This window comes from Triticum urartu, chromosome 6A (genome assembly GCF_056163025.1).
Source record: "Triticum urartu cultivar PI428250 chromosome 6A, HENAU_Tu73, whole genome shotgun sequence".
NCBI lineage: Eukaryota > Viridiplantae > Streptophyta > Magnoliopsida > Poales > Poaceae > Triticum > Triticum urartu.
Window position 1 is genome coordinate 405,903,443 of NC_141878.1, and position 144,179 is coordinate 406,047,621.

The 144,179-nt window shown below is 45.0% G+C and overlaps 3 protein-coding genes, 1 long non-coding RNA gene and 3 pseudogenes across 7 annotated transcripts; 2 read left to right on the forward strand and 5 right to left on the reverse strand.

The window, feature by feature from the left end:
* Window positions 1-57,753: 57,753 nt before the first annotated feature.
* Window positions 57,754-58,605, reverse strand: LOC147965421 (uncharacterized; annotated as a pseudogene).
* An 11,301-nt stretch (window positions 58,606-69,906) lies between these two features.
* LOC147965422 (uncharacterized) lies at window positions 69,907-72,333 on the reverse strand. The gene is made up of 4 exons (XR_015607452.1): window positions 71,958-72,333; window positions 71,322-71,405; window positions 70,907-70,971; window positions 69,907-70,796 (listed from the first exon to the last, which is right to left on the reverse strand). It is a non-coding gene; the product is annotated as an uncharacterized LOC147965422 (long non-coding RNA).
* A 5,440-nt stretch (window positions 72,334-77,773) lies between these two features.
* LOC125513609 (uncharacterized) lies at window positions 77,774-84,086 on the forward strand. 3 transcript variants are annotated; one of them, XM_087528136.1, is made up of 5 exons: window positions 77,774-77,874; window positions 77,970-78,193; window positions 78,299-78,421; window positions 78,507-78,591; window positions 83,433-84,086. In XM_087528136.1, the coding sequence occupies exons 1-5, from the start codon at window positions 77,781-77,783 to the stop codon at window positions 83,600-83,602; spliced, it is 696 nt and encodes a 231-aa protein (XP_087384262.1). In that variant the 5' UTR covers window positions 77,774-77,780; the 3' UTR covers window positions 83,603-84,086. The 3 variants fall into 3 exon arrangements, with proteins under 3 accessions (XP_087384262.1, XP_048534725.1, XP_048534724.1); XM_048678768.2 differs by having other exon boundaries at window positions 77,788-77,969; window positions 78,052-78,193; XM_048678767.2 differs by having other exon boundaries at window positions 77,790-77,969; window positions 78,049-78,193.
* Window positions 80,147-80,921, reverse strand: LOC147965423 (uncharacterized; annotated as a pseudogene).
* An 8,862-nt stretch (window positions 84,087-92,948) lies between the features above and the next one.
* Window positions 92,949-98,997, forward strand: LOC125513608 (UDP-N-acetylglucosamine transporter UGNT1). Of its 2 annotated transcripts, none has more exons than XM_048678765.2 (10): window positions 92,949-93,435; window positions 95,790-95,866; window positions 96,336-96,494; window positions 96,607-96,740; window positions 97,136-97,266; window positions 97,350-97,394; window positions 97,480-97,577; window positions 98,372-98,479; window positions 98,560-98,616; window positions 98,701-98,997. In XM_048678765.2, the coding sequence occupies exons 1-10, from the start codon at window positions 93,297-93,299 to the stop codon at window positions 98,773-98,775; spliced, it is 1,023 nt and encodes a 340-aa protein (XP_048534722.2). In that variant the 5' UTR covers window positions 92,949-93,296; the 3' UTR covers window positions 98,776-98,997. The 2 variants fall into 2 exon arrangements, with proteins under 2 accessions (XP_048534722.2, XP_087384263.1); XM_087528137.1 differs by lacking the exon at window positions 92,949-93,435 and adding an exon at window positions 93,885-93,933.
* Window positions 98,998-102,258: 3,261 nt separating this feature from the next.
* LOC147965424 (uncharacterized) lies at window positions 102,259-103,899 on the reverse strand (annotated as a pseudogene).
* A 1,176-nt stretch (window positions 103,900-105,075) lies between these two features.
* On the reverse strand, window positions 105,076-107,230 carry LOC125513607 (uncharacterized). The gene is made up of 2 exons (XM_048678764.2): window positions 106,879-107,230; window positions 105,076-105,539 (listed from the first exon to the last, which is right to left on the reverse strand). Exons 1-2 carry the CDS (start codon window positions 107,086-107,088, stop codon window positions 105,324-105,326), a joined length of 426 nt encoding a protein of 141 aa, XP_048534721.1. The 5' UTR covers window positions 107,089-107,230; the 3' UTR covers window positions 105,076-105,323.
* Between the last annotated feature and the right edge of the window lie 36,949 nt (window positions 107,231-144,179).

Genomic DNA, 144,179 nt, shown 5'->3' on the forward strand with positions numbered 1-144,179 from the left:
GTGCCAGCGTTAAGCATGAACATTATATCTGGATCTTGTTTGATGCGAGACGGTTATTCATTTAAATCAGAGAATAATGGTTGTTCTATTTATATGAGTAATATCTTTTATGGTCATGCACCCTTGAAGAGTGGTCTATTCTTATTAGATCTCGATAGTAGTGACACACATATTCATAATGTTGAAGCCAAAAGATGCAGAGTTGATAATGATAGTGCAACTTATTTGTGGCACTGCCGTTTAGGTCATATCGGTGTAAAGCGCATGAAGAAACTCCATACTGATGGACTTTTGGAACCACTTGATTATGAATCACTTGGTACTTGCGAACCGTGCCTCATGGGCAAGATGACTAAAACGCCGTTCTCCGGTACTATGGAGAGAGCAACAGATTTGTTGGAAATCATACATACAGATGTATGTGGTCCGATGAATATTGAGGCTCGTGGCGGATATCGTTATTTTCTCACATTCACAGATGACTTAAGCAGATATGGGTATATCTACTTAATGAAACATAAGTTTGAAACATTTGAAAAGTTCAAAGAATTTCAGAGTGAAGTTGAAAATCATCGTAACAAGAAAATAAAATTCCTACGATCTGATCGTGGAGGAGAATATTTGAGTTACGAGTTTGGTGTACATTTGAAACAATGCGGAATAGTTTCGCAACTCACGCCACCCGGAACACCACAGCGTAATGGTGCGTCCAAACGTCGTAATCGTACTTTACTAGATATGGTGCGATCTATGATGTCTCTTATTGATTTACCGCTATCATTTTGGGGTTATGCTTTAGAGACGGCCGCATTCATGTTAAATAGGGCACCATCAAAATCCGTTGAGACGACTCCTTATGAGCTGTGGTTTGGCAAGAAACCAAAGTTGTCATTTCTGAAAGTTTGGGGATGCGATGCTTATGTGAAAAAGCTTCAACCTGATAAGCTCGAACCCAAATCAGAGAAATGTGTCTTCATAGGATATCCAAAGGAAACTATTGGATACACCTTCTATCACAGATCCGAAGGCAAGACTTTTTTTTGCTAAATTCGGAAACTTTCTAGAGAAGGAGTTTCTCTCGAAAGAAGTGAGTGGGAGGAAAGTAGAGCTTGATGAGGTAATTGTACCTGCTCCCTTATTGGAAAGTAGTACATCACAGAAACCAGTTTCTATGACACCTACACCAATTAGTGAGGAAGCTAATGATGATGATCATGAAACTTCAGAACAAGTTACTACTGAACCTCGTAGATCAACCAGAGTAAGATCCGCAACAGAGTGGTACGGTAATCCTGTTCTGGAAGTCATGCTACTAGATCATGATGAACCTACGAACTATGGAGAAGCGATGGTGAGCCCAGATTCCGCAAAACGGCTTGAAGCCATGAAATCTGAGATGGGATCCATGTATGAGAACAAAGTATGGACTTTGGTTGACTTGCCCAAAGATTGGCAAGCAATTGAGAATAAATGGATCTTCAAGAAGAAGACTGACGCTGACGGTAATGTTACTGTCTACAAAGCTCGACTTGTCGCAAAAGGTTTTTGACAAGTTCAAGGGATTGACTACGATGAGACCTTCTCACCCGTAGCGATGCTTAAGTCTGTCTGAATCATGTTAGCAATTGCCGCATTTTATAATTATGAAATTTGGCAGATGGATGTCAAAACTGCATTCCTGAATGGATTTATGGAAGAAGAGTTGTATATGATGCAGCCGGAAGGTTTTGTCGATCCTAAGGGAGCTAACAAAGTGTGCAACCTCCAGCGATCCATTTATGGACTGGTGCAAGCCTCTCGAAGTTGGAATAAACGCTTTGATAGTGTGATAAAAGCATTTGGTTTTGTACAGACTTTTGGAGAAGCCTGTATTTACAAAAAGGTGAGTGGGAGCTCTATAGCATTTCTGATATTATATGTAGATGACATATTACTAATCAGAAATAATATAGAATTTCTGGATAGCATAAAGGGATACTTGAATAAGAGTTTTTCAATGAAAGACCTCGGTGAAGTTGCTTACATATTGGGCATTAAGATCTATAGAGATAGATCAAGACGCTTAATTGGACTTTCACAAAGCACATACCTTGACAAAATTTTGAAGAAGTTCAAAATGGATCAAGCAAAGAAAGGATTCTTGCCTGTGTTACAAGGTGTGAAATTGAGTAAGACTCAAATGCCCGACCACTGCAGAAGATAGAGAGAAAATGAAAGATGTTCCCTATGCTTCAGCCATAGGCTCTATCATGTATGCAATGCTGTGTACCAGACCTGATGTATGTCTTGCTATAAGTCTAGCAGGGAGGTACCAAAGTAATCCAGGAGTGGATCACTGAACAGTGGTCAAGAACATCCTGAAATACCTGAAAAGGACTAAGGATATGTTTCTCGTATATGGAGGTGACAAAGAGCTCATCGTAAATGGTTACGTTGATGCAAGCTTTGACACTGATCCGGACGATTCTAAATCGCAAACCGGATACGTGTTTACATTAAACGGTGGAGCTGTCAGTTGGTGCAGTTCTAAACAAATCGTTGTGGCGGGATCTACATGTGAAGCGGAGTACATAGCTTCTTCGGAAGCAGCAAACGAAGGAGTCTGGATGAAGGAGTTCATATCCGATCTAGGTGTCATACCTAGTGCATCGGGTCCAATGAAAATCTTTTGTGACAATACTGCTGCAATTGCCTTGGCAAAGGAATCTAGATTTCACAAGAGAACCAAGCACATCAAGAGACGCTTCAATTCCATCCGGGATCTAGTCCAGGTGGGAGACATAGAGATTTGCAAGATACATACGGATCTGAATATAGCAGACCCGTTGACTAAGCCTCTTCCACGAGCAAAACATGATCAGCACCAAAGCTCCATGGGTGTTAGAATCATTACTATGTAATCTAGATTATTGACTCCAGTGCAAGTGGGAGACTGGAGGAAATATGCCCTAGAGGCAATAATAAAGTTATTATTTATTTCCTTATATCATGATAAATGTTTATTATTCATGCTAGAATTGTATTATCCGGAAACATAATACTTGTGTGAATACATAGACAAACTAAACGTCACTAGTATGCCTCTACTTGACTAGTTGGTTAATCAAACATGGTTATGTTTCCTAACCATAGACATGTGTTGTCATTTGATTAACGGGATCACATCATTGGGAGAATGATGTGATTGACATGACCCATTCCATTAGCTTAGCACCTGATCGTTTAGTATGTTGCTATTGCTTTCTTCATGACTTATACATGTTCCTATGACTATGAGATTATGCAACTCCCGTTTGCCGGAGGAACACTTTGTGTGCTACCAAACGTCACAACGTAACTGGGTGATTATAAAGGAGATCTACAGGTGTCTCCAAAGGTACATGTTGGGTTGGCATATTTCGAGATTAGGATTTGTCACTCTGATTGTCGGAGAGGTATCTCTGGGCCCTCTCGGTAATGCATATCACATAAGCCTTTCAAGCATTACAACTAATGAGTTAGTTGTGAGATGATGTATTACGGAACGAGTAAAGAGACTTGCCGGTAACGAGATTGAACTAGGTATTAAGATACCGACGATCGAATCTCGGGCAAGTAACATACCGATGACAAAGGGAACAACGTATGTTGTTATGCGGTCTGACCGATAAAGATCTTCGTAGAATATGTAGGAGCCAATATGAGCATCCAGGTTCCGCTATTGGTTATTGACCGGAGACGTGTCTCGGTCATGTCTACATTGTTCTCGAACCCGTAGGGTCCGCACGCTTAACGTTATGATGACAGTTTCAATATGAGTTTATATATTTTGATGTACCGAAGTTTGTTCGGAGTCCCGGATGTGATCACGGAGATGACGAGGAGTCTCGAAATGGTCGAGACATAAAGATTGATATATTGGAAGCCTATGTTTGGACATCGGAAGTGTTCCGGGTGAAATCGGCATTTTACCGGAGTACCGGGAGGTTACCGGAACCCCCCGGTAACCTAATGGGCCTTAATGGGCCTAGTGGAGGAAGAGGAGAGGAGGCCTAGGGGCTGCCGCGCGCCCCTCCCCCCCCAAGTCCGAATTGGACAAGGAGGGGGGCGGCCCCCCCTTTCCTTTCTTCCCTCTCCTCCTTCCCCCCAAGTCCTAATCCAACTAAGGAAAGGGGGGAGTCCTACTCCCGGTAGGAGTAGGACTCCTCCTGCGCGCCTCCTCCTAGGGCCGGCCGCACCCCCCCCCCTTGCTCCTTTATATACGGGGGCAAGGTGGCACCTCTAGACACACAAGTTGATCCTCGTGATCATTTTATTAGCCGTGTGTGGTGCCCCCTTCCACCATACTCCTCGATAATATTGTAGCAGTGCTTAGGCGAAGCCCTGCGACGGTAGAACATCAAGATCGTCACCACACCGTCGTGCTGACAGAACTCTTCCCCGACACTTTGCTGGATCGGAGTCCGGGGATCGTCATCGAGCTGAACGTGTGCTAAAACTCGGAGGTGCCGTAGTTTCGGTGCTTGATCGGTCGGGCCGTGAAGACGTACGACTACATCAACCGCGTTGTCATAACGCTTCCGCTATCGGTCTACGAGGGTACATAGACAACACTCTCCCCTCTCGTTGCTATGCATCACCATGATCTTGCATGTGCGTAGGAAATTTTTTGAAATTACTACGTTCCCCAACAGTCAGTTGGATCGGAACCTTGATATTGTGATGTAAGTGGTTATGCCACCATTTTTGCAGGATGTCGCAAATCTTTTTGAGCATTTACAGCCGTTATGCTGTCCGAGTCATCCCAGATTTCTAACTAGTCTGATGCATTTGCAAATTCCTTCCTTCCGTTTTCGATGTTCCTTTGGGCCAGATTAACCACACTGATCGTCAAGTTGAGGTACTCCGTTGCCTCGGCGTATATGTTGGAGCTATTATTATGACCCTAGGTGTTTTAGGGAGTCACCTAGTAATCTAGCCATGTTTTGTGTTCCCGGTATGATGATTCTAGCCACCATTCTCGAAAGCATCTCGTGATGCCATTTAGTAGTAGGTATTCTACTCCTGGGTTCTTTACCCAAGATCCACTCTACTTATCTCGTGTTGACAGTGTTGCTCGTACCTTTATGATATTAGTAATCTTTGTGATAGTATTCGAGGTCTGCGGTATATCATTCTTCCAAATACCATGAACCATTAAGGCAGAAGTTCTTTGAACCAAAAGATCACCATTAGGGTACTCCTAAGGAGTTCTCCATTCATAATTGTGATTCTGCCAATTCTACCTTTCTGCATGGGTTATCCGGAAGAAATATGTTGAACTCGTTCGACATACTAATCTATGCATCCACAAGTCAGAAAGTTATGTGTTCCTTTGAGTTGCCCCCCTTCAGTTATATTCCGACCTTCATCTATCAATTGGTAGTCAAGAGTATGTGAGCATTCGTTCATCGATGCCTATCGTTCTTGTGGTCCATCAAGCCATTCTAGTTCAGAATGACTAGGAGAAACAAACTCCAGTACCTCATCCATTTCTAGGATTGGGTCAAAGCAGTTGTACTCCGCAGATCAAAATGCCAATCTAGTTTTTGTTTTGTTCTACCTTGGGGTATTACCATCTTTATATCAAGAATGTCATGGGAATTGCACCGCCTCTTATGAATTCTTGACGCAGTGATACTTCTCGCCATCATTATTCATTCCTCGGTCCCGTGTTGTTGTAACCGAAATGCCGACAAGTGAATTGTGATGTGTGAAATCAATACTCCGAGCAACTCGTTGCTTTGTAGTAAATGGACAATATTCTCATTCTTAGAGTGTTGATTATTAAATCATCATCCTAAGATTGATCGTGCTACCTAGTCCTTATTTCTGGTGCACTCTTCGATCCATGAGTTGGGATTGTGTCAATCCCTCACTCTTTCGATCATATCGTCTTGCCCTGAAAAGCAAGATGGTTCTCAAGCTTAGAGCCATATCGGTGGTTCGTGATTTTCGGATATCTTCACGGAAGTATCACTAGGTCATCCCCTGACCGATATGGTGAGTTCGTGATCAAGTTGGTTTACCAATAAACCACTCTTTTTCCAAGAATTTGTGTTGGATACCCCTGAGCTAGTTGGTTAAGCTAAACAACAACTTGGAGAGTTGGAAGATAAAAGCTTTCCTGAATTTAGTTCATTCTGAAGGGATATCTTTGCGTTTGTGTGTGTGGAAGAAAGGTGATATCTTCATCCATTGGTCCTCTGATCAGTTGTTGGATCTATTGTCTTGCCAAAACTTTGATTTGAGCGTGGGCTATCCTCAAATCAAATCAGAATCAACGATGTTCGTAATGTTGTCTTACTCGTGGTTTTTCCTCGGGCATACACCATTACATCCTTTGGTCTGACCAATGCTATCACCTTGTTCACATAGTCGTGGAATTCCATCTTCATGGGAACCTGGATGAATTGTTGTTGAGCCCATCGACAACATCCTTATCTTGTCCATAATTCATGTCAAACATCTAAGTAGTGTTGGAAACTTTATAAGCATTGCCCTCATGTCCCGCTCATGAAGCATATGTTTGGATGAAAGAAGTGACTTCCCCAAATACATGTGCATTTGATGCAAGTTGCCGCCGTGAATTCGAGAAAGTCAATTTTGCTTCCTCTAGAACCATCCCAAGTCAGTCATACACATGCGAGGTATGCTATGGTTCGACAGGCTCGCTACCTCCATTCCATGTGCATCTCCTAGTACACCAAGCCACTGACTGGTTTGTTCAAGGAGAAAGAGTTCCTTCATAAGAGCTAATCCGGACTTATGAAAGGACTTCGGTATCCTCATTGATGGTTCCCACCTGAACTCGGTAGTGTTTCATTGTAAGACTACTATGTGGTCATGCTTGTCTGGGACATCGTGTTCACATGTATGTAGCATAACCAGCTCGTGTTTTGGAGCTTGCTATCATAGTTCATCTCCTGAGAATCTTGCAGCATCATCTCGTCGATTTGTGTTGCTACCTTTCCTTTTCCATACACGCTGTCTGAAATATTCCGTTACCAACCAGATCTGAATCTCAGGCAGATATGATGGTTGCATCATTCCTACCATTTGCATTTTTTCCCAACTTGCATCGCCGTTGTACCAATTTCCCATGGGCTGCCCTCTCGGTAATTGTTGTTCCGAATCATCTTCAAAAGTAGTCCTACCATGGATCCCATCCATTTCCGATGATAAGCAAAATCATCCGTTGCGCTGTCTTCAACAAGGTAGTCCACATCATCCGTTCTAGTCTAAGTATGCCATCCTTTCCGACTTCTTCAAACGATCGGTTGTGAATTGCCCTAGGCTAGTACAGAGAGTTTCATTGGTCGTTGTATCAAAAGTAATTCTTTTTGCCACTTAGGGAATATTTCTGCAAGTCACCTTCCCTAAGGTGCCATTATCGAATCATGGCAGATAACTCCTCGTTATCTTGAAACCATGCACCACCTTATTCAGCGTGGAATTGTGCTTATCAACTTGAATCTCCGTTCTCTATTTCACTCCATCCCTTTGGATGTATGTTTCGTGTCTTAGCTCGAGAGATGTTGTACATCTCATTCCGTGAGTTGATCCTCAGTTGATCGATCTTCATGAAGATTGATTCTTCTAGAGTTTTCCATTTCTTCTCGTGGTCATGCTGGATGGAGTTCTCAGAACAAGATGTCAAGACAAGGATGATGATTGAATCAACGTTCTTATGAAGTGCAACCTGGATCGTGAAGTTTGTGTTAGCGTTGTGCCTCCCTGTCTTCTTACCTCACGTCTTGAATCTCGGGGCGAGATTCTTGTTTAGTGGGGGTGAGTTGTCACATCCCTAGTTCTGGTAATGCCTAGTGCTAGCATCTGGTGTTGCATCATGTTTAAATTTTATCTAAATTTGAAATAGGGGTGATCAATCCCTAGCACCAAAAGAACTCAACTAGGTTCAACTTAAAAACATTTTCAATAAACCCAAAGTGCCTAAAGAAAAGTTCATGATTTTGGTTAAGGTAGAAACCTCTACCAAAAATGATGAATATATTCTAGGACATTTTTGGATTTTTGAATTAACTCATATTAATTTGACTTGGGGTTATAAATTCCTATAAATACTTTTATAACTCCAATCATTCTGAAAAATATTGTGGGGCTTTGGGCTAGTTCATATTGCATCCACAAATAATTTCAGAAGCAACAAAAATGGTTTAGTATTATTACTAAATCAAAACAGAGCAAAATAAATAGAAAACAGGAAGAAAAATAGGAAAAGAGAGGAACCTACCTGGCCTGGCAGCCCAGCTGGCGGCCCAGCTCCTCCAGCCGGCCCAGCCCACTGGCAACTGCCAGTCGTCTCCCACCTCTGCTAGAAGGCAGAGGCGTGTCGCTCGCGCGCGCACCGGACGCCACCTCCTGCTTCGACCTCCTGCTTCCTCCCCCCCCCCATCCTCGACCGAGCGCCTGGAGACGCCCCAAGCCCCTGGTCCTTCTCCCTCACTCTCTGCTCTCCCCCTCACCCTCTAGCCCCCTTCCCCGACCTCACCAGAGAGCGCTCTGCAGTCGTCGTGTTTCAGCTGCGTGGCCACCGTCCTCCTTTCGCCGCGCCGCTGTGTCCGGCATCTCCGCTGTCGAGCACCACGTCTCCACGCCGAAGGAAACAAGCCGGAGGGCTCCACTTCATCGCCATTGTCGTCGCCTTCGCCATCGGCCGCCGGAGATCCGCCTCGCCGCCCGCTCGCTCCGACGCTCCCCCGACCCCGCCATCTGCACCGGCCAACTCGCCGTGAGCCACTAACCCTCTTCCCTTCGCCTTTTCCCTCGCGCGCGTCCCGTACCCACCGTCCCGCAAGCTCTCGAGCTCACCGTCCGCGTACTTGCCGCCGTCGTGGCTTGAGCTCGAGACAGCCGCGCCCTTGCACTGCATTGAGGTCCTGATGACCCCAGGAGGCCGCCTAGCCCCTTTGCTCGCTCGCCCGCTTGCTCTAGCGCCGCGCCCGTGCAGGCAGTAGCTCCGGCCGCCGCCCCGCTCACCTGCGTCAGCGACTCCGACCACCCTGCGTCCTCCTGCTGGTCTCCCCGGATGCGCACGGGCACGGGCTTCCTTCTGGTGCCCCTGACGCGTCGACCCGTGGCCTCTGGCAAGTTCCGAGCAGGCTCCGCCGTGGTTCGAGGTCGCCGCTGGCTGAACTCCGGCGAGCCGACGTGGCCGCGTGATTAGCGCTTATCACGGCCAGCTAACCCTCCCCAGAGCCATTGACTACTGGGCCCCACGGCCTAATTAACCTTGCTTAGCTCCTGTTTAGACTAAACTAACCCCATGGGCCCCACGGGTCAGTGTGACCTGGCCACGTCACCGTTGACCGGACCCACCTGTCTGTGACAGTAAGTGTCTCAAGGTCACTGACCAGTGGGTCCCACTGGTCAGGTTTGACCTGGACCGTGCCCTGTTGACCTGATGGCGTCATGATGATGTCAGGCTGACGCAGTAATCCTTTTCTGGAATTTAAATAAATCTTAAATGATTTGTTTAATTCAGAAAATATCCAAAACTTTGAAAAATCATAGAAATTAATCTATAGCTCCAAATGAAATAATTTATATATGAAAAATTATCAGAAAAATTCAAGGAATCCATCTGTACTATTTTCATGCATGTTTGAACAATTTTTGTCCTCTGTTTTGGAAAAAACGAATAAAGGGGCATTTAATTAATCATATATGGAGTTGGAATTTGAATCATGTATTCAAATCAACTTCATTTAAATCATAGCTAGATGCATTAGCTCAAATCATAATATTATTGCCATGTCACATTCGTGCATCATACTGTTGCATTGCATTGATTGTATTTCTTCTCTATTGCCGGTATTTGTCCCCTCTCGGTAGACGACGTTCCGACGATGGGTTCGATGACACTGATGAAGAACTATTATATCTTCAGAAGTGCCAGGCAAGCAAAACCCCCTTGTTCATTCTGATACAATCGCACTCTCTCGCTCCTTCTCTCTTTTACTGCATTAGGACAACAACGATTCAACTGTTACATGTTGCAGTAGTCGAACCCCTTTCCTTGCATGACCTGTCATTGCCACAGTAAATAGATGAAACCCAGTAGCATGAGTAGGAGTTGTTTGAGCCCTGATGTGCCTACTCATTCGTGCTTGTTTGTCATGCCTGCTACTACTTAGAGTTGAGTCAGGTCTGATTCATCGGGGATGAATTGGAATGTGGTGAACATGTCCTACCGTTGAGAGCTAAGTGTGTGAACATGATTTGGTAAAGGTAGCGGTGAGAGGCCATGTAGGAGTACATGGTGGGTTGTCTCATTGCAGCCGTTCTTAGGAACTGAGTTCTATGTTTGTGATCCATGAACAGTTACTACCACACATTGGGTTCCGGTAACTCGACCCCTCTCGACTTATTAATCCACTCGATCTCTGTCCAGGAGTTACAACTAGTTTCTGGTGTTTGTAGGTAGTGTTAGTAGTCCACCAAGTGGCGCCCGATACAGGTGGGCTTGGGACAGACTAGGCACAATGGCCCGGTGTACCAAGTGGCACCCGAATGGTGGGCTTGGGAACCCTGTACACATCGTTTGGGGCCGTGAGCGACACCCCGGCCGGATCTCCTTGCAGATGGAACCCGAATAGGCGATAAACCTAGATGAGAGACTTGTGCGGTTAGTCATGTCGTGGACGACACCCTCGCCAGGCTTCCGCTTGAAGGTTGCCGAGATACATGACGTGTACATGGTGATAAGTGGTGAGAGCATGTGTGAAGAAGTACACCCCTGCAGGGTTATCATTATCTATTCGAATAGTCGGATTCCTCGGATATGGAAACTTGGACCCCTTGCATAGTTCATAGACAAGTGGAAGTGGATACTCTAAAATGCGCAAGATGAGCGTGAGTGCTATGGATGGCGTTCTCGTAGGGAGACGGGAGCAGATCCATAGTGGAGTATTGATATGGTGAATATGTGGACTCGTGTGCGCCACCTCAAAGAGTTACTTGCAGTCATAGTTCAGGTTAGCCACTGAGTCAAAGCTGGCTTGCTACAGTCAAACTCCACCACCCCTTTATTGATACTGATGCATATGTAGTTAGTTCTGATGTAAGTCTTGCTGGGTACATTTGTACTCACGTTTGCTTAATTTATGTTTTGTAGAGAGACGTCAGTCTCGCTATTAGTTCCATGTGGACTTCGACGTTTAGCTTGATACCTCAGCTACGATCTTGTGCCCTCGGCAGGATCTGGTAGATAGTCAGGCTTCTTAGCCTTTTTCATTTGTAGAAGTCTGTACTCAAACATGTTAAGCTTCCGCATGTGCTTTGACTTGTATGCTCTGAATGTTGGGTCATGAGACTCATGTTTGTTTTATCTGGCTCTTCGGAGCCTAATGAATAAATACTCTGAGTCGTAGAGTCTTGTTGTGATGCCATGTTGTATTGCACATGTTGAGCATATTGTGTGTATGATTGAAATGCTTGGTATGTGTGGGATCCGACAACCTAGTTGTTTATCCTTGGTAGCCTCTCTTATGGGGAAATGTAGTCTTGTGCTTCCATGAGCTATAGTAGTCCGCTACAGCCCGGTTCATCGGAGTCCTGCTAGCCCAGCACTACTGCTCCGGAACACTTGACTGGCCGGCATGTGATTCACTTCGTTCATGTGTCTGTCCCTTCGGGGAAATGTCATGCGGTGACATCCCGAGTCCTGCCTAGCCTGCTACAGCCTGGTTAACCGGAGTCCTGTTAGCCCAGTGCTACAGCCCGGATTCGCACGCTGCTGACCGACATGCTTGATGTTGATTCATGTATGCCTGTCTCCGTAAGTTAGTGCCACTTTGGGTTCACGACTAGTCTTGTCGGCCCAGGTTCTTTTTCATATGAATGCTAGTGACACTATCATATACGTGAGCCAAAAGGCGCAAACGGTCCCGGGCCATGGTAAGGTGACACCCGTGGGAATACCGTGCGTGAGGCCGCAAAGTGATATGAGGTGTTGTAGGCTAGATTGGTGTGACCTAGAATCAGGGTCCTGACAGCTTTCAAACACAGCTTCCGAGACGAATGGCTCGCCAGACACCTCGTCCAAGAAAAACCGAGAACAATGGCAGCCCTGACAAGCCTCATGACCCGCTTTTGCATGGGCGAAGATAGCTGGTTAGCCCGCAGTAGCACCAGCGACCCAAGCACATCCGAAGTCAGGGATGGCAATGGAAAACCACGACGTAGTAAAAGCAAGCGTCGAAATAAAGAAGACAACCCAGATAATATGGCGGTAAACGCCGGATTCAGGGGCTCTCGAGCAGGTCAGTGGAAAAAGCCTTTGAAAGGCAGCAGAGATGGACCGTCTAGCCTAAACAAGATTCTAGACAAACTATGTCAGATTCATGCACCCCCGACAAACCTGCAAATCACACCCACAGAGAATGCTGGGTCTTCAAGCAGGCCGGTAAGCTAAACGCCGAACATAAGGGGAGGGAGCACCAGGCGAAGACGAGGACAAACCTCGCCAGCAAAACACTGGAGAACAAAAAAAATTCCCACCAGAGGTTAAAACAGTAAACATGATCCACATGATGAAGAGGAGAAGCAAACACGCACTCCGAGACATACGCGCCGTAGAGCCCGTCACCCCTAAGTTCAACCCCTGGTTGGCTTGCCTGATCACTTTTGATCGCAGGGATCACCCGACAAGCATCCGACATGAAGGATTAGCTGCCTTGGTGTTAGACCCAATAATAAATGTATACCATCTCACACGAGTCCTTATGGACGGCGGCAGTGGTCTAAATCTGATATATCCGGACACAGTCCGCAAAATGGGGATAGACCCGACAAAAATCAGCCACAGTAATACTACCTTCAAGGGAGTAATACCAGGCCCAGAGGCCCGCTCCACGGGCTCTCTAATACTAGAGGTTGTATTCGGTTCACCCGACAACTACCGAAGTGAGAAGTTAGACTTTGACATTGCTCCATTCCGAAGCGGCTATCAAGCACTACTCAGAAGAACAGCTTTCGCTCGTTTTAATGCGGCACCACATTACGCTTCTCTTAAGCTTAAGATGCCTGGTCCACATGGCACCATCACAGTTGGTGGAAATATTGAGCGTTCTCTACGCACGGAAGAACGTGCGGCGGCTTTAACAGCCGAGCACTAGACGGCCTCACCATCCAGAATAAATGACAGGTCGTCAAGACCGCGGACACGGTTAGACGAGTCCGGCGCATCACTAGATATACCTGAGATTGGTTTGATTGTTAAACCCTCGTAGACGGTACCAGGGGCTTCCTGCGTGTAATCAAGGCTAGTTCGGCTCAACTTGACTTATCTTGAATTTTAATGGTTTATCGAGAATAACCAATTTTTTGGCACGACAACTTTCACCTAAGTTCTTCTCTTTTACAGATGGCAATCGTGCTACACCCATCCAGGACACGGCACAACGGAGACACAGGCACAGACGTGCAGCAGGGACCCGCTCAAAGGTTTCTTTTCAGATTAAGACCCTGCATAAACCTTTTTTATTGTCTCTTGTTGTTCACATCCTCTGGATACTCAATACAACCGAGAAGGATGCTGATGTTATTGGCATTTCACCACGTCAGAATATTGCACGTACCTGGACACTCGGGGTTTATTATTAAGGGCATTGTTCAGCCCGACATATGTTATAAAGACCGAATACCTTAGGGAGTGTTCAGCGTCGCGAGTTTGGCCTTATATGCACCAGCTCTGAATCATGTCTTTGGTCAAATGTTGGGTTTGCCCGGCTCCCGTGTTTTGCTACCTTACGTTTTGCTCTATCGACTAAGGCGGCACCGGGAGAACTACTGCGATTGTGCCCTAGTTCATCCAGATGAGCACCTCAGTAGAGAAAGTCAAAAACTGACTGTCATGATAAAGCGTGAGACTGGTCAACCACTCGATGACTTAGCAGAATCTTCGAGATTCCTCCGCATTAACGAAGGGCCGTTTCCCAATCATGTACGTACGCGCACCGTATTCGGACAAGCGCGAAAGTACCAGGGGCTATATAGTAGTCCCACCGTCAAACTCCTATGGCTAAGTGAAAGTGTTAAAGCAATATAGTCTGATTGCCTTGTTCGCTGCGCTACCACCTCCTTAATGGACCAAGACATTGGATCAAGTGTGAATACATGTTTTTGCGAACACCCCCACATTATATGCGTGGGGGCTGAAGCCAACGACTGCAAACTTTCAGGTTATATACATATATACATAAACGGCCGCACAGAAGGCATCATAATACTTTCAGGAAAAAGTATAAACACATCCTTTACAATTCAATAAAACATTGTTTTTTACAATGGGAATACATGTCACTAGAACATAATATTCTTCGAGCACTGAGCCTCTATTGAATGAGCGCCTTCAAGGACTTCTTCAAAGTAGTGCTCGGCAGATACTCGACCCACGGCTAAACTCTGGGTTGCAATAGTGGTGGCCTCCATCTCTGCCCAGTATGTCTTGACATGGGCAAGTGCCATCCGTGCACCCTCTAGGCACACCGACCTCTTCATAGCGTCGATGTGCGGCACAGCACCAAGGAATTGTTGCACTAAACTAAAATAACTATTCGGCATTGGCCCTTCCGGCCAAAGATGATCCACAACAGACCTCATGGCAAGTCCGGACAACCTATGGAGCTCGGCCCACTCGGCCATTCGCTCATTCAACAGCAGCGGATGCACTAGAACATTGAACTGTGACCAGAACAGCTTGTCCACTTCATGATCTTTTTGATCCTTGAAGTACTCGGCCGCATCAGCAGCACTTGCTGCCAAATCCACATATCAGTCTGCAGAACTCCATAGTTGATCAAGAGGGGCATACTTCGGATCTCTGAACTTCGTCCGCAACAAAAAGGGCTTCCCAACCGCGATATCTCCAGCTTGACGCAGCTCCTCCTTCGCCGCTCTGATTTTGGAGCGGGCTTCCTTGGTTGCTACCATGGCCTTCTCTAGGTCCATCGCCTTCGCTCGGCTTTCTTTTCCAAGAAGCTAGTAATGGTCGGCGGCATCTTTCAACTCAACGGCCATTTTGGCCATTTTTTCCTTGCTTTGGCAATGTGCAACCTGTTCGGCCCTCAGCTCTTCGACCGCCTTTAGAGCGGCCGCATCACTATTCCTAGCTTGTTCCTTGGCTCGGGCAAGTTCCGCCCGAAGGGTCTCCACGGCGGCAGCTCCATCTGCAGTCACAACATATTAAAGATACTGACATCATGCTCCTCTTACTATGTGTTGATCACCAGAGAAATCACATATCCTATGCCTCATCGAGCCACTTGTTGACAAGCACGATGTCGGCATCTGCCGCATCAAATTGCCGCTTCAGCTTGGCAAACTCATCAGTGCGGCTAGCCGCCGGACCTTCAGCCACCTGCACATGATGGCGGCCTGATTATTACCTGGGACTATGATCCTCTGTTTGCCACCGTTCTCGATGGCAACCAGAGTCTCAGGGGCTACTATTTGCATAGGGCACACCTAACGTGTGCGGTGCTGTCAAAAACATACACTATTTCACGTACCTCAAAGCCTTTCAGCAGACTCATAAAAGCTTCGTGCAACCCGCTTTCGGCGGATGAAATCCTCTCAATCACCGTACCCATTAGCGTACGATGCGCTTCTGAGATGGCCGCTTGCTCTAGAAGATCCTTCAGTGCGTCCGATCGCACCCTGGACGGTTCCGGACTCTTTCTGTTGCTCTCTTTAGGAGCCGAATACTGAGGACTTCGGGTGGCTAAAGGATTACCCTCTGGCCTTGGCGGATCAGGAGAAACCCTCCGCGACGACATTTCTGGGTCGCCCGCCTCATGAGGCGGGGTGGCATGGGGAGGTGTTTCGCTCTCCATCATCTCCGGAAGAAGATCCCCCGAAGACGAACTCTGTCGAGAAGGGCTATGATCTGAACTACAAAGATATATGCTTCGGTTATTGTCTTCACAAGTAATGTAGGATATTTTTACTATTAAGTACCTTTTGGATACTTACAGCTCGGTAGAGGGCTGATCCCCTTGCGGGCACTGTGCGGCAAAAGTACCCACCGTGGCAGGACTCTCTGGCGAAGATTTCTTCCCCCATTTGGTAACCTTTGTTTCCGGGTCTTTAGAGGTGGTCCTCTTCCTTCCTTGGAGAGAGGGAATTTCAGATTCTTCTCCCTGGTTATCCTCCTTCATGGAGGCGCTAATTCCCCCGGTTTGGATGAATAATGAGTGAGGACTGCTTTCAGCCTCTTTATTCCCCCTTTATCTTCCCCTGGGGGCGCCTGATAAGGCGCCGGCTCGAGCATTCTGGCTAGTAATGGATTTGCTGAGCCTTTGGGAAGGGGGGGCGAACACCTGATCATCTTCGCCTTTGTCACCCAGTCCTGGTCAAGGAGCGACTTTTCAGAATGATGTTATGATAAATAAAAAGACAGCGTGTTCGGCCACGGGATTACTTACTTGGGTATCTGGGTGATTACAGCTCAGACCCGCATTCTCGGTGGTGTTTGGACACTTTATTTGTGGTCCGAAGAACAATTTGTACATCTCTTCGAGTGTCATGCCGAGGAAGTGCTGAATAGTTTGCGGTTCTTCCAGGTTGAATTCCCACATACAGAGGGGTCGACGTTTGCAAGGCGGGACTCGACGAACTAGCATGACATATCTCTCAAGGAGATCACGGATGCGACTCTGCAATATCAGCACATCATTTACTGGCCCCCAGTTCAGCCCCTTGTGGATCCATGATGTCAGTTGTGGTGGGGGGGGGCGAGCGAAAGGCAGGGGCGGCTACCCACTTGGTACTTCTGGGAGTTGTGACATAAAATCACTCCCGTTGCCATAAACCGGACACCTCTGGGAAGGAACCCTCTGGCCACGGAACATCAGCACTTTTGCTTATTACGGCACCTCCACACTCTGCATGTCGCCCCTCGATCATCTTTGGCTTCACATTGAAAGTCTTGAGCCACAGGCCGAAGTGTGGGGTAATGCGTAGGAAGGCCTCACACACAACGATGAACGACGAGATGTGAAGGAGGGAATTCAGGGCCAGGTCATGGAAATCCAGCCCATAATAGAACATGAGCCCCCTAACAAAGGGATCCAGAGCGAGGCCTAGCCCTCGGAGGAAGTGAGAGATGAATACAACACTCTCGCCGGGTTCGGGAGTGGGAATGACCTGCCCTCGAGCAGGCAGCCTGTGCGAGATTTCGAGGGTCAAATACCTGGCCTCTCTTAGCTTCTTCATGTCTTCCTCTGTGACAGAGGAAGGCATCCACCGACCTTGAAGGTTGGATCCGGACATGGTTGAAGGTCCAAAGCACCTGACCTGAGCCTTGGGTGTTGGAACTCGAGGCGGGGGAAGGATTCGATTGAGTACGAGAGGGAAAAAAGGACAGGCCTTGGCCTCTTTATAAAGAGGGTGAATATCAAGCGTCCTCCTCGTGGCCATTTGGGACTTGCCTAAAATCGAGGAGTCATACCAACGGGCATGATTGGGTTACCCACGTCCGTATTGATGAGAATCCCGTAATAAGGGGGACACGATGTCTGCTTTGACAAGACGTGTCAAGAAAACCGCCTCGCGATATGTGCAGTGCTGGTTGAGAAAAACGGTTCAAATAAAGATCGGGCCATGGCATGATGTCATGTTGCTAAACGTGCCAGCAGATTAGATTTGTGGAAATATTATTCTCTCTACGGTGGTATGTGGAACTTATTTTGCAGAGCCGGACACTATTCTTGTGTTCAAAATCTTCTATGGAGTATTCGAAAGAAGAACCCGCCTTGCAATGCCGAAGACAAATCTGCGCGTCGGACTCATCGTCATTGAAGCCTGGTTCAGGGGCTACTGAGGGAGTCCTGGATTAGGGGGTCTCCGGACAGCCGGACTATATCCTTTGGCCAGACTGTTGGACTATGAAGATACAAGATTGAAGACTTTGTCCCGTGTCCGGATGGGACTTTCCTTGGCGTGGAAGGCGAGCTGGGCAATACAGATATGTGGATCTCCTCCCTTGTAACCGACTCTGTGTAACCCTAGCCCCCTCCAGTGTCTATATAAACCGGAGGGTTTAGTCCGTAGGACAACAGACAATCATACCATAGGCTAGCTTCTAGGGTTTAGCCTCTACGATCTTGTGGTAGATCAACTCTTGTAATACTCATATCATCAAGATCAATCAAGCAGGACATAGGGTATTACCTCCATCAAGAGGGCCCGAACCTGGGTAAACATCGTGTCCCCTGCCTCCTGATACCATCCGCCTTAGACGCACAGTTCGGGACCCCCTACCCGAGATCCGCCGGTTTTGACACCGACAACGGGAGAGCCGAAGGAAGCAGTGTCGCCGGCAACCATCATCAAGTCGGACTCTTCTCCGGACGCTGGCTCCGAACTCTCGGAGTCAGCATCGTATGAGCTCGGCCGAGGAATTCCCTTCCCGCCATACTCCACAGATTCTTTTCTCCCCCAACAAACCTCGCCTTTAAGTGAGGCTCTAGACTTGATGTGATCCCTCGTGATTACGGAGGAGCAACGTCCAAACTACGCCCAGCCCGGACTAGGGGCTGAGAGCGTGGAATTTTACGTCCCACCCACCACCCACTTCATCGCCACAGTAGAGGACTTAACTGACATGCTCGATTACGGCTCCGAAGACATCGACGGTATGGACGACGATGCCAGAGAGGAGCAAGCCGAAAACCCGCCGTTTACCGGACACTGGACGGCCACCTCTTCGTATGACGTGTACATAGTGGAAACACCAAGGAGGGTGACAGCGATAATGAGAAAAATCCAGTAGGGGATAAACCTCTCGAGATACAACAAAAACGCCGACGGTGCCGCTCTAAATCATGCCGCAACAAAGACAGCAATACCAGCACGAGAGATAACAACACTCTGGATGATGCCGAAGACCAAGAAAACCCCGTCGAGCAAAACTCCGAACAAGACGATCGGGAGGATGGGCAAGTTAGCCCTGACGAACAGGCTCCAAACGAAGACTCGGGGACAGTAATTATGTTCCACCCTCCAAGGATGAGGTGAGCCTCGGTGACAAAGACTTTATCATGCTTGAGGAACCTCTCGAGTAGGAGCGCTTTAAGCAATGGCTAATAGCCACTGCAAGGAGCCTGAAAATGAAGCAGCAACAGCTTCAAGCTGATCAATATCTGCTCAATGATAGATGGACTAATGTCCTGGCAGCAGAGGAATACGGCCTCGAGCGCCCAACAAAAAGTTACCCAAAGCGTAAACTGCTACCTCAATTCGATGACGAGGCACTTGAGCCCGTACCATCAGCGTGTAATGCGGCTGATCGACCACCACGTGGCCGGGACAAAATGGCAACTCAGACCGAACACCAGCCCGCCCTACCTCGTCGTAAAGGCAGAGATAAAACAACTCGGGGATACACATATGACCTACGGCAGGACCTGAAGAATAAAGCAGGTCCTGCCAAATCAATCTACGGGTCGCGGGGGGCATGCCCCAATGCGCGATGACAGCTATCAAGCCGAACATGGCAAGCACAATCACGTCCGGGACGAAAACCGTAGACGGACTCCATCCGAACTACGACACGATCTGGCCCGATATAGAGGCGCCGCACACCCCCTCTGCTTCACTGATGAAGTAATGGAACATGAATTCCCAGAAGGGTTCAAACCCGTGAATATCGAGTCATATGACGGAACCACAGATCCCGCGGTATGGATTGAAGACTTTATTCTCCATATTCATATGGCCCGCGGCGATGATCTTCATGCCATCAAATACCTTCCCCTAAAACTCAAGGGATCAGCCCGGCACTGGCTGAACAGCCTGCCTGAAAACTCCATTGGCAGCTGGGAAGACCTAGAAGATGCCTTCCGCGACAACTTCCAAGGCACATACGTCAGACCTCCGGATGCCGATGAATTAAGTCACATAGTCCAACAGCCCGGAGAGTCAGCGAGGAAATCCTGGACTAGGTTCTTAACTAAAAAGAACCAAATCATCGATTGTCCGGATGCCGAAGCCCTAGCGGCCTTCAAACACAGCATCCGCGATGAATGGCTCGCTCGACACCTCGGCCAAGAAAAGCCAAAGTCCATGGCGGCCCTCACGGCACTCATGACCCGCTTTTGTGCGAGCGAAGATAGCTGGCTAGCCTGCAGCAATAAAAATGCAAGTGAACATGGCACCTCGGAAGCCAGAAATAGCAACGGCAAGCCCCGACACAACGGGCACAAGCGTCGAAACAATGGTGACAATACCGATGACACGGCGGTCAACGCTAGATTCAGTGGCTCTAAGTCCGGTCAGCGAAAGAAGCCATATAAAAGAAATAATCAGGGCCCTTCCAACCTGGACCGCATACTCGATCGTCCATGTTAGATCTATGGCACCCCTGATAAACCAGCCAATCATACCCACCAGAGTTGTTGGGTCTTCAAACAAGCCGGCAAGTTAAATGCCGAAGACAAGGGGAAGGGGTCGCAAAGCGAGAATGACGACGAGGAGCCGCGTCCATCGAACACAGGGGGACAGAAGAAGTTTCCCCCTCAGGTCAAAACGGTGAACATGATATATGCTACCCATATCCCCAAGAGGGAGTGCAAGTGCGCGCTCAGGGACATCTATGCGATAGAGCCAGTCGCCCCAAAATTCAACCCATGGTCATCCTGCCTGATCACCTTTGATCGCAGGGACCATCCGACCAGTATCCGTCATGGTGGTTCAGCCGCAATGGTTCTCGACCCAATAATTGATGGATTCCACCTCACACAAGTCCTCATGGACGGTGGCAGCAGCCTCAACCTGCTCTATCAGGATACAGTGTGCAAAATGGGCATTGATCCATCAAGGATCAAGCCCACCAAAACTACCTCTAAAGGAGTTATACCAGGTGTAGAGGCCCGTTGCTCGGGCTCAATCACATTGGAGGTCGTCTTCGGATCTCCGTACAATTTCCGAAGCGAAGAGTCAATCTTTGATATCATCCCCTTCCGCAGCGGCTATCACACACTGCTTGGACGAACCGCGTTTGCTCGATTCAATGCGGTGCCGCACTATGCTTATCTCAAGCTCAAGATGTCCGGACCACGTGGTGTCATAACAGTCAATTGAAACACGGAGCGCTCTCTCCGTACCGAGGAACACACCGCGGCCCTAGCAGCAGAAGTATAGAGCGGCCTTTTAAGGCAGAACTTTAATTCAGCAGCCAAGCTCCCGGACACTGTCAAACGAGTCCAGAATACTCCATCCGGCTCGTTAGGAGTTAGACTAGCAATTCGACCTCCGTCTCAGCCCCGACCATGTGGCGGCATACGTACCACGCGTACATAACTACGCACTAAAAATTCCATGAGCAGAGACGAAGGCATAACCAGACTATGGTCCACAATACGGCTCGACCTTCCCGGGACACACATACTCTTACTTTTTATCCTTTTCAGGTTTCCTTTTCCACAGGCCCCTCTCGACGGCCTGATAATCGGTCCTTTTGAAGGACGGATATACCAAGGTGGAAAATAGCACAAACATATGGGGGAATCTCTAGATGTTCTTCTTAACGATCATTCTACCTGTTTTCAGGACCCGTACGTAGCTCCCCCTTGGTCTTGGCATGTTAAATAGCCACTGTTGCTTATCGCACTATTTGTACAAATACGCTTTGATGTATTAATCAAAATTATAATGGAAACAGTTTGCGGCCCAGCTTATGTGGCACTTTGGTACACCGTAATTCGCCAGAAGCTTTATTGCGCCCCATACTATGGCAACAAGTCCGAACACTTTTACAGTATAGTTCGGCCCCTGAATTTAGAATTATATGCATCGGCTCTGAATCATGTCTTTGGTCAATAGTTGGGTTTCCCGGCTCCTGTGCTTACTACCTTACGTTCCGCTCTATCGACTAGGGTAGTAAAGGGAGAACTACTGTGATTGTGTCCTGGTTTATCTGGATGAGCACCTCAGTAGAGAAAGCCGAAAACTGACTGTCATGATGCGGCGTGAGCCGGTCAGCTCTTCGGAGGTTAAAATCTCTGGCGATTTTTTCTGCATTATGCGACGGATCGGACTTCACCCGATCAGGTGTCTACAGCACCCTAGTCCGGACTAACGAATACTAGGGGCTACTGAGGGAGTCCTGGACTAAGGGGTCCTCGGGCGTCCGGCCTATTATTCGTGGGCCAGACTGATGGGCTGTGAAGACATGAAGACCAAAGATTGCACCGTGTCCGGATTGGACTCTACTTGGCGTGGAAGGCAAGCTTGGCGACCGAAGATTCCTTTTTATGTAATCGACTCCATGTAAACCCTAGATCCCCTTGGTGTCTATATAAACCGAAGGGGATAGTCCGGAAAGGACACCACATACACTCATTACCATATTCATAGGTTAGACTTCTAGGGTTTAGCCATTACGATCTCCTGGTAGATCAACTCTTCTAATACTCATACTCATCAAGATCAATCAAGCAGGAAGTAGGGTATTACCTCCATAGAGAGGGCCCGAACCTGGGTAAACATTGTGTCCCCTGTCTCCTGTTACCATCGGTCCTAGACGCATAGTTCGGGACCCCCTACCCGAGATCCGCCGGTTTTGACACCGACATTGGTGCTTTCATTGAGAGTTCCACTGTGTCGTCGACAGAAAGCTCAATGGCCCCTTCGATCGTCAGTAATGATGATGTCCAGGGAGAAACCTTTCTCCCCGAACAGATCTTCGTATTCGGCGGCTTCGTACTGCGGGCCAACTTGTTTGGCCATCTGGAGCAGATCGACAGCTACGCCCCTGGCCATCAGGTCAGATTTGGAAGCCTGAATTACGTCGCGGACGTCCGCGGAGATTTGATCTTTGATGGATTCGAGATCACGGAAACCGCTCCCCATCGCCTCGATGAACATGGCTTAAACCTGTCATCGGGCCGCATCTAGGAGATAGTTCATGTAATAGCTCTGGCCCTAAATCCGGAGCAGATCAAGTCGCCCGAAGACGGGAATCTCGTCCCCATCATGGGGGCTAACGATTCCGCGGCGCTGGAGCCGCACGCAGATTCCACTTCATACGGTATCCGCATCAACGGAACCTCGGACTCGCCTCCGATGTCGAACTTCGAACCCTGCGAACCCGCGTATGCCAAACTTGATCGGTTATCAATCCTCAAGTTCAGCGCCGCAGATGTCTTCCAACACTCGCCCATGGGTGACATACTAAACTCGCTAAAAAACCTATCACTGGCAAGCGACCCCTCGCCGAATTATGTTCGGTTTGAACTCGCTGCGGACGATGGAGAATTTTGTTTCCCACCCGCCGCCCACTTCGTAGCCACTGTTGAAGACCTAACCAACACGCCTGACCCCCGCTCCGAAGACATCAACGGTGCGGACGACGATGAGGGGCAAGACCAGAGCTTACTACCCGTTCGGCATGGGGTGACCACTTCCTGGTATGATGTGTGTATGATAGACACACCTTACGGCGTTCTTGAGGATGATAAGGAAGATCCGGTCGAGAATAAACCGCTTGCCAACACCAAAGAAGACGACACTCTGGAAAACAAAGACCCTATTGAGGTAGAATCCGAGCAGGATGAACAGGAAGGCGGGTAGGGCAGCTCTGATGAACAGACCACATATGGGGACTTGGAGGACAGCAATTATCTCCCACCCTCTGAGGAAGAGGAGATCCTCGGCAACAAAGACTTTATCATGCCTAAAGAACATCTCGCATAGGAGCGCTTCAAACGTCGGCTTATAGCCACTGCAAGGAGCCTAAGAAGGAAGTAGCTGCAGCTTCAAGCAAGCCAAGATTTGCTCAATGATAGATGGACCGAGGTCTTGGCCGCCGAAGAATACGGCCTTAGCAGCCTAGTCAAAAGCCACCCCAAGAACAGGTGGCTCCCTCAATACGATGGCAGAGCGATGGAGCCCATACCACCATTGAATAATGCGGCGGGCCGACCACAGTTCAGTCCAGTCAAAGCAGCAGCCCAAGCAGAGCACCATACCAACCCATCTGCCTATCAAAACAAAACGGCTCGGAGGAATACCCGTGATATCAACCAATACACTGAGGGTAGAGCAGGGCATACACGATCGATGTACAGATCACGAAGATACACCCCGACCGACGATGATGGTCGCCTATTCAGACGCTATAAAGCCGACCATGCCCGGGCCGAACACCGTAAACGGAACCCGCCGGAGGTGCTTCATAGTGTGGCCCAACATAGAGGAGCCATACACCCTCTCTGCTTCACTAAAGCAGTAATGAAGCACGAATTTCCAGACGGGTTTAAACCCATCAACATCAAATCATACGATGGAACAACAGATCCCGCGGTATGGATCGAGGATTACCCCCTTCATATTCACATGGCCCGTGGAGACGACCTCTGTCGGTGTCAAAACCGGCGGATCTCGGGTAGGGGGTCCCGAACTGTGCGTCTAAGGCGGATGGTAACAGGAGGTAGGGGACACGATGTTTTACCCAGGTTCGGGCCCTCTTGATGGAGGTAAAACCCTACGTCCTGCTTGATTTATTCTTGATGATATGAGTATTACAAGAGTTGATCTACCACGAGATCGGAGAGGCTAAACCCTAGAAGCTAGCCTATGGTATGATTGTATGTTTTCCTACAGACTAAAACCCTCCGGTTTATATAGACACCGGAGGGGGCTAGGGTTAAACAAGGTCGGTTACAAAGGAGGAGATATCCATATCCGTACTGCCTAGCTTGCCTTCCACGCCAAGTAGAGTCCCATCCTGACCCAAGACGAAGTCTTCAATATTGTATCTTCATAGTCCAACAGTCTGGCCAAAGGATATAATCCGGCTGTCCGGATACCCCCTAATCCAGGACTCCCTCAGTAGCCCCCAAACCAGGCTTCAATGACGGTGAGTCCAGTGCGCAGTGTTGTCTTCGGCATTGCAAGGCGGGTTCTTCTCCATATTTCGAACATTTGTAAAGCAGTGTCCGGTCCCATAAATGTTTGGACCCCTTGGCTTCTGCGCCCAATAAAGGGCTATCTCCCACGCGTTGAATTAATACGAGGCACCAGGGTGTTTTTACATTCGCCCCCCTAGCCAGATAAATAAATTGTCTATTAAAAGGATGAGGATTCTCAGATCCGATCCATACCATCCTCCCCCAGTGAGAATCCATCAGAGCGCACTTCAGAAAGATCCATTCCAGCATGGCCGACCTCCGCAGCTCCTCCTCCCGCCCCGTAGCCCTAAGCTCGGTGATTGGGAGAGGTGTTCAGTCCCACACAGTCGATTAATCGAACTGCAGACTAAGGGATTTCTCCCTCTATCATACATGGTGCCCGTTCGAGCCGGGCTTGCAACCTACAATGGCGGGGAGCAAGCAGAGAGCTTTCCCAGTCCCTCTACGGGGGAGCGGGTCTGCCTTGTTCCTTATTTATTAAGGGGACTCGGATTTCCAATTCATCCGTTCCTCCGCGGGCTCCTGGAGTTCTACGGCCTCCAATTACACAATTTCACCCCTGCCTCCATTCTACACATCACCGGCTATGTCGCTCTCTGCGAGTTGTTCCTGGGCTGCGAGGCTCATTTTGAGCTGTGGAAAAGGTTGTTTTGCCTCGTCCCTCGCACACAGAGGGGGTCACTTTATCAAGTGGGTGGAGCCGAAATATGGCGCATCACCGGAACCGGATACCTGTCCGGTACCCCGAAGAAGTCATCCGAAGACTGGCCTTTGGAATGGTTTTATATGTAGGACGTTCCCCTTCCGAACCCTGTTCGGCGGGGTCTTCCTGAATTCAGCAATGCTCCTCTGAAGAAATGCCGAAGTTGGCGCCCACGGAGCCCCCAGGAGGTAGACAATGGAGAAGTCCTTTACCTGGTGAACCGGATTAAAGCACTGACTCAATCAGGATTGACAGTAATCGAAGTTATGTCGATTTGCATAATGCGGGGAGTGCAACCACTTCAATATCGTGGGCACCCCTTGTGGTGCTTTAATGGGGCGGATGATGCCACCCGCTGCGGGCGCAAGGGTCCAGACAATGTTGCCGCTTTAGCAAAAATTCTGTCTGAATTGTTCAAGGGAGAGGAAGAGGAGTTCATCCGCATCAAGCCACGGGATGGATTCTCCATGTACAATCCTCCAAGCTGGGTAAGTTATATCCCCTTACTCCCATTCTTCCCGCATTCTTTGTCGTAAGTATTCACCTTGCCATTTTGCGGCAGGAACTGCGAAAAGCCATAAAGGAGGTCAGCAGCCCCTCCCCACAACCGGAGGACCCTGACCGGGCCCTCGACTCCGGACTCAAAGAAGATCCAGCCATATTCGTGGAGCTGATAGACCGGCAGTTCTATCAACTAAGCTGCGATGATGCCATGGTGGCCATTACGGCCGACTATCCCGAACTGCTTCCTGCATTGCACGTAAGAAAAACCAAAAATCCCAACTCCCAAAACTAGGATCCCCTTTTAGACACTTCACCTACCATATACATATGGCGTTTTTACAGGGAAGGCATTCAGGACGCCCTGCCGAACCCGCAGCAACTCGCCAACAAGAGGCACCGAGGCCGGGCAGGCCAAAAAGGAAGGCGGTCAGGACGGAGACGTCGGCGCAAAGGTATAACAGAAACCCCGCTCCGTGGTTGTCGTCTTTCTCGAAATGTAATGACGCCCGTGTTTCTTTAATAGAAAAAACGCTTGCCAGAATATGCCCGGCGATGCTGCTAATCATGCTTCCACCAGTCGGGCGCCAGGACCGGACATAGATGCGGAAGCTGATATGGGGCGGGCGCAGGATACTCCTCCTACAGAGGATGCAGATAGATTATCCGCCACAAATTCAGAAGTGGAAAGCACCATGAATCATAGGCGCCGCCAGGCCGTACTCCGCGATGCTTGTTTCTCACCAGAGGCATTTGATGCCTTCAATTCTGGAGAGGCGTACCTCCGTGCTGCTCAAGATGGTCTAGCCAGAGCCACGGATCAGTATGTAAAGGATGTACGGGTAAGTAAATCTGATGATTATATGTATCAGTAGCCCCTGAGACTTGAAACAGTTAGCAGAACTGATTTAAGGATCATCTTTATTGTGCAGGTTCTTACAGAGAAGAATACTCGGCTGTCATAGGAGCTGGAGGAATGCAAGGCCCAACTGCGGGCCGCTGTTGCCGCATTGAAGGAACCGAAAAAGTCCCCCGCTGGTAACATTTAAAGAATGATGGTTACCATATAGTGTGCGGCATGGCTGCAGATCTAACAATAGATGTTGCAGATGAATCCGGAGGAAATCCGGAGGACCAGCATGTCGTGCGACAGCTATAGGCTGGCGAACGCGTACTGACTGAGGTCAGGCAGGAGAAAAACAATCTCCAAGACGCCAATACCAAGCTGAGCATGGAACTAAAAGACGTTCGAGCCCAGCTTGCAGACTCCGAGAAGGAGAATAAGTGGCTTCGACGCGGCATTTTCAGTAAGTGCTTGAACGAATCCTTTTGAAGGAGTTTGGCGAAGAAGCCGACTAACAGCGTTATGTCTGTAGGTATGCTGACGGGTCGTCCCGCGGAGAAAATGCCCGGGTCTGCGGGTGATCTTCTATCCGAGCTCTCACAACTACACGAACAAGTTCGGCAGGTGATGCAAGGTATTGCCCAGGCCTTATGGCCATCCATCGCCAGAAGGCGTTGCAGAGCTTACGGCGAAGCTCAAGGGAGCACGGCGGCGCTTCCGATTATGGAAGATATCGGCCTGCCGTCAAGGTGCCTGGGAAGCCTGGGCCATGGTGAAGACGCGGTATACCAAGGCTGACCCAAATCACATGGCCGAGGTCGGACCTGTGCGGCCCGACGGAAAAGAGATTCCCGTTAGCTTAGTTTATGGGCAAGTAGAATTAGTCGCAAAGTATTCCCAACAGGATTGTAGGCTAGACCGCCTGTTGGATGGTATAGAAGAGGAATTTAGTCAGTCTGCATGACTATGTAATTAAAGTGACATGTATAATGCCTTCTAGCTGGATTGTAGATCATTTGTCATGGCGGACCTTTTCGCTTCAACCTCGGGACCCGATAGTCCAGAGTGTATCTGAATACCCGCTCGGTTATATAAGAACCGGGGTATGTGTGGAGACCAGGCGTAGGGGTCATTAGTGCTTGAACAGATAAGTGCCCAACTAGTTATGTTATATTACATGGGTAGTAAGAAACATCTTCCAGGGAGAATAGTTCCGTTAAGGGTTCCTTTCCCTGGGTACGCATGCCCTAAAGTGCATGTCTGGACTGCGATAGGAAACACAGGAAAAAACATCTGGGGGCACATATGGAAAATAAATAAAAATCATCTTTTGTTCACCGACCGAATATTCCCTTAAGAACGCTAGCTTTCGGCTTCACCCAGTCTGAGGTACACATCCGGCTGACCCGGCAGTAACAATCGCAGAGGTGCTCCCCTTATTCCCTAGCCGAACTAACGGGAATGTAGGGCATAAATACAAGAGCTAGGCAACCCAACTTGGCCAAAACTTAAGTCATATCGATGCATATAATGGCGAAAAAAGGTACATGCGGAAGTATAACACATGTGCGGGGCATGAGGCCCAGATAAATAATTAAGCTTCTGTGAAAGAAGCCCCCAGGTATGATGAGCGCGGCTAGCGCATCTATGTGCACGCGAGGCACAAGTTGGCCCTTGAAGGCCTAGAGAAAGAATAAAAGGAAGAAAGAAAGAAAAACAAGACAGATAATGTATATGCAAAAAATGGACAAAGGAAGGAGACGAACATTGAGTCCGGCGCTAGGCATAGAATCTTCGGAGCCTGGCCGCGTTCCATGGGTTCGGCTCGAGTCGATTAGTCGATGCATCCCGCAGACGGTATGCTCCACCGGTCAGAACTTGGTCAATAATAAAGGGACCTTCCCATTTGGGCTCGAGCTTGTTCTTTTTCTTATCCGGCAGGCGTAGAACTAGTTCGCCAACGTTATAAGTTTTGGCCTGTACTTCTTTGCTTTGGTATCTGCGAGCCTATTGCTGATAAAATGCGGAACGGGCTTTTGCCACGTCGCGCTCCTCCTCCAGGGTGTCCAGACTGTCCTGCCAATCGAGCTCGGCTTCTCTTTCTTCGTACATGCGCACTCGAGGTGAGTCATGAATTATGTCACAGGGCAGGATTGCCTTTGCGCCGTACACCATAAAGAAGGGTGTATATCCGGTACTACGATTCAGCATGGTCCGCAGCCCCCAGAATACGGAGTCGAGCTCCTCTACCCAGTGCGTGTTAGAATCCGTTAAGGACCGCACTAATCTGGGTTTAATGCCACTCATTATAAGACCGTTTGCTCGCTCAACTTGGTCGTTGGTTTGTGGGTGATAGACTGAAGCATAATCCAGCTTGATGCCCATTTTGCTGCGCCAGAGTTTTACCTCATCGGCCGTGAAGTTCGTGCCATTTTCAGTGATGATGCTGTGGGGGACGCCATAATGGTGTACGACCCCGGATATGAAGTCTATCACCTGCCCGGATTCGGCTGTTTTAACAGGTTTGGCTTCTATCCATTTGGTGAATTTATCCACCATGACCAGTAAGTATTTTTTTCTTGTGGGTTCCCCCTTTAAGGGATCCAACCATGTCAAGCCCCCAGACCGCGAAGGGCCACGTAATGGGGATTGTTTGGAGGGCGGTGGGTGGCATGTGGCTTTGATTTCCAAAAAGCTGGCAACCGGCACAGTGTTGGACCAAGTCCTGTGCATCTGCCCGGGCCGTCGGCCAATAGAATCTTGTACGGAAGGCCTTGCTTACAAGAGCCCGGGCTGCGGCGTTGTGGCCGCCGAGTCCGGCGTGAATTTCTGCCAAAAGGTTCCGCCCTTCCTCCTCGGAGATGCACCTTTGAAGGACTCTAGTAGTACTTTTTTTATACAATTCTCCCTCATGGACCCTGTAGGCCTTTGATCGCCGCACTATGCAGCGTGCCTCATTTTGGTCCTCCGGAAGTTCCTACCTAGTTAGGTAGGCCAGGAGTGGTTATGTCCACGGGGCTATGATGGCCATTATTACGTGGGCTGAAGGTGTTATTTCGGTGGCAGAGCCTTCGATTATGTCAGAGTGTTCGGTATCGAGTGTTGTGGCCGGGTCCGGACTAATATTGTCGGTGTCCCCCACCCATACCACGGATGGCTTAAACAACCTCTCTAAAAAGATGTTGGGGGGCACCGCATCGCGTTTTGGGCCGATGCGGGCGAGGATATCCGCCGCCTGATTGTTTTCCCGGGCCACATGGTGAAATTTGAGCCCCTCGAACCGAGCTGACAACTTTAGGACGGCGTTATGATAGGCCGCCATCTTCGGATACTTGGCATCAAAGTCTCCATTTATTTGGGATATTGCGAGGTTCGAATCCCCACGCACCTCCAGGCGCTGAATGCCCATGGAAACTGCCATTCGAAGACCATGTAATAGGGCTTCGTATTCGGCTGCATTGTTGGAGTCTGTGTACAGTATCTGTAGTACGTATCGAACTGTATCTTCGGTTGGGGACGTCAGGATGACGCCAGCCCCTAGTCCAGCCAGCATTTTGGAGCCGTCGAAGTGCATAATCCAATTGGAGTATGCGCCGTACTCTTTAGGGAGTTCGGCTTCCGTCCATTCGGTGACAAAGTCGGCCAATACTTGCGATTTAATGGCTCACCGGGGTTTGTATGTTATGTCGAACGGGAGGAGCTCAATAGCCCATTTGGCAATCCAGCCCGTGGCATCACGGTTGTTTATAATATCATTGAGTGGCACCTCCGAGGCTACTGTAATTGAACACTCTTGAAAGTAGTGTCGCAGTTTCCGAGATGCCATGAATACCGCATAGGCTATCTTTTGATAATGTGGGTACCGTGATTTGCATGGAGTGAGGACAGTGGATACATAATATACCGGATTTTGAAGAGGGAATTTATGTCCGTCCACTTCTCGTTCGACGACGAGCACTGCGCTTACAACTTGATGAGTTGCCGCGATATATAATAGCATTGGTTCACCGATGTTTGGCGCGGCCAGGATTGGGTTGGTTGCCAGTATGGCTTTTATTTCTTCCAATCCGACTGTGGCAGCGTCCGTCCACTCGAAGTGTTCGGTGCGCCGAAGGAGGCGATAAAGGGGTAATGCCTTTTCTCCTAAGTGGGATATAAAGCGGCTTAGAGCCGCCACACATCTAGTTAACTTCTGGATTTGTTTGAGGTCTGTTGGGGTAGCCAACTGTGACAAAGCTTGGATTTTGGCTGGATTAGCTTCAATACCTCTACTAGAGACAATGAAACCCAGGAGCTTTCTGGCTGGTACGCCGAAAACGCATTTTTCCGGATTGAGCTTGATGTCGTATGTTCGGAGGTTGTCGAATGTGAGCCTCAAGTCATCTATCAGAGAGTCGACGTGTTTAGTTTTGACGACCACATCATCTACGTATGCCTCTACTGTTTGGCCGATTTGTTTCTCCAGACATGTCTGAATCATGCGCTGATATGTTGCACCGGCATTTTTGAGCCCAAAAGGCATTGTGTTGAAACAGAAGGGATCGTATGGTGTGATGAATGCCGTTGCGGCTTGGTCGGACTCCGCCATCTTGATTTGGTCGTAACCGGAGTATGCATCGAGGAAACACAATGACTCATGTCCTGCCATAGCATCAATAATTTGATCAATGCAGGGGAGGGGGAAGGGATCCTTTGGGCAAGGTTTATTGAGGTCCTTGAAATCGACACAAAGGCGCCAGGATTTATCCTTCTTTGGTACCATCACCAGGTTTGCTAGCCAGTCCGGGTGTTTTATTTCTCTGATGAATCCGGCCTCCAATAACTTGGCTAGTTCCTCTCCCATGGCCTGTCTCAGGTTCAGAGGAACGCTGAAGAGCCTGCTTGACCGGCTTGAATCCCTTTAGGATATTGAGGCTATGCTCGGCCAGCCTGCGTGGGATTCCTGGCATGTCTGAGGGATGCCAGGCAAATATGTCCCAATTCTCGCGCAGGAACTCTCGTAGTGCGGCGTCCACGGTGGGGTTTAACTGTGCCCTGATGGAGGCTGTTTTTGTAGGGTCCGTTGGGTGGACTTGGAATTTGACTATTTCATCCGCTGGTTTAAAAGAGGTGGACTTGGATCTCTTGTCGAGTATCACGTCGTCCCTGTCCACCGTGGAGCGTAGCATGGTTAATTCCTTGGCCGAGAGGGCTTCGGATAATGCTTCGAGGGCCAGTGCGGCTGTTTTGTTTTCGGCGCGGAGTGTTGTGTCCGGATCACTGGCAAGAGTGATGATTCCATTGGGCCCGGGCATTTTGAGCTTCATGTACCCATAATGGGGTACATCTTGGAAGATCGTGAACGCCTCACGTCCTAAAAGGGCATGGTATCCACTACTGAATGGGGCCACTTGAAATGTGATTTCTTCAGACCTATAGTTCTCTGGCGTACCGAATACCACATCTAGTGTGATTTTCCCAGCACATCGTGCTTCCCGACTGGGTATGATTCCTCTGAAGGTTGTGCTACTTTGCTCAATGCGGTTCCAGTCTATTTCCATTTTTTGAAGTGTTTCCTCATAGATGAGGTTTAATCTGCTGCCGCCGTCCATGAGTACTTTGGTGAGTCGAAAGCCGTCCATGATTGGACTGAGGACAAGTGCGGCTGGTGCTCTGGCTGTTCGGAATTTAGGTTCGTCACTGGAATTGAAGGTAATAGCCGTGTCACTCCATGGATTTATTGCTGCTACGTGGCAGATTTTAGCAATGCTGCGGAGTGTTCGCTTGCGCCTATTATTTGACGCGAAGGTCTCAAAGACTGTTAAAACCGTATTGTTATCCACGGGATGGTGCTCTGTGGTATTTGGGATAAGAAGATCCTCACCACTTCTGGCCACCTGCCGGAGTATCCAACATGCTCTAAGGCTGTGGGTTGGTATTGTATCCACTGTGCTATGAATTTTGCAGGGTCCGTTAAGCCATCCCTCCAATACGGTTCCATGCCCTGTAGAGGGTTTTTGTTTCTTTGTAATGAACTCAGGTGTCTTATGATAGTGCACCCTTTTACCTCGGACTGGGTGCATATTCGGAGCCGGATTATCCCAAAATTCCGTTTCGGTTTTCCAGGCACTTTCCATCGCATAGTACTTTCATACTATGGACGCCAAATCGGCGAAGCGTGATATGTCACGGTGACTTATGGCATTAAGGATTCCCTTGTCCGTGCAATTATTGCAGAAAAGTGGGACTGCGTCTTCCTCAGCAGTCCTTAACCTTATTCATCACAAGGAGGAATCTGGCCCAATAATGATGTACTATTTCATGGGGCTCTTTCCTGATGTGAGAAAGATCGTTTATGTCTGGGTGGGTGGGTGGATTTGAGTCCGGACCCCTACCCGATCTGAGACCCAGGGGCCGGGGGGTTCCCGATCTTGGAGGTTCGGATTCCGGTATGTTGCCGGTGAGTCTGGCCCGCTGCCTGACTCTAGGTTCAAGGTTTGGTGATGTCCTCCCGTAAACGGGTATCTGGCTCGGAGATCTCAGGAATTCGGACATAGTTAGTCCTCAAGATAGAGGAAGAATCGCCGCATTGTTCCTCCACCATAGCAACATGATGGGTGACCGGTGGAGACTTAATCTCCCTTCGATCAGGTTTAAGCCCAATCCAATCATAGTTCGTAGTGATTCCCAAGGCGGCGATACGATCCAAGAGTTCGTTTAGGGAAGAGAGCTCCATTGGATCCATCTGCTCGCTGAATTCCGAGCCAATGTCGAGGCTTTTTTTGATGACCCGAGAAGTCATCGTCGGTGCAGCGGCCGAACATGCGGTCATGATGAAACTGCCTAGCCGGAGAGTTTGGCCGACAGCCAGAGCTCCCCCGGCGGTAATGTTGTTTTTAACAACGAGATGAGGCATCCTTCCTTACGGCGACGTCACAGAGGAACTCTCAATGAAAGCACCAATGTCGGTGTCAAAACCGGCAGATCTCGGGTAGGGGGTCCCGAACTGTGCGTCTAAGGCGGATGGTAACAGGAGGCAGGGGACACGATGTTTTACCCAGGTTCGGGCCCTCTTGATGGAGGTAAAATCCTACGTCCTGCTTGATTTATTCTTGATGATATGGGTATTACAAGAGTTGATCTACCACGAGATCGGAGAGGCTAAACCCTAGAAGCTAGCCTATGGTATGATTGTATGTTGTCCTATGGACTAAAACCCTCCAGTTTATATAGACACCGGAGGGGGCTAGGGTTACACAAGGTCGGTTACAAAGGAGGAGATATCCATATCCGTACTGCCTAGCTTGCCTTCCACGCCAAGTAGAGTCCCATCCGGACCCGAGACGAAGTCTTCAATCATGTATCTTCATAGTCCAACAGTCCGGCCAAAGGATATAATCCGGCTGTCCGGATACCCCCTAATCCAGGACTCCCTCAACCTCCACGCCATTAAATACATACCTCTCAAGCTTAAAGGGCCAGCTTGGTACTGGCTAAACAGTTTGCCAGAAAATTCCATTGGCAACTGGGAAGATTTGGAAGACGCCTTTCGAGGCAATTTCCAGGGAACATATGTCCGGCCATTATACGCCGATGACTTAAGCCACATTGTCCAGGAGCCCGGCGAGTCAGCCAGGGAGCTCTGGACCAGGTTCTTAGTCAAAAAGAACCAAATTGTTGACTGTCTGGACGCAGAAGCCCTTGCGGCCTTCAGACACAGCGTCCGAGACGAATGGCTAGCGCGTCACCTCGGCCAGGAAGGACCCAAATCCATGGCAGCCCTTACCGCTCTAATGACCCGCTTCTGCGCGGGAGAAGACAACTGGCTTGCTCGTTAAAGCAATGACGCTAGCAGCTCGGGCACCTCCGAAATCTGAGATGGCAACGGCAAGCCATGATGAACCAAACACAACAATCGCAGTAACATACGCGACACAGCGGTGAATGCCGGATTTCACAATCCAAAGCCCGGTCAACGGAAGAAGCCACTAAAGGCAAACCAGGATGGACCATCCACCCTTGACAGGATACTGGACCGACCTTGTCAGATTCACGGTCACCCTGATATGCCAGCTAACCATACCAACTGAAACTGTTGGGTCTTCAAGAAGGTAGGCAAGCTTAACACTGATCACAAGGGGAGGAGTCCACCAAGCGATAAAGACGATGGATCGGCTCGCCAGCAGAACGCCAGGGGCCAGAAATAGTTTCCCTCCGACGTTCGACCACTCCGGGAATGCGAATAGCAGTTCGTCTTCGCCACCCACGTACTGTGCTGGCAAAATTATTACCACGCGCACACCACTACGCAATCAAGATACCATGGGCGTCGGCGGAAGCACAATACGGACAACCCTGCAAGCATTCCCGTAACGTTTTCTACCTGCTTACTTTATTTTTTTTCTATATCATCCTTAAAGAACAGGTGGCCAGCTGGACAGCATCTACAACGGACTCTATCGGAGTTCGGATTCGTATGCTCACCTAAGGGGCTACTTCCGTTAATGACTCCCCTCCCCGAGGACGGGAGATGCATACGTGCGACAGGAGGTCCAAAATAACTTTTCCTGGACCATACTCTTTATTCCGAGCCTGTAATCTGCCCCTTTTTCCTCTGATCCCGACCCCAAGCATGTTAAATAGCCGTGCACGGTTTCTTCCTTTTTAATTTTTTTATTATTATATATATACACATAAATTCATCATTGGCACGTCGCTCCGTTCTCAGTAAGTCTCATACGAACCAATCTTTCATACTATTTCAACAATAAGTACGGCCTTAACGGCTGCCCTGCAGATACACCTCGGCATACCCTGCCAGGGGCTCGACATGAGAATGAATGAGCTGCCAGTAAAAGTTCGAACATCTCTATAGCGTACTTCAGCGTCGCAAGTTTGGCCTTATATGCATCAGCTCCGAATCATTGTCTTGGATCAATAGTTGGGTTGCCCGGCTCTTGTGTTTGCTACCCTACGTTCCACTCTATCAGCTAGGGTAGTAAAGGGAGAACTACTGTGATTGTGCCCTGGCCTAGACCGGATGAGCATCTTAGTAGAGAAAGCCGAAAACTGACTGTCATGATGCGGCGAGAGTGGTCAACTACTTGACGACTTATTGGAATCCTTAGCGATTCTCCGTGTAACACGACGGATCTTTTTTCAGATCATATATGCAAGGCACCACACGCCGCATACACACCAGGGGCTATGTCGTAGCCCCACCATAAAACTCCTATGGTTAAGTGAAAGTGTTAACGCCTTATAGTCCGATTGCCTGGTTCGCCGCATTATCACCTCCTTCATGGACCAAGACGTTGGATAAAGAGTGATTAAATGCTTTGCCGGACACCCCCATACTTCCTACGAGGGGGCTGAAGCCGACGACTGGAAAACTTTCAGATTATATTAAAACAACCGCAAAGGAGGAATTCAAGCTTTCGAGCAAAACATAAATAGATTAACCATAAAGTTGTCCTTTACAATCATCATACACCTCACTCGAACACCATGTTTTTCGAGCACTATCCCTCTATCAAGCGGGCGGCCTCCAGGACGTCTTCAAAATAGCTCTCTGGTTCCGGACGGTCCCTGCCTCTAGGTGGACCCTTCGCGGCAACGTCGATGGCCTTCATATTTCCCTAGAATGTCTTGACTCGGGCAAGGACCATCCGTGCACCTTCAATGCACGCCGATCGCTTCGCAGCATCAATTCGCGGCACCACGTCGACAAGCTTCTGCACCAAACCGAAATAGCTACTCGGCACAGGCTCAGTTGGCCACAGCCGGATTATAACATCCTTCATGGCAGCGCCAGATACCCTATGAAGTTCGGCCCATTGGGACATCTATTCATTGAGCAGCAGCGGGCGCTTAGACGCACCAAACTGTGACCAAAAAAGCTTCTCCGTTGCATATCCAGCTCGCGCTTGGTAATACCGCGTTGCATCGGAAGAACTCTTCGGCAAGTCCAAATACTCATCCGGAGAACTCCACACTTGGTTCAGCCGAGCATAGTCCGGATCGCCGAACTTAGTCTGCAGCAGAAAGGGCTTTCCAGCCACTATCTCTTTTGCCTGCCGAACCTCCTCACGGAGTGCTCTGGACTCTGATCGCGCTTCTCTTACCTCCTGTTGGGCCTTGTCCAGGTCAGCCGTTAAGGCTTCCTTCTCCTTCTCAAGAAATTCGCAATGGCCAGTAGCATTCTCCAAAGCGAGTGTCATCATGGATACCTTCTCCTCGCCCTAACATCACGCAGCTTGTTCGGCCTTCAGTTCAACGGATGCCTCTTTAGCAGCAGCATCGCTAAGCCGGACCCGCTCCTTGGCCCGGACTAGCTCTGCCCGAAGAGCCTCCACGACGGCAGCACCATCTGCATTTTATGAACATTTAATATAAAGAACTTTCCCGCGTCAAGCACACTGGTGTAAAGAATGCTCGAAATACATACCTTGTGAGTCGTCAAGACGCCTGTTGATCAATGCAATGTCATCCTCCGCAATATCTAGCTATTGCTGTAGTTCGGCCACTTCCGTATTCTGGGCAGCCACAGGAGGGGCAGAAGCTTGTATTTCAAATTAAACCAAGGTTAATACCTGAGCATATCTCTTTGATCCTCCGATCGTTTCCTTCGGAAGACAATCCAAGTCTCAGGGGCTACTGCATATACAACAGGTGCATTCTGTCAATAAAATTCAATTGACAAAACTACATCACAAACCTCAAAACCTCTCAGAAGGCTCGTGAAGGCCTCGTTCAATCCACTCTTCGCGGATAGAACCCTTTTGGCCACCGTAGCCATCAAGGTACGATGCTCTTCCGAAATTGATGCCCGTCGTAGCAAGCCCGCCAGCATGTCCAGTGCTCCTGGGTCTTCGGAAACCGCCGCCGGATTACGACATTCCTGTGAAGGAATCCGCTTACTTGCCTCCAGAATCGTCTCCGACTGTGAACCGTACGGTTCGGACACGCCGGTCTTGAGCCCAGAACCTCGAGTGACAGAGGCACCGCCTTCAGGTAACACCTCCTTCATTTCCTGCACTACATGGTGTTCAGGAGGAGCCCGTCGGGACGATACCTCGGTATCATCTCCCCTGTGGGGCGATGTGGCCGGAGGAGGCGTGTCACTCTCCATCATCTCTGGAAGAAGATCCCCCGAGGAGGAGGACGATTGAGAAGCACCAGGCATTAACCTGCGTGGATGAACATATATCGGATGATTACTTCACTAATAGGAAAAGAATGAGGTGCGCTTAAAGTACTCCAGCCTCGCTTACCATCTGCCTCGAGGCTCATCCTCATCATCAAACTCTACGGCAGTCTCGCGCGCCCGGCCCAAGCCGCTCGACGACGGCGTTTTTCCTCTATTGGAAGGCTTCCCCTCCCGATCTTCGGAGGCAGCCCTCATCTTGCCCTGGAAGGCCCCCTCTGCACTCTTGCCCTTTGGCAAAAGGACTTCGGTTTCCCCGAATGCAGCCACCTGGTACGGTGCCGGAATCAGCATTCTCGTTAGCAGGTCGGTCGCAGGGCCTTCGGGAAGAGGCGCCGGACACCAGATTAGCGCCGCTTTATTTATCCAGTCTTGTACAGGGACGGATTGATCAGTATCTTGATTAAAAGATACATGAATGGAAGGTTCTCGGATATCGAGTACTTACCGAAGAGCTCGGACGATTGCAGTCAAGACCAACGTCTTCGGTGGTGTCCGATCATTGCTCTCGTTCCCCAAAATATAACTTCCACATTCCTTCATGAGTAGTGCCGAAGAAGTGTTGTATAGTCCGCCGCCCTTCTGGGTTAAACTCCCACATACGAAGAGGCCGCCGCTGACATGGCAAGATCCGGCGGACTAGCATTATTTGAACGACGCTCGCGAGATCGATGCCCTTCTCGGTAAGGCTTCGGATGCGACTTTGCAGAGTCTGCACTTCATTGGCGGATCCCTAGGCCAATCCCTTGTTGACCCACAAAGCGCGTTGAATTGGAGCGCCAGGTCAGAACGCAGGTGTTGCCGCCCACTTGGGGCCCCGCGGCTTGTTGATATAAAACCACCCCTGCTGCCATGGGTCGATAGATTTGGCGAAAGATCCTTCGGGCCAAATAGCGTCGACCAGCTTGCCTATTATGACGCTGCCGCACTCTGCCTGCTCCTCTTCCGCCACATGTGGCCTCACATCAAAGGTCTTGAGCCATAAACCAAAGTGCGGAGGAGTCCGGAGTAAGGCCTCACACGTGACGATAAATGTCGAGATGAGGAGAATAGAGTCCGGGGACAGATCGTGAAAATCTAGCCCATAGTAGAACATGAGCCCCCGAACGAAGGGGTTAAGCATGAACCCTAGCCCATGAAGAAAGTGGGATACGAATACTACCCTCTCGCCTGATCGGGGAGTCGGTATGACTTGCCCTTTTGCCAGAAGCCGATGAAAGATTTCCGAGGTCAGATACCTCGCTGCGCGGAGCTTCGCAATATCCTCCTCTGTGACAGAAGAAGCCACCCACCAGCCCTGATGGTTGGATCCGGACATGACTAGGGCTGGTGGCGATTGGAACCCGTGGTTTGGAACTTGGGGTGGCCAGGGTTGAGGAAGGAGCAAGCGCAAGGGAAGAAAACGAGACTGGGCCTCTATATAAAGGCCCCGAATATTGGGCGTCTCCCCCAGGGTCTCTAAACTTACCTATCACCAAGGAGTTGTGCCCGGGGGACAGTTGGGTTACCCACGCCTGCATTAATAAAGATTCCGTAAATACAGGGACATGATCTCTGCCTTGACGAGACGTTCCAGTAAAAACGCACCCGAGACGTGGGCGGCTCGCTAGCTAACGGTTGGAAATATCAACCAGGCAGGCATGATATGATGTCATCAACTAGTTGGGCTCGCAAGGTATTATATTCTCTGCGATTATATACACAGGTCCAGATATACTTATTTTGTCCAAAGACTATTCGGGAGTTCGGAAGGAGGGAACCCGCCTTGCAATGCCGAAGATAAATCTGCGCGTCGGACTCCTCGTCATTGAAGCCAGGTTCAGGGGCTACTGAGGGAGTCCTAGACTAAGGGTCCTTGGGCGTCCGGCCTGTTATCCGTGGGCCAGACTGATGGGCTGTGAAGACATGAAGACCAAAGATTGCACCGTGTCTGGATTGGACTCTACTTGGCGTGGAAGGCAAGCTTGGCGACCGGAGATTCCTTTTTATGTAACCGACTCCATGTAAACCCTAGATCCCCTCGATGTCTATATAAACCGAAGGGGATAGTCCGGAAAGGACACCACATACACTCATTAACATATTCATAGGTTAGACTTCTAGGGTTTAGCCATTACGATCTCGTGGTAGATCAACTCTTGTAATACTCATACTCATCAAGATCAATCAAGCAGGAAGTAGGGTATTACCTCCATAGAGAGGGCCCGAACCTGGGTAAACATCGTGTCCCCTGTCTCCTGTTACCATCGATCCTAGACACACAGTTCGGGACCCCCTACCCGAGATCCACCGGTTTTGACACCGATAGTTGTGCCTACATTTCTATTGTCAAGCTCCTATGGCTAAATGAGGGTGATAAAGCCACATAGTCCGATTGTCTGGTTCATTGCGCTAAACACCTCCTTCAAGGACCAATTTCTTAGATCAAGAGTGTTTAGATTCCATCCCAAACACCCCTGTACTACCTACGTGGGGGCTGAAGCCGACGACTGGCCAACTCTCAGATTTAATAAAAACGGCCGCACAGGAGGTAAAATTCCAAAATAAACAGCAAGCGTTATATTACACATCAGTCTTGTTTTCATCATACAGGGTGGGATAACACGAAGGTACTCATTCAAAGATAATGTCTTTTCAGCACTGGCCCTCTACAGTGAGGGATCCCTTCAGGACATCATCAAAATACCGCTCTGGCGTGTGGTGCTCCTTGCCAGCGGGCGGTCCCTCGGTTGCGAGCTTGACGGCGTCCATCTTCGCCCATTGTATCTTGACACGGGCGAAGGCCATCCATGCACCTTTCTGATGCAGACCGACCGCTTGATGACGTCAAGCCGGGGGCAGGCATTGACCAGACGCTTCACGAGCCCGAAGTAGCTGCTGGGTATGACTTTGGCAGGCCATAGCTGGATTATCAAATCCTTCATGGCTAGTTCGGCCACCCTATGCAGTTCCACCAGCTGTTTTAGCTGATCGCTAAAGGGCACCAGATGTTCTGGCACAAGGTATTGCGACCAGAACAGCTTCTCCGTCGAGCCCCCCTCTTCGGCTCGGAAGAACTCCGCAGCAGCGGCAACACTGCGTGGTAAATCCACAAATGCTCCTAGAGAACTCCAAATCCGGGTTAGTAAGAGATACATCTTCTTCATATATTTGCTCTGCATAATGAAGGCCTTACCCGCCGCAATTTTTCTGGCCTCTTGGATCTCCTGAAGGGTGCCTTGGGCTTCGACCCGAGCATCTTGTGTGCTTTGGCGGGCCTTGGTGAGTTCGGAATCTTGATCCGCAACATGGCGCTCCAAGGACTCGTATTTCTTCACGGCGTCCTGGAGCTCCTGCTGGATCTCACCAACCCTGGCCTCATGCTTTTCACGGGCGGCTTATTCCTTTGCCACTCTCTCCTCGGCCTCGGCCAGCGCCTTCTTGAGGTCCTCCACCTCGGTCGCCGCCCCTAATAAATATCATGGCCCTATGGTCAGCACAAATCACTCATCCTTTCCGGATATATACAAGGTCATTGCATACCTTGCTTGTCTTCTAGCTACTTTTTTACACGGCTGAGCTCTTCCTTGGGCCGCTCCAGACTCTGCTTTAGTCCGGAGACCTCAGCAACATGAGAGGTTGCGGCCAGCAACGACGCCTGCTTATTCGCATAAGACATATTTAGTTAGTCTCTTGCGAAAATTACTTGATCCTTTGTCCGGCTTTTCTTCCCGAACACCGGACAAAGTCTCAGGGGCTACTGTCTATACTATGACATTCTTTTTATACAACCACGTTGCTTACCTCAAAGCCTGTTAGAAGGCTTGTGGAGGCTTCGGTCAGTCCGCTCTTGGCGGACTGAATCCTCTCAACCACCGTACCCATGAGGGTACGGTGTTCCTCAACAATGGAAGCACTTCGCGGCGCTTCCAATAGAGTATCCGGTGCCTCTGGATGGATAGAGGTCACCGATGGAATTGGCGCACCTCCTTCCTTCAAAGGAGGCTGCCTGCCGGATTTCGGAGCCATATAGGTCTCCGGGATCGTATTTGGCTAGGGGCCGAATTGTAGATGGCCCCCATCGCCAGTCTCCATGGGGATCTGCTCCCCCATGTGTCCAGCGGCCGAGGTGTTATCCTCTGGCGCCACCGTGACGGCCTCCTGTGCCTCCCCCTGATCCGGGAGTGTCCTTCGGGATAGCACTTCAGTGTCTTCCACATTCTTGGGAGAGGAGGCCGCCGGAAGGGACTCGCTGACCATTACCTTCGGTCCAGCGAGTTTCCCGAAGATGAGGATTGCTCGAGGTCGGAACAAGCCAGACTGCAAGTGCATGATTCAACATGTTAAAACTATGAAGTAAAGAAGCTGGATATTTGTGTGCATCTTTGAGTACTTACGATTCGGCCAGGGGCTTATCCCTGGGGCGCCGCTCGGAGCTATTGTCAATGTCCCACGCGGGGTTGTCCACGGCGAAGGCCTTCTCCTTCTTGGATGCCTCTACCTCCAGATGCATGGAGGCCGCCCTTTTCTTCCTTCCCCTCTCGGGGGGAGAATCGCTTTCGTCCTCTTCCTCGTCGTCGGTGGCGGGAGGGGAGTGGGTGTCAGTGTTTTCGGACGTCACGTCCGAAGTGCCTTTATGGCGGAGACCACCCCTGGTCCCCTTGGCCTTCTTCTTGGCCTTCTTCTCCGGTGCTTGATAGGGCGCTGGAACCAGCATCTTCGTCAAACGCGGGATAGCTGGTTCTTCGGGCAGCGGAGCCGGACACTGAATCCGCTCTGCCTTCTTTGTCCAGCCCTGAAAAAACAAATAGGGAAGTTTAGACATCTTCCTTGAGTATGCAAGTAAAGGGTACACCTTGAAATACGGAAAACTTATCGCACTAGCGGGATGGGCCAGGTCATGCCCGCGGTCCTCGGTCATCACCCGCCACGTCTTGTTGGCCTTGAAGAGCACCTTCCAGAAGTCTTCATGTGTAGAGCCTAAGAACTATTGCAGGGTCTGGTGCTTGGCCGGATAGAACTCCCACAAGTGGCAAGTCCGGCTTTGGCACGGCAGGATCCAGCGAGCGAGCATCACCTAGATCACATTAACAAGCTTGGCGTTCTTATCCACCATGCGCTTGATGCGCATCTAGAGTGCAGTCAGCTCATCCGACGAAGACTAGTCCAGGCCCTTCTCTAGTCAGGAGGTGAGCCGCATCAGGGCACCGGACTGGAATTCGGGAGCCGCGGCCCAGGTGGCGTCGCGAGGCTCTGTGAGATAGAACCACTGCTATTGCCACCCCTTGACGGTCTCCATGATGGTGCCCTTGGGCCATGTGACATTGGGCAGCTTGCTCACCATGGCGCCTCCGCACTCTGCATGTTGGCCATCCACCACCTTCGGCTTCACGTTGAAGATCTTCAACCACAGTCCGAAGTGGGGTGGGATACGGAGGAAGGCCTCACACACAACAATAAATGCCGAGATATTGAGGAAGGAGTTGGGGGCAGAGCATGGAAATCCAGCCCTTAGTAGAACATGAGCCCGCGGACGAATGGGTGGAGAGGAAATCCCAACCCGCGGATGAAGTGGGGGATGAACACGACCCTCTCATGGGGATCTAGGGTGGGGACGAGTTGTCCCTTGGCCGGAAGCCGGTGGGTGATTTCCTTGGCTAGGTACCCGGCCTCCCGGAGCCTGGTGATGTACTTCTCCTTGACGGAGGAAACCATCCACTTGCCTTGCACTCCAGATCCGTACATGGTTGGAGTGCTTCTTGGAGGCAGAAAGGATGGAAGCTTGGGTGCTGGAGCTCGAGAATCAATGGGCAGAGAGGAAGAGGACATTGGTGAAAGAGGTGAATCCGTATCCCTTTATAAAGGCATTGAATATCAAGCGCCTCTCCACTCGCCTTAAAACTCGTCTATTCCCCAAGGGTCGTACAGGCGGCGCAGTTGGGTTACCCACGCCCGTATTGATGAGAATCCTGCAATGAGGGGACATGATCTTTGCTTTGACAAGACGTGCCAATAAAACCGCATTTTGAAACATGGAGCGGGAGGCTAAAAATAGTTCGAAATAATGACCGGGCTATGACATGATGTCACGCTACAAAAGTTGTCAGTGGATCGGACTCATAAAATATTATACTCTTTGCGGATATATGTGGTGTTTTACAGAGCCGGAGACGTTCTCTGTATTCGAGAGCTGTTTGGAGTATTCGGAGGAGGAACCCGCCTTGCAATGTCGAAGACAATATGCACACCGGACACCTCGTCATTGAAGCCTGGTTCAGGGGCTACCGAGGGAGTCCTGGATTAAGGGGTCCTTGGGCGTCCGGCCTGTGTGACATGGGCCAAACTAATGGGCTATGAAGATACAAGATAGAAGACTCTTTCCCGTGTCCGTATGGGACTCTCCTTGGTGTGGATGGCAAGCCTAGCGTTCGGATATGAAGATTCCTTTCTCTGTAACCGACTTTGCACAACCCTAGTCCCCTCCGGTGTCTATATAAACCGGAGGGTTTAGTCCGTAGAGGAAATCATAATCATACAGGCTAGACTTCTAGGGTTTTAGCCATTACGATCTCGTGGTATATCAACTCTTGTAACCCCCATACTCATCAATATCAATCTAGCAGGACGTAGGGTATTACCTCCATCAAGAGGGCCCGAACCTGGGTAAAACTTCGTGTTCCCTGTCTCCTATTACCATCAACCTTAGACGCACAGTTCGGGTGCCCCTACTCGAGATCCGCCGGTTTTAACACCGACACCTGCCAAGTTTCATGATTTCCTGGTGAGTTTTGGATTTACAGAGATTTAAAAATCGAGATTTGCAATGCTTGTGGCCAAGGCAGGACATCGAGACGGTTGAATTCATTCCCATTCGTTCCATGGGACCTAAACATGCACCCTAAGGACATATGTACATTTTTCTAGCCATTCTGGTGCACTGGAGCATGTACTTGTAGTTTAGATTTGAATTGTGGACATTAAATGTCTAGAAAACTCAATTAATGAATAAAAAGGGTCAAACGAACCCTGAATAATTTCAAAGTGTAGCCTGAATCTCCCGTTGTTCCGTGTTGCGTGTAGAAGAAAATACGAGGCTAGAAGAGGAACCAATTATTGTTTGGCCCACAAGGGGACACGTTTCCCTATGGAAACCACGAGGGTTCTTGCGACAGGCTCCGGTTCGTAAGAGGTTTGTAATAAAGCTTAGCCCAAATTGGCAATGCTTTTACCACGACATATATGTGTCATGACGTGACACCATGCCACCTTTGATGACTTCCTGGTGAGTTTTGGATTTATGGGGATTTAAAAACCAAGAATCCAAATGTTGGAGGACGAGCCAGGACGCCGGTACAATTGTAATTCGTTCCCATTCCTGGCATGGGACCAAAACATGCACCCAAGGACACATGTACAATTTTTCTAGCCATTTTGGTGAACTTGAGCATGTATTTGTAGTTCAGATTTGAATTATGGACATCAAATGCCTAGGAAACTCAATTATTGTATAAAAAGGCCAAACGAACCTTGAATAAGTTTAAATTTCAGCATGGATATCATGTCGTTCGATGTTTCCTATAGAAGAAAATACAAGGTCAAAAGAGGGAGCGATTACATTTCGCCACAAGGGGAACATGTTTCCCTATCGGAACCACGAGGCTTCTTTGAGAGAAGCTCCGATTTGTAAGAGGTTTGTAATAAAGCTTGGCCCAAATTGGCAATGTTTTTACCACGACATATATGTGCCATGACGTGACACCATGCCACCTTTGATGACTTTCTGGTGAGTTTTGGATTTATGGGGATTTACAAACCGAGATTACAAATGTTTTAGGACAAGCCAGGATGCCGGTACGGTTGTAATTCATCCCCATTCCTGGCATGGGACCTAAACATGCATCCAAGGACACATGTGCAATTTTTCTAGCTATTTTGGTGAACTGGAGCATGTATTTGTAGTTCAGATTTGAATTATGGACATTAAATGCCTAGGAAACTCAATTAGTGTATAAAAAGGACAAACGAACCCTGAATAAGTTTAAATTTCATCATGGATATCATGTCGTTCCATGTTGCCCATAGAAGAAAATACAAGGCGAAAAGAGGCAATGATTACATTTCGCCACAAGGGGAATACGTTTCCCTATCGGAACCATGAGGCTTCTTTGAGAGAAGCTCCGTTTTGTAAGAGGTTTGTAATAAAGCTTGTCCCAACTTGGACAATGTTGTTACCACTACATATATGCACCATGACATGACACCATGCCAACTTTCATGACTTTCTAGTGAGTTTAGGATTTATGGGGATTTAAAAACCAAGATTCTAAATGTTTGAGGACGAGCCAGGATGCCAGTACGGTTGTAATTCGATCCCATTCCTTAAATGAGACCTGAACATGCACCCAAGGACACATGTATAATTTTTCTAGCCATTTTGGTGAACTGGAGAATGTATTTGAAGTTCAGATTTGAATTATGGACATTAAATATGCCTAGGAAACTCAATTAGTGTATAAAAGGCCAAATGAACCCTAAATAAGTTTAAATTTCATCATGGATATCATGTCGTTCAATGTTGCCTGTAGAAGAAAATACAAGATGAAAAGAGGCAGTGATTATGTTTCGACAACAAGGGGAACACGTTTCCCTATCAGAACCACGAGGCTTCTATGAGAGAAGCTCTGGTTTGTAAGAGGTTTGTAATAAATCTTGGCCCAAATTGGACAATGTTTTTACCACAACATATATGTGCCATGACATCACACCATCCCTACTTTCATGACTTTCTGGTGAGTTCAGGATTTATGGGGATTTAAAAACCAAGATTCCAAATGTTTGAGGACAAGCCAGGACGCCGATACGGTTGTAATTCATTCTCATTCCTGGCATGGGACCTAAACATGCACCCAAAGACACATGTATAATTTTTCTAGCCATTTTGGTGAACTGGAGCATGTATTTGTAGTTCAGATTTGAATTATGGACACTAAATGCCTAGGAAACTCAATTAGTGTATAAAAAGGCCAAACGAACCCTGAATAAGTTTAAATTTTAGCATGGATATCTTGTCATTCCATGTTGCCGGTAGAAGAACATAGAAGGCGAAAAGAGGCAGTGATTATCGTTTCCCCCACAAGTGGGACACGTTTTCCTATCGAAACCACGAGGCTTCTTTGAGAGAAGCTTCGGTTTGTAAGAGGCTTGTAATAAAGCTTGCGCCAAAATGGACGGAAAAAATTCCTCGACATATATGTGCCATGTCGTGACACCATGCCAAGTTTCATGATTTTTGGGTGAGTTTTGGATTTACTAGGATTTAAAAACCGAGATTCTTCTCACGGAAAGTTTTCAAATAGCACAGGGTTCACTCATGAAAGCCGTGTGCCTACCAAACCGTGGCCGTGACACCCCCTTCCCCCCTACTGCGCGTGCGATCTGAGTCGTGTGTTCTGATTGGCCAGAACCCAAACCCCACGGATCATACGTCTGCACCGTTGGATGCTCCCAGATCGAACGGCAACCCTCAGCCCTTTCGACAGCACATGCAGTACATGGGTAAGCACTGTGCGCATGCATCGTGCTAGCTGACGCTTCCTTCTCTACTATGTTTTGTAAACAGGCCACCGTTTCCCGCCACTCCTCTAATCGGTTTCCCGCTACCAGTGTCAGTGCCCATTGAAGGCTAGATGGCGACACACCAGCCATGTAAATATCGCACACGGTTTCTAAAAGCAAAAATGTGCGTGATAGGAGGGAGTAGGTCCCATAGGGTGACCAGCGTGAAACGCCTAAAAGGCAAGGACGCAATTCCTATCAGCAAGGTGCCGCTTCCCATCCGCTAGCCTAGTCGAATAGAACACAGAAGTTAAGCATGCTCAGGCTGGAGTAGTCCAAGGATGGGTGACCTGGTGAGAAGTTACATATCTCAAGATTCATTTAATTGCCATGACACGGTCATTATAGAGATAAAGAGATAAATATCTCTATAATAACCTGACATGTTGATTATATAAACCTTGGGATCCTTGTTTTCCTAACTTGTAGACTATGTTTTTATAGGTTATTTTTTGTTGTAAAATCACCACGACTGCGCAAGCGCGAGCAAATGGTGGAGGTACTAGCTTAACTATGTGCGATGCAAGTGCGCTGTAAGATCACCACGACTGCGCAAGCTAAAGGCGGGTAAGTTTATTTAGAAATTAGGAAGAACCGTGTACGATAGACCATCTAGATAGAAATATAAAAATAAACTACACGCCTTGAGCATTGCAAAAATCGGTGGTTCCGTCACTTGTCCTTATTATCATACACGCATATTCTTATTGGACCATGCGCGATCTTGGGCACTCCTGCCCCGCATCAATTCCTTTACCCAAATTTTAGTAGCCGTTGTACTTCAACCATCGCCCACACTCGTCCATCACCGACCTTATAGTAAAATTGCAGTAGCCAAGGCATTTGAACCGCCGCCCTCCCTCGTCCACCACCATTTCCACCCACCATTACTAAAATTTTCCATAGCCGCGGCGTATCCTCAAACACCACCATCCCCCCTCCACAGTCCCCCTACCCGGCCCCCTCCCCCCCTCGAACCCTAGCTCGCGGTCGCCGCCACCGCCAATCCATGTCGGTCTGCCCGTTCCTCCTAGCTTAGATAATAAAGTTTAGGTTACCCAGCGATTCCCATACCGTCGCCCCACTCCCCTAAGTTTTTAGATGAGGCTTGTGGTGTCCCTCCCCGCCAAATCTACATCCCCTGCTCCAGAATGTCGCAGCCTAAGCTCGACCACGTATCCCGGGGAGCCCGACAACTGTTTGGCCAAGAAGAGGTTTATCATGGCCTCTCCGGTGGATGTTGGCGAGGTGGCCGCCGTTCGCCCTGACCTGTTGATCCCGGAGCAACACGTCGCCGCGGAAGCCGGTGAATACGTTGGCGAGATGGCCATGCCGAAGGCTTCATGTCAGCGGGCTTGCGTATTACTGTATCTCGGGAAAGTTGGCTACGACTCAAGCTCGTCGATAGGGATGGCTTCACGCGGGCCATTTCACAGGTTATGTGGTCCATCCCCAACCCCTCTGGTTCAACCACCGTCGATCTCTTCGACGGCCCTGCCGCTGATCTCCTCCGCCAAGCGGTCAAGGATTTGTGATCCTTATACGCCATTGAGCCCATTTTGTCATTTCTGAAGGGCATGTTCTACGGCAGCAGCTTGGGATCCTCAATTGCCAAGTCAGATCTCATCGACCACGACCACGACCACGAGGAGGGCACCCACAAAGGTTCTTCCAAGGTGAAACAACCCATCTGTGACATCAGAGAGTGCACCATGGGTCTGTGCTCTTCCAACTGGAAGGATCCCGTCCATGAAATGTGAGGCAATATTCTATCAGCAAATCTTACATTTTCTAGCTTGCCAACTTGTACCCTTTGTTGTAGTAGCATTTGTCGTGCAGTGCTATAACTGTGTCGTGTTTAATTATTTTAGTTATGTAAAAATGTATTTTTCAATAGGACTATATGATGTTTAAGTATGAATTGTCCACTTCAGTTTCACGAATTGCTATGTTTGGTTGTTTATAGTGAGTAGATGCCTTGTTTATCTGTGTTTGGTTGTTAGGTTGGTTGCAGTGAGCATTTTTCCAGTTATCGAGCCGATGCCTTGTTTATATGTATTTGGTTCTTAGTTTGGTTGCAGTGAGCATTTGTCCAGTTATCAAGTAGATGCCTTGTTTATCTGTATTTGGTTGTTAGGTTGCTTTTTTTAGCATTTGTCTAGTTTTCAAGCAGATGCCTTGTTTATCTGTATTTTCTTGTTAGGTTGGTTGCAGTGAGCATTTGTCCAGTTTTCAAGCATATGCCATGTTTATCTGTATTTGCTTGTTATGTTGGTTGCATTGAGACTCTGTCTAGTTTTCAATGGCTATATTTAGTTGTTATACTGATCATTTATGCCTTGGTTATTTCAGTCATTCACAATTTGTTGTTCATTATGTGCAAGTCGGAACAATGCCGCTCGACTGCATCAATACCAGCTTGAACGGCTATATTTAGTTCTAGTTTATGCCTGGTGTAGTTAACACATGCCCTTTATTTCAGTTTTACACATTTATCCAATGTGATGTTTAAGCATTACTTACGTTCTATTCATTTTCAAAAATACCAGTTTGAATTGCAATATTTGATGGTTGTTAAGCCTGCTATCAGTAACATTGCCTTCCATTTTATATATGCTTTAACAGCATGCTAAAACCAACACATTCAAGCTATCATTTGGACATGATGTTGTTTACCTTAGCTATATTTGTTTGATGTTAAGGTTGTTGTACTTATCATGCATTTCCACTACTTATGCAGGACAACAACGGGAGTGGCCACCATTTTCCGCCGAGGTTAGCATCATCCCTCGGCTTGTACTCCCCCCGTTGTTCCATAATGTAGTGCATATAGATCCAGTCCTGGACACTTGTTAGCTTCTAATATTGACTTGTTGCTTGTAGGTACATATGACCTTGGCAAGGATCCACGCATCGACCCTTTTTGCGTATGGGGCAATGAGATATTCATGAACAAGCATCAAGTGAGGAAACTGATAAGGATTATTAGCAAAAAGATACGGATGGTGGCAAGCAAATTATTTGTTTATGCTCTATCCAACACAACAGTGAGTTGTAGGATGGTAACTTCAAACTCTGCAACCTTCTCTTTTGACTGCCCATAATGAGTTGTTAGACAACAATGTCTGAATCTTTTTCGTCCGCAGTGGTTCCCAAAGCAATTCACTCAAGATTACCTCGCAAAGTACATGATTGGTGGACACGCAATGAAGGTTAAAGTATTTCATCCAAACTATAATGAGCATTGAGAAGTTGTGATGAAGATAGTGAAGGATGGACGGGCAGCCATCACAAGGGGTTGGCCTAGAGTCATGCGCGCATTGCACATGGAGGAGGGCATAATATGGGCATTCCTCTTCACCTTCTCCAACAACCAGAATGTCTTTCGCCTCTCTCTTTACAGTCTTTAGTACAACTATGGTTCATCATTCTTTACTTGGTGCTTCTGTAGTTCTTTAGTATATGTACCTTTGCATCGAATTATGCATTCGTGGTTGAACCTATATTTGTAATAAACATGACTGGATATGAAATAAGTGATTGCCTACTATCAAATTCAAAACATATGATTTTTAAATTAGGGATTACACTACACACAGTTGGTGAAAGCGAAACATCTGCGATAGACGTGGAGATTAGAAAAGTTTCTAGCATCCGCTACGTGTGCGATCAATCTCCACTGCACACATGATCAGCCAAGAAAAAACGTGTGCGATTAACAACAGCATCGCACACAGTTCTTTCTTATTAAATATTTGTGATGGTCACCTTATCACACACGCTTCGAAATTATGGACACGTTTCTGATGAAGTATGCATCATAAATGTTGCACCATAGAATAGCGTGTGCGATAGTTGTCGTGTACGACGATGTTACGACGGTCCGACGTTTCGTAATTTTATCCGACACTCATACAATGATTAGCTAATCTTCTAAATTAGTTATCACATATGGTTTGGGACACGCGAATGTGTGTGATTGTATGCTTATCATACACATTCTATAATAGTGAACTGTTTGTGATGGGTCGCGCATCGTAAACGTAGCACCACAGAATACCGACTGTGATGGCAATGCAAGCACAAACGAGTAGGAGTACTGTATATGCATCTTGGCTCTCTATCCCCGACGGTTTCTGGGTTGTGTGGGAAGGACCCCCCCTATCTCCAACACTCACTTGGCGACGGTTCCAAATGCCGTTGCAGAAAGGGGTTAAAAACCATTTGCATAGCACCGACGCGTACCAGTGAATCAACACTACTAGTCACCCACAAGTACCAATCTATAGTTCCGGTACAAAGATTGAACACAAGAGATGAACTAGGATTTGAGAGGAGATGGTGTTGTTGATGATGTTGATAGAGATTACCCTCCCCAAGATGGGAGAGTTGTTGGTGATGATGAGGACGATGATTTCCCCCTCCGGGAGGGAAGTTCCCCCGGCAGAATCGCTCCGCCGGAGGGCAAAAGTGCTCCTGCCCAAGTTTCGCCTCGAGACGGCGGCGCTTCCTCCCAAAAGTCATCTCCTTATTTTTTTTCTAGGTCAAAATGACTTATATACCAGAAGATGGGCACCGGAGGTGGGTTGAGCACAACCCACCAGGTTGGTGTCTTGTGCTCACCAGGTGCCCCCCCTCCGATAGTTATTTGCTCCACTATTTCTTATTTATTCCATAAAAATTCCTCATGAAGTTTTACCTCATTTGGAGTTGTGCATAATAGGTAGCCTGGCGTAGCTTTTTCAGGTCTAGATTTTCAGCTGTCGGAATTCTCCCTATTTATGTGTACCTTGCGTATTATGAGAGAAAAGGCATTAGAATTACTCCAAAAAGCATTATTATGCATAAAAGCATTATAAATGACAGTAGGTAAACATGATGCAAAATGGACGTATCACACTGTTAAACTAAATTCATTTCCATGCACCTGGACTGATTTCCAAACCATCAAATACATAGTTGATTACAAGGTGAGTAACCACAAAACAAAATGAAGTAAATCTTAATTAAACCAAAAAGCTATACAGGAGTAGATTAATGCAAGAACATCGCGGGCCAATTCTTAAAAGGAGATTTACAAGCTGCAATTTAATACTTGTGAGATCATAGGAGTAGTCCGCCAGCGCTTACTGTTTCATTTTCATGGTTGAATATTGCAGAATTGCGTCACTTCAGGAGGTTATGGGAGAAAATCCGTAGAATCCTAGAAGCAATCCCCATGCTCTTGTTAGTGATGTTGTAGATCAGTAAAAGATTCCGGGAAATGAATAACAAGATCGAATATCAACTTCTGTAATAGAAAATTGTTCCAAAAAATAAAGCTCTGAAAAATAATCTTCTTATACTCATTAATAGCAATGCAGCAAAGGTCGGTCTTAATTTATAGAAGGACAATTATAAGTCTTGTATATATAATTCATTCAACGGGTTTAGGAGCCTAAATGTAAGAACATGTATTGACATATATTTAGCACTATAAATGAAGATAATTTTATGGTCTATTGACGCCACCAGATAAATAAAAAATGAGCTTCTTACATGTACCCTTCTTTACCACCTAGATGTGAACTATCGTCAAGAATTTCGTATAGGCATGAACTGTTTTTGATGGAGTATCGGTGTGAACTCAAGCGTTCGACGAGGTTACCTTCATCGCTGCCACCACAGCATGATGCTTCGCCATCATCTCCATGCCCCACTAATCAAGTAGTAGAATTTAGAGTAAAACCAAACCATATTTAGCAAACTAAACCACATATAACTCCCAGGCAAAGAAGGGTACCTCTGCATCGGTTCCATAGAGACACAATAAACAACATATACAGATTTCCCATCAGAGATGAGTAGACAATGTTGCAAACCTCCCCGGACCATTCTGCAAAGGGTTACAAAACGGTGGAAGGAAAATTGGGAAAACATTTTAGATCCGCCTAGAAAGGACAGAAAAATGGCGAGTTAATTTATTTCTTCTGAGGGAAAGAATTTAGTAAGCTAATTAATACATGCAATGGGAACTTACATTTTTCTTTTCTTCTATAAGGCACTTATTTGCCTCACACAAGATCTCTTCCTGCAAAATTATTCAGCGAACTGTTAGGAACAGTCAATTTTATATTTGAACAAGTCTGTGTGAGAAAAATTATGGATACATATTATGATCAAATTTATTTTGTTAAGGACGAGACCACTACTTGTGATATAGTGTGTTGAACTGTTCAATACAAATAATAAAGGTGTATTCAGGAGTAGGTGCAAGACCTAGAATAGCCCCCCTTCCAATTAGTACTAGCATGATATACAAAGAATGTTTTGAAGGAAATATGCCCTCGAGGCAATAATAAAGTTGTTATTTTATATTTCCTTATATCATGATAAATGTTTATTATTCATGCTAGAATTGTATTAATCGGAAACTTGATACATGTGTGGATACATAGACAAAACATTGTGTCCCTAGTAAGCCTCTACTAGACTAGCTCGTTAAACAAAAATGGTTAAGTTTCCTAACCATAGACATGTGTTGTTATTTGATGAATGGGATCACATCATTATGAGAATGATGTGATGGACAAGACCCATCCGTTAGCTTAGCATGTTGATCGTTCAGTTTTATTGCTATTGCTTTCTTCATGACTTATACATATTCCTTCGACTATGAGATTATGCAACTCCCAAATACCGGGGGAACACGTTGTGTGCTATCAAACGTCACAACGTAACTTGGTGATTATAAAGATGCTCTACAGGTGTCTCCGGAGGTGTTTTTTGGGTTGGCATAGATCGAGATTAGGATTTGTCACTCCGACTATCGGAGAGGTATCTCTGGGCCCTCTCGGTAATGCACATCACAATAAGCCTTGCAAGCAATGTGACTAATGAGTTAGTTGCAGGATGACGCATTACGGAATGAGTAAAGACACTTGCTGGTAACGAGATTGAACTAGCATAGTAAAAAAACGAGATTGAACTAGGTATGAAGATACCGACGATCGAATCTCGGGCAAGTAACATACCGATGACAAAGGGAATGATGTATGTTGTCATTGCGGTTTGACCGATAAAGATCTTTATAGAATATGTAGGTACCAATATGAGCATCCAGGTTCCGCTATTGGTTATTGATGGGAGATGTTTCTCGGTCATGTCTACATAGTTCTCGAACCCATAGGGTCCGCACGCTAGACGTTCGATGACGATTTATATTATGAGTTATGTGTTTTGGTGACCGAAGTTTGTTCGGAGTCCTGGATGAGATCACAGACATAACGAGGAGTCTCGAAATGGTCGAGAGGTAAAGATTTATATATTGGACGATAGTATTCGGACACTGGAATAGTTCTGGAGCGTTTTAGGTATTTTTCGGAGTGCCGGGAGGTTACCGGAACCCCCAGGAAAATAATGGGCCTATATGGGCCATAGGGGAGAGAGAGGGGAGCCCGCAGGGATGGCGCCCCCCTCCCCATGGGTTGTCCGAATTGGACAAGGGGAAGGGGGCGCGGCCCCCCTTTCCTTTCCCCTCTCCTTCCCCATTTCCCCCTCCGAAAGAAGGAAGGGGGGCCGACTTGGACTAGGAGTCCTAGTCAGTTTCCCCCTTTGGCGCGCCCCTTGGACAGCCTCCTCCATCTCCTCCTTTATATATGAGGGCAGGGGGCCACCCCAAAGCACAACAGTTGTTTCTTACCGTGTGTGGTGCCTCCCTCCACAGTTTACTCCTCCGGTCATATTGTCGTAGTGCTTAGGCGAAGCCCTGCGCGGATCACATCACCATCACCATCACCATGTCGTCGTGCTGACGAAACTCTCCCTCGACACTTTGCTAGATCAAGAGTTCAAGGGACATCATCGAGCTGAGCATGTGCAGAACTCGAAGGTGTCGTACGTTCGGTGCTTGATCGGTTGGATCGCGAAGACGTTCGACTACATCAACCGTGTTAAGCTAACGCTTCCGCTTTCGGTCTACGAGAGTACGTGGACACACTCCCCCCATCTCGTTGCTATGCATCTCCTAGATAGATCTTGCGTGATCTTAGAATTTTTTTTGAAATTGCATGCTACATTCCCCAACATGTTTACCAATAGAAGGGACCCAAAATATTAAATAAGAAGTTAGGGGATCATGGACGTACATAGCCCAATGAAATGGGCATAATCAGGAGACATAAAAATCACTTACCAATCTTTCAATTGCTAAAACGGTTTGCTGAATAGTTAGTGCAGGCATGAACATCCTATCTGAATCGATTTTCATCCTAATGACATTCTCCTTCGGACGAAATAATAGGAAAGACCCATCAGTTTTCCTATATGCTTTTAGTCCCTTAAACAATTTCTAAATACCCAAATAACAAATGTCCTTGACGACATCCAAGAATACTGCATATTTGACATGTTATTATTGCTACCAGTTCCTATTCCACCAATTGCTTCTTTGCAGTCTGCATAGCAAATGTATTGATCCAACCCGGATGAACATACATTGAAGATGTCGATTTCACTTGATAGGAAGACTACGAAGGTGCTTTGCAATCTTGTAGGGAATGTACCCGACATACATTGGAGATGCCCAATCATCAGGGATAAGTACATATATGGATCCAGAATAATTCACCTCATATTGCATATAAGTAACAATTCAATTAGTTGGAAATTAAGGGGATTACAACTGTTGAAAGTTACCTGCAGAACATCACTTACAAGCGAATTTCAGCCAAGCTTTATAACCACCATCCGTTGTAAATTTTTTAACCCACACAACATGATAATGAGTTAGGCATCTTGTTCCCTAGAAGACTTTTGAATCAACAATCAGACTGAATATTCATATAATATAGTAGAAGAAATGGAATCAACAACGTGTTAGGGACACCCCTTCTTTGTGCCAGCATACCTCCACATGTAGAAATCAAAATTTTGCAAATATGTAAACCCATCACAGTTTTTTAGACAAGTTAGCATATCCCAAAAAACAAAAGAAAAAAGGCTAATGCATCAAACGGAAGAACTACTTTGAGGACCCTTCTGGATCACTACAAGAAAAAAGAGAGGCACACCAACAAGCAAATGCACTCGAGTATGCGATCAAGTAGGTATGTTACCTGTAAGAAGAGTACCCATGATGCCTTACATGTATAGAAGCAATTGATTTCTATTCCAGCAGCTATTCCTATGTGGGATGAAACAAATATCTCCAAAATAAAAGCTCCTCGGAGCCTATTATGATGTTCAACAATCCTTCTCCCAAAATAGACCTTAACATTTTGTGGGCTCTTCCTCAAAATGGAATAGAATGACAGAAAAAGTATACAGAGACCAATGCTGATTCCAGCAGAGGTCAGAACAGCGCCAATTTTCATCTCTTTATAAACAATCTGAACTGAACTCCCTCTCCTGCAGATTTACAAGGGAACAGAAAAACTAGCTGTAAAATTATATTGGGAGGAAGACAGTTAAATACAGCAAATGTGGAAGTGAGCAGCAATGGTAAAGTCAATCATAACATAGACTTTATGCAGAAAACAAAACAAACGGGGTTTGAATAAATAAGACGATCTTTCATCTTTGAATTGAACATTCACGTCTCTCCAGCTGGCTTTGATCCATCTTTCACTTGGGAAAAATAGTAAAGAAGTGTGTGTGGGAGGGGGAGCACGGACAAGGGAACTCGCCTTGATCTCGAGCTTAGAGCAACTCCAACGGGCCGACCCAAACGGACGGCGATTTCGTTCGCTTTTTGTCCGTTTGGGTCGGCCAGACGGATACGGATGTCTGCTTTCGCATTTGGGTCGGCGCGTGCGCCCAACGCTGGCCTGAACCCATTTTTGACGGTGCAAAAAAAATGAACGCATGCATATTAAAAAGAAAAAACGGCATTAATTAAACATTAAAGCTGACCACGAAGGCCGGCTAGAGTCCACGCGTCCACATTTGCATTTAAAAAATAAAAACAGCCTAAACTACGAGGCGGCGCGCTGCCTTAGGCGTCCTCGTCGTTGTCATCGGGGTCCGTGAGGTCGATGAGCGTCGGCGCCGGCCCGGCCCAGGCGAACGTCGTGTTCCAGAGCGCCGTCATGTCGGGCTGTGCCGGCGCGGGGGGTTGTGCAGCCGCCTGTGCAGCCGCGGCCTGGCGCGCCTCCTCCTCGGCCTCGCGCTGCTCCTCCTCGAGGTCGCGCTCAAGCATCTCGAGGTACTCGCCGTCGCGGCGCTCCTCGGCCACCCTGATGCTGCGGCAGTGCTCGAGGTACGCCTGCTCCTGCACCGGCGTCGCTCCCATCCAGACCGGCGGCGCGCGTACCCACTCGAGCACTACTCCCATCCAAGAGTAGCGCTCGATGGGGGACGGCTTGGGCTCCGCCTCCGGCTTGATGGGGGACGGCGGGGCCACCGGCGGCACCACGCTGTCACCCGCCGCGGAGAGGGCAAGGGCCTGCGACATTGCCGCCTCGTATCGAGCCTCCTCTTCTGCCTCCGCCACCTCCGCCGCTTACGCCCTGCACCGCTCATCCTCCTCGCTCTCCCGGAAGACGGCCGCAAGTGTCTCCTGGTAGGCGTCCTCCACCGCCTGGTCCTCCTCGCGGACGACGAGCGCCGGTGGCGGTGACCTCCGGTCGACCTCGCGCACGTCTCGTCGCCTCGCCTCCTCGTGCTCGAAGGCGAACCACCTCGCCCAGTTGGGCGAGTAGGTTGCGTAGGCGGCCTCGCGGCGCTGCTCCGGCGTCAGCAGCGCCTGCCGGCGCCGCACCTCCTCCGCGTGAGCATGAACCGACTGTGGCACCGCCGGCACTGGGATCCTCACTGGATCCAGATGACAATCGTGCGGTAGCGTCATGTCGGGATACGGCAGAGGCTGGCGATGCTTCCAGTGCCACTCCGCCTGGTGCATTGGCACGCTCGCGCGCTACCTCTGCCGGCGAGGCGCCGGCGCCGACGGAGGCGGGAGGAACTGTGAGGGGAAAGAGGTGGCGGGGGACTTGCCCTTGGCCTTTCTGCCGCTGGCGCCGGAGAAGAGGCCCATCTCTGCTGTGATTATGGTGGCTAGGGTTTGCCGGCGACGAGGGAGCAAAGGATGGCAGATGTGGACGGCGAGTTTGGATGAGGACGGCCCCGCCGCACGGTCGGCTTAAAAAAGGACGAGCGCCGTCGCTAACGCGTGGGCCCGTCATCATAAATTAAGCTGACCGCGTGGGCAGCGGGTAGTTGGACGGCCGCCATGTAGGGACGCGGCGGACAACGAGAAGGCGCGCGAAGCTGTTGGGGAACGTAGTAATTTCAAAAAAATTCCTACGTACACGCAAGATCATGGTGATGCGTAGCAACGAGAGGGGAGAGTGTTGTCTATGTACCCTCGAAGACTGGCAACGGAAGTGTTGACACAACGTAGAGGAAGTAGTCGTACGTCTTCCCGATCCGACCGATCCAAGTACCGAACGTACGGCACCTCCGAGTTCTGCACACGTTCAACTCGATGACGATACCCGGACTCTGATCCAGCAAAGTGTTGGGGAAGAGTTCCGTCAGCACGACGGCGTGGTGACGATCTTGATGTTCTACCATCGCAGGGCTTTTCCTAAACAGCGCTACAATATTATCGAGGAGTATGATGGAAGGGGGCACCGCACACGGCTAAGAAAACGATCACGAGGATCAACTTGTGTGTCTAGAGGTGCCCCCCTGCCCCCGTATATAAAGGAGCAAGGGGGGGTGCGGCCGGCCCTAGGAGGAGGCGCGCAGGAGGAGTCCTACTCCTACCGGGAGTAGGACTCCCCCCTTTCCCTAGTTGGATTAGGACTTGGGGGGAAAGGAAGAGAGGGGGGAAAGGAAAGGGGGGGCGCCGCCCCCCTCCTTGTCCAATTCGGACTTGGGGGGGAGGGGCGCGCGGCAGCCCCTAGGCCTCCTCTCCTCTTCCTTCACTAGGCCCATTAAGGCCCATTAGGTTACCGGGGGGTTCCGGTAACCTCCCGGTACTCCGGTAAAATGTCGTTTTCACTCGGAACACTTCCGATGTCCAAACATAGGCTTCCAATATATCAATCTTTATGTCTCGACCATTTCGAGACTCCTCGTCATGTCCGTGATCACATCCGGGACTCCGAACAAACTTCGGTACATCAAACTATATAAACTCATAATGAAACTGTTATCGTAACGTTAAGCGTGCGGACCCTACGGGTTCGAGAACAATGTAGACATGACCGAGACATGTCTCCGGTCAATAACCAATAGCGGAACCTAGATGCTCATATTGGCTCCTACATATTCTACGAAGATCTTTATCGGTCAGACCGCATAACAACATACGTTGTTCCCTTTGTCATCGGTATGTTACTTGCCCGAGATTCGATCGTCGGTATCTCAATACCTAGTTCAATCTTGTTACCGGCAAGTCTCTTTACTCATTTCGTAATACATCATCTCGCAACTAACTCATTAGTTGCAATGCTTGCAAGGCTTATGTGATGTGCATTACCGAGAGGGCCCAGAGATACCTCTCCGACAATCGGAGTGACAAATCCTAATCTCGAAATACGCCAACCCAACATGTACCTTTGGAGACACCTGTAGAGCTCCTTTATAATCACCCAGTTACGTTGTGACGTTTGGTAGCACACAAAGTGTTCCTCCGGCAAACGGGAGTTGCATAATCTCATAGTCATAGGAACATGTATAAGTCATGAAGAAAGCGATAGCAACATACTAAACGATCGGGTGCTAACCTAATGGAATGGGTCATGTCAATCACATCATTCTCCTAATGATGTGATCTCGTTAATCAAATAACAACTCTTTGTCTATGGTTAGGAAACATAACCATCTTTGATTAATGAGCTAGTCAAGTAGAGGCATACTAGTGACACTCTGTTTGTCTATGTATTCAACATGTATTATGTTTTCGGTTAATACAATTCTAGCATGAATAATAAACATTTATCATGAAATAAGGAAATAAATAATAGCTTTATTATTGCCTCTAGGGCATATTTCCTTCAGTCTCCCACTTGCACTAGAGTCAATAATCTAGATTACACAGTAATGATTCTAACACCCATGGAGCTTTGGTGCTGATCATGTTTTGCTCGTGGAAGAGGCTTAGTCAACGGGTCTGCTACATTCAGATCCGTATGTATCTTGCAAATCTCTATGTCTCCCACCTGGACTAGATCCCGGATGGAATTGAAGCGTCTCTTGATGTGCTTGGTTCTCTTGTAAAATCTGGATTCCTTTGCCAAGGCAATTGCACCAGTATTGTCACAAAAGATTTTCATTGGACCCGATGCACTAGGTATGACACCTAGATCGGATATGAACTCCTTCATCCAGACTCCTTCATTTGTTGCTTCCGAAGCAGCTATGTACTCCGCTTCACATGTAGATCCCGCCACAATGCTTTGTTTAGAACTGCACCAACTGACAGCTCCACCGTTTAATGTAAACACATATCCGGTTTGCGATTTAGAATCGTTCGGATCAGTGTCAAAGCTTGCATCAACGTAACCATTTACGATGAGCTCTTTGTCACCTCCATATATGAGAAACATACCCTTAGTCCTTTTCAGGTATTTCAGGATGTTTTTTACCGTTGTCCAGTGATCCACTCCTGGATTACTTTGGTACCTCCCTGCTAGACTTATAGCAAGACATACATCAGGTCTGGTACACAGCATTGCATACATGATAGAGCCTATGGCTGAAGAATATATAGGGAACATCTTTCATTTTCTCTCTATCTTCTGTATTGGTCGAGCATTGAGTCTTACTTAATTTCACACCTTGTAACACAGGCAAGAATCCTTTCTTTGCTTGATCCATTTTGAACTTCTTCAAAATTTTGTCAAGGTATGTGCTTTGTGAAAGTCCAATTAAGCGTCTTGATCTACCTCTATAGATCTTAATGCCCAATATGTAAGCAGCTTCACCGAGGTCTTTCATTGAAAAACTCTTATTCAAGTATCCCTTTATGCTATCCAGAAATTCTATATCATTTCCGATTAGTAATATGTCATCTACATATAATATCAGAAATGCTACAGAGCTCCCACTCACTTTCTTGTAAATACAGGCTTCTCCAAAAGTCTGTACAAAACCAAATGCTTTGATCACACTATCAAAGCATTTATTCCAACTCTAAGAGGCTTGCACCAGTCCATAAATGGATCGCTGGAGTTCGCACACTTTGTTAGCTCCCTTTGGATCGACAAAACCTTCTGGCTGCATCATATACAACTCTTTTTCCAGAAATCCATTCAGGAAAGCAATTTTGACATCCATCTGCCAAATTTCATAATCATAAAATGCGGCAATTGCTAACATGATTCGGACAGACTTAAGCATCGCTACGGGTGAGAAGGTCTCATCATAGTCAATCCCTTGAACTTGTCGAAAACCTTTTGCGACAAGTCGAGCTTTTTAGACAGTAACATTACCATCAGCGTCAGTCTTCTTCTTGAAGATCCATTTATTCTCAATTGCTTGCCGATCTTTGGGCAAGTCAACCAAAGTCCATACTTTGTTCTCATACATGGATCCCATCTCAGATTTCATGGCTTCAAGCCATTTTGCGGAATCTGGGCTCACCATCGCTTCTCCATAGTTCGTAGGTTCATCATGATCTAGTAGCATGACCTCTAGAACAGGATTACCGTACCACTCTGGTACGGATCTTACTCTGGTTGATCTACGAGGTTCAGTAGTATCTTGTTCTGAAGTTTCATGATCATCATCATTAGCTTCCTCACTAATTGGTGTAGGTGTCACAGAAACCGGTTTCTGTGATGTACTACCATCCAATAAGGGAGCAGGTACAGTTACCTCATCAAGTTCTACTTTCCTCCCACTCACTTCTTTTGAGAGAAACTCCTTCTCTAGAAAGTTTCCAAATTTAGCAACAAAAAGTCTTGCCTTCGGATCTGTGATAGAAGGTGTATCCAATAGTTTCCTTTGGATATCCTATGAAGACACATTTCTCCGATTTGGGTTCGAGCTTATCAGGTTGAAGTTTTTTCACATAAGCATCGCAGCCCCAAACTTTCAGAAACGACAACTTTGGTTTCTTGCCAAACCACAGTTCATAAGGCGTCGTCTCAACGGATTTTGATGGTGCCCTATTTAACGTGAATGCGGCCGTCTCTAAAGCATATCCCCAAAATGATAGCGGTAAATCAGTAAGAGACATCATAGATCGCACCATATCTAGTAAAGTACGATTACGATGTTCGGACACACCATTACGCTGTGGTGTTCCGGGTGGTGTGAGTTGCGAAACTATTCCGCATTGTTTCAAATGTACACCAAACTCGTAACTCAAATATTCTCCTCCATGATCAGATCGTAGGAATTTTATTTTCTTGTTACGATGATTTTCAACTTCACTCTGAAATTCTTTGAACTTTTCAAATGTTTCAAACTTATGTTTCATTAAGTAGATATACCCATATCTGCTTAAGTCATCTGTGAATGTGAGAAAATAACGATATCCGCCACGAGCCTCAATATTCATCGGACCACATACATCTGTATGTATGATTTCCAACAAATCTGTTGCTCTCTCCATAGTACCGGAGAACGGCGTTTTAGTCATCTTGCCCATGAGGCACGGTTCGCAAGTACCAAGTGATTCATAATCAAGTGGTTTCAAAAGTCCATCAGTATGGAGTTTCTTCATGCGCTTTACACCGATATGACCTAAACGGCAGTGCCACAAATAAGTTGCACTATCATTATCAACTCTGCATCTTTTGGCTTCAACATTATGAATATGTGTGTCACTACTATCGAGATCTAATAAGAATAGACCACTCTTCAAGGGTGCATGACCATAAAAGATATTACTCATATAAATAGAACAACCATTATTCTCTGATTTAAATGAATAACCGTCTCGCATCAAACAAGATCCAGATATAATGTTCATGCTTAACGCTGGCACCAAATAACAATTATTTAGGTCTAATACTAATCCCGAAGGTAGATGTAGAGGTAGCATGCCGACCGCGATCACATTGACTTTGGAACCATTTCCCACGCGCATCGTCACCTCGTCCTTAGCCAATATTTGCTTAATCCGTAGTCCCTGTTTCAAGTTGCAAATATTAGCAACAGAACCAGTATCAAATACCCAGGTGCTACTGCGAGCATTAGTAAGGTACACATCAATAACATGTATATCACATATACCTTTGTTCACCTTGCCATCCTTCTTATCCGCCAAATACTTGGGGCAGTTCCGCTTCTAGTGACCAGTCTGCTTGCAGTAGAAGCACTCAGTTTCAGGCTTAGGTCCAGATTTGGGTTTCTTCTCCTGAGCAGCAACTTGCTTGCTGTTCTTTTTGAAGTTCCCCTTCTTCTTCCCTTTGCCTTTTTTCTTGAAACTAGTGGTCTTGTTGACCATCAACACTTGATGCTCCTTTTTGATTTCTACCTCTGCAGCTTTCGGCATTGCGAAGAGCTCGGGAATTGTCTTATTCATCCCTTGCATATTATAGTTCATCACGAAGCTCTTGTAGCTAGGTGGAAGTGATTGGAGAATTCTGTCAATGACGCAATCATCTGGAAGATTAACTCCCAATTGAATCAAGTGATTATTATACCCAGACATTTTGAGTATATGCTCACTGACAGAACTGTTCTCCTCCATCTTGCAGCTATAGAACTTATTGGAGACTTCATATCTCTCAATCCGGGCATTTGCTTGAAATATTAACTTCAACTCCTAGAACATCTCATATGCTCCATGACGTTCAAAACGCCGTTGAAGTCCCGATTCTAAGCCGTAAAGCATGGCACACTGAACTATCGAGTAGTCATCAGCTTTGCTCTGCCAGACGTTCATAACATCTGGTGTTGCTCCATCAGCAGGCCTGGCACCCAGCGGTGCTTCCAGGACGTAATTCTTCTGTGCAGCAATGAGGATAATCCTCAAGTTACGGACCTAGTCCGTGTAATTGCTACCATCATCTTTCAACTTTGTTTTCTCAAGGAACACATTAAAATTCAATGGAACAACAGCACGGGCCATCTATCTACAATCAAACATAAACAAGCAAGATACTATCAGGTACTAAGTTCATGATAAATTTAAGTTCAATTAATCATATTACTAAAGAACTCCCACTTAGATAGACATCCCTCTAATCCTCTAAGTGATCACGTGATCCAAATCAACTAAACCATGTCCGATCATCACGTGAGATGGAGTAGTTTCATTGGTGAACATCACTATGTTGATCATATCTACTATATGATTCACGCTCGACCTTTCGGTCTCCGTGTTCCGAGGCCATATCTGTATATGCTTGGCTCGTCAAGTATAACCTGAGTATTCTGCGTGTGCAACTGTTTTGCACCCGTTGTATTTGAACGTAGAGCCTATCACACCCGATCATCACGTGGTGTCTCAGCACGAAGAACTTTCGCAATGGTGCATACTCAGGGAGAACACTTCTTAATAATTAGTGAGAGATCATCTTAAAATGCTATTGTCAATCAAAGCAAGATAAGATGCATAAAAGATAAACATCACATGCAATCAATATAAGTGATATGATATGGCCATCATCATCTTGTGCTTGTGATCTCCATCTTCGAAGCACCGTCATGATCACCATCGTCACCGGCGCGACACATTGATCACCATCGTAGCATCGTTGTCGTCTTACCAATCTTATGCTTCCACGACTATCGCTACCGCTTAGTGATAAAGTAAAGCATTACAGCGCAATTGCATTGCATACAATAAAGCGACAACCATATGGCTCCTGCCAGTTGCCGATAACTCGGTTACAAAACATAATCATCTCATACAATAAAATTTAGCATCATGTCTTGACCATATCACATCACAACATGCCCTGCAAAAACAAGTTAGACGTCATCTACTTTGTTGTTGCAAGTTTTACGTGGCTGCTACGGGCATAGCAAGAACCGTTCTTACCTACGCATCAAAACCACAACGATAGTTTGTCAAGTTGGTGTTGTTTTAACCTTCGCAAGGACCGGGCGTAGCCACACTCGGTTCAACTAAAGTTGGAGAAACTGACACCCGCCAGCCACCTGTGTGCAAAGCACGTCGGTAGAACCAGTCTCACGTAAGCGTACGCGTAATGTCGGTCCGGGCCGCTTCATCCAACAATACTGCCAAACATCCCACATATTCTACAAAGATGTTTATCGGTCAGATGCATAACAACATACGTTGTTCCCTTTGTCATCGGTATGTTACTTGCCCGAGATTCGATCGTCGGTATCCAATACCTAGTTCAATCTCGTTACCGGAAAGTCTCTTTACTCGTTCCGTAATACATCATCTCACAACTAACATATTAGTTGCAGTGCTTGCAAGGCTTATGTGATGTGCATTACCGAGAGGGCCCAGAGATACCTCTCCGACAATCGGAGTGACAAATCCTAATCTCGAAATACGCCAACCCAACATGTACCTTTGGAGACACCTGTAGAGCTCCTTTATAATCACCCAGTTACATTTTGACGTTTGGTAGCACACAAAGTGTTCCTCCGGCAAACAGGAGTTGCATAATCTCATAGTCATAGGAACATGTATAAGTCATGAAGAAAGCAATAGCAACATACTAAACGATCGGGTGCAAAGCTAATGGAATGGGTCATGTCAATCACATCATTCTCCTAATGATGTGATCCCATTAATGAAATAACAACTCTTTGTCTATGGTTAGGAAACATAACCATCTTTGATTAATGAGCTAGTCAAGTAGAGGCATACTAGTGACACTCTGTTTGTCTGTGTATTCACACATGTATTATGTTTCCGGTTAATATAATTCTAGCATGAATAATAAACATTTATCATGAAATAAGGAAATAAATAATAACTTTATTATTGCCTCTAGGGCATATTTCCTTCAGAAGCGTCCGTTCGGCGTCCGCGCCGACGCATTTCCGGCGCAAATTTGGGCCGCAAATGCGTCGGCGCGAACGCGATGCAGACGTGATTTGGGTTTGGGTCGGCACGTTGGGCCATCACTTTTGTCCGTGCCGACCCAAACGGACGCAGGCGGATGAAATGGGTCGGCCCTTTGGAGTTGATGAAGAGTTGCTTTTTATGGAATGAGTTGATGAAGACATCGTCGGCGTCCACAAACTATTCGAACGGGCCCACCACTTCATGCAACAGCTGGTATGACTATGGCGCTGCCACAAACGACGACACTTCCATCGCTCAGCAGGCCCCGCAACGCGCTCCATTCCATGACCGGCGGGTCGAAGCGGACCGAGTAGACCTCCCCGTAGATGACGTCCACCAAGCAGAGCCGCGAGAAGAGCGTGGCCGTCGGCACGCAAGCGGCACGCGCCATGCAGCCCGCCCACGGGAGCCGCGGGTCGTACACAAGCACGCGCAAGCGCACGGGCCTCCCCGTCGTGGCCTCGAAAAGAAATAGCGGCTCGAGGGTGTCAAACACGCGGCCCTCGGCAGCGGTGTCCAGACAACGACCTGGAGGTACGCAATGAAGGCGGCGGCGGCTCCTCTAGCACCTCGGCGGCGGCAAAGGGGGATAGATCGGCGGCGGCGTGGACGTGGTTCCTGTTGTCATAGTGAATAGATCGAGGGCGGCCTCGTTTTTTTGTGCGAGGGGCCTCGATACAGGGTTTGTGGTCTGATTTTTCGTGCGAGGGGGGATGTGGGAGGAGAGACAAAAACAAAATCAGAAAAGTTACCAAATCTCTATAAAGAAACTGTAATTTTGCCAGTATGAAAAGATTAATTAATGTGATTGAATGATTTATGGTAAGGTTAATTAATTTAGATTTGATCTTTAAAGATCGATCGTGATTGATTTTTTCACACAAAGACATTACTAAATAATTTGTGTCATTATGAAAAGTTCTGATCTGTTTAGAATTTTTTTTCTTGTGTGAGAGGGTGACGTGAAACTAAACCGGTGGTGGGGTGGGGGAGGGGATGAAAAAAACAAGTCAAAAAAACGGACAAAAGTGATGGGATGAAAAAACCTGAACGCAATCATACCAACTGCTCCATCTCTACTCCTAACTAGTAGAACGCTCGTGCGTTGCCACGGGCCCATGGAACAATAAACTTAAGCAAACAAACATTATTAAAAAATATACGCTAGTTCACAATATGTCGCATGTGGCTCCAAATATCACATTATACTTGCTCATATTCAAAATCTTGATGAACATATTTATCATCATGATTGTCTTCTACACATCTAATGATGACAAAGGCGCGATAAAGACTGACCTTCGAGGCTACACTTCCCTTCTTCACCCAACTTGGTCAAATAAATACCGCTCTCATCCATCCTAATTTATATGGCACACACAGATTTCAAAATTAAGTTTTACCATCAACTTGATACTCTAAACGTGGGCTATGTGCACACAAAATATTATCAGCATTGGATGAAAGCCCCGCTTTAATATGAATAATGAAACTGAGACATACATCATTTGATAACATCTACACATTCAACAACAACTGAATCGAAGAGCGCTAACTCTGCTCTACTCTACAACATGTGTTACCTTCACTATACGTGACAGACTGTTCAGTAGCAATCACAGAACAACACATATTTCGTAAAGGAGAAACTGTTCGGTAGCGACCGATCACAGAACAACATATTGTATAAGGGTTAAATAATGTTTTTGTTGAAACTTGTATACATATTATTGACATATTTCAATAGTCATACACTGCTTGCACTGTTTTAGACAGCAAGCCTTTGCCCTTCTTCTCCCCATCCTTGCATAAGACACCATGATGGGATTATGCCTTCCTCTCAGTGTCGTCGCGACTAAGACATGAATTTTTTCATCGTATCTCATTTTTTTAGTATCTCTGTTAGTACACAAAAGCTGAAATGGCATCCGCAAGTTACAGAAGAATCATGTGGCTTTGGGTGTCGCCACCACAAAGAAGCAGAATACATGAAGAGTTAAAATTAATGCACATAAAGACTGAAACAATACGATAATATCATTTTTGTTGTTTCTACTTTCCTATGAGCGTAGGCCGCCATATTAGATCAAATATCCACCTACAATCTAAAGAATACAAAGTTGAAGTTGTGATGGAGCAGTGAGAATTTCTACTCAAATCATTAAGACAGCATATGCTAATTAAATGTAAAGTTTAGCTTAATGACGACCATAAATCTATTGGAAGTGCATTTGTTCATGGATGTTATGTAGTAGCTTTCAACTAATAACAAAAATACAGAGATAAGATTGTACCTCCAATAGTAAGATCGGCCAAGCAGCAAGCTTTCAGCTGTCAGTCAAAATGCAGTTGATGTCACAAACAAAATCATCTTCTTGGTCCAGAACATAGGAGGAGTTTACCACAAGAGCATCTTATCCTTAATGATCCAAGTTCTTCTCTTGCATGAGTGGAAAAGCATGGAATATGTACATGCACAATCAGAAATACTACTTAGGGTGCTAAATATCTTTGTGTTGGACTTCCTTATGAGGATATCACTCCAATCATATCCACTAAGCTCTAGTAAATCTAAAGCATGATGTGAGAAATATCAAGCGGCCGGCACATGTTTTTCCTCAATTTATGATGAGCAAGTACAAATGGCAATGTGACCATTCCAACAGATCAAAATATTTTGGTTCTAGTGATCACTTAGAGGCGCATGTAGTGGCTGATCCCGAAGGAGATGTCCCCGAGCGGCCACTTTCCTAGCGTCTATCTGTACGCGGATGACACATCCTCGCCGCCAAGGCCTCAGGTTCCCTCTCCAGCCATGCATGCCTTGTCTTCCCCCTCAACGTCAGTCTACCCGTGCCACAGAGATGTACTTGTAACAATCTAGTCACTACCTTTCTACGGAAAGGCTTGATAAATAAAAAGGAAAAATAAGGTATAGAATAGAAGTCTCTCATACTGCTTTTCAAGAGTGGCTTTGAGATGTTCACATTAATTATCTTAACAGAGCAGCATGGAGTCCTCACATTCAAAATTTGTACAAAATATATGAAATGCATATCATGTCTCTCACTGTGGAAATGAAGCAATGAAGAATGAGGCAGTCAATTGAGCAGTGCATCAAACACACACAAAAAACTATTGTCGTCCACATCAATGTCACTGATAGTAACACTAAAATATCATTTTTACCCTCTAATAAGAGCTATGAAGCAAAACTACAAATTTCATTTTTTTGGCGCATAAACAGAAGGGGAAACCCCTGTCAGCACTAATCTTGACGACGGCGTGGAGCGGCAAGCTGGCGGAGTCGCGTTCGTGCATAAGCAGCGTCCAGGGCGTTGTGTAGCTACATGCATGTTTGTTTTTGCTGGGTCAAGCGGCTGGTGTGGGCTGCCCACGTTCTAAGGATGACCTTGCATGTAGCTAGCAGGTTGTTAGTTGGCGCATGGGTTAGTGCATGGAGCGTGTGCTGTTAGCGGCCGGTTATGATGGGTAGTGCGTGCGTGCGTGAGGCCAATGCCTGATGAGTCTGGCTATATAAGCCATGTATTGGTGTTGTGTAGAGTGCCGAGTAGCTAGGAGAGAAGTAGTCTTCAGTAGCCACTGTGTTGTTGGGCGCCGGTATGAGCCGAGCCTAGGAACCAAAGATGAGGTAGTCTCCGCCAGGACCGTGGTATGCGCCCGGTCGGCTGTGAGAGAGCTCCTCTGGGTAGGCTGCGGTGTGTTGCCGCGTCCGGGGTATGTGCCCAGTAAAATAAGGCCGTTCGTGCGGCGGGGCGTATGTGCGCCGGAAATATCTGTGTCCCTCTCCTTCCACTTATGTCCGAGCGAGTGTGAGAGAGAGCAACAACAACAACCCCTACTGTAATTTTGTATTAAATAACAAAGGAGAAAAACTATAGAATAATACTGTACTACATTTTGTAAGATCTAATTTTGGCAAAACCGTACATCTAACTTAGGATCATAAGAGCCATTTGCATGAGGCACATCCATCTCGTGCCACCATCCAACAACTTCTTGAAACAATAACATGGACGTCAATATTGCTCTCCACCTCCAGATCCTTACGAAAACGGATGCAACTGCATTATGGCATACAAATAATAATAAGAAAAATACATTCTAGAGTCATGGTGCAAGCGCAGCAGCTAAATCATTTTAATTATGGTAGGTCACATATTGGTCTCTGTACCTGCAAAATGTGAACTACCAAAGTCCTCTGGCTTCTTGCCCATGCCAAAAGGATCATAGCCATAACTGGAAGTACAAAGGGACGACAAATAAGTTTGTTGACATGCATATCACTTACTCTCTCTGTCTCAAAACATAAGACATTTTTTGGTGATTACAAAAACATTTCGATCATGCAAGATGCAAAATGCTGCTAAAGTTTATCACATTTGGTTAGCAAGATTGATCAAACAATGATTCTCTGCAAAGATAAAAAGTAATTATCTCAAATAATTAACCCTAACTCATTTCGTTCTTATTTATTTATTGGGCACTTCAGGTAAATGCATTGATCAAGCAAAATAAAAATACTTCATCACATGCTCAGTGAAAGAGTTTAGTATATGTAGGCTGATTTACAATGTTTTACAACTTACCAGAATATGAGGTGTCATGATGGATACTTCTTCTTCCTATAGCAAGTGACAACCATTCTTGTAGAATTTCAACAAAATTCATATCTGACACTCAATAGGGACAAAGTTGTTTAAGTACTCCACGCATTAGCAAAGATCCTATCGTTTGATTGCAAAAAATAGACGGGCGCAACAACACGCAGCATTATGATCTAGTTGTTGGTAAAAATTTCCAAAAAAATTTAGTTCGATCAAAAAAATTAATTACAAAGTTCTGTGATTAAAAAGATTCGAAAGATATAATAGTACAAGAGCAAGCCAGGTCAAGAATACATGATGGGATGATGTAATAATTAATCCATTGCCTAGTTCAGTAAGCAGGGCTTCAGCCTAATTCATGTTCACAAAGCAACACTGTTCTTTGCATTATTATTCTACGTTCTCCAAATATGAACAGAACAATAAATAAAGCAAGTTAGAAGGAACCAAGAGAAGTTCATGTGGAATGGCAAGATAATTACGATTGTAGGCTTTTAGCGTTGGAGGCTAAAACAATTTTCCAAGAAATGAAACAACATGCCCATGCAAGGGGCTGCACTAAGGGCAGTAGTCTTGACCCGGAGGCGATACCTGCCGCCTCAGGGTATTCCTTCTCACCGTGCTTCACGTAGCGTCGCAGCCGCCGAGCCAGAGGGTGATGGAGAGGCGCACGTTGCGTCGAGCGAAAGAGGACGATGAGAGGGAGAACTCTTGATGCCCCAGTCGCGCGCCATTGATTGCGGCAAGCTAGACGAGCGCGTATATAAGAGCTCATCCTCCATAGCATTGGTTTAGATGGGCGTCGGGTTGCGGTGAAACTCATCGATGCTCGTGCTCTCCAGCTCCTCCACGTCCTCCTCCTCCCCTGTGACTGTCGCCATCGCCACTGCCACCACAACCTTCTCCGGCTCGTTGTAGGCGAACTGAGCGACGGCATCGGCACCGGAACCCTACACATACGGTTTGGGAGGAGATATTGGCCAGAGGGAGAGGGGCACCGAATTTGTGGGGGGTTGGGGAGGGGTGTTTATCCTGAGAAGAAGCTTTTAGGAAAGAAAGCGATGGTGGAGAAAAAGCACTATAATTGGAAGGAAATGCTTTCATAATAAGATTTGTTTGTCATGATTTACAGTTAATCTCCTTAAAATCCCTTATTTTTTTCCTGCAAATTGTTGTTTGTTTCCTAAAATAAATTGCACTAATGAGAAGGATCGGTTGATTTGTAAAGTTAGATCCGTAATCTTTTGTATGATAGGAAAGTGCTAAAGAAAATAGTGGAGAGGAAATAAACCAATGGATAAGAAAACCAGCATGGAAGGAGGTGGTGGGAAGTGGGAGGAAGTAAAACCAGACGAAAATAAAACCGGCGTACCAGGCTACCAACTGCTGCATTAGGAGTAGAGATGTCTGAGTTGGTTGAATAGTATGGTTTTTTCGCTGGTTTTTTCGTCTCCCCTCCCACCACCACTCTCCACATTGGTTTATTTTCTCTTTATTTTTTTAGCAAAGCAGCACTTTCCTAACATATAAAAAATCACGGACTAAACTTTCCTAATTTATTGAAATCAATCAATCTCTCTTATTAATGCAATTTATTTTAGGAACAAATAACGAGTTTTCTGGAAACAAATAAACCTCATCATGAAAGCATTTATATACCAATTTAATTTGTTATTTGTTTTATGATTTTTTTGTCGTTTTTTCGTCACACCAACATCCTCGTCCACAGGTTGTTTCATCCTGTTTGGCAAGCAAACGGTTCCGCTCAGAGGCAGCCTGCTCGGAAGTTAGGTTTGTGTGCCGCCGCCGTCTTCCTGTTCGACACCGACCTCCCACGGGCGCCGTCTTCCTGGAAGATGACGACTTACTGCGACTTCGTTGGCCGCACCCATCCCCGCCTCGCAATCTCTACTCCCAAAAAGGAGTCCGCGATCGTGATGGTAGGTCATGGTACGTCGTTTGTTTTGATCGTTTTGCTTCCAATCATACATCAGATCTCTTTCCTTCACCCAGGTCTCTCCTGATGGAATAATCGGCAAATTATCTCCCTGTTTTCTGGTAATAATGCAATCTCTTTGCATAATAATCCACAGTGGAGTGGAAGAAAAAAGGAGTGTCGCCTTCTCCCACCCCCTCCACGCCGCCTCCACGTCAGTGATGCCGACGCCCCCACCAGATGGACCACCACCCCATCGGCGACCCCGGCGGCCTAACACATGACGACCATTAAACCTAAGCACCCCCCCCTCTGCCATGATGCCCTAGCCGTCGCATGTCCCTCCACCGGGAGCCTCACGGCAACCGGGGAACGGGATCCAGTGGCGTCTTGGAACAACGAGAGGTGATGCAGAGAGGCTTGGAACGACATCCAAATATCCAGTAGTGGCCTCTCATCCGCCTAGGTCAGGTGGTTATTTCCTATCCGCTGATGCACTTTGTAACAAGGCGAAGCTAGGTTGGGTCAGGCTTGGGCAGGCGTAGCTTGAATAGATGGAGCGAAGCGGAAAGTACATCAGGTATGCAGCTACCTCGGGCGAGATGGCTGTAAAAGAAGTGGACGAGTTCTCGAAGATTCTTTGGCTTGCCGTGTTCGTCGGGCTCTCTTACTAATTTGTTATTGAGCATGCCAACTTACTGATTTGATTTGATAAGTTGGCTTCGGGAATTGGCGGTTGGGATTGAATGAAGTTGTTAATACAAATTCTTTTGGTGTGTGCTAATGATATATCCCTCAATCTGCATCTCTATTGTTTGTGTGTCAGGGCTATATTTGTGGTGGATAAGGCTGATGGGCATTGATGAATTTCATATAGAGCTTATAGCACGGCAAGGGAGAACCTTGATTTCTATCTCGTGTTACGTCTTGTACCGGTAATGTTTCATGCTGTGGTGGACCACCAAATTTTCAGAAATATAAGCATTAAGCATCAGAGCTTTCTCTTTCTCAGCATGACAATTGATGTGGTTGTGAATGAATCATAGTTTAGATGAATATATACTAAAGCTGGACTGAATAATTTGGTAGCTTGCCCCTAGCCCCTAACTGCATGCGCACATGTACATGCTAAATTCTGTAGCGTGTTTTACCTTTGAGTAAAAGGGATCAGGTAAAATGTAGATGTAAGAATATAAATTTTCATAACATATACAAATTTCAAATTTATATTCAGTCTCGTGGCCAGTTCAAATACTTCTCTTTTGATGTTATTGGTGATATAATAAATTGGCTTTTTAGTTTTTCACATCATTGCAATTTAAAATAATTTAGTCCACACTGTTTTGGAGATTAGTTTCGTTGGCAAAAAAATTACGAATTGAATTGGATGCACATATACTGGCACACTCACTGATATTTACTAGGTGCACATTCACTTTCCATGTTAAAATTATGTTAGAGACCTGGCCTTTGTAGCAGTAAGTAGAAAGGAGCAGATCAAGGAACTAGAGCAGAAAAGAACAAAAAGATTGGGTATAGGCAGCTATAGCAGCAGCAGGTAGACTCAGAGCAGAGGAGGATACATGATTCATGTTCAATTTACAATCTGCCCAAAAGCAACCAACATATAGAGTAAGCAAAAGCTACTAAAATAAAAATCAATAAACACCTACATGCCGGCTCCTCATTAGACACAACCAATCTCATTACTTGGTCCGTTCGGGGCCAGTGATGTGCGCTGGACGCCGACTGGAAGGTCGAAGCTTCCTCCTGTTTACCTGTCGGCTTTCGTTCAGCGTAGCTTATAGGCCCTAAGCATCTGCAATATGCAGGCCCATGAAAAATAATCGATAGATTGATTCTCATTTATGAAATATTTCTATTTTTTCTATAGGGGCTTATCCAATAATACGTTGAAGGATACGGTCCCGCATCCTCTTAACTTACACAGTTGTATCTGGTTTTCTTCATGTGCATAAACATGTGAGTGTGGTATGGTTATGTGTTATGAGTCAATGAAAAAATGATTATTTTCACAACCTATCTAGCAACCTATGCATGAAGATTCTAATAGGAGTAATACTATAAGATAATTTGCCAATTTTATTGAAACTTCGTGGGTTATCTTTTAGTTTGTTACTTGTAGCTATCCAATTCAATCTGCATATTCAATTCGTAAATGCATAGATATTGTTGTCATATACTTACTCTTTCTTTAAGGCCACCAATAATAAGCTATGCTACATTCCTTTTATATTGTTTCATCTGTATTTTCATATGTTAATGCAGCTTTACTGGAAATCCAATAAATAAAACCTCATTTGGTATTGAAGAATAAATAGAAGATGAAGCAACTTGCACCTATTATCTAGTATTCCTTTTCCAATTCTAATAGTACTTACTTTTCTTGCCTTATAAATATGTTGGGCCCGTTCGAAGTGCAGTGGATGCGGTTGTGTTGGCATCGGGCGGCTGCGTGTGGGCCAAGTCCTGGCCAGATTCGACAGGTTTGTAGCTAGGATTTAGCTTGTGGCGCGGGGCGTGGACAGAGGACCTCTAGGTCTCTGGTGGGGAGTGATCTGCCACGGCGGCTTGGGCGTGGCAGGAGTGGCTCCGGCTTGCCTGGTCTGTTCCAAATGGGATCCAGCTGGTGGAGGGCTTGGGCGTGGTGGGATGTGCATCCGGCCTGGCGGTGGCGTGTTGGCTTTGTTCAAGTCGTCTCCTTTGGCGGCTAGTGTAGAGCGGGCAACACGGGGTGGTGGCGGAGACCCTTGCAGGTCGAGGCGATGGGCGTGGTGAAGGCGGTGCAATCCTGTAGAGACATCAACATCAAGGATCTGACGGCCTGGTCTTGGATCTAGGGCTCGTGCTCAGGCGGACCAGATCTAGGCTCGAGGCAGGACGGTGGTTCCTACTTCGGACAGGTGTGGTTGGGCTCGGTCAGGGTGATGCCCGCGTGCAGCAAGATTTCTCCTTGTGGGCACTAGGCGAGGTGGAGGTGGTCGTTACGTTGCCACACCATCGAGTGCATCGGCGACGATGGTCACAGACATGGCGTCATGATTGCTTTTGGGCCAAGGTCACAGGGCTATGGCCGAGGCTTGCTTCACGGCGGTCAGCAGCAGGCAATGGATCCCCCCCTCCCCCAGTCCACCAAGATTGGCTGGGGAGGCAAGTGTGGTTGGTTCCTACCGTGGAGGCGCTGACTCAGACCCAGTTTCTGATGCTCGGCTAGCAGTGGATGGGATAACTCTGCTTCTTCTACTACGGTTCAGTCAGTTGCCATTGAATACTTATTCATGTTGTCTATGCTTTGAAACAGTAAGAAACATAGTTGATTATTCACCTTTCAGGGTATATCTTTTATAATATTTCTTATATTCCACAAGTTCTGGAGCTATTGAGTAAGTATAAATTGGTTGAACAAATTGAGGATGCTCGTGAAATTTTCTTTAAAGTTCATCAAATCCCTTTCACAATGGTTAAAACAGATTGGTTTCAGCTATTTCTCAACAGATTTCGAAGCCATTGGTTAGTTACTGAATAATAATTGACATGTTTTTTGTATACATCTTTCTTTCTTGGTTCTTATTTAGCTGTTTTCAGTAGGATCAAAGTAGATTTGGAGCAGGGTGACGAGGTAACATACTAGTGACACAATGACCAAAGAGGTTTTCATTTAGTTATATTCTGTAGAATCGAAGTGGAAGGGCTTGTGGAGGAGAAGATGTGATGACAATGATGCAACAAAAGCCTTAGGGTATCTCTAACACCGACCTTCAAACCGCCAGCAACCCTCCGGATGTGTTCTTCCATCGGACGCGGTCCTGTATCGGTCCGCAGGCCAGTCTAGACACGCCTTTCCCCACAAACGGAGACAAAGTGGGAGGGGGGCCTTTGCGAGCGTACGGACCGCTACCATGCCCTGCTCTTGACTACCCTGACTCACCCAAACCCTCTTCACTTGCCCGTGTGCGTTCCCGACGGACGCCAAATGTCCTGCATTCATGCCACTGTAGAGCGGACGCTTCGCAATGACGCAGGCCCAAAGCGGATGCTGCATTTCACTGGCGCCGACATTGGAATGGCGCGCACGTCATTTCATGTCCATATGCCCCTTTTTCTTACTATTTTTAGTACAATGGGGTGCCTTATATCTAATATCTTTTATGGTGTTTTACTTAGACGGCGTACATAGTAAGAGTGAGACAACAAGATGATGACATAGAAGTTACATGTAGAGTCAAGAAGAACAATTAAGAGGATAAATGATGTATGGGAAGTAAGGGGCAATGATTGAGATGCTAAATGATGTATGAAAAGAGAATGTGATGGACGTCAAGTTCAATGAAGCCAAGTTCAATGAAAAGGAGCATGATGTTTGTTAGAATAGAGAGAAAAAATAATTGTTGGTCCGTGACAACACACGAACAGTCAATCAACTAATTAAAAATAGAGATTAGGAATAGAGATGTCATACTACGTATGTACTCCCTGTGTCAAAAATGCTATTATGGCACAGACGGAGTAGAAGAATTTATTCAATAATCCTACGAACCAAACAGAAGACATCTCGCCGTCGCCGAAGAGTGCCCCGCCGTGCGAATGCCATCTCCGCCGCCTTCACTCTCATCGCTATGCCGCTGCCTGTGCTTCCTCCTGACCATCCTCTTCCTGCTCTCCTCCGCGCGCAGGTGCGCTTCTTTCGTTGCCTCCATCCGCGGCTCTTCCTTGTACTGTGCGCCAACACCTCCCCCGTCTGTACCCCCGCAGCAGCCTGGAGGAGGCCAGGGCCCTTAGCGTCGGCGATGAGCTGGTGGGCGAGACCATCCCGCTTCGCTACGGCCGGAGGCTCTACAGGCTCGCCGAGCTACGGCCGCCCGCGTGGTACGAAATCAAGATCTCCTACCCGACCTCCGTACGATCCTGCCCTTCCCATCGACTGAAAAAGAAGAAGATAAGAAACCTTTTTCACCAGTCAATTGCAGCTTCTGGCTGCTGAAGGCTCTGCTTGTGTTTATAGATACCGTCCAGCTTCTCGATTCGCCTCGTGAACGGTCCTAATGCCGTTGAGGATTTGGGGAGTAAGAACAGGAGGTTGCTCAACACGGAGAAGATAATTTTCAAGGCTGAGAGGACCAGGCCGGTTGGTATTCAGCAACTCTTTAACCAGATCTGTTGTTAGGCTGCGATGATGATTTTACAATGTCTGTTTGTGACCGAGAATTTAGGTTTATGTTCTTGTCATGGTGGAGCCTGAGGGTGTGGTTGCAAAGCCAAATGTGCCAGAGCGAGAGCTTGCCCTGTTCAACATTGGTATGCTAGTGTTGTTTCATTACAGTTCATTTTCCCTAGTGATATTCAGAACTGAATAGTCATTGGTATGCTAATGGTAGTGTTTATATATGTTTCCTGTTTCCGCTGATATTCATTCATATCCAATTAGTCTAACTAGGACAGAAATTTTAGTAACTGTACTGACCATGCTGAGCAAACTTACCATTAGATTGGTCTGGTATGTAGTTTGGTCATTTTTGTGCAATCCCATAGAATGAATCTTAGTTTTCAGCAACATCATTTATTTGAAATCTTGGCTGACCCTACTCATTGCTCAATGTTTGTTACCCGGTTTAACTAGGAAGAAAAGGTCAATCCTAACAGGCTTAATAAGTGCTTGAAATTTGGATAACACCTTTCACACAACAAAATAATTTACCGATTTTGTACCTTTTCTTCTTCGAATAGGAGGTTGCACCCCTGGCCTCGGCATCGAGCAATGCACACTGTCTCTTTATTTATTGGTTGGGTTTAATACAAAATTATCTCATCATAAAGACTGAAGCAATACACCCATGCTACAACTCATGCATCAAAAGTCTACTGCTAAGCCGCCATCCATATTGGGGAAATAAACCCTGTGCTTAGCAAAACTCGTCCATATCCACTAACAATGAGCACACACTCCCACAAGAACTTGCGTCTTAAGCGGTCTATCAATACCCAAAAGTCAATTCCCGAACATATTAGAAATACTTCTATGCGGCACAAGGTTCAAAGCCACAAAAATCTCTCACCACACTAATTGAGCAAAGGGGCATGTGAAGAATAGATGTGGCATCAGTTCTTTTTTACAAAAGCAATATGCTTGCCTCCCTTCCAAGTGTGTTTCGCCAAATTATCATTTGTTATAATCACTCCGAGCAGAGAATTCTTGTGAAGGATAGCCTGACATACTAATGTATACTACTAGTTAACCTGTAATACTAATGTGTATGGGTGAAGGAGATGATCTGCAGCCTGAAAATTTAAATGATATAGACATAGGACTGAGATCCAGTGACTTCACTTGGTGAAGTCATGTTGCAACTTTAGGCTCTTCATCTCCATCCAAAACAGATCCAATGGTCCATATCACACAAAGGCAAAAAGTTCACTTGGCCAGTTTTGCAGCCCAACAGCGACAGAACACTGCTGGTAGGATTCAGTTAAAACAGATTACATGCCAACTATCTAATCTTCATTTCTGAATATATAAACTGCATGTCTATAGCTGTTTCAACATACAGGAAGCGAGGTTATCATTTGGCTGTACCTTCCACTTAGCTGAAATAAATAGATCATACATGCACATACATATTTTTACTGACAATACTCATGAAACAGATTATATAGTAGCATTTGACATTGAAAGGCTGCATCATAGAACATCCAAATGCTACAGCAAAAAATGCCAATGTCGAGTAATCATTCAAGTACACAAAAGCAGGCCATTTCACTTGTACACTTAGGCCAAAAGAGACTATGGTTAAACCCCAAAATATTGTAGTTAGTCCTGTCCAAAATACTACCTAACCACTTTGAAGATACTAGATCAGATCATCATAAAGATATGATCGTCAACTCGTGAAGTTGTCAAGAGCTCGGTAAAGCTGCCGATTGCATCATATTCTTGACGCTTCTCACTTTCTCCCATGGGACTCCCTCCTTTGTTTGTGCCATCGTTCTCCACTTGCACTTGAGGTTGCTGGCTATCTTTTTTCTTTTGTTGTTGCTGCTGCCAATGTAAATGAGAAATCATTTTGTTAGTTTAGCAATGAATAACAACTCATTATAGATACATACTGCAGCTTACCTTTGCTCCTTTTTTTGTTGTTGCCGCTGATTTAGTTGGCTTTCGCCCCTTGGGTAACTTCTCAAACCAAGTTAGCTTCCTTCTTAAATTTTTAGATGGAACCTCCTTTTTCTTCAGTCGTGCTGAACTAAGCAACTCATTGGCTTGCTGCACATTTGGATCAACATTTTCTTGGTCATTGGAACATGCATTTGTAGCACTCGTAGCTGATGCATTGAGTTTATCCTCTAGTTGTGGCCAAACACAATGCATTCGCTAGCAGCAAACGACATTCGGGAGAGTTGGCTATTTTATATGCCATATCATGAAATTTATGAGACATGTCTTTGTACCAAAGTTGAGCTTCCAATTTTGGATTTTCTACCACTTTCCTTCCTTGCCTATCATGTATACTTCCATTTCGTGCTTCTCTAGTCCATCTCTTTAGGACATAGTGTGGTGGCAATGTCTTTACATTCATCAAATCAAGAACTTTCAAACTATGTCCACACAATATTCCCGCTCTATGGAACATTTGACAACTACATGAAACTCTTTGGTTCAAAGGATCACCAACCACTATGCGCTCCTCCTCCTCCTCATAAGTCAAATCACCATGCAACCTCTCAATAGTAACAGCGAATTTGTTATTTTCATCCAACACTCTAGTGCAAGCAGCCATGGATCTTTCATATTCACTTTGGAAAGCTTCAAGAATAGTCGGAGTGTACACTTTGCTTGCTTGCACCAACATCCGTGTGCTCATTTTTATTCTTGGCAACTTTTTTCTTGCCTCATATTCCGATTCCAATTCCTTTCTTCTTTTTACTTCAACTGTTCTCTCAAAATGCATCAAGAATCAAACAATATGGAAATCAGATTTCAAATGGTTCTTCAATGCCGCTTGGTTCGCAAATGATTTTTTTGGTCACGGCAAGTATATCCAAGGTTAATCGGTCCACCAACTTGACGAGAAGCAAACTCATGTGCAGCTTGTGGCATAATGCCGGAATCATCAGCGGTTTCAATTTCAAAAGCTTGTCTTTCTGAAATCTTTCTTTGGGATATCATCAAGTGGCGAGTTTGTGGCAATTGCAGCAAGTGGTTGTGTTCAAGCACAACCTCGGTTACTTCATAATTTCCGGCCTCTCAATCCAATTGAAAACACATATGAGCTTGGCAGTCAGTTCTTGTTTCAGCTCTAAAACGCTTTGGTGCACGATCAGTTTACCCTTTTCTTTGACGACCCTCGTTGGAACAAACAAATCTGCATGAACCAACCTTACCATCAAGTCTACTTTTATTTGTGTATGTCTCTCACATCAAAGCCGGTGTGACCCCCATATGCATCCCAAAATGCCCAAGCCTCATCTACACTTCTGAACCTCATACCAACTTGAGGTATTCCCTTACCAATTTCTGTCATCCCACAACACTGAAAATTGTGAGGCACAACAGAATTCTCGATTTTCAGAGCAGAGCACTCGTGCTGATTTCAGTTACTCACACCTGAAAAAAGTTCAGTTAGTGACAATATTAGTATGCTAGAGTTCAGTTAGTATGCTGGAGATGTAGTTTTACTTACATATCACTAAAATAAATCAGTTTCAGTTTAGTAAAGTTAATTAAAATATGACTAACAGTAATCAGTTTTACTTAGATATGACTACATGTACTGAATCTGTACATGAGCCTGATCAGTAATCAGTTTGCTTATGTACTGAACCTGATTGGTACTAGTATATGGACCTGTACATGTACTGAACTTGTACGCCCGGCCAATTGGCCATGCCAAACCTCATGAGCTACATACATGTACTGAACTGGCCAGCAGGGACATGTAAAATTACCTCGCGGGCGTGACGCTGATGGACTTCTCCTTCAATGGCGGCAGCGATGGACTTCCCCTTGGCGGAACGATCTTGTAGTGGCGGCGTGTCCCTACTCCTCTCCTCCGGCGGCGGCCGCCCCTGCTCTCCTCCAGCGACGGTGCGACCTCAACTGGATGCGGAATGGCAGAGGTCCCGCCCGACGGCAGCGGCGGCGGCGGCACGCGTGGCCCTCGTACTCCTCCGGCGGCAGCCCGCCCCTCCCTCTCCTCCAGCGACGGTGCGGCCGCGTGGCTCCTTTTCCTCTTTGATGCGGCGGCCGGCGCGGCCGCGCGGCTCCTGTTCCTCTCCGATGCGGTGGCCGGCGCGGATCCCTTGCTCTCTCTCCGTGATGCTGCAGTGTGGTGCGGTTCCCCTTCCTCTCCGATGCGGCGGAGCAGCGCCGTCTCCCTGTACGACACGCCGGCGCGGCGCGGGAGAGCGAAGCAGATTCCGGCGAAGTGTTTTCTTCAGTCCGCCCTCGTCCAAAACTGCGAAGTGCTGAGGGCTTTTGCCTTTGTGTGATATGGACCGTTGGATCTGTTTTGGATGGAAATGAAGAGCCTAAAGTTGCAACGTGGTGAAGTCACTGGATCTCAGTCAAGCCACCAAAAGTAACCAAATGATATAGACATTCATAGGTCACTGGCTTTAATGGATAAAAATTCGAGAGTGGTCTTGAGAAGTTGGCCCTGGTAGAGATCTTGGGTTTATACATTATGAATTCCGACAGAAGCAATTCTCAGTTGGAAATATCTAAAATTGGCTCTTGAACATTGGTTCTATACACATAAGCAACAATAACTATAAGTAGTAAGTTTCCGTATTCACAAAGCAGAAATGTGCAGCTTATTTACTCTGAGACCATCTGATGACATCGATAAGTAAGCCCAAACCTCTCTGGTAAACTGTGGCTTGCGCATATTCAGTGGTTTCTATTATAAATCATTCACCGTCCTCATCTCACAAAAGGAATTTAGAAAATTGCATAGCATGAGCTTCACTGAAAATAGTTCCAGTCATTCTCTTTGAATTTGTCAAATTATTTAGATCTGGTTATGCATTTCTTTGCTCTTGGCCATCATTGCCTGGCCCTTGTATAGATTAGATTGATAGTTTGATGCAAGCACCTAAACAGCATGTCTAATACAATGTGTGTGATTTCCATTGTTGTGCAGTTTGCGACGAACTTTTGCTCGGGATCCCACATTTTGCCTGGTGGGTGGGAGCTGCAGCATTAATTTGCATTGTGTTGGCATCAATAGCACCATATTTCCTCCCGCTGCACAAGCTACTTAACTATGAAGCTGCAGAATTGAGCAGCGTTGATGCAGCTAAGCTTTCCTGATAAGGCCGAAATGTGAACTATGAATGTTCAGTTTTGTATAGCAGGCTAGTAATATACATCGGTACATGTACAGATTTGGAGTTTTTAAGCTTGAGCTCAAATGCTCCCGTGTGAACAGTAAATTTGAAAAAATAGAAAAAAATTCAAAAAATTCTGAATATTTTTTGTGGCAAACTTTAAAGAATGTTTGGAGTGCATGCGAAAATTCATCACAAAATCACATCGGTGCAAGGCGTGGTAGAAAACAAAATCGATACTATGAAAATGTTACTTTCAAACGCATTTTGAGCGCTGATTTTTTTTTACCACGACTTGCTCCAATGTGATTTCATGATGAGAATTTGCATGCACTTCGAACATTTAAAGTTTGCCATAAAAGAAAATCAGATTTTTTTGCTTTTATTTTATTTTATATTATATTTTTCATGGCAGGAGCATTTGAGCTCGAGATAGAAGGATACTTTGGCCAACCTTCTTCTTTCTATATTTTTTGCATCCTATTAGTCGCAGCTGTACACAAATCTGATGGCGACTGCACCCTAGAGTTCAGCACTAGATAATTTTTGGCTATTTTAGATATCTATCACTCCATGTGGCAAACCTCCAAATTTCCCATGAATTTTAGATGTCATTTTCCATCTTCATTTTATTATCGTGACTCATAATCAAGATATCATCTTGATTGAAGATCTTTTATGCCCTAATGATCTGGAAACATGATTTGACGTTGACGCTACAAGTTTTGAGTACTCTCATCTTGTTACTGTCTTTTCAGCCATACCTTCCTGCACTTCACAGCCTCTTACTCTACCATGCCATTAAACACATTTTCAGGGTTAAACTTTGCCATACAAGTGTGACTACTGTCTATGGCTATTGTTTGTGTCATTGCCACAATTATGGCATGCCACACTTTCTTAGGTCGCTTCACATGCCGTAGACTCAAATCTTGCCACGGTTACAGCCACCAATTTCACCGAGCTATTTGTGGCTTTTGACAACTTAGTAGACAAGGTGTGGCAAGGTTCTGCTAATTTTGTTTACCCCAAAACAGTAAAGAGTTTGCTACTGCAATTTTGTATCAAGTAAAAAAAAAGTTTCATGCACATCTGGAAAAAGCTAAGAAGCTACAAGGAAATACTTGTGGTAAAAAGGGAGCATTATGGAGTGCTGAAGCCATTCGGAAAGAGGTAATTTGCGCAGAGGACCATGGTAATATCTACTTCTACCCTGTGCTTCCAACACCATCCAAAGAAGGTTTTTCATTCTGAAAAATGAGACCGTTTCTAGTTTTCCAGATCCTCCAGATTGCAAGAATGATGATTTCCATTGGAAAAGGGGGCTTGAGGAAGTTGAGATTGTAAATTTCATCAATATGAGAGATGCCTCTGTTTATTAAGGGTCAGAAAATATTCCACATTGTTCTGCAGAAGGGCAGTCCGAGAGATGGAGAATGGGGTTGTCCCAAAGGAGATGCAGAAGGTGCATGTTTTTTTCCCTTTGCAGAGGACTACTCGTATTGATTTTATCATGTAGAACTAGCCAAAACTAAACTTTCTGCTTCAGTTTTTTAGCCGATTTGTGCTTAGCAAAGTACTATAAAGAAACAAAGTATCAAAAACTAGAGTAACTAGCAAATATGCCCGTGTGTTGCAACGGGAGAAAATTATTAGATGATGCAGAAAAAAAGTCTGGATCAAATGCCAGAATGAGATAAGGACTTTTAAAATGTCATTTCACAAACTATGTTTAAGTCATGTCATGACGAGATACGAGACTTTTAAAAAGTCACTTCAGAAACTAAAAATGCGATGGTCTTATCACGACTTGATTTCCTAACGCGACATAACGAAATATTTTTTTGGCTGAGCAAACTGCATTGATGGACCCTGTCTGAACTAGACTGATGAATGATGTGTCTCGCCTTGACCTAGCGTAGCCATGTTTATTATAATCAGTATTGTGGTACCAGAATAAACGTAGCTATGTATGCAGGCAAAATAGAAATTTAGTCATTTTATATAGCTTACAAAAATTAACCCATAGGAAGTTGTGTCAATTTTTTGTGGGCTCAAAGTTGTACAAGACACGGAAACCTTTTTTACCCGATTCGAGGGACTAAATAAAATCATAAGATGACCTCTTCAGATCCCCTAATGAAACCTCTACGTAAGCGACGGTCCGTTTTGTTCATTATTTATGGATCTGTTTTAATTTTTGTGAACATATTCTAAAATTTCCTGGACATTTTTTAATATTCCCAAAAGTGTTTTGAATACTGTATCTTTTTTAAAAATCATGAACATTCTCTATTTCATGAACATTTATTTGAAATTGTGAAAAAAATTATAATGTGCGAACATTTTTTTGAAATAATGATCATTTTATAATTTTCCGAATGTTTTTTGAATTCACAAACAGTTTATGATTTCTCAATATTTTTTAAAACTCACTTTGAAATTTGGTTCGAGATCCCAAATTAATTTAAAGTAGGAAGAACTAAAACAGAAATGAGAAAGTAAAAGGCAAATAAATAAATAAATAGAAACAGGGGGTGCTACGGCCTGCAAATGGGCCGACCCGTAACCGCGTGTAGGAGATGGAGAGAAAAAAGGAGATAAAAAAGGGGGTAAAAACCAGGTATGGAACCTTTGGTCGCCCTCGAGGGCGGAGGTCCTAGGCATTGCGCTGCTCAGGTGCTCATGTTATGTAAGTGTATTAGTATATGAGAACAATGAATCCGGGTGCGACTTTGAAATAAAAACGAATCGTTTTTCTTCACTTATAGATGGCATAGTGAGTAATTTATGACTACTTTGAGGGCAACTTTTGTGACGTACCGTTAAAAGCAATAGTTCATTTATTATTAAGTAGAGATTTAACCTGTAGGTACAAAATACCATGATTTTAATATAACAACGTTTTTTCAGAGTACTCACAATACAGAGGGCCTGTTTGGCTACACCACAAAACACAATGAAGTCTCCTTCACCGGAGGCACATGCAGATAGCAATGAGTTCGGCAACAAGAACGAACAGCAGTAGACGAAAAATAGTGGATGGAAGTACCACCGTGGTGGAGTACTAGAATATATGGATTGATTAGACTAATGGTGATTAGCAGCAGCAACCACGGCGGAGTAATTAGCTCATGGATAATGAGAACTAGTAGGAGTAGGAGGAAATAAGGATCCGTCCTTTGAAGATAGCAAGAACCGAGTTGTTGAGCACAACGGGAAAGAAGATAATGACGCCGGTCCCGTCTCTTCGGTTGCTCAGTTTTTTAAAAAAAGGTCCGAGGTTCTTTTTTCTGTGCAGAGAAAAAACTATAGTTTGGTTTGTAGTAATTAAACCACAGTTTTTAGAGGCAATAAAACAGCTCATTGTAAATAAAATTATGATAATCTTAAAAACCATAGTATTATCAAAAAACTTAAAAAATACTCTGCTATCAAACAGGGCCTTAGTTGACAGCAGTTTTGCTATAACCAAAACTAAACAACCTCTATCTCCCAAAAGAGGGCATATAACTTTCTCTCACTTTTCTCCTAAACCAAGGCCTATTGTAACCGGAGATAAGATGAGTGAGTAGACATTAGCATGATTGGTGATTTTTGGTTTGTCTTGGTAGGGTGAAGCACCATGCACATCCCTTATTTAGAATCGGAGAAAATAATTACTCATATAAAGGATGTTGGAGTACCTGCCTACTGAGAGTGCCCTCGGTAGGATGGCGAACGTGGCCAAAAGTGCCAGAAGAGAGTTCACACAAAGGGGCTCCTCAGGTTCGGGCCCTCTAGGAATAACAAGTGGTAAGAGTCTAAACTTGGGGATGCTTGAGACACCCCAAGGTAGTATTCTAGGACTCTCAAGCGACTAAGCTTGATGCCCTGAAACACATCCCCTCTTTCTTCAACTAACTATCGGTAATTTTACTTAGAGCTATATTTTTATTCGTCACATATCATGAGTTTTCCTTGGAGCATCGTGTATTATGTGAGTCTTTGCTTTGTTTGCTTTTTAGTTTATCACAATCATCTCTATTGAACACACATATTTGAGAGAGCCACACGCTTATCATGATTTGTTAGAGAGTATGTGCTTCACTTAAATCTTTTGAGTTAGGTAGTTGCTCTAGTGCTTCACTTATATCTTTTTTAGCACGGCGGTGGTTATATTTTAAAGAAATACATACACTCTCATGCTTCACTTATATCATTTTGAGAGTTGATAAGATTATATTTTGAAGAATATACACGGGAATTTCATCTAGTCACTTTCACCATGTTGGTTTGATTTGTGTTCACTACTTTGATAATTTGATATGTGGGTGGACCGGTGCTTAGGTGTTGTTCTTACTTGAACAAACCTACTACTTATGATTAACCCCCTCGCAAGTATCTGCAACTACGAGAAAAGTATTAAGAATAAATTCTAACCATAGCATTAAACTTTTGGATCCAATCGATCCCTTACGGAATAGCGCATAAATTAGGGTTTAAGCTTCTGTCACTCTCGCAACCCATCATCTAATAACTACTCCACAATGCATTCCCTTAGGCCCAAATATGGTGAAGTGTCATGTAGTCGACGTTCACATGACACCACTAAGGGAATCACAACATACATATTATCAAAATATCAAACACATATTAAGTTCACACGATTACTTGCAACATGATTTCTCCCGTGACCTCAAGAATAAAAGTACTACTCACAAGTGATAAACATGTTCATGATCAGAGGGGTATTAAATAGCATAATGGATCTGAATATACAATCTTCCACCAAATAAATCATATAGTAATCAACTACAAGATGTAATCAACACTACTAGTCACCCACAAGTACCAATCTGAGATTCCGGTACAAAGATTGAACACAAGATATGAACTAGGGTTTGAGAGGAGATGGTGTTGTTGAAGATGTTGATGGAGATTGCCCTTCCAAGATGGGAGAGTTGTTGGTGATGATGATGATGATGATGATGATTTCCCCCTCCAGGAGGGAAGTTCCCTCGGAGGGCAAAAGTGCTCCTGCCCAAGTTCCGCCTCGAGACGGCGGCGCTTCGTCCCGAAAGTCCCTCTCCTTATTCTTTCTAGGTCAAAATGATTTATATACCAGAAGATGGGCACCAGAGGTGGGCTGGGCTGAGCGCAACTCACCAGGGCGCGCTTGGGGGCCTGGCGCGCCCTGGTGTCTTGTGCTCACCAGGTGGCCCCCCTCCAGTAGTTATTTGCTCCAGTATTTCTTATATATTCTACAAAAATTCCTCGTGAATTTTAGCTCATTTGGAGTTGTGCAGAATAGGTAGCTTGACGTAGCTTTTTCAGGTCCAAATTTCCAGCTGCCGGAATTCTCCCTCTTTGTGTGAACTTTGCATATTATGAGAGAAGGCATTAGAATTACTCCAAAAAGCATTATCATGCATAAAAACATTATAAATAACAACAGGTAAACATGATGCAAAATGGACGTATCAGGCTACTGCCCCGAGGAGTGGTTCTTCCACATGGCAAAGTATAAATCTGCTCAAAGATTGAATATCTTTCCCACATCTTATTCATCCTAACAACTACCGATTTGATTTCTCTACTTAATTATTCTAATCTAGAAGTAGGTAAAGGAAGGTGTATCACAAGCCTAATTTTCTTTTTCTTCACTTCCAAAACGACTTCTAGCATCATCAGAGGGATCAGAACCACATTCGTATGCTGACAATTTTTCTGGATAGGCCTTCATGTCAAGCAAAGGAAATAATTTCCATATGTGGTGGTGAAGCACCTGTTTATGCACCTGGGTCATTGTTCACAAACTAAGATGACTTAGCCGCCTTTCTTTGGGCATGTTTGGGCATGCTCTGATGGAAGAAGAATTCATCTGAAGAATAGGGTATGAGGCAAATATTGAGGGGCAGTCCGGTAATTGGATTCCAAGATAGGGATCAAGAAGACCGATGGGAGCCAGGGAAAACCTGAATGTCAACACCATCAGCGATTTGTGAGGACTAGGATATGCCAAAACCTCAATGGGTCTTCTACAATAGTGATGTCTTAGATATAAAGCAAGTGGTGTTTGGCAGTTCAAACAGAGAGGATTATGTGGTGTGAAATTACACAAAGAGTGGAACTTATACAGTTGGATTGGCCTATCATTTGAAAATGGAGCTGAACAGTCACAAGGCGGGAATACCAGAGATCTTATCTTATGTGGCTTCACATCGAGGATGGCAAGAGTTGTGGGCCCTTGATGTTCCAAACAAAGAAATGATATGTGTTTGGCGCATAGTGCAAAATGACTTGGCTCTGGAAGCGGAATTGCACTGTCGTCACATCAACCACAAAGTGTTTTGCGTTGTTTGTGGACGAGAGGAAGGGGCTCACGGGCTAGTTGACTGGGTATCCTACACCAATCGAGAGATGACGCCTTCCAATGGTGTGTTGGCTGAAGCCAAATGCAGACGGGCTGCTATAAAGCTAGATGGCTATGGTGGCGGTGGAGCGGCCGTGCGTGACCATTATGGCAAGTTCTTGGCTAGAACATGTCATCCCCCACCCTCACCCCATCTGCTACGAAAACCGAGCTAAACGAGTTGCTTGCTTGCCGGCGAGTAGTACAACTCGCCATGGACGTGGTGGCTCATCGACTCTTGCTTGAGACACACAACCAAGACGTGGGCACAACCCTGATGTCACAGGAGCTGGACCGGTCGAGGTATGGCCCTATCATAGAAGAGATCAAGGAACTGCTAACCTATCATGAGTGAGCATAAAATCAAATGGGTTAGACGCTGTGCCAACAGAGCAACACACATATTAGTCAGGGAAGGTTGTCTTCATAAACTTTGTACCGACATTGTTGCACATTCCTTCGGGTTGTATTGGTGATGTGATTTTCTCGAGTGTACCGCGAGAACTCTTGAACAACCACCACCACTACCATCACCAAAAAGTTTTTTGAAGCTAAAAAAGAATACCACAACCATTAGAAATTGCTTATTTTGAAAAATGCTTTAAGATAAAAGTGACTAGCATCACTTATACATGCTTTTTTTAGGGGATCATTTATACTCCCTCCGTTCCGAATTACTCGCCACAGAAATGGATGTATCTAGATGTATTTTAGTTCTAGATACATCCATTTCTACGACGAGTAATTTAGAACGAAGGGAGTACATGCTTAAAACACGAGGATGTACGAGGACGTATATCGGGCCTATCCATGTAACACTTAAAATTTTCCGTAAGAAAAAAAGGGCAACACTTAAATGCTTAAATACACGCCAAAATTATACACCTTGGCGTTTAAGATTTTCCTTGGAATGCGTGAATAAGGAAAGAAGCAAATACACACCAAAATCAGAATCAGATCCTCAAGTTTTTAATTGACACCAAACATAGAACTACTACCCCGGTCGGGTTGTAGACCAGAGATTCGGTTCCTCGGACCAGACCTACGCAGCGCACTACCAGGAGCAATTCTTCCATTTTAGTAACACAAATCTTTTGTTCCCCCACCTTTAACGCACGCAGCCCATTGAATCGTGACACATAACGCCACCATATCCGGCCCGCGGAGATTTGTTTCTTTAATCGACGGACCGATCGCCGGACGCGCTAGTGGCATGTGCCTGGTGATATCCCAGCACTTGAGATAAGTGTCCACCGAGCCATGTTGCCCCCCCCCCCCCCAAGCAAGTGGTGTTTGGCAGTTCAAACAGAGAGGATTATGTGGTGTGAAATTACACAAAGAGTGGAAGTACAATTGGATTGGCCTATCATTTGAAAATGGAGCTGAACAATCACAAGGCGGGAATACCAGAGATCTTATCTTATCTGGCTTCACATCGAGGATGGCAAGAGTTGTGGGCCCTTGATGTTCCAAACAAAGAAATGATATGTGTTTGGCGCATAGTGCAAAATGACTTGGCTCTGGAAGCGGAATTGCACTGTCGTCACATCAACCACAAAGTGTTTTGCGTTGTTTGTGGACGAGAGGAAGGGGCTCACGGGCTAGTTGACTGGGTATCCTACACCAATCGAGAGATGACGCCTTCCAATGGTGTGTTGGCTGAAGCCAAATGCAGACGGGCTGCTATAAAGCTAGATGGCTATGGTGGCGGTGGAGCGGTCGTGCGTGACCATTATGGCAAGTTCTTGGCTAGAACATGTCATCCCCCACCCTCACCCCATCTGCTACGAAAACCGAGCTAAACGAGTTGCTTGCTTGCCGGCGAGTAGTACAACTCGCCATGGACGTGGTAGCTCATCGACTCTTGCTTGAGACACACAACCAAGACGTGGGCACAACCCTGATGTCACAGGAGCTGGACCGGTCGAGGTATGGCCCTATCATAGAAGAGATCAAGGAACTGCTAACCTATCATGAGTGAGCATAAAATCAAATGGGTTAGACGCTGTGCTAACAGAGCAACACACATATTAGTCAGGGAAGGTTGTCTTCATAAACTTTGTACCGACATTGTTGCACATTCCTTCGGGTTGTATTGGTGATGTGATTTTCTCGAGTGTACCGCGAGAACTCTTGAACAACCACCACCACTACCATCACCAAAAAGTTTTTTGAAGCTAAAAAAGAATACCACAACCATTAGAAATTGCTTATTTTGAAAAATGCTTTAAGATAAAAGTGACTAGCATCACTTATACATGCTTTTTTTAGGGGATCATTTATACTCCCTCCGTTCCGAATTACTCGTCACAGAAATGGATGTATCTAGATGTATTTTAGTTCTAGATACATCCATTTCTACGACGAGTAATTTAGAACGAAGGGAGTACATGCTTAAAACACGAGGATGTACGAGGACGTATATCGGGCCTATCCATGTAACACTTAAAATTTTCCGTAAGAAAAAAAGGGCAACACTTAAATGCTTAAATACACGCCAAAATTATACACCTTGGCGTTTAAGATTTTCCTTGGAATGCATGAATAAGGAAAGAAGCAAATATACACCAAAATCAGAATCAGATCCTCAAGTTTTTAATTGACACCAAACATAGAACTACTACCCCGGTCGGGTTGTAGACCAGAGATTCGGTTCCTCGGACCAGACCTACGCAGCGCACTACCAGGAGCAATTCTTCCATTTTAGTAACACAAATCTTTTGTTCCCCCACCTTTAACGCACGCAGCCCATCGAATCGTGACACATAACGCCACCATATCCGGCCCGCGGAGATTTGTTTCTTTAATCGACGGACCGATCGCCGGGCGCGCTAGTGGCATGTGCCTGGTGACATCCCAGCACTTGAGATAAGTGTCCACCGAGCCATGTTGCCCTCCCCCCCCCCCCCCCCCCCCCACCACCATGTTGGAGCTGCGCTGTGCCGGGTGCGCTCGATCTCATCCCAGACGTGACCAACAACGACGCGCCACAAGGCAAAGCAGCGAGTAATCACCAGCGGGCATCCCGGCTTATAAAAGGGCGGCCGCCGCGCTGGCCAACGCCGCTGACAGGCAGTCGCAGGCGCGGCCGGTCGGGCAGAAGTTTCCCCCTTCCTAGGCGCGGCCGAGTCGCCGAGGCCACGTCCGATCGGGCCAAAAGCAGAGACGAGTCCTGCTCGCTCCCAAACGGCCGTTTTCCCCTTCCGCGCATCGCCACAAATATCCTTCCTCCTCCCGCTGCTCCTCGGCGTGGTCGCTCGCGGGCGGAGATCCGGGAGGGGAGATGGCCAAGAACGCAGGAGGGGTGCTGCTGCCGGTGTCCGCCGAGCCGGGGAAGGGCGACGGCGAGGCCGCGCTCTTCAAGGGCTCCGCCATGACCCGCCGCGGCGCCGTCGCCGCGCTCTCCTACATGTCCTGCTCCGGTACGCGCCTCGATCCGCGCCCTCTCTTTCTCTGCGCGTCTGTGGTGTGGCGTCGAATTGGCGCCTTGTCTGTGTGATTCCGTTCACGGCGGCGGACGGGTGGCTCGTTTTGCGTGAGGTCGGGAACAGGCAGCGTGCGGTCGGCCCTTGTGATTTGCTGCTAATCGTCGCCAACTCGTTGCTTCCGTTGGCCGTTATTCAGCTACTTGGGGTTGGAGTTAGTGCTGGCTGGTTGACTCGTGTCTAGCTAACTCAGCCGTGCGTTTGTATGAAACCATTTTAGTACTGCTACTTCGGTTGCCACAGGGATATGGGCAAAGTACATACTGCTCAGTAGGTATTCACCAGCAAGAGCTACTTAGACTTGGAGATGGTCTAGCATTAGTAAAAACTGGTTGTTTTTACTATGTCTAGAACTAGAAGGACTAACTGTCTCAAACACTGCTGCACAATTATGCTGTAAGATGATCGCAGCGCTCTGTTACATGTCCTGCTCCGGTACGTGCCTCGATCTGCGCCTCTCTTTCTCTATGCGGTTGTGCTGTGGTGCAGAATTGGCGCGTTATCTGTGTGAGTTCGGGAACGGGTAGCGTGCGGTCGGGCCTGGTGATTGTTGCTAATCGTCGCTAACTTGTTATTTCCGTTGGCTGTTACATCCTTTATTCAGCTACTTGGGGGTTGGAGTTAGTGCTGGTTGGTTGACTTGTGTCTAGCACGAAACCATTTTGGTACCGCTAGTTCAGTTGCCACAGGTTATACACAAAGTACACACCGCTCAGTGGGTGTTACCGTAGGTATTCGTCAGTAAGAGCTGCTTAGACTTAGTAAAAACTGGTTATTACTGCCACATATGTATATTTGAGTCTAGAAGGGCTATCTATCTCTCAGAAACACAATTCAGTAAAGACAATCTCATTTGGCTTGTCGAGTTCCGCAGCTAGAGGCGCTCCATAGCCGTTAGGGGTAGGCACTAGCGTGGAATATCTCTTTGATAGATATCTAGTGTTGTATTCCTTATTGTGTAATTGGCTTGTTTGCCACTTCTATGAAATTGATATGCCATTCCATGGCGTATTCTTGAAAAAGACACATTTGGCTTGTAGTAAAGGTCACAGCGGCGGATATGTCAAATATAATCATGATCAACTTGGTGGTGTAATTTATACAACTAACTGTGCTGGTTCTTGTGGATCCGACAAAAGTATGTTGCTCGTTTTCTTGTCATGGCTTTGCGAATCTCTTAGGAGGCGGTGGCGCTGCTGCTCTCTTCAAGGGTCCACAATGATGACATGCCGCAGCACCTCCATCACGCTCTCCTACATGGTCATCATTGATACGTCAACCCACTTCTTTTTTCTTGTTTGGTTTTAGATGCAGTTCTATGTGGCATGAATTGCATGCTTTGGTCATCATGGGGTAGCTCATTCAGTGCACTGTAAGAATTTGGAGATAGAATGTTGGTACTGGTACGGTCTTGTGATGTAGCACTAGTTGCAGTTTGTTTCTGTCAGGCATTACTTCTGTTACTGAGGTGCTTGGGGTTGGGATGGGAGCTGGTATGTTGACTTCTATCTAACTGCTCAGCAGAGCTTCAAGTAGGAATCATTTCGATAGTACCTACCAGGGATACAGGATTTCTGTTGTATTGAGGAAGAATTTTACCCTGCTTGAATGGAGACTTTGATGAAAACTAGTAAATGCATACGATTCACGTTCATATTTGGTAGAATATATTTTTTGTGGGATATTTTGTAGAATATTAATTGCACCGCTGATGTTAGGTAAGGTATTAATTGCATGATAATTATGTGATTAGTGCTGATATTGATATTCTGTATAATATTTATTGCACGCTAAACATGTTGAGCGCTCGCCATTGAAGCAATCTAGGTCGTTGGATTGACATGAATTGATGGCCGAGAATAGTTGGATCTGCCCTTTGGGTCCTTTTATATTTGTATATGTATATATATGTATAGATGAATTTTTAATACAACACACATACATCTTCTAACCTTGTATGTCTGAAATCTGTCCAAATTGCTGTAGTGTCATGGTAAGAGAAAGCAAATTCTGATGGGCCCACTTACAAAAAAAGGACAGAGAAAATAGAACTTTGAAAATCCCTTGCCATTTAGATAGAATAATAAAGTGGATAATAGAATCATTGCCAAATTATAATTGCGAATGAAAATTTCTTGATTTTTTCTGAAATTGTTCCTATTTATCTTTTATCTTCTGAGAAGCATTACGAACTGGTTTCCGCACAGCAACTTCCTGATGACATTTCTGTTTCTATTCTTTATGTTGTGGAAGTCTTGAATTCCCTTGCTAATACTTTTTACAATGTGCAGTTTTGCTGGTGATGTTTAACAAGGCGGCTCTATCTTCATATAAATTCCCTTGCGCGAACGTCATTACACTCCTTCAGGTGCTTCATTCTGTGTGGACATATTCTGGACAGTCTGTATTGTTAAATACCCTCTTCTCATTGTAGTCCATCCATATCCTTATTTTTCTGAATAACTGTAAATTCATCCGACAGAGTGTATAAATGTTTTGTGCCCACGTTCTGTCCGTTCAACAGTAAAAAAAACTGTACTAGACTATCTGTGACCTGCTTGTGGTCTTGGAAAGTAATGATAGATTTCCAAAAGCTACATACTCTACTTCTAATTCATCTAGTTGAAGAATGTTCACTTTCTTATTGGAGCTGTAGACAATGGGCCTGCTATGAATTGCAGCTTGTTAAATATTACAGTGATATAGTTGTCGGTGTATTGCGACTTACGTAATATGTACTAACTTTCTTTAGCTGTACAGCTCTGTTGGCTGAATCTGTTACTGTATGATATGTTTGGTCCTGTCTTTCCTTTCTGACACCTAATTAACATGTGCAGATGGTGTGCTCAACGTGCCTTCTCTATGTTCTGAGACGGTTAAAGATCATTTCTTTCACAAATAGTGAAACATCAGTACCCTCTGATTCACTATTCTTTGTGCCGTTCAGAATACTGCTGCGCACTTCACCGCTTTCGCTGTCTTATTTGCTCTACATGGTATGCTTATTCCCTCGCACACAATTACAGCCATGAGCTGCAAATATGGAAATTGTTGCTGTTTACTTTGAATTCTGAATGATGCTTACCTTCCATGATGGTTTGCTAAAAGCTAGCTTCAATGGAATCTGTGCGTGGAGTAAATGTTCCTATGTATACAACTCTAAGGCGCACAACAGTAGCATTTACAATGACAATGGAGTATTTCTTGGCAAAGCAGAAACACACCCCACCTATAATTGGCAGGTAAATGTTCAGGCATGTTACTTTACTTTGCATTTGTACTCTCAAAATTGAAGTACATGTGCTAGCTAGCTAATATGAGCCTCTATTTGTGCAACAAACTCCTGCCTTAGCCACAGTCAAACATATATATTAACTCATTAATTCTATTTTATTTTGACTGCCTGTCATATCTTTAGTTCATCAGTAGTGATCGAATCTGCTTGTTGCTCTTATCATTATCAAGCCTTGTAATAAGGTATCAGAATTCACATTCATGTAGTCAACTTAGTGGACAGTATGGTTGTAGCTTGCAACATGGTGATCCTTGTGTTTCATTATACTGCATTTTTCAGAACATAGTTGCTTTCTCAATCTGCCATACTCCTCTTTCTGGTTGCTAACCAACTGTTTATCAGTGTCGCTTTGATTGTATTCGGAGCATTTATTGCTGGGGCTCGAGACTTATCATTTGATGCTCGTGGGTATGCCATTGTCTTCGTCGCCAATATAACTACAGCTGTTTATCTTGCAACTATAAATCGTATTGGTAAGCACCTTCCTTTTTGCCACTTATTATATGTCAATCAAACTTGCAAAAATTTCTAATCAACACTTGTTTTGTTCTTTTAGGAAAATCTAGTGGGCTGAATAGCTTTGGCCTGATGTGGTGCAATGGTAGCATCTCAAAGACCTGTACCACTAAGATTCAACTTCATACTTCACACGTCCTAAATATATATTCTGCTTATCTGGATTTCAGGACTTGTTTGTGGACCTGCAGTACTGTTCTTGACATATATTCAGGGCGACCTCAAGAAAACTATTGAATTTCCCTATCTTTATTCCCCTGGTTTTCAGGTATATGCGACTTAAATTTTGAAATTAATGCTAATTTGATTATCCGAGGCATCTAAAGACTGCAGTACTTGGGGATGCGCATCACAATTTTTTACTAACAAAAACACAATCTTGTTGCCTGTTTATTGACTTCACTGGAGATGCTTGAATCTCTGTATATTTGTTCGCAACTAACCAGTTGGTGTTGAGGGTCGAGCTTTGACTGACACACTAGCTCGTGAGGCATTATTTTGTTCCTTCCCACCATTTCTGTGATCTTACCCAATAACGTACTGAGTTACTGACCCAATCCTAGAAAATAGTTCGGATCATACACACTGTTTCACTCGAGCCAGTGAAACCCTTGCACTATTATATTCACATATTACCATGTTTTAGTCCACTGTTCTTGATTTCTGGTTGATTATTATAGGTTCTTAAATCTTCTTGGTTGCTGATTAATCTTACTCCTGACTTATCTCTATAGTATGCCTAGTTCATTGCAGTTAATGTTTTGTGGATGCTTCTAATTACTCTTGAAAGCAAGGGGAAAAAAATCATACTCCCTCCGTTCACTTTTGTAAGTCGTTTTAGACAAGTCAAAATGGGCCGTTTTGCACATTGTCTGAAATGTCTTCAAGGTCTTATAAAAGTGAACAGGGGGAGTATTTATTTATGTTATAGTTGACATGAAGGTCTTGGGATTGCTTTATGTGTTTATATTGTATGTTAATTTTTTAAGCCTCATAATTTATTTTTCCTGGGATAGCTAGGGCCCATAGGTATCAATCGTTTTGACGTAATTCCATTTGTAGGTGGTGCTGCTATTTTCATGTATACTAGCATTTCTATTGAACTACACCATCTTCTGGAATACAATCCTGAATTCTGCACTTACACAGTCAATGTGTGGCAATTTGAAGGTATGGTCTCCATCCAATTCCTCCACGTGACTCAACATGCGTAGTATTTTGAAATCTTCTTCATGATGCTATTTCTGCAGGATTTCTTCACTGTTGGACTTGGCTGGGTACTCTTCGGCGGGCTTCCTTTTGATCTGGTGAGTTTAAGCTTGTTGCTCGGCCACAATTAGCTCTTCAATTTCCTTTCCTGAACACTGACTTAATTTTCTTTCTCATGGCAGCTTAATGTCATCGGCCAAGGGCTTGGCTTCGTTGGCTCAGGCATGTATGCCTACTGCAAGATCAAAGGAAAATAGATACTGATCTTTAAGGGACCAAAGGAAAGTAGATATTGATATGGGCAGTATGGCTTAACCAAAGTAGCGTTCATCATGCTGTTTGCTCCTGCATACGGGAGAGAAAATTTTGTAGGTTTTCCTGGGTGTACATTTATAAACTCCAATTCTCCTGGGTAGAACATGAATGAACTGCCATTGTTTGACCAAGGAAATATAGAATACAACAAGATTTCAGCATCTCTGTACCATCGTTTTGTCTGTTCACATCTCCGTATTTGTCTGAAATAGATTACAACAAGATTTCAGCCGCACCATCCATCCAAAATATAAGGTCCACAGCCACTATAATCAAGTAATAGATGTGTCGATTTTTTTCTATTTTTTGTGACTTTTAGAATTTATTTTTGATTTTTTCGAAAATATATTGTCTCACTAGAAACCAGGCTCCAAAATGCAACAGAAAATTTCCAATATATCACCTAGCAAGAGGCTATTGTCTCAGCGTTGGTGCAAAATATTACCCTCTTTGGCCCTGTTTGGATTGGATATATTTTTTCGTGTGCTGCCTGGTATTTAGTTCAAACTTGGTATTTAGTTCAAACTTGAGTTAAATACTGGGGAGCACACTAATTTTACACTCAATCAAAACAGGGCCTTAGTTTTGTTGGATGAATAGCAACTGTATTCTCAGGAGGGCCAAGGGCCAATACATATACAAGTGTGTGGTAAAGTGCAAGAGACCCCTTATATAATGGGGATTAACCGAAAAGGGGTATACACATCTAACACCCCCCCTCAAACTCATGGTGGGTCGACAACACTGAGTTTGGAGAGAAGAAAACTATGCTGCGCTCGAGTCTGTGCCTTCGTGAATAAGTATGCCAACTGTAACTCAGAGGGCACATAGTGAAGAGCGAGAGTCTGATCCTGCACAGCAGCACACACAAAGTGGGTATCCATACCGATGTGCTTGGTGAGCTCATGCTTCACCGGGTCACGCGTAATACCGATAGCACCAGTACTGTCTGACAATAAAGGAGTCGATGTAGTAGCAGACACACCAAAATCCTCAAGTAGCCATCGTAACCAGATCACCTCAGCCGTCAGCATAGCCATGGCTCGCAACTCAGCCTCTGTACTCGAGCGAGAAACTGCAGTCTGTTTCTTTGTCTTCCAGGCAATAAGAGAGCCACCAAGAAAGACACAATAAGTAGACCGTGAGTGTCGATCAGAAGGATCACTAGCCCAGGTAGCATCAGAGTAGGCCTGGAGCTTAAGAGAGCTGGAGCGGGGAAAGAAAAGGCGCTGAGAGATCGTGCCATGAAGATATCGTAGGACACGGAGGAGATGACTATAATGGACAGAGGTGGGGGCTGAAACGAACTGACTCAGAATGTGAACATGATAGGAGATGTCAGGACGCGTAACAGCAAGATAGACAAGACTGCCAACAAGGTGACGATAGCGAGTGGGATTAGGGAGAGGGGCACCATCAGAGGCACGAAGCTGAACGTTGAGCTCCATGGGAGTGACAACAGTGCGCTCATCACCAAGAGCAGCGCGAGCAAGAAGATCCTGAATATATTTTTCTTGGGAGATGTAGAATCCATCAGAGGTCGAAGAGATCTCAATCCCAAGAAAATAGCGAAGTGGACCAAGATCAGTCATGAGAAACTGGTCACGAAGACGAGCCTTAACAAAGGCAATGTAATCAGAGTCATCACCAGTGATGATCATGTCATCAACATAGAGAAGGAGAAGAGTCCGACCACGAGAAGACGTGTGAACAAACAACGCTGGATCATGATTACTGGGCAAGAAACCAGCGGCAGTCACCACAGAGGCAAAGCGCTCAAACCAGGCGTGAGGGGCCTGTTTGAGACCATATAGGGAGCGGCGAAGTCTACAGACCATACCATCAGGAGCATAGTACCCCAGTGGTGGCTGCATATAAACCTCCTCACGCAACTCACCATTGAGAAAAGCGTTCTGAACATCAAGTTGAGAGATGGACCACTGACGAACAGAAGCCACATCAAGAAGAGTGCGGATAGTGGTCATGTGGGCCACATGAGCGAATGTCTCTTCATAGTTGCGCCCCTGCTCCTGCTGAAAACCACGGGCCACAAGACGAGCTTTGTAGCGCTCGAGAGAACCATCAGAGCGAGTCTTAATTTTGTAGACCCACTTGCAGGTGATGGGACGGACACCAGAAGGAAGGGGAACTAGATCCCATGTGCCAGAGCGCTCAAGAGCATCAAGCTCTTCGGCCATCGCAAGTTGTTATTTAGGCTGATTCATGGCAATCCGATAGGAAGTGGGCTCAGCAATAACAGAGAGACCGTACCGATCAGGAGAGTAGCGATCAGGCGGGGGGCGAGGCCGAGCACGGAGGTTGTGAACCGGGGGAGGCGTGGGAGGTGCAGCAGAGGTGGAAGGCTCGTCAGAGAAGACATCGTCAGTACGAGAGCGACGAGTATAGTGGAGAGGAAACGGGGAGAGAGGACGACGGACTGGAGAAGATGGTGGAGAGGTGGAGGAGGAAGAAGGAGAAGACGAGGTCGGTGGTGAATGAGAAGGAATGAGAGGTGCCGGAGGAAGAGGTGACACAAGAGGCACGTAGCGAGGCGTATCGGGAAGGAGAAGGAAGGAAAGGTCGTCGACAGAGAAACTCAAAGAAGAAGAACGTGGGTAGTAAGAACGAGACTCGTCAAAAGTCACATCAAGCGAGATGCGCAAGCGACGACCTACAGGATCCCAACATCGATAGCCCTTGTGCTCATCACTTAGCCAAGGAAAACACACTCAACTGACTGAGCAGTCAGTTTGGTGCGTTCTCGGGGGGCAAGAAGAACATAGCACACACATCCAAACATACGAAGAGCTGAGTAGTCAGGAGAGCGACCAGTGAGACACTCCATAGGAATACCACCCTGAAGAGCAGTCGATGGCTGAATGTTGTTGAGATAGGCGGATGCTGAAACAGTCTCGCCCAAAAATGGGGTGGAAGGGAAGCAGCAATCATGAGCGCACGAGTCGTCTCAAGCAAATGATGATGCTTGCGTTCGGCAACGCCATTCTGAGCATGAGCCCAAGGACATGAGAACTGAGCAAGAGTACCCTATTCTGCTAGAAAGCCACGCAACAGCTGAGAGATATACTCCCCAGCGGAGTCAGCACGAAAAGTACGAATGGACGTGGCAAACTGAGTGTGAACCATGGCAGCAAAACGTTTGTATATAGAGAGAACATCGCTACGAGATTTCATGAAGTAGAGCCAAGTGTAGCGAGAGAAATCATCAATAAACAAAACATAGTAGCGATGAACACCTTTTGAATCAAAGGGAGCAGGACCCCAGACATCAGAATGAACTAAGTCAAACGGATGCTGAGATACTGACTCACTAGTAGGATAAGGTAACTGAGTCTGTTTGCCAAGTCTGCAACCATTACAATGTAAGGACACATCTCCAGATACAGACCCTAAGAGGCCCTGACGAACTAAATAAGACAAGCGAGAGCCACAGATGTGACCAAGGCGATGATGCCACTGCTGGAAGGACGCAGACGAAGAGGCAGCAAGAGCATGGGAGCTGGCAGAAGTGATGGCAGCGGAAGGAACACAAAACCAGTCAACCTCCCAAAGGCCCTCTGACTCACGGTGCCGAGGGCCAGCACCAACCAAAACCTTGGTGCGACGATCCTAAATGGAGCAAGAGTCGATATCAAGAATGACACGACAACCAGAATCAGTAAGTTGGGCAGCGGAAAAAAGATTCATGGTAAGACGAGGAACATGAGAAACACTCGGAACAGAAAAGGACGGAGTGGAAAGAATACCACGACTAGCAACAGAAAGAGATGTGCCATCGGCAGTAAGAATATTAATAGGTGAATCAAGAGGTCGGAGAGAAGACAACGCGGAAGAATCAGAAGACATATGAAAGGAAGCTCCAGAATCTAGAACCCACGAGGATGTACCTGGCTGTGTAGATACCGGTGATGGTGAGGAGGGGGATACTGTCACAGCAGCAGCGGAGCCAGTCGATGAGGAGCCCGAGGAAGCAAGAAGACACTTGAGGCGAACAATGTCCTGGTCAGTGAGTGACAGAGTCGAGGAAGACACAGGAGTCCCACTGAAAGAGGAGCGCCGCTGGTCTCGCTTCTTCTCACGGCAATCAGACTCTGGGTGACCGGGCCAAGAGCAGTAGCCACAGAAGGTGTCACGGCGCGACCGGGCCTGCTCAGAATAAGCAGGGCGACTCACCCCCCTGAAGGTGTGGGGAGGAGCGGTGGAGCGGTGAGCCGAGCAGACGACACAGGAGCCCGAACAGCCAACACAGACGGGACCACCAGCAAACCAGCAGAGCGAAGGCGGGTCTCCTCAGCACGAAGCTCAGCAAGCACCTCCGAGATTGGAACACGACCACGAGCAAGCAAGTGAGCACGTCTGGGCTCAAACTCAGAGCGGAGACGAGATAAGAACTCATGGACCCGCTGAAACTCCAGATCAGACCGAGTAGTCTGACAGCAACGACAGGTGCCGCAAACAATTGTCTGAAGAGAGTCAAGCTGACGCCAGATGGCAGAGCACTGTGTATAGAACTCATCAACAGAGGAATCACCTTGCTGAAGGGCATGCTCCTGACGCACCACAGAGAGATAGAGAGCATCACCAGAGGGCTGCTAGCGCTGACAAAGATAAGACCACATCGCTGCAACTGTGCCAAGTCCCATGAACTCGGAGGCAAACTGAGGGAGAATACTCGCAGTGAGAACAGCAGCAGCTCGAGCATCATCATTTCACCACTGAGTGTAAGCAGACAGATTATCCCGGTACACAGAGAGAGCATCGGAATAAGAAGATACCTGCTGATCATAAGCATCAACCGCAGCATCATCTAGAGCCTTGGCAGCATCCCGGTCAGCCTGAGAAGCATCAGCAGCAAGGACCGGCTGCACTGGTGGGATTGGGGCCACTGGCGCAACCGGGCATGGCGGACAAGGGACCTTGCCAGAGAGAACACCCCACAGAAAAAGGCCACGCATATGAATGCGCATGAAGCCCACAAACTCAGCATAGTTGGTGCCATCGAAGATCACCGAACAGCGAGGAACAGCAACATAGCCCGAAGAGGACATGGCAAACTTGCTGTTTTTGTTTGGAGTCAACTGCTCAAGATTCGATCTGGATCGAGGAAGCGGCAGAAGCGCGAGCCCTCACGTACGAGCGACGGGGAACAAGGCCCAAGGCCCAGCCAGAGCGAGCGAGGCAGGAGCACCCGGTCGAGCAGGATACGGGCGCGGGACGGGCTGGCCCCGAGGAGCTGGCCCCGGCTGGAGCGAAGGAACCATGCGGCGGCGACCAGCCCGCAGGGAGCAGCGGACGGGACGGGGTTGGTGGGGGTCGGGGAGGCCCGATCCGCGGCGAAGACTGCCGGATCCGCGGCGACCGGGACCGAGCTCAGCTTGGTGCAGGGGCGGCCGGCCGGTTAGGAAACACCGGCGACCGGGCCGATCCTGGCAGCAGACGAGACGGGGAAGCCGGGGGAAGCCTAGGGCGAGCCGGGCAGGAGACGGGCCAAGGGCGACAGGCTCCACGACGAGAGAGAGCAGCGGCAGCCGGAGGGCAAGATCGGGGGAGGAGCTAGCACGGAGTTGCAGGGTGCGGGAGAGAAGGGAACCTAACATTTGATACCATGTTGGATGAATAGCAACTGTATTCTCAGAAGGGTCAAGGGTCAATACATATACAAGTATGTGGTAAAGTGTAAGAGACCCCTTATACAATGGGGATTAACCGAAAAGGGGTATACACATCTAACAAGTTTCAAATTATATGACATTCTAGTTTTGTCCTAAATCAAACATTCTTAAGCCGGACCGAGTCTATAAAAATATCATTGCTGTACATATAAGCATATGTGTTGTAGATTTGGTCAAATAATATAGAGAATTTGAAATGAGATGTGTTCATACTTGATGAAATGCGCATCACCCAATTCGCGATTTAAGAACACAAACAGAGAGATACTGACCTTTCTCACATCTGCAACTAAATTTGACTTAGGGAAAAGCTAGAACTTCAAATAATTTGAAATGTAGTACTTCCTCCGTCCTATAATATAGGACGTTTTTTGATACTAGTGGTGTCAAAAATCGTCTTATATTATGAAACGGAGGGAGTATATCAAAATGCACAAGTTTAACCAATGTGTCATTCTAACTGGTGCCAAGTTATTGCCGATATTACAACTACCTAATTGCTTATAATGCACTTTCAGCACACGGGAGTATCAGATCAGCGAACATAACTACTGAACATGCAACAGCTTATTGTGTCGTATAGGCCAATACCTTTCAGAAGAATACATATAAATTCATATTGAAACTAGTGGAACAAAATTTGTATAGCTTTAGAAAAGCTCAAAGGTCCTTGCTGAGCGAACTTATGTCTAGAGCCTATATAAGCCGACACAACTAACATTTCTGAATAGCTCAAACCCCACATATTCTCTGGAAGATACGACACGGCTTCTATCTACCACAGGCCACCTCATCCAAAATTACTCAGTTGGCTTGTCTGGGTCATCTTCCTCAGGATCCTCCTTGTCAGGATCATCCTCCTGCGGTTCTTCTTGAGGTTGTGCCTCTTCCTCTTCTTCTTCCTCATCATCATCCAATGGATCATCAGCTGGTAATGGATGGGGCAATGGTGTTTTCATAGGGCTGAACTTTGGGAAGATGTCAGGTCTCCTCCCAGGCTTAGGTTTCTCCCATTCCTGCAAATGTGTGATAAGACAGTGACCATCAGCTTCAGTGCCAACACAAAAGAAGAACGTCTGATGGAACATCTTTAAATAATTAACTACACCCCCTGTAAAGAAAACGCTCTTATATTTCTTTACGGGGGAGTACTCTATTTTAGAGATTGTCCTACAGAAATCTTGCTACAGCTTAGACAAATCACACATGAAAATTGACAGTTATCAATGTGAAACACTGCAAATAAATAAATGGCAGGTTATAACCATGATAAATGTCACCGCGCAGCTCAGCAAGTCCGCAGAACAATAAAATGAAGGTTTGCCTCAAAATATGCAGGAGTCGCATTCAACAGTCACGGAATGGAACACAATTGCAAGCAAAAACAGAAAGGTAACATGAACACAATTTGAATTTTACCTTAGGAAAACTTATAAGTGTCCCCTATCAATTTACCATGAAGATGTTCTTCCACTATTTTTATCCTAAATGATTAGGGCATCTACAGCACCCTAGTATCACACAAAATTTATTTGTGCTTGAAACAAGCAAATATAGAACAAGTCTTAGATCAGTAGGCTATATATTTCAAAACTTGTTTGTAAGAAATTAGATTGTTAGCATCATGACAACGAGACACCAGCTAGAAAATGGAAAGTTCCTGCAGAAAGCGATCTAATAGGCCGTCTGATCCCTAAATAACTACTGTCTGATTGTTTTAAATACAAGTACGACTCAAGACAAGCATTCAGTGGACGCACACATTTATTTTGGAACGATTTTGGCATTTGAACCTCGGTTTGCACAACTCCAACCTAGGTGGAAACCTTCAAAGTATCTTATCATACACGCTATACATATTGTTTCAGTGTGCAAGAGCACCATCTACAAAACAATCTACAATGTCCTAACCTCACATCATTGTTTGAACTCATGCAACTCAGGTCCGCTCCTAAAATGCAACAATGATGAAACCGTGAAGCCACCATAACGCAGCTCCGGTACAGTTATGTATATATTTCCTCGCATGAAGATCTTTAAATAGAACTCCAAGCTAACATTTCTACAATACGCAAGAACGATGAGACTAGGATGCCACTAATTATCTACTAAGAGCATCTGTAATATCCACAAGCACAAACAAACTTGCATCTGAAGTTGCCCTGTCCAATCAAAAGAACTCAGGTCCACTCTAAGCTAACATTCCTACTGATTTCACCCACTCTGAATACCTAAAACCTCATAATCCGGGTGTAGTAAGCTAAAATGACCAAAAAATTCTGAACCGGAGAATTCGGTTCACCATGAGAGGAATAGCAAAATAACTACAGGCGGGAAAGGGCGGAGAAGGATTACGATGGGGAAATCGAGGGGCGAGCGCCGCGTAATCTTCTCCTCGTCGGGGGCCACGCACACCACGAGCGAGTCCCACCTGCGCCGCGTCCTCGCAGGGACCGCCGCCCGCGCGGCGAAGACGCCTCTGGATTCGGAGGCGGAGACGCCGAGAGCGCCCGGCGCCGCCACCGGCGCGGCGGCCGGCGCCAAGAGGCACCACGCGGACGCCATGGGGAGAGGTCAAGAGAGCTTAAGGGTAAGGCGCTTCCGGCTTAGGGCTCTCCTGGGTGGAGGCCGGAGAGGTAGAGAAGTCGGGATGGAATTTGGGTTTCCCCGTGTGGTTTGGTCGAGTTGCGGCGCCTACCACGCTGTTACCGGCGGCTGTCTCGCCTTCGAGTGATAAGAGTCGGTCCGGTCCCGTTTCAGCTGAGCTGAGCTGAGCTGGCGGACGAATGTGTGAACTGTGAGCATGGCCAAAAACAAAACAAAAACAGACCGCCCGGTGTTTACTATGTTCAATATATGTTATCCCTTTTTCGAATATTAAATTGAAAATATACATATGCAAAATCTGTTCCACTATACGTAGACCAGCATATATTGTCGTCTCCAGAAAAAAAATCATCGATAATGACATGTAGGAACTCTAAAGACAAACGAAATCTAATCGAATCCAAACGAATGCACCGAAACCTAAACCTATTGAATCTCGGAAGACTCGCCAGAGACACGACTCCACACGCGCTCCACTGAAACAAAACACACCAACGAAACAAGGATGGTGTTAGAATTAATCTAAGGTGCATATCGATTTACCGAGTATCAAGCAATCGCACAAGGCACGACATCATGATTTCACACCGCTATAATATCACACACTGGCCACCCGAACGCTGGCATGTGTCGTCAGCTCTTCTTGAGTGTATGCGCTATTATGTTAACATAGGTTACATCGTGTGTCTACCCCATGTTATATATGAAGCCTAGGATATGAGTGTCCTAATTAGGACACAACTCCTTGCCATGTTTACACATAATACGACTCCAAGTCCAGCCGTAACCTACCTTATACACAATTCTCGACATAGCTCTATTAAGCTTCACATAGGCGAATATTTTCCACCACCTTAAATTCGTCCACACGTCAAACTTCTATGTACACTGGACTTGAGTTACACCATGAGTATGGCTGCTATTCCCAGACTTCATGTGACTCCACCAGCAATTTCTAACCCCTTTTTTTCCCGATCATAGTCAATATTCAAGCAAAATTAAGTACCCCTTTACTCTAGTATGCGCTCCCAACTTTCGGATTATTCGTTCAACGTCATCACACACTGATCACTGACTTGCGTGATAGTGAATAACTCACATATTACATGCCACACATAAGAGTTACATGAACTCAACATCCTTACTCCTTCTTGACCACCTGTCTTAAATTTGAAGGAATTTCATTGTTGCTAGTCATCTTGAGTCAAATTCACGGTTGATACCAAAGCCCTGGTTTGTCTCCCTATCCTGTGCTAACCACACACCTCGTCAGTATCACCCCGTCGAGCCTCTGCTATCTCGGTCAAGTCTCCTGGGTAGCTAACCTGCACTGCCTCAACTCCTACTTTAGAGTACCATCGATCATCAGCAACCGACGACGAGGTATACATATCCCTTGGACCACTAAGTTCCAACCGAACAACGTGTCTCTCGCTTTTTCAGTTGAATAGGTGATACTTCAACGTGTCTACTTTTCCAAACACTTTTGCTTGTGTTTGGCCTCTAATTTGCATGATTTGGATGAAACTAATCCGGACTGACGTTGTTTTCAGCATAACTGCCATGGTGTTGTTTTTGTGCAGAAATAAAAATTTCTCGGAATTGGACAGGGATTTTTGGAGAATTATTTTGGAATATATAAAAATACTGGAATGAAGAAGTACCACAGAAGAGCCACATGGGGCCCACAAGGGCAGGGGCGCGACCACCAACCTGGCCGAGCCACCCAGGCTTGTGGGGCCCCTAGACCTCGTCTGGACATAATTCCAGTGCTATAAAAAATTCACATCCTTCTGGAAGAAAAATCAAGAGAATAGTTTTGGGACTTTTCGCCGTCGTCTCGAGGCGGGACTGAGGTAGGAGCACTTTTTCTCTCCGGTGGAGCAATTCAACCGAGGATACTTCCCTTCGAGAGGGGGAAATCGAAGCCTTCATCATTACCAACGCTCCTCTCATCGTGGGAATCATCATCTTCATCAACACCATCTCATCTCCAAACCCTAGTTCATCTCTTGTGTTCAATCTTTGTAGCAAACCTAAGATTACCACCTGGAGGTGCTAATAGTGTTGATTACATCTTGTAATTGATGCTTGTTGGTTTAAGAGAAAATTCCTTATTTGACACTATCTTAAAATTTGCTTCCTTATTTGACACTGGAAAAAAATTTCTTCCCTATTTGACACAAATTCTAAATTTTATTCCCTATATGACATTTTCGTTCATTTTGAGCCTAAATGACACCTGAAAAGACTCTTTTGCCCCTCATGTGGTATGTGTGTGGGGGGCAATAGCGCACACACGCAGCACCGATGCGAGGGCAGGAGCACACACGCAGCAACACATACACATGCACCAACACACACACACGCACGCGCACACACACGCAACAACACGCACGCGCACGTGCACACACACGCACACACACGCAGCAACACACATGCACGCGCACACACACGCAGCAACACACACGCAGCAGCAGCACACACGCAGGCAGCACATAGGCACGCAACAGCACACACACACACGCACGTACACACGCAGTAGCAAACACACACGCAGCGGCACACATGCACACACACATGCAGCAATAGCACACATGTGCGCGTGCACCCACACACGCAACAGCACACACGCGCGCACACACATATTGCATGGGGGGCAAAATTGTCTTTTCAGGTGTCATTTAGGCTCAAAATGAACGGAAGTGTCGTATAAGGAATAAAATTTAGGACTAGTGTCAAATAGGGAAGAAAATCTTTTCCAGTGTCAAATAAGGAACCGGATTTTAAGACAGTGTCAAATAAGGATTTTTCTCTTGGTTTAATTGGTGGAGGATTATTATGTTCACATTGTCAATCATATATCTATACCCACTGATCATGAATACTGAGATGAGTTGCGAGTAGTTCTATTTGTTCTTGAGGACATGGGAGAAGTCTTGTTATTAGTAATCATGTGAAGTTGACCATCGTTCAATGTTTTGATATTAGGTTGTGTTGTTCTTCCTCTAGTGGTGTTATGTGAATGTCAACTACATGACACTTCACCATCTTTGGGTTTAGAGGAAGGCATCATGGAATTAGTTTGTAGATAGTAGGTTGCGAGAGTCACAAGTGCAGGCAGGTCCTATATAAACGGTTTTTACCCCTAATACATCCATTTTGCATCATGCTTTTATGTTGATATTTATTGCATTATGGGATGTTATTATACATTATATCACAATACTTATGCCTTTTCTCTCTTATTTTATAAGGTTTACATGAAGAGGGAGAATGTCGACAGCTGGAATTCTGGACTGGAAAATGAGCAAATATTAGAGACCTATTCTGTGCAACTCCAAAAGTCCTGAAACTTCACGGAGCATGTTTTTGGAATATATAAAAAATATTGGGCGAAGAAAATACCAGAGGGGGGCCACCAGCCAGCCACAAGGGTGGAGGGCGTGCCCTACCCCCTGGGCACCCCCCGTCCTTGTGCCCCCCCCCCCCCCTGGCAGGCCTCCGACGCCCATCTTTTGCTATATGGTGTGAATTGACCTAGGAAAAAAAATCAGAAGGAAGCTTTCGGGACGAAGCGCCGCCGTCTCGAGGTAGAACCTGGGCAGAACCAATTTAGGGCTCTGGCGGAGTTGTTCTGCCGGAGAAACATCCCTCCGGGAGGGGGAAATCGAAGCCATCGTCATCACCAATGATCCTCTCATCGAGAGGGGGTCAATATCCATCAACATCTTCACCAGCACCATCTTCTCTCAAACCCTAGTTCATCTCTTGTATTCAATCTTGGTCCCAAAACCTGAGATTGGTACATGTGGGTTGCTAGTAGTGTTGATTACTCCTTGTAGTTGATGCTAGTTGATTTATCCGGTGGAAGATTATATTTTCAGATCCTTAATGATAATTAATACTCCTCTGATCTTATCATAAATATGCTTTGTGAGTAGTTACGTTTGTTCCTGAGGACATGGGAGAAGTCTTGTTATAAGTAATCATGTGAATTTGGTATTCGTTCGATATTTTGATGAGATTTATGTTGTCTCTCCTCTAGTGGTGTTATGTGAACATCGACTACATGACACTTCACCATGATTTGGGCCTAGGGGAAGACATTGGGAAGTAATAAGTAGATGATGGGTTGCTAGAGTGACAGAAGTTTAAACCCTAGTTTATGCGTTGCTTCGTAAGGGGCTGATTTGGATCCATATGTTTCATGCTATGGTTAGGTTTACCTTAATTCTTCTTTAGTAGTTGCGGATGCTTGCGAGAGGGGTTAATCATAAGTGGGAGGCTTGTGCAAGGAAGGGAAGCACCGGTCCACCCATATATCAAATTATCAAAGTAACGAACGTGAATCATATGAGCATGATGAAAACTAACTTGGCAACAATTCCCATGTGTCCTCGGGAGTGCTTTGCTTTATATAAGAGTTCGTCCAGGCTTGTCCTTTGCTACAAAAAGGATTGGGCCACCTTGCTGCACCTTAGTTACTTTATTTACTTGTTACCGTTACGATTTATCTTATTACAAAACTATCTGTTACCCACAATTTCAGTGCTTGCAGAGAATACCTTGCTGAAAACTGCTACCTCTTGAGCATGCGTTGGTTTCCCTTGAAGAGGAAAGGGTGATGCAGCAAAGCAGCGTAAGTATTTCCCTCAGTTTTTGAGAACCAAGGTATCAATCCAGTAGGAGACCACACGCGAGTCACATCGTACCTACACAAACAAATAAGAACCTCGCGACCAACGCGATAAAGGGGTTGTCAATTCCTTCACGGCCACTTGCAAGAGTGAGATCTGATAGAGATGATAATAATAAGATAAATATTTTTGATATTTTTATGATATAAATTGAAAGTAAAGATTGGAAACTTGTATGATGGAAAATAGACTCGGTGGCCATAGGTTTCACTAGTGGCTTCTCTCAAGATAACATAAGTATTACTGTGGGTGAACAAATTACTGTCGAGCAATTGATAGAATTGAGCATAGTTATGAGAATATCTAGGTATGATCATGTATATAGGCATCACGTCCGTGACAAGTAGACCGACTCCTGCCTGCATCTACTACTATTACTCCACACATCGACTGCTATCCAACATGCATCTAGAGTATTAAGTTCATAAGAATGGAGTAACGCTTTAAGCAAGATGACATGATGTAGAGGGATAAACTCATGCAATATGATATAAACCCCATCTTTTTATCCTCGATGGCAACAATACAATACGTGTCGTTTCCCCTACTGTCACTGGGATCGAGCACCGCAAGATTGAACCCAAAGCTAAGCACTTCTCCCATTGCAAGAAAGATCAATCTAGTAGGCCAAACCAAACTGATAATTCAAAGAGGCTTACAAAGATAAACCAATCATACATAAAAGAATTCAGAGAAGATTCAAATATTGTTCATAGATAATCTTGATCATAAACCCACAATTCATCGGATCTCGACAAACACACTGCAAAAGAAGATTACATCAAATAGATCTCCAAGAGAATCGGGGAGAACTTTGTATTGAGATCCAAAGAGAGAGAAGAAGCCATCTAGCTAATAACTATGGACCCGAAGGTCTGAGGTAAACTACTCACACATCATCGGAGAGGCTACGGTGTTGATGTAGAAGCCCTCCATGATCAATGCCGGAAAAGGCCCCAAGATGGGATCTCACGGGTACAGAAGGTTGCGGTGGTGGAATTAGGTTTTCGTGGTGCCCTCTGATGTTTTCAGGGTACATAGGTATATATAGGAGGAAGAAGTAGGTTAGTGGAGCCATGAGGGGCCCACAAGGGTGGAGGGCGCGCCCAGGGGGGTAGGTGCGCCCCCTGCCTCGTGGCCTCCTCGTTGATTGCTTGACGTCCACTCCAAGTCCTCTGGATCACATTTGTTCCAAAAATCACGCTCCCGAAGGTTTCATTCTGTTTGGACTCCGTTTGATATTCTTTTTCTGCGAAACACTGAAATAGGCAAAAAAAACAATTTGGGTTGGGCCTCCGGTTAATAGGTTAGTCCCAAAAATGATATAAAAGTGTATAAATAAGCCCATTAAACATCCAAAACAGAATATATAATAGCATGGAAGAATAAAAAATTATAGATACGTTGGAGACATATCAAGCATCCCCAAGCTTAATTCCTGCTCATCCTCGAGTAGGTAAATGATAAAAGCAGAATTTTTGATGTGGAATGCTTCCTAACATATTTTTCAATGTAATTTTCTTTATTGTGGCACAAATGTTCAGATCCGAAAGATTCAAGATAAAAGTTTAATATTGACATAAAAATAATAATACTTCAAGCATACTAACTAAGCAATCATGTCTTCTCAAAATAACATGGCCAAAGAAAGTTATCCCTACAAAATCATATAGTCTGGCTATGCTCTATCTTCATCACACAAAATATTAAATCATGCACAACCCCGATGACAAGCCAAACAATTGTTTCATACTTTTGATGTTCTCAAACTTTTTCAACTTTCACGTAATACATGAGCGTGAGCCATGGACATAGCACTATGTGGAATAGAATGGTGGTTGTGGAGAAGACAAAAAGAAGAAGATAGTCTCACATCAACTAGGCGTATCAACGGGCTATGGAGATGCCCATCAATAGATATTAATGTGAGTGAGTAGGGATTGCCATGCAACGGATGCACCAGAGCTATAAGTGTATGAAAGCTCAACAAAAGAAACTAAGTGGTTGTGCATCCAACTTGCTTGCTCATGAAGACCTAGGGCAATTTGAGGAAGCCCATCATTGGAATATACAAGCCAAGTTCTATAATGTAAAATTCCCACTAGTTTATGAAAGTGACAACATAGGAGACTCTCTATCATGAAGATCATGGTGCTACTTTCAAGCACAAGTGTGGAAAAAGGATAGTAACATCGTCCCTCCTCTATTTTTCTCTCATTTTTTATTTGGGCCTTTTTTTTCTTTTGGCTTCTTTTCTCTCTTTATTATTATTTTCGTACGGAGTCTCATCCCGACTTGTGGGGGAATCATAGTCTCCATCATCCTTTCCTCACTGGGACAATGCTCTAATAATGATGATCATCACACTTCTTTTTCACTTACAACTCAATACTTGGAAGAAAATATGACTCTATGTGAATGCCTCCGGCGGTGTACCGGGATATGCAATGAATCAAGAGTGGCATGTATGGAAAAATTATGAAAGGTGGCTTTGCCACAAATACGATGTCAACTACATGATCATGCATGGAAATATGACAATGATGAAGCATGTCATAACAAACGGAATGGTGGAAAGTTGCATGGAAATATATCTCGAAATGGCTATGGAAATGCCATAATAGGTAGGTATGATGGCTGTTTTGAGGAAGGTATATGGTGGGTGTATGATACCGGCGAAAAGTGCGCGCTAATAGAGAGGCTAGCAAATGTGGAAGGGTGAGGGTGCGTATAATCCATGGACTCAACATTAGTCATAAAGAACTCACATACTTATTGCAAAAATCTATTAGTTATCGAAACAAAGTACTACGCGCATGCTCCTAGGGGGATAGATTGGTAGGAAAAGACCATCGCTCGTCCCCGACCGCCACTCATAAGGAAGACAATCAATAAATAAATCATGCTCCGACTTCATCACATAACGGTTCACCATACGTGCATGCTACGGGAATCACAAACTTCAACACAAGTATTTCTAAAATTCACAAATACTCAACTAGCATGACTCTAATATCACCATCTCCATATCTCAAAACAATTATCAAGTATCAAACTTCTCATAGTATTCAATGCACTTATATGAAAGTTTTTATTATTCCTAAAAGAAAATTACCATGCTGTTCTAAAGGCTCTCAAAATAATATAAGTGAAGCATGAGAGATCAATTATTTGTATAAAATAAAACCACCACCGTGCTCTAAAAGATATAAGTGAAGCACTAGAGCAAAAAACTATATAGCTCAAAAGATATAAGCGAAGCACATAGAGTATTCTAATAAATTCTGATTCATATGTGTCTCTCTCAAAAGGTGTGTACAGAAAGGATGATTTTGGTAAACTAAAAAGCAAAGACTAAAATCATACAAGACGCTCCAAGCAAAACACATATCATGTGGTGAATAAAAATATAGCTCCAAGTAAAGTTACCGATGAACGAAGACAAAAGAGGGCTTTTTGGTGTCCTTGAATTTTACCTTGGGGTGCCTTTGGCATCCCCAAACTTAGGCTCTTGCCATTCCTTGTTCCATAATCCATCAAATCTTTACCCAAAACTTGAAAACTTCACAACACAAAACTTAACAGAAAATCTCATGAGCTCCGTTAGCGAAAGAAAACAAAACACCACTTCAAGGTACTGTAATGAACTCATTATTTATTAATATTGGTGTTAAACCTACTGTATTCCAACTTTTATATGGTTTATAAACTCCATTACTAGCCATAGATTCATCAAAAGAACCAAACAACACACGAAAAACACTGTCAAAAACAGAACAATCTGTAGTAATCTGTATCAAACGCATACTTATGGAACCCCCAGAATTCTAAAATAAATTTATGGACGTGAGGAATTTATCTATTAATCATCTGCAAAAATAATTAACTAAATAGCACTCTCCAGTAAAAAATGGCAGCAATTCTCGCGAGTGCTAAAGTTTCTGTTTTTTACAGCAAGATCTAAAGGACTTTTCCCAAGTCTTCCCAACGGTTCTACTTGGCACAAACACTAATTAAACACAAAAAACACAACCAAAACAGAGGCTAGATAAATTATTTATTACTAAGCAGGAACAAAAAGTGAGGAATAAAAATAAATTGGGTTGCCTCCCAACAAGCGCTATCGTTTAACGCCCCTAGCTAGGCATAAAAGCGAGGATAGATCTAGGTATTACCATCTTTGGTAGGAAATCCATAAGTGGCTCTCATGATAGATTCATATGGTAATTTAATTTTATTTCTAGGAAGTGTTCCATGCCTTTCCTTAACGGAAATTGGAATCTAATATTCCCTTCCTTCATATCAATAATTGCACCAATCGTTCTAAGGAAAGGTCTACCAAGAATAATAGGACATGAAGGATTGCAATCTATATCAAGAACAATGAAATCTATGGGCACATAATTCCTATTTTCAACAATGAGAACATCATTAATTCTTCCAATAAGTTTCTTAATAGTGGAATCCGCAAGGTGCAAGTTTAAAGAACAATCATCAAATTTATGAAAACCTAGCAAATCACACAAAGTTTTTGGGATCGTGGAAACACTAGCACCCAAATCACACAAAGCATAGCATTAATGATCCTTAATTTTAATTTTAATTTTAGGTACCCACTCATCATAAAGTTTTCTAGGGATAGAAACTTCCAACTCAAGTTTTTCTTCGTAAGATTGCATTAAAGCATCAACGATATGTTTAGTAAAAGCTTTATTTTGACTATAAGCATGAGGAGAATTTAGCACGAATTGCAACAAGGAAATACAATATATCAAAGAGCAATTATCATAATTAAATTCCTTGAAATCCAAGATAGTGGGTTCGTTGCTATCTAAAGTTTTAACCTTTTCAATCCCACTTTTACCGATTTTTGCATCAAGATCTAAAAACTCCGAATTTTTGGGACGCCTTCTAACTAAAGCTGACTCATCTACAGTCCCATCATTATGAAGATTCATATTGAAAAACAAGGATTTTATAGGGGACACATAAATCACTTTTAGATCTTCATCCTTATTACCATGAAAACTAGAATAACACGCTTTCACAAAGGAAGCCCTTTTTGCACGCATCCTAGCGGTTCTTTCCTTGCACTCATCAATGGAAATTCTCATGGATTTGAAAGACTCATTGATATCATGCTTAGGTGGAATAGATCTAAGTTTCAAAGAATCAACATCAAGAGAAATTCTATCCACGTTCCTAGCCAACTCATCAATCTTAAGCAATTTTTCTTCTATCGAAGCATTGTAACTCTTTTGCGAACTAATAAATTCTTTAATACTAGATTGAAAATCAGAGGGCATCTTATTATAATTTCCATAAGAATTATTGTAAGAATTACCATAATTATTAGAGGAATTACTAGGAAACGACCTAGAATTAAAATTACCTCTATACGCGTTGTTACCAAAATTGTTCCTACCAACAAAATTCACATCCATAGATTCATTATTATTCTCAATCAAAGTAGACAAAGGCATATCATTAGGATCAGCAGGAGCACTCTTATTAGCAAACAATTTCATAAGTTCATCCATCTTTCCACTCAAAACATTAATCTCTTCAATCGCATGAACTTTTTTACTAGTAGATCTTTCAGTGTGCCATTGAGAATAATTAACCATAATATTATCTAGGAGTTTGGTAGCTTCCCCTAAAGTGATTTCCATAAAAGTGCCTCCCGCGGCCGAATCTAAAAGATTTCTAGATGCAAAATTCAATCCGGCATAAATTTTTTGTTTAATCATCCATAAATTCAAACCATGTGTAGGGCAATCACGTATCATTAATTTCATCCTCTCCCAAGAACATGCTCATGATCAAGTTGCTTAAAATTCATAATATCGTTTCTAAGAGAGATGATCTTAGCGGGAGGAAAATACTTAGAGATAAAAGCATCTTTGCACTTATTCCATGAATCAATACTATTTTTAGGCAAAGACGAAAACCAAGCTTTAGCACGATCTCTAAGCGACAACGGAAATATCTTAAGTTTAACAATATCATTATCCACATCTTTCTTCTTTTTCATATCACACAAATCAACAAAGTTGTTTAGATGGGTAGCGACATCTTCACTAGGAAGGCCAGAAAACGGATATTTCATGACAAGATTCAGCAAAGTAGTATTAATTTCACAAGATTCAGCATCGGTAAGAGGAGCAATCGGAGTGCTAATAAAATCATTATTGTTGGTATTGGAAAAGTCACACAATTTAGTATTATCTTGAGCCATCATGATAAGCAAGCAATCCAACACACAAGCAAACAAGCGAAGAAAAAGCGAACGAAAAGAGAGGGCGAAAAAAGGCAAGGGTGAAGTGGGGGAGAGGAAAATGAGAGGCAAATGGCAAATAATGTAATGCGAAGGATAAGAGTTGTGATGGGTACTTGGTATGTCTTGACTTGGTGTAGATCTCCCCGGCAACGGCGACAAAAATCCTTCTTGCTACCTCTTGAGCATGCGTTGGTTTTCCCTTGAAGAGGAAAGGGTGATGCAGCAAAGCAGCATAAGTATTTCCCTCAGTTTTTGAGAACCAAGGTATCAATCCAGTAGGAGACCACGCACGAGTCACCTCATACCTACACAAACAAATAAGAACCTCGCAACCAATGCGATAAAGGGGTTGTCAATCCCTTCACGGCCACTTGCAAGAGTGAGATCTGATAGACATGATAATAATAAGATATTTTTTTTGGTATTTTATGATATAAATTGAAAGTAAAGATTGCAAAATAAAATAGATTGGAAACTTGTATATGGAAAATAGACCCGGGGGCCATATGTTTCACTAGTGGCTTCTCTCAAGATAGCATAAGTATTACGGTGGGTGAACAAATTACTGTCGAGCTGATAGAATTGAGCATTGTTATGAGAATATCTAGGTATGATCATGTATATATGCATCACGTCCGTGACAAGTAGATCGACTCCTGCCTGCATCTACTACTATTACTCCACACATCGACCGCTATCCAGCATGCATCTAGAGTATTAAGTTCATAAGAAGGGAGTAACACTTTAAGCAAGATGACATGATGTAGAGGGATAAACTCATGCAATATGATATAAACCCCATCTTTTTATCCTCGATGGCAACAATACAATACGTGTCATTTCCCCTACTGTCACTGGGATCGAGCACCGCAAGATTGAACCCAAAGCTAAGCACTTCTCCCATGCAAGAAAGGTCAATCTAGTAGGCCAAACCAAACTGATAATTCGAAGAGACTTGCAAAGATAACCAATCATACGTAAAAGAATTCAGAGAAGATTCAAATATTGTTCATAGATAATCTTGATCATAAACCCACAATTCATCGGATCTTGACAAACACACCGCAAAAGAAGTTTACATCGAATAGATCTCCAAGAGAATCGAGAACTTTGTATTGAGATCCAAAGAGAGAGAAGAATCCATCTAGCTAATAACTATGGACCCGAAGGTCTAAGGTAAACTACTCACACATCATTGGAGAGGCTACGATGTTGATGTAGAAGCCCTCCGTGATCAATGCCCCCTCCGACGGAGCCTCGAAAAAGGCCCTAAGATGGGATCTCATGTGTACAGGAGGTTGCGACGGTGGAATTAGGTTTTCGTGGTGCCCTCTAATGTTTTCAGGGTACGTAGGTATATATAGGAGGAAGAAGTAGGTCGGTGGAGCCACGAGGGGCCCACAAGGGTAGAGGGCGCGCCCAGGTGGGTAGGCGCCCTCCCTGCCTCGTGGCCTCCTCGTTGATTGCTTGATATCCACTCCAAGTCCTCTAGATCATGTTTGTTCCAAAAATCACGCTCCCGAAGGTTTCATTCCATTTGGACTCCGTTTGATATTCTTTTTATTGAAATAGGCAAAAAACAGCAATTTGGGCTGGGCCTCCGGTTAATAGGTTAGTCCCAAAAATCATATAAAAGTGTATAAATAAGCCCATTAAACATCCAAAACAGAATATATAATAGCATGGAACAATCAAAAATTATAGATACGTTGGAGACGTATCAAAAACTGCTTGTCATTTTCTTCCGCTCCTCGCTGGGTTAGACACTCTTACTTATCCAAAGGACTAAGATGGACCCCCTATACTTGTGGGTCATCACCCCCCTTTACGTGACACAGTTTTAAACCACCGTCTTGCATGCGTGGGTGATAGGGGGGTCCATCCCACATGATTCAGATAAATCTTCGGCGATAGCTCCTCTGGTCACACACACGGGGCAAAACGAGCTCGTGTGTGATCGGCTGAGCCATCACAAACATTATATGGGACAAATCGTTTGAGATGTTCTTAGCATCCCACATAGTGAATAAACAACATTTTCGTTCGTATGGTACATTACACATAATTTTTTGCATAACGTCGTCTATGATAGGGGTGGCCATCACAGACGATATTTATAATTTTATCCTTTGCGTTATTCAATACATCATGCATGGTGCCTAGAAGAAACCGTATGGCACAGGGATGTCTATCACACACATTTTTTATGTGGAAACGTTTGTGCAAGGTGGCCTAACGCAAACAGTTGTCAGGCGGAAGTCATGTGTGATTGTTCATTGATCCAACACTCCTACTTTCTAGAAACCATATGGGTTGGTTGAGGTCATCGCCCACACTGTTGTCTGAGAAAACCGTCTACAATAGAAAAACTCAATAAGTAGGCCAATTTGGCCTCTTATTTTTAATCCATTTAGTTACCAAATTGACATTTCATATCAAACACACAATATATTTCATATTCGTCTTATGACAACCAGGATTTCATAATTAAAAGACATCATAGTACAACATCATATAGCTTCATCACTCAATTAAACCATATAGGCATATACCTAGCTACCCCATTACACAACAACACCAAGTTTCACATGCAGCATCTAAAAGCATTGAAAAGTAGCATCATAGTTGGTAAATAGACAGATGAATCTCATCTGGAAAACTGCTAAAGCGGAAGGTGAATATTGAGCCTTCAATGATGTTGAAGGTCCTTGCAACTTTAGGCCAGTGCATGTGGATGATTGCCCACCCATCCTTCATCCTCTTGAGGAAGATTTCAATATTATATCGTAGGTGTTGTATGAATACCTTCCTCTCATCTTAACCATACATGTGGTTTGAGAGGTAATCATCGGTGAACTGCTTTGGAAAGGACTGAAAACAAATATATGCATAAATATATTTTCTAAATCTGGAAATGGTGCAAAGGGAAAAAACAAGGTAAACGAGTTAGTACCATCATATAGTTGACTGATGTCTTCTTCACTGTGAAGACAAAGATCTTGTTGTTTTTTATCGCTAATTTCTTTGTCCTAACAATCTTTCAGAGTTTCTTGATTTGACTGATATTCATGGATCTCTCATTTCCCCATATGTAAAATGGGTCGAACAATGGGTCTAAACGTCTTACAGCAGGACCTACATATGCAAGACAAAATTGTTAAAAACCTAAATATTAGAATGGTTCCTACAATTGCATAATAATGTGTTATTAGCCAAAGGACCATGCATGTGCAAACCTCGATGGTAAACCTTAGTGTCTCCCATTGTTTCCCTACAACATATATAAGGTAGATATTGATCAGTTTATGTTGAGAGTTGGCATACTATCAATAAAAAAATGTTAATGAAAAATAAGCACATTGTAGATCCAACAGATTAATTCGACCCACATGGAAAAAGCCAGTTATCCAAACCAAGCATGCTTAAGAACTAGGAAATATATCAATTGTATATCTTTCTCATATATTTAGTACAACCAAATTTGAGGTATTTCTCACATGCATAACAATACAAAATTGTACCCACAACAATTGAACATCACATTGCAGAATTGAACCGAACAGTTAACTGAACACCACAATATGAACAATAGAACACACTAGAAGATTAGATTGCATACTAACATTACATTGGAAAATTCACTAGAATTTCTAAAGGAAAGGCAGGAGCAGCACATGCAATAGGTAAACCGAACATGCTTAATCGGCATAGCTAGCTCAACATAGGTCCTTATAGTAAGCTAAAAAACAAGCTACTCCTCATCGTCAGAGATATCGATGATGATAGGCTCCTTCAACTTGGAAGAGGGAGAGGCCTCCACATCATGGGTGCCCTGCTCGTAGTGGTGAGTCGCTTGGGCCGATCTGGGCACCAACTTGCTTGCTCTGGAGTTGAGATAAGCACGGGCATGCTAAGAAAACACCTTGTAGTCTTCGTCGAAGGCATCGGCGGTGGCCTCGAGAAGACACCGTGAATTGTTGTTTAAAGCAGTCAACCACGCGGTGATGTCCGTGCATGAGGCATTGACGGTGGCCTCAATGGCGAGGTGATCCTCCAACATCTGGGGGTCGGCACGCATGGCAGCATCGCGGAACTCATCCGCATGTGCGGCCGGGATTTGCTTCTTCGCTGCCAAATGTTCCTTGAGCTCCTAGCTATACTGCATGCACAATGGCTTTGGGCGGAGATTATTTGGAGGATGGGGTGACTTGGGTGGAAGGTGTCATTCCGGTGGTTGGGGCATGTGGGATGGAGAATGAGGAGGAAGATCGGTAGAAGGGGGTTGGATCACCTGACTAGATTGACGAGGCCTAGCAGGTAGCGGCAGGAAGGAGTGTCGCCAGTGAGGAGGTGCTGTGGCAAGCAAGCAATGAAGGTTCAGACTTGGAAAGGAAGGAGGAAACAGGGAAATGTGGCTTTTGGCCGGGAGGGTGGGGGAGATAGATATTTTCGCAATTGCCGATTTTTTCGCTCGGTGAAGCCAAAAACTGGTGCGGAAAGTGTCATCGAACACATTCCCTTATTCAGCACCGTGTGCGATATCTGAACATCACATACCGATTCCTATAGCTCCCCGTGTGTGATGAGTTTGAACGTGCAAATTTTGGTCTGAATTTCCCTGGTTATAGTGGTCATCTACATCATTACATAATTTAACATCACTTGCTAATTTGGGTAAACAAAAGAGCCTATAGCAAGCACACTTACTTAATTGAACAACTTCAGCAATTAAATAGAATTAGTTGACCTAAACATTGCTCTAACAAAAGATCAGCGCTCTAAACAAAGACTTCTACTCCACCTGGCGCTCCTCGATCTCCGCCGCCTCCTCCATGTCCAGCTCGTGCTCGATGACCTCCTAGGAAGGGGCTCCATGGCATCCATCGCCACATACCCGGCAAGCATATCATCGTCCACGTCTGCCATCTCTTTCGAAAAGGCCGCCATGAGCTGGGCATGGGCGGCCATGGTTCGGGCATGAACGACCTCCATCTCGGCTAGGGAAGCCGCCGATGAACGGACGACTGCTCGAGCACTCTCGATGATTGCCAACTCTTCAAACGTGGGTTGCCAACCAGTGTCGGAGAAGGCCACTGCGATTTGTGCGGCGACCACCAAGAGATGGGCATGGGCGGCCTCCATCAAGGCTAAGGTGGCCACCGAGGAACGAACAACTATTGTGGCATTCTTGCCATTTGCTATCCCCGTCGCAGATGTTGCTGCCACCATTTCAGCTGCAACAGCTGCCCTTTCGGCTGCCGCACCCGCCCTATTGGAGATTGCGGTAGCACTCATGAAGGTTGTAAGCACGCTCATGGCGAATGCGGCAGCGCTCGGGCCAGAGTGTGCCGCCGAAGTTGCCCTCACGACGCAGATCCACGTCTCCATCTTTGACCAGAGTCGATTGAACAGTAAAATGGGATTGGGGATCAAGTGTGGTTGACATGCAGTCGGTGGATTGTAGCTGACGAAGCTACCGACATAAGCCATATATGAGGTGCCCCAATATATTTAATACTACATCGTACATGATTCGTGCTTAACAAATTGTGTGTGATGTACTTGATTTTCATTTTGATTTGAAAGACGAAATGGGGTTACAGCGGCAAAGGACGGTGTCTAAATTGCTATAACATTTATTTGTAGTGAAGATGCAACTATAGGAGTGTCATGTTAAAATGTGAAATTATTTAGGGTTTGTTTGGCCCTTCTATACATTAATTGAGTTTTCTAGGCATTTAATATGCATAATTAAAATTTGAACTACATGCACATGATGTAGTGCACCAAATGGGTTAAAAATTATATATATGTCTGATACATCTCCATCATATCTACTTTTCCAAACTCTTTTGCCCTTGTTTTGGACCCTAATTTGCATTATTTGAATGGAACTAACCCGGACTGACGCTATTTTCAGCACAATTGCTTTGGTGTTATTTTTGTGCACAAATAGAAGTTCTCAGATTGCCCTAAAAATTTACGGAGAATATTTTTGGAATTAATAAAAAATACTGGGGAAAGAATCAACCAGAGGGAGTCCACCCATTGGCCACAAGCCTGGGGGGCGCCCCCTGGGCGCGCCTAGGTGGCTTGTGGCCCCCCTGGACCTCCTCCGGCCCTAATTCCAATGCTATATATTCACATCCGTGGAGAAAAAACTCAGGGAGAAGGATTCATTGCGTTTTACGATACGGAGCCGCTGCCTCCTCCCGTTCTTCCTCGGGAGGGCTGATCTGGAGTCCGTTTTGGGCTCCAAAGAGGGGAATCCGTCGCCATCATCATCATCATCCACCTTCCTCCATCGCCAATTCCATGATGCTTACTGCCGGGAGTGAGTAATTCCTTTGTAGGCTCGTTGGTCAGTGATGGGTTGGATGATATTTATCATGTAATCGAGTTAGTGTTGTTAGGGTTTGATTCCTAGTATCCACTATGTTCTGAGATTGATGTTGCTATGACTTTGCAATGCTTAATGCTTGTCACTAGGGCCCGAGTGCCATGAATTCAGATCTGAACCCTTTATGTTTTCATGAATATATTTGTGTTCTTGATCTGATCTTGCAAGTTGTAGACACCTATTACGAGTTATGATCCGCAAACCCCAAGGTGACAATAATTGGAATTCTTTCCGGTGATCACCGTAGTTTGAGGAGTTGTAACATCCCAAATTTTCAATTTGGAATGGTATACATAGATCATTCTTGCATATCATATTTTATTGCATTTAGTCTCACGATCCTCGAAATCCTAAGCAACTCGAGGACCCTCGGAGAGAGTTGGGGATTTCCCCGGTTTTCAAATTTGATTTTATCAAATTTTGAAACTAGGATTTTGGTTTTAATTATTTTTCTCTCCGAAAATATTTCATATTAAAATATATGAGAGGAGATAATATGACTTCTCCAAGATAATTGAAATATTGGAGGAAAAATATTAAAATCAAATATTTGTTTTATTTGCATTTTATTGCAATTTTGTTAGCATTAGAAAAATTGCACGTTTTCAAAATTGCATTTTAGGGCCAAGAAAATGTTCATCTCGTTCTAAATATTTATTTAGACGGTGAAAATTTGTTTTGGCATTTTTAGATTTTTATTTTGTTTTCTAGGATTTTTTTAGTTTCGACGAAATTATTTTAAAAAAAAATGCGCAGTGGCTAACTGGGCCGAAGCCCAGTCGCCGGCCCGCCTTCCCCCGCGCACCGTCTCCTCCCAGGAGACCGCCGCCGCCTCGCCGCCGCCGACTTGAGGAGTCCGACTAGGACTCCTCCCCACCGCCTCTTCCCCCCTCCCCAAGGCACCCCTCCCCTTTATATACACCGCCCCCATCGCCACCACCACCCACCACTGCCGCCTCTTCGCCCCGCCCGCAGCCACAGCCGCTGCCACGCCGCGCCGCCTCTTCGCTGCCGCCGCCTCGCCCCGCCGTCGCCGCCGCGTCTCGCTGAACTGACGAGGTAGCCACCGTTTTTTTAAAAGAAACCGATCCGTTTTTTTAGAAAACCCTAGTTCGTTTTTTTTCGGTTCGCCAATTTTTCTTTTTAGCGGACGTTCGTCCGTACGTTCGTTTTAATGAACGGTTATCGCTCGTTAGTTACAGACAACGAACGCTCGTTCGTTAGCCTATTCGTGAGTTTCCTTTTATCAGATTTTTCCACGGGTATTTCTGATCGCGATTTCTGATCCGATTTTCGTTCTAGTTTATCTTTTCGCTCGTTTGTCGGAATCAGGCGATTCAAGTGCCTAGTTCTTCGTCTCGAGACCCTCTTTCCGTTTAACCAACTTAAACAAGCTTTTGCTACTGTAAAATTTGACCTAGGTCCATATTAGTAAACGGATCTTGTTTTCTTCGCCGTTTGAGTTGCGTTGCTCCGTTCGATTTGATTCTTTTTGCAAACCGGAGTTCTTAAGTTGAACTTTCTGGTTAGATCTTCTTATTTGAGATTTACCCATGCTTCTTTGCTTGATTGCTTATGTATGCTATTGTTTGTTTGCAATAGAATTCCCGGAGTGCGAAGCGTGTTATTTGGAGTCCCTAGGTTTCACGGATCATCAGCAAGGCAAGTAACACTTTGATCATACCCCTTTATCACCTAGTTTTTATGCATTAGTTCCAATCCTCAAACATTGCATGGTTAGGATGTCATTAACATGTGGGTTGGGAAGTATTTGATGAGGTAGAACCTATTGCCCTGTTACACTCAAACCCTTGGGAGTTACTTCTACGCGTTGCTTATATTGCTATGCTATGCTCGTAGACGTGGTTTGGGTGAGTGAAATCCATGACAGATGTGAGACTGTTAATTAATGGTTCAACTTAAGGTGGCAACTTAAATACACATCTGGGTGGATTGAGGCACATGGAGTACCCAGTGTTGCTTGTATTTTTTGGAAATCCCGGAGTACCCGTGTGATCTTCCTATGGACCGCCACCCAGGCTCAAAGGGAACTGAGATGATTCATGCTAGAAACTTCCGTGTGCAGCCACAAGCTATTATGGGCTCTAGCATAGTTGAGTAAGTTACGTGAAGCTCTCGAAGAGGTGGATCAGCAGGTAGTGGGTTGTAGGTTTGGTATGGTTTGCCCGGAGTAGAGAGTTAATGTTCCTGAAAGACTGTGTCTCGGTCATCCGTTTCTCAAACATCATGTAGTGCAAGAAATTCAACGGATGCGATCGAGTCTTGTGGGGAAAAGTGCGCAAATCTCTGCAGAGTGTACAGACTAATTATGGTTAGCTGTGTCCCCGGTTATGGACATTTTGAGTATCTAGTACTTGGAGTATCTTAAGTATCTCATCACTCTTAAATTAATATTGTTGGGTTGATAATTACTTTTAATTGGGATTGAGTTGGAGGAACCGTCTCAATGATGTTTCAACTACCATGATAGTTAAATAAAATCTATTTCTTTGTTTTTGGGAAAAATTGGCTTTTCGCAAAACTGTAACCATAGAGCTTTCCACCAGCCAAATATGCATGTAGTGATAGCATTATTCTGTTCTTGCTCTACTGTGTTACTTTGCCAGCATATTCCATGTGCTGACCCGTTTTCGGGTTGCAACGTATTATATTGCAGACCTTTCAGACGAGGAGTAAGGTTCGTTAGGTCGTTGCCGTGCAGCTCAGCTATGCCGTTGGAGTTGATGGACTCACTTTATCTTTGAAGCCTTCCGTTGTTATCGTATTAGATGGCCTTAAGCCATATTTATTGTAATAAGTTCTCTTTGGAGACATTCGATGTAATAAGTGTGTGATTGCTACTCGGTTATAAATCCTCGAGTACTATGTGTGTCAGCATTACCGATCCAGGAATGACACTGAAGCACAGAGACTTGACCGTTTTAGGTCGGGTCGCTACAAGATGGTATCAGAGCACACGCTGAGTGTAGGACACGACCATTAAGGTAAAACCACAGATCACTATTCTGTTCTCATTTTTGACTCCTCTCCATTTTCCACTCTTTAGGATGGCGGATGCAAGGAACAAGTTTGCACAACCGGATGAAGAAGCACCTTTTGGACGACACTTGAAGGAAGTCACTAGGTACCTGAACATAGGAATACCAAGCTTCACTGGGACCTACAACGCCACTTTACCAGAAGAGGAGCGATGGATGATTCAAGTTCAAGTTCCAGGAAGGACCTTCACGCCAGTCACTAAGCCCATAGAGTTTTCCTTCGATGCACCAACCTGGAGTCTAGGAAAGAGTATGGCAGCTCACATCACCATGGGACGCATTGGAGAAGTTTACCAAATGGAACTTAAGGATACTATCTACCAGATTTGTGGACGCCGAGATGAGCAATGGGAGATGATCAGCACCAGGAAGGATAGATCAATTGCAGCTTTCATCCAGGAACTAAACTAGCACGTTCGACGCCAGGAGAATCAGATGTGCGCAGGCATGATAGATCTGAAGAAGGCAATGACTAAGATCACGGAACTGGAGGAAGAACTCAAGGCTACACGTGAAGATTATGAGGAGGAAATCGTCACACTAGTGGAGAAGAATGACGACCTGGTTAAGAAGATCGGAATATTCATGGGAGACCCCACACCAGTAGAAGAAGACGAAGAACCCAAGGAGATTCGTCCGGAGGACTACATCATCAACGACGACACCGACTCCGACCTTAGCGATGATGACTTTGAAGACGAAGCTGGAGCAGATATCATGGAGTCTTCAACCGAGGAATATTTTTAGTAGACCACCACATCAGTAGTAGTATTCCACCATGTAAATACTATAGTCCTAGCACTTTTGCGATAGTTCTAGACCGATTGTATGCCTTGCTTGATTGATTGAGTGAAATTATTGTGTTTGTCTCATGTGCATATGGGTAGTGTTTTCTAATTAGACCTCATTCTATTCTAATCTCTCCCCTCTAAACCCATCAGATGCCTCCGAGACGTGACCCCAGATTTGCTTTCCCACCGGAGCTCACTCAGTTGATCCAGCAACAGAATACGCTGATGCAATTGTTAGTTCAGAACCAAGGCAACAACAAAAACAACAACAACAACAACAACAATCCACCACCACCACCACCACCACCAGTTGACAACTTAGCCTGTTTTCTGAGGTTGCAGCCACCGGTGTTTTCCAGTAGCACCGAGCCTATAGTAGCAGATGATTGACTCCACAGGATTGGAAGGGAGTTAACCATTGCAGGATGTACTGATGCTGAGAAGGTGCGTTTTGTCGCACATCAGTTGGATGGACCAGCAACCTCATGGTGGGAGAATTACACTGTCACCTACCCTATAGCCACGGTGACATGGGATCAGTTTCAGCAAGCTTTTCGCACAGCCCATGTCTCAACTGGAGCCATGAATATGAAGAAGCGTGAGTTTCGCAACTTACGCCAGGGGAACCGTACTGTGGCTTAGTACGCGGATGAGTTTAGCAAGTTATCTTGCTATGCCCCTGATGATGTGGCCACAGATGCCGCAAAGTAGGAGAAGTTTATGGAAGGGCTGAATGATGAGATGAGCATGCAGTTGATGGTGCCAACATTCAACAACTACCAGGAGTTGGTAGACAAGGCTCTTATGATTGAAGGGAAGCAGCAGCAGATTGAGAGCCGTAAGAGGAAGTATGGACAAGGGAGGTATAACTCAGGAGCTCAGCAGAAGCCTCGCCTAACCCCGAACTCGGGAGGACTTGTTCATAACCATGGAGGCCACTTCCATAATGGAGGAAGTAACCATAATCATACTGGCCCAAGGAATGGGAATGGGAACGGAGCAAGCAACAATCAGAACCGCCCCAATCTAGCCACACCCCCAAGAGAAACCTAAGCCACATTACTTGTTTCAAGTGCGGGAAGACTGGACACTATGCCATGGAGTGCCCTGAAGGGAAGAATGGAAACAGAAATGGGAGCGCTGGGAAGAATCCCAATCCATTCAACAAAGGAAAAGTGAACCATGTTAACGTGGAGGAGGTTGAAGAGCAGCCAGACGCGGTTATAGGTAAGTTTTTGGTTAAGTCATTTACCGCTCTCGTTCTTTTTGATACTGGTGCATCGCATTCATACATATCAAGGGAATCCGTGGATAAGTTTAAACTACCGACTCAAACCCTTAGGACCCCTCTGTTAGTAAGTTCACCTGGAGCAGAGTATATGGCTAGTTGATGGTGCGACCAGATACCCTTAACCATTGGCAACCATGTTTTTCCGTCCGACCTAATAATCTTGGTGTCACAAGGATTGGATGTGATATTAGGAATGGACTGGATGTCAAAGTATGGAGGAAGCATTGACTGTGTTAGTAAGTCAATTTGTCTCACCACCCCGGAGGGAAAAAGGATCAAGTATATATCTAGGCATGCACCCAGAAGTAGCCAAGTAAATACCCTCACGAGAGTTGTTCATGAGGTAGTGCCTGTAGTAAAGGATTACCCGGATGTTTTTCCAGAGGAGTTACCAGGCATGCCACCGGATCGAGATATCGAGTTTTTGATAGAGCTATTACCAAGCACAGGGCCAATATCCAAGAGACCCTATTGGATGCCCGCGAATGATCTGGAGGAGATTAAGAAACAGATCAAGGAGTTATTGGAGAAAGGTTACATTCGACGGAGTTCATCACCATGGGGAGCCCCAGTGCTTTTGGTTGAGAAGAAGGATAAATCCTTAAGAATGGTTGTTGATTATCGGGCCTTGAATGAAGTGACGATCAAGAACAAGTACCCATTGCCGATGATCAATGATCTGTTTGACCAACTGCAAGGAGCTAAGGTGTTTTCGAAGATCGATCTGTGATCAGGATACCATCAGTTGAAGATTCGCGAGAAGGATATACCAAAGACAGCCTTCACCACACGGTACGGGTTATACGAATATACGGTCATGTCGTTTGGACTGACTAACGCCCCTGCCTATTTCATGAGCATGATGAACAAGGTGTTCATGGAATATTTGGATAAGTTTGTTGTGGTGTTCATTGATGATATAATGGTATATTCGAATAATGAAGAGGAACACAAGGAGCATTTGTGTTTAGTTCTCGAGAAACTCAGGGAACATCAGTTGTATGCCAAGTTCAGCAAATGCGAGTTTTGGTTGAAGGAAGTCAGATTCCTTGGACATGTTATATCATGAGAAGGTATAGCAGTAGACCCCACCAAGGTTCAGTGAGTCAATGAATGGTTGGCACCCACTTCAGTTAGTGAGATCCGTAGTTTTCTTGGACTCGCATGATACTACCGGAGATTCATTGAGAATTTTTCCAGGATTGTGAAGCCAATGACAGAATTATTGAAGAAGGATACCAAGTTTAAATGGACGGAAGATTGCGAGGAAAGTTTCCAGGAGTTGAAGAAACGTTTGACTACAGCCCCAGTGCTGACACTACCAGATATACGTAAGGATTTTCAAGTGTATTGCGACGCCTCACGCCTAGGACTTGGAAGTGTGCTCATGCAGGACGGAAGAGTTGTTTCGTATGCCTCACGACAACTAAAACCGCATGAATTGAATTATGCCATGCATGATTTGGAGCTAGCAGCCGTAGTGCATGCGTTGAAGACCTGGAGGCATTACCTTATTGGAAACCATTGTGATGTTTACACGGATCATAAGAGTTTGAAGTACATTTTCACCCAGAAGGAGCTGAACCTTAGGCAGAGAAGATGGTTGGAGCTTATAAAGGATTATGACATGAAGCTTCACTATCATCCAGGAAAGGCCAATGTCGTAGCAGACGCTTTGAGCCGGAAGAGTTACGCCAATAGCCTAGAAAGCACGGGATTGCCGAAGGAGTTAGCAGAGGATCTCCGGGAACTTCGATTGGAGATTGTTCCTAGAGGTTTTGTTGCAACAATGGAGGTTCAGTCTACATTGTTGGGAAAGATTCGGGAATCCTAGAAGGATGACAAAGAGATTGCGGAGATAAAAGAGAAAATGAGCGAAGGAAAGGCCAAAGGTTTTCGTGAGGATGAACACGACACCTTATGGTTTGAGGACCGTGTTTATGTGCCCAATAACACAGAGATCAGGAAGTTAATACTTCAGGAGGCTCATGACTCACCATATTCGATACACCCCGGAAACTCCAAGATGTATTTGGATTTAAAGGAATGTTTCTGGTGGACAGGGATGAAGAAGGATATCGCCGAGTATGTAGCCGTATGTGATGTATGTCAGAGAGTGAAGGCAGAGCATCAAAAGCCAGCATGATTGCTACAGCCTATGTCGATACCCGAATGGAAGTGGGATAAACTTGGTATGGATTTTATCACCGGATTGCCCAGGACCAAATCAGGTTATGATTCTATATGGGTAGTAGTTGACCGCTTGACCAAAGTGGCACACTTTATCCCAGTGAAAACAACTTATACTAGTGCAAAGTTGGCTAAGATATATATGACCAGGATCGTATGTCTGCATGGAGTTCCGAGGACCATCGTATCGAATAGAAGGACACTGTTTACCTCAAAGTTTTGGCATCAGTTGCACCGGACTTTGGGAACGAGATTGGAGTTCAGTACAACATTTCACCCGCAGACGGATGGACAGACCGAGAGAGTCAACCAGATTCTGGAGGACATGTTGAGAGCCTGTGCGCTAGATTATGGATCTAGTTGGGATGACAATCTGCCTTACGCAGAGTTCTCATACAACAATAGTTACCAAGCCAGTTTGAAGATGGCACCGTTCGAAGCCCTGTATGGACGAAGGTGCAGAACACCGTTGATGTGGGATGAAGTTGGAGACCGACAGTTGTTTGGACCAGACTTGATCAAAGAGTCTGAGGAGAAGGTTAAACTGATTCGAGATAGACTGAAGATAGCTCAGTCCAGACAAAAGAGTTATGCAGATTCGAAACGCAAGGGGGTGACCTATGAAATTGGAGATAGAGCATATCTGCGAGTATCACCTTTGCGAGGAGTGAAACATTTTGGAGTTAAGGGAAAGTTAGCCCGAGATTTGTAGGGCCGTATCAAATTTTGGAACGTATGGGAGAAGTTGCCTACAAGTTGGAGTCACCTGAAGGACTGTCATGAGTTCATGATGTATTTCATGTTCCACAGCTGAAGAAGTGTCATGCTGAGATGGACGATATACCGTTAAGAGATACCGTACCCTTGGAGGCGATTCAGTTGGACAATGATTTGACTCATGAGGAAAGCCTGTCAAGATTTTGGAGTTTGCCAGTCGAGTCACCCGCAGCAAGGTTATCAAGTTTTGCAAAGTTCAGTGGAGCCACCATACCGAGGATGAAGCCACATGGGAACAAGAGGATGATCTTCGCAAAGACCACCCACACCTATTTTATACCCAACCCGAATCTCGAGGGCGAGATTCATCTTAAGGGGGGTAGGTTTGTAACATCCCAAATTTTCAATTTGGAATGTTATACATAGATCATTCTTGCATATCGTATTTTATTGCATTTCGTCTCGCGATCCTCGAAATCCTAAGCAACTCGAGGACCCTTGGAGAGAGTTGGGGATTTCCCAGGTTTTCAAATTTGATTTTATCAAATTTTGAAACGAGGATTTTGGTTTTAATTATTTTTCCCTCCGAAAATATTTCATATTAAAATATATGAGAGGAGATAATATGAATTCTCCAAGATAATTGAAATATTGGAGGAAAAATATTAAAATCAAATATTTGTTTTATTTGGATTTTATTGCAATTTTGTTTGCATTAGAAAAATTGTACGTTTTCAAAATTGCATTTTAGGGCCAAGAAAATGTTCATCTCGTTCTAAATATTTTATTTATATGGTGAAATTTTTTTTTGGCATTTTTAGATTTTTATTTTATTTTCTAGGATTTTTTTAGTTTCGTCGGAATTATTTTAAAAAAAGTGCGCAGTGGCTAACTGGGCTGAAGCCCAGTCGCCGGCCCGCCTTCCCCCGCGCGCCATCTCCTCCCAGGAGACCGACGCCGCCCCGCCGCCGTCGATTCGAGGAGTCCGGCTAGGACTCCACCCCGCCGCCTCTTGCCCCCTCCCCAAGGCACCCCCTCCCCTTTATATACACCACCCCCACCGCCGCCACCACCCACCGCCGCCGCTTCGCCCCGCCCGCAGCCACACCCGCTGCCGCGCCCGCCGCCGCGCCGCGCCGCCGCCATCGCCTCGCCGCTCGCTGCCGCACCGCCTCTCCGCTGCCGCCGCCTCACCCCACCGTCGCCGCCGCGTCTCGCCAGACCGACGAGGTAGCCGCCGTTTTTTTAAAGAAACCGATCCGTTTTTTTAGAAAACCCTAGTTCATTTTTTTCGGTTCCGGTTTTTCTCGGTTTTTCTTTTTAGCGGACGTTCGTCCGTACGTTCGTTTTAACGAATGGTTTTTGCTCGTTAGTTAAAAACAATGAACGCTCATTCGTTAGCCTGTTCGTCAGTTTCCTTTTATCGGATTTTTCCGCGGTTATTTCTGATCGCGATTTCTGATCCGATTTTCGTTCTAGTTTATCTTTTCGCTCGTTTGTCGGAATCAGGCGATTCAAGCACCTAGATCTTCGTCTCGAGACCCTCTTTCCGTTTAACCAACTTAAACAAGCTTTTGCTAATGTAAAATTTGACCTAGGTCCAGATTAGTAAACGGATCTTGTTTTCTTCGCCGTTTGAGTTGCGTTGCTCCGTTCGATTTGATTCTTTTTGCAAACCGGAGTTCTTAAGTTGAACTTTCTGGTTAGATCTTCTTATTTGAGATTTACCCATGATTCTTTGCTTGATTGCTTATGTATGCTATTGTTTGTTTGCAATAGAATTCCCGGAGTGTGAAGCGTGTTATTTTGAGTCCCTAGGTTTCACGGATCGTCAGCAAGGCAAGTAACACTTTGATCATACCCCTTTATCACCCAGTTTTTATGCATTAGTTCCAATTCTCAAACATTGCATGGTTAGGATGTCATTAACATGTGGGTTGGGAAGTAGTTGATGAGGTAGAACCTATTGCCCTGTTACACTCAAATCCTTGGGAGTTACTGCTACGCGTTGCTTATATTGCTATGCTATGCTCGTAGATGTGGTTTGGGTGAGTGAAATCCATGACAGATGTGAGATTGTTAATTAATGGTTCAACTTAAGGTGGCAACTTAAATACACATCCGGGTGGATTGAGGCACCTGGAGTACCCAGTGTTGCCTGTATTTTTTGGAAATCCTGAAGTACCCGTGTGATCTTCCTATGGACCGCCACCCAGGCTCAAAGGGAACTGCGATGATTCATGCTAGAAACTTTAGTGTGCAGCCACAAGCTATTATGGGCTCTAGCATAGTTGAGTAAGTTACGTGAAGCTCTTGAAGAGGTGGATCAGCAGGTAGTGGGTTGTAGGTTTGGTATGGTCTGCCCGGAGTAGAGAGTTAATGTTCCTGAAAGACTGTGTCTCGGTCATCCGTTTCTCAAACATCATGTAGTGCGAGAAATTCAACGAAGGCGATCGAGTCTTGTGGGGAAAAGTGCGCAAACCTCTGCAGAGTGTACAAACTAATCATGGTTAGCCGTGTCCCCGGTTATGGACATCTTGAGTATCTAGTACTTGGAGTATCTTAAGTATCTCATCACTCTTAAATTAATGTTGTTGGGTTGATAATTACTTTTAATTGGGATTGAGTTGGAGGAACCTTCTCAATGATATTTCAACTACCATGATAGTTAAATAAAATCTATTCCTTTGTTGTAGGAAACAATTGGCTTTTCGCAAAACTGTAACCATAGAGCTTTCCACCAGCCAAATATGCATGTAGTGATAGCATTATTCTGTTCTTGCTCTACTGTGTTACTTTGCCAGCATATTCCATGTGCTGACCCATTTTCGGGCTGCAACGTATTATGTTGCAAAGTTTTCAGACGAGGAGTAAGGTTCATTAGGTCGTTACCGTGTAGCTCAGCTATGCCGTGAAGCCTTCCGCTGTTATCGTATTAGATGGCCTTAAGCCATATTTATTGTAATAAGTTCTCTTTGGAGACATTCGATGTAATAAGTGTGTGATTGCTACTCTGTTATAAATCCTCGAGTACTGTGTGTGTCAGCATTACCGATCCAGGGATGACACTGAAGCACAAAGACTTGACCGTTTGAGGTCGGGTCGCTATAGGAGTTCATGTATTCACTAAGTGCTAATGCTTTGTTCCGGTTCACTGTTAAAAGGAGGCCTTAATATCCCTTAGTTTCCATTAGGACCCCACTGCCATGGGAGGGTAGGACAAAAGATGTCATGTAAGTTCTTTTTCCATAAGCACATATGACTATATACGAAATACATGCCTACATTATATTGATGAATTGGAGCTAGTTCTGTGTCACCGTAGGTTATGACTGCTACGTGATGAATATCATTCGACACAATTATCATTGCCGATCCAATGCCTATGAGCTTTTCACATATTGATCTTTGCTAAGTTACTTTGTCGTTGCCATTGTTACAATTGCTACAAAACTGATACTGTTACTTTTGCCACCGTTACCGTTACTTCCATACTACTTTGCTAGTAAATAATTTGTTGCAGATATTAAGTCTTTCAGGTGTGGTTGAATTGAAAACTCAACTACTAATACTTGAGAATATTCTTTGGCTCCCCTTGTGTCGAATCTATAAATTTGGATTGAATACTCTACCCTCGAAAACTGTTGTGATGCCCTATACTTGTGGGTTATCAATACCTTTTTCTGGCGCCGCTGCCGGGGAGCATAGCTCTATTCTTTGAGTCACTTGGGATTTATATCTGTTGATCACTATGAAGAATTTGAAAGATACCAAAACCAAGATCTATCCCTCCACTACGAGGGGAGGTAAGGAATTGCCATCTAGCTCTGCACTTGATGCACCTTCTGTTTTGAGTAAGCTTGCGACAACTACACCTGCTATTGATTCTGATATGTCACATGTTATTGATGATGCTACTTCTATTATGAATGATGCTTATGATGCTACTACTCTACTAGATAATACTGTGCCACTAGGTGAATTTCTTGATGAACAACTTGCTAGGGTTATAGAGAATGAAGTTATTGAAACTGAAGATTATGATTCTCCCCTAGATATGAATTGCCTAAGGTACCTGAGGGTTATACTATGGATGAAGAAACTGCTAGAGACTTTTTGCTTGCAATGAAAGAGATGATCTTAAGAAATTGATAGCTAAGCTGAAAGAAAAATATTTGAATGCTAGAAGGCAATATGACCCTAAGTTTGCTACTTAACCTATCTTTGTTACTGATAAGGATTATGAATTCTCTATCGATCCTGAGTTAATTACTTTGGTTGAATTTGATCATTTCCATGGTTATGAATCTGAAACTGTTGTGGCACATCTTACTAAACTGAATGATATAGCTAGCCTATTTGCTCATGAGGAAAAAAAATCACTATTACTATATTCTTAAGTTGTTTCCTTTCTCGTTAAAGGGCGATGCTAAGATATGGTTTAATTCTCTTGCCCTTGGTTGTGTGTGTAGTCCCTAGGATATGATATATTACTTCTCTGACAAATATTTCCCTGATCATAAGAAACAAGCTGCTTTACATGAAATATTTAACTTTGTGCAAATTGAATAAGAGAGTCTCCCACAAGAAACAAGCTTCTCCAATTACTTAATGCTTTGCCTGGTCATCCTCTCAAGAAAAATGAAATACTTGATATCTTTTATAATGCACTAACCGATGCTTCTATGGACCACCTACATAGTTGAACAAACTGTTGAACAAGCTAAAGTACTATTGAATAATATATTGAGTAATAATAATGATTGGACTCTTCCTGAACCACCTCCTAAGCCAACTCTAAAGAAAAGAGGTATTCTATTTCTCATTCCTGAAGATATGCAAGAGGCAAAGAAATCTATGAAATAAAAAGGTATTAGAGCTGAAGATGTTAAGAATTTACCACCTATTGAAGAAATATATGGTCTTGATAACCCGACACAGGTAGTAGAGGTAAATTCTCTCTATAGATTTGATGAAGGTGATATTCCTCATAATAAGTCTGCTAGTCAATGCTTGGATGAATTTGATAACTTTATTGTTAAACAAGAAAACTACAATGCATATGTTAGTAGACAATTGAAACACAATGCTTACATGCTTGACCGCTTAGGTGATTATATGTGTAGAACTGTTAACGGTCTTAAGCTTATCAGTAAACATGCTTTCATGGTAACAACTCAAGTAGAACAAGTTCTCAAAGCATAGAATTAGTTGTTGAATGAGATGAACAATAAAAACAATGATCATGCTATTAGGGTTATGACTAGAGGTAGTAAAATGATTCAGGAACCTTTGTATCTCGAGGGCCACCCTAAGAGAATTGAGCAAGATTCTCAGATAATTAATACCGATGCACCTAGTCCTTCTAAAAACAAAAATAAAGATGATAGGGGTTTGCATCCTTCTAGTGAACCTGTTATAGACACACCTGAGAATCCAAATGATATTTCTATTTCTGATGCTGAAACGCAATCTGGTGATGAGCATGAACCAAGTGATAGTGTTAATGATGATGTTCATGTTGATGCTCAACCTAGTAATGATAATGATGTGGAGATAGAACCTTCTGTTGATCTTAATAACCCACAACCTAAGAATAGAAGACATGATAAGAGAGACTTTGTTGCTAGAAAACATGGTAAAGAAAGAGAACCATGGGTTCAGAAACCCATGCCCTTTCCCTCTAAACCAACCAAGAAAAAGGATGTTGGGGATTTTGAGCGCTTTGTTGAAATGCTTAGACCTGTCTTTTTGTGCATGCGTTTGACTGATATTCTGGAAATGTCTCCTTATGCTAAGTATATGAAAGATATTGTGACAAATATATAAAAGAAAGATACCGGAAGCTGAAATTTCCACCATGCTTGCTAATTAAATTTTTAAGGGTGGAATACCTAAGAAACCAGGAGATCCAGGAATACCAACTATACCATGCCCCATTAAAGGAAACTATGTTAAAACTGTTTTATGTGATCTTGGAGCCGGTGTTAGTGTTATGCCTTTCTATTTATATCGTAGACTTGATTTGAATAAGTTGACACCTACTAAAATCTCTTTGCAAATGGATGATAAATCAACCGCCGTACCCATCGGTGTTTGTGAGGATGTGCCTGTCGTAGTTGCAAATGTCACTATTTTAATGAACTTTGTTATTCTTGATATACCCGAGGATGACAGTATGTCGATCATCCTGGGTAGACTCTTTTTGAATACTGCAGGGGCTGTTATCGATTGCAATAAGGGCAATGTCACTTTTCATGTTAATGGTAATGAGCATATGGTACACTTCCCGAAGAAACAACCTCAAGTGAATAATATCAACTCTATTGGAGAAATTCCAACAATTGCTATTGGAGGTTTTAAATTCCCTGTTCCTATTGTCAAGAAGAAATAGAATATTCTTATTGTTGGGGACATACATATCCCCATTGAGGAAACCTAGTGTTATATGAAAATTCTCCTGTTTTATGCCACCCGGAAGAAGTTTGTTAATAAGACTTGATCAACCTTGTTAACAGATTCCTTTTGTTGGGCATGAGATGGATGAATTTAGTAAACACAACTTTCTGTACTTACTTTTTAATTTCTGTTATTTAGAGTAAATAAAGCAAAAATACCATTATTTTCTGTTTTCTGAATCATCCGTGCAATAAAAAATGACCCAAAAATAAAAGTTCTCCAAATGCACTGAAAATTTAGTATGATTTTTTATGGAATATTTTAGATTTTCTGGCACTGGAAACACACCAGGGGGCAGCACCAGTGGTCCACAAGCTCACAGGGTGCGCCTAGGTGGCTTGTGGGCCCCACGTGGGTCCCCCTCACTTATTCCAGCACCCATCCACTTCGTCTTCCTCCAGAAAAAATCATCCCATTGCTTAAACCCGTGTTCTTGCTCCTCTTGCTGCCATTTTCGATCTCCTTGCTCGTAGCTCCATTTGCAGAACTGTTTTGGGGAATTGTTCTTCGGTATGTGACTCCTCCAATGGTCCAATTAGTTTTTGTTCTAGTGCTTTATAAATTGCAAATTTTTGTTGTTGTGGTGACCTTGTTCTTGAGCTTGCATGTCAAATTTATATGGTCAAAAGTAGTTTTGATGCATGATATAGCCTATAGACAGTTGTAGGAGTAGTTGCTATGAATTTTGTTGAGTTTTGTGCACTTTTATTTTGAGTCACTAAAAATTTCAGAAATTTTTCGGAGGAAGAAAAATGTTTAGGAAAATATACCAAGGCGGTTCCTCGGGCAAGAAAGCCCCAAGGCTCGCGACATGTGAGACCGATTTTGAACCACCGAGGGAAACTCAAGTGCGTCCTTGTGACTGGACATTGGATCAATTTATGGTTCATGCTGGTTTCAAGGAGGAATTTGACACACACATACAAAACGCCGGCCTTGAGGACTTCGTTTCAGATAAGTGTAGGCAATACTATCACCTTACCGATTCTTTATGCGGAGATTTGAATTTACATCGAAGCGTAACACACAATCTGTTTTGTTTGATCTTTATGATAAATCATATACCATGGACATAGAAGATTTTAATGATGCATGCAAAATTTCACAATGGGGCACTCATAGTGAGCATCGCAAAACTGAATATAATGATTTCCTTGCTAGCATCACTGTGGGAGAAACTAGAAATATTACACAAGCCACCATAGGGAGCATTCGTTTTCCTGCCATAATTATTTTTCTCTCTTCATAGGTAGATGCATTAATGGCAAACACGATCATAGCTACCTTTGTGCATCAGATCTTAGTGTTCTCAAGTGTGCGGTAATGGGTGATAAACGATATAACTTGGGGGCTGTTATTGCAAGGAGATGACATAATAATGCTAAAGATGGGGATTTATTTGGTGGGATTTATGCCACACGTTTAGCTAATTATCTTGGGGTATCCATAAGGGAGAATGACATTGAGTTACGACCAGCTTTTCTTGATTATAATGCTATGGTACACTACCAGTTTCTTGAGAGGAACGAACAATCCCTCTTGTACCGACTGATCCTTGACAGGCAGCGTGCTGTCCATATTACCCTTCTTGCTCCTGCCTTCTTTAACTTTCAGGTAAAACGGAGATACTTTATAACTAGAGAGGAGGCAAACGAGTATGAGAGAGAGGTGGAGGCCTCTCCCCTCCATGCTGCAGCCATTTAGGCAGTAGCTGCCGCATCCCAGTACAACCCCGACTACGATTTTAGATACTATCCAGGCCAGTCGTGCCCCTAGACCAACTTAGGCCAAAAGCCTAAGCTTGGGGGAGTACGTATTTCTCACCGACATTACATTCATGTTCACACACTCATTCCAGTTGTCGGTGTTCATACTTTTTCATCGTATTATCCATGTTAGTTTATTTTTCTTCCTTTCTTCTTGTGTGTTTGAAAAACTTTGAGAAAATAAAAAAATTTCTCACTTCTTTTTTAGGTTTTCTTTCTAGTTTAATTTAGTATAGTATTAAAAAGAAAATCCAAAAAGATTTCTCATTCTTCTTTTACATGTTGGGAGCTTTCCCGTGTAAATAGTTTTTCTCGTTTTCGTTTTTTCTTTCTTCAGAAAAACAAAACTCCAAAAACACTTCAGTGTGTTTCTTTGAAATTACTTTTCTTTTTCTTTGGGTCGTAAGGAGAAGACCACGATGAAAATGTTGAGTGGCTCTCATATGCATTATTGTTGATCTAAAAAAGAGCCCATATTACTTTGTATTCTCCTTTGGATAAATGTTTGCAGATTCCAGCTTAGTCCAAAGCATGTGCACTATTATTATTATTCACACCGTTCAGTTGTGCAAGTGAAAGGCAATAATGACGATATATGATGAAATGATTGAGATGGAGAAAAGCTGGTACGAACTCGACCAATTTTGTTTTTGTAAATATGATTAGCTCATCGTTCTTGATTCAACTCATTATGAATGAAACATGTTTGCAATGACAATTAGAGATTATAGTTACTCATGCCATGCTTAATTGGCTAGGAGTGTATAATGGTTTGTCTTGAGTGCCAACATGCATTTTAAAATGGTTATGATGTAGTATGATAGGATGGTATCCTCCTTTGAATGATTCGAGTGGCTTGACTTGGCACATGTTCACGCATGTAGTTGAAAAAAAATAAACATAGCCTCCACGATATTTATGTTCATGGTGATTTATATCCTACTCATGCTTGCACTCATTGTTGATTAATCTCAATGCATGTTTATGACCGTCGTTGCTCTCTAGTTGGTTGCTCCTCAATCTTTTGCTATCCTTCACTTGTACTAAGCGGGAATAGTGCTTGTGCATCCACTTCCTTAAATCCAAAGTTGTTCCATATGAGTCCACCATACCTACCTATATGCGGTATTTACCTACCGTTCCAAGTAAATTTGCATGTGCCAAACTCTAAACCTTCAAATGATATTCTGTTTTGTATGCCTGAATCACTCATGTAGTGGCTGGGGGCTGTCAGTATCTTTCATGCTAGGTGGGTTATTCTCATGATGAGTGTTTATTCACTTGTCATTCATGAGAAAGTGGCTGGTAATTGAGATGCCCAGTTCCATGCTCAAAATCAAATCAAATTATAATTTCAAACAAAACTCCCCCAGGACTGTTGTTGGTATGTGATGCGTCTCCGTCGTATCTACTTTTCCAAACACTTTTGCCCTTTTTTTGGACTCTAACTTGCATGATTTGAATGGAATTAACCCGGACTAATGCTGTTTTCAGCAGAATTGCCATGGTGTTATTTTTGTGCAGAAATAAAAGTTCTCGGAATGACCCGAAAATCAACGGAGATTATTTTTGGAATATATAAAAAATACTGGAAGAAGAATCCACGTCAGGGGCCCCACACCCTGTCCACGAGGGTGGGGGGCACGCCCCCTGCCTCATGGGCCCCCTGACGCTCCACCGACCTCAACTCCAACTCCATATATTCGTGTTCGGGGAGAAAAAAAAATCAGAGAGAAGGATTCATCGCATTTTACGATACAGAGCCACCGCCAAGCCCTAATCTCCCTCGGGAGGGCTGATCTGGAGTCCGTTCGGGGCTCCGAAGAGGGGAATCCGTCGCCATCGTCATCATCAACCTTCCTCCATCACCAATTCCATGATGCTCACCTCCGTGCGTGAGTAATTCCATCGTAGGCTTGCTGGACAGTGATGGGTTGGATGAGATTTATCATGTAATCGAGTTAGTTTTGTCAGGGTTTGATCCCTAGTATCCACTATGTTATGAGATTGATGTTGCTATGACTTTGTTATGCTTAATGCTTGTCACTAGAGCCCGAGTGCCATGATTTCAGATTTGAACCTATTATGTTTTCATGAATATATGTGAGTTCTTGATCCTATCTTGCAAGTCTATAGTCACCTACTATGTGTTATGATCCGGCAACCCCGAAGTGACAATAATCGGGACCACTCCCGGTGATGACCGTAGTTTGAGGAGTTCATGTATTCACTATGTGTTAATGCTTTGGTCCGGTACTCTATTAAAAGGAGGCCTTAATATCCCTTAGTTTCCAATAGGACCCCGCTGCCACGGGAGGGTAGGACAAAAGATGTCATGCAAGTTCTTTTCCATAAGCACGCATGACTATATTCGGAATACATGCCTACATTACATTGATGAATTGGAGCTAGTTCTTTGTCACCCTATGTTATAACTGTTGCATGAATAATTGCATCCTGCATACTTCTCCATCACCGATCCATTGCCTATGAGCTTTTCATATATTGTTCTTGTAACGACCCGACCTCAGGCAGTCAAGTCTCTGTGTTTCAGTGTCATCCCTGGATCGGTAATACTGACACACACAGTACTCGAAGGATTTATAACAAAGTAGCAATCACACACTTATTACATCGAATGTCTCAAAAGAGAACTTATTACAATAAATATGGCTTAAGGCCATCTAAATAAGATAGAAGCGGAAGACTTGGAAGATAAAGTGAGTCCATCAACTCCAATGGCATAGCTGAGTGCATGACAAACGACCTATGGCACCTTATCGTCGTTTGAAAAGTCTGCAACATGATACGTTGCAGCCCGAAAACGGGTCAGCACATGGAATATGCTGCCAATGTAACATAGTAGAGCAATGAACAAATAAATGCTATCACTACATGCATATATGGCTGGTGGAGGCTCTATGGTTACAAAGTTTTTGCGAAAAGCCAATTTTTCCCTACAACAAAGGAATATATTTTATTTAACTATCATGGTAGTTGAAACAATATTGAGAATGGTACCCCCATCTCAATCCCAATTAAAAGTAATTATTATCCCAAAAAATTAATTTAAAGTGATGAGATCCATAGGATAATTCAAGAACCAGATACTCAAGATGTCCATAACCGGGGACAAGGCTAACCATGATTAGTTTGTACACTCTACAGAGGTTTGCGCACTTTTCCCCACAAGACTTGATATCCTCCGTTGGATTTCTTGCACTACATGGTGTTTGAGAAACGGATGACTGAGACACAGTGTTTCAGAAGCATTAACTCTAACCCCGGGTAGACCGTACCAACCTAGATCCCCTACATCTGCTAGTCTACCACTGGAAGAGGTCATGCAACCTACTCAACTATGCTAGAGCCCATAATAGCTTGTGGCTGCATACA

What these genes read in the sequence shown, in the direction of transcription:
- LOC125513609 (XM_087528136.1), top strand. Translation starts at nt 77,781, where the DNA reads ATGCTATTATGGCACAGACGGAGTAGAAGAATTTATTCAATAATCCTA. An exon ending in TCGCCGAAGAGTGCCCCGCC is followed by an intron (nt 77,875 to 77,969) that starts GTGCGAATGCCA and finishes CTCCGCGCGCAG; the next exon opens with GTGCGCTTCTTTCGTTGCCT. An exon ending in GCTTGCCCTGTTCAACATTG is followed by an intron (nt 78,592 to 83,432) that starts GTATGCTAGTGT and finishes ATTGTTGTGCAG; the next exon opens with TTTGCGACGAACTTTTGCTC.
- LOC125513608 (XM_048678765.2), top strand. Translation starts at nt 93,297, where the DNA reads ATGGCCAAGAACGCAGGAGGGGTGCTGCTGCCGGTGTCCGCCGAGCCG. An exon ending in TTTATTCCCCTGGTTTTCAG is followed by an intron (nt 97,578 to 98,371) that starts GTATATGCGACT and finishes TTCCATTTGTAG; the next exon opens with GTGGTGCTGCTATTTTCATG. An exon ending in GCGGGCTTCCTTTTGATCTG is followed by an intron (nt 98,617 to 98,700) that starts GTGAGTTTAAGC and finishes TTCTCATGGCAG; the next exon opens with CTTAATGTCATCGGCCAAGG.
- LOC125513607 (XM_048678764.2), bottom strand. Translation starts at nt 107,088, where the DNA reads ATGGCGTCCGCGTGGTGCCTCTTGGCGCCGGCCGCCGCGCCGGTGGCG. An exon ending in CGCCCCTCGATTTCCCCATC is followed by an intron (nt 105,540 to 106,878) that starts GTAATCCTTCTC and finishes ACACATTTGCAG; the next exon opens with GAATGGGAGAAACCTAAGCC.